The sequence below is a fragment of the Syngnathus scovelli genome, chromosome 3 (genome assembly GCF_024217435.2).
Source record: "Syngnathus scovelli strain Florida chromosome 3, RoL_Ssco_1.2, whole genome shotgun sequence".
Taxonomy (NCBI): domain Eukaryota; kingdom Metazoa; phylum Chordata; class Actinopteri; order Syngnathiformes; family Syngnathidae; genus Syngnathus; species Syngnathus scovelli.
The window spans coordinates 19,582,956-19,699,974 of record NC_090849.1 but is presented as its reverse complement, the minus strand read 5'-3'; the positions used below and the strand labels follow the sequence as shown (position 1 = coordinate 19,699,974).

General features: G+C 41.1%; 7 protein-coding genes across 22 annotated transcripts; 6 read left to right on the top strand and 1 right to left on the bottom strand.

Annotated features, from left to right (window-relative positions):
• The first annotated feature begins 9,127 nt into the window (after positions 1-9,127).
• Positions 9,128-48,558, top strand: gpat2 (glycerol-3-phosphate acyltransferase 2, mitochondrial). 6 transcript variants are annotated; one of them, XM_049762068.2, is made up of 25 exons: positions 9,128-9,327; positions 11,482-11,528; positions 29,882-29,987; positions 31,576-31,670; positions 32,717-32,812; positions 32,916-32,995; positions 33,116-33,226; positions 33,545-33,667; positions 34,253-34,352; positions 35,348-35,481; positions 35,836-35,935; positions 37,185-37,364; positions 37,815-37,907; positions 38,516-38,598; positions 39,547-39,674; positions 39,792-39,862; positions 40,318-40,478; positions 40,552-40,655; positions 43,418-43,602; positions 44,044-44,121; positions 44,318-44,440; positions 45,626-45,746; positions 46,133-46,201; positions 46,424-46,479; positions 48,054-48,558. In XM_049762068.2, exons 4-25 carry the CDS (start codon positions 31,608-31,610, stop codon positions 48,168-48,170), a joined length of 2,376 nt encoding a protein of 791 aa, XP_049618025.1. In that variant the 5' UTR covers positions 9,128-9,327; positions 11,482-11,528; positions 29,882-29,987; positions 31,576-31,607; the 3' UTR covers positions 48,171-48,558. The 6 variants fall into 6 exon arrangements, with proteins under 6 accessions (XP_049618025.1, XP_049618027.1, XP_049618023.1 ...); XM_049762070.2 differs by lacking the exon at positions 29,882-29,987 and having other exon boundaries at positions 31,576-31,646; XM_049762066.2 differs by lacking the exon at positions 29,882-29,987.
• Positions 48,559-49,051: 493 nt separating this feature from the next.
• fahd2a (fumarylacetoacetate hydrolase domain containing 2A) lies at positions 49,052-51,600 on the bottom strand. 2 transcript variants are annotated; one of them, XM_049762079.2, is made up of 8 exons: positions 51,403-51,600; positions 50,713-50,975; positions 50,420-50,636; positions 50,094-50,153; positions 49,869-50,031; positions 49,639-49,747; positions 49,401-49,488; positions 49,052-49,275 (listed from the first exon to the last, which is right to left on the bottom strand). In XM_049762079.2, exons 2-8 carry the CDS (start codon positions 50,973-50,975, stop codon positions 49,213-49,215), a joined length of 963 nt encoding a protein of 320 aa, XP_049618036.1. In that variant the 5' UTR covers positions 51,403-51,600; the 3' UTR covers positions 49,052-49,212. The 2 variants fall into 2 exon arrangements, with proteins under 2 accessions (XP_049618036.1, XP_049618037.1); XM_049762080.1 differs by having other exon boundaries at positions 51,292-51,414.
• A 219-nt stretch (positions 51,601-51,819) lies between these two features.
• Positions 51,820-55,995, top strand: zgc:152830 (uncharacterized protein LOC767682 homolog). Its single transcript, XM_049762078.2, has 16 exons — positions 51,820-51,973; positions 52,503-52,544; positions 52,647-52,737; positions 53,037-53,185; positions 53,256-53,364; positions 53,522-53,649; positions 53,724-53,823; positions 54,035-54,110; positions 54,184-54,269; positions 54,360-54,464; positions 54,727-54,802; positions 54,893-55,011; positions 55,107-55,190; positions 55,275-55,332; positions 55,453-55,634; positions 55,709-55,995. Exons 1-16 carry the CDS (start codon positions 51,963-51,965, stop codon positions 55,841-55,843), a joined length of 1,551 nt encoding a protein of 516 aa, XP_049618035.1. The 5' UTR covers positions 51,820-51,962; the 3' UTR covers positions 55,844-55,995.
• Positions 55,996-56,356: 361 nt separating this feature from the next.
• Positions 56,357-58,914, top strand: pcna (proliferating cell nuclear antigen). Its single transcript, XM_049762081.1, has 6 exons — positions 56,357-56,816; positions 57,756-57,853; positions 57,930-57,997; positions 58,079-58,273; positions 58,360-58,483; positions 58,593-58,914. Exons 1-6 carry the CDS (start codon positions 56,596-56,598, stop codon positions 58,667-58,669), a joined length of 783 nt encoding a protein of 260 aa, XP_049618038.1. The 5' UTR covers positions 56,357-56,595; the 3' UTR covers positions 58,670-58,914.
• A 354-nt stretch (positions 58,915-59,268) lies between these two features.
• On the top strand, positions 59,269-82,145 carry kcnip3a (Kv channel interacting protein 3a, calsenilin). Of its 4 annotated transcripts, XM_049762082.2 has the most exons (13): positions 59,269-59,505; positions 59,811-59,899; positions 60,032-60,110; positions 60,869-60,917; positions 63,466-63,535; positions 65,264-65,476; positions 70,433-70,607; positions 80,238-80,362; positions 80,507-80,576; positions 80,645-80,823; positions 80,906-81,010; positions 81,105-81,167; positions 81,270-82,145. In XM_049762082.2, exons 6-13 carry the CDS (start codon positions 65,471-65,473, stop codon positions 81,315-81,317), a joined length of 771 nt encoding a protein of 256 aa, XP_049618039.1. In that variant the 5' UTR covers positions 59,269-59,505; positions 59,811-59,899; positions 60,032-60,110; positions 60,869-60,917; positions 63,466-63,535; positions 65,264-65,470; the 3' UTR covers positions 81,318-82,145. The 4 variants fall into 4 exon arrangements, with proteins under 4 accessions (XP_049618039.1, XP_049618043.1, XP_049618041.1 ...); XM_049762086.2 differs by lacking the exons at positions 59,269-59,505; positions 59,811-59,899; positions 60,032-60,110; ... (2 more) ...; positions 65,264-65,476; positions 70,433-70,607 and adding an exon at positions 73,894-74,327 and having other exon boundaries at positions 80,230-80,362; XM_049762084.2 differs by lacking the exons at positions 59,269-59,505; positions 59,811-59,899; positions 60,032-60,110; ... (2 more) ...; positions 65,264-65,476; positions 70,433-70,607 and adding an exon at positions 75,360-76,454.
• A 991-nt stretch (positions 82,146-83,136) lies between these two features.
• slc23a2 (solute carrier family 23 member 2) lies at positions 83,137-103,698 on the top strand. Of its 6 annotated transcripts, none has more exons than XM_049762074.1 (16): positions 83,137-83,421; positions 91,261-91,309; positions 92,664-92,875; positions 93,705-93,803; positions 94,051-94,167; positions 94,514-94,671; positions 95,185-95,273; positions 95,369-95,436; positions 95,888-96,069; positions 96,773-96,893; positions 97,464-97,620; positions 97,748-97,895; positions 97,954-98,059; positions 98,166-98,433; positions 98,781-98,876; positions 99,033-103,698. In XM_049762074.1, exons 2-16 carry the CDS (start codon positions 91,261-91,263, stop codon positions 99,293-99,295), a joined length of 2,133 nt encoding a protein of 710 aa, XP_049618031.1. In that variant the 5' UTR covers positions 83,137-83,421; the 3' UTR covers positions 99,296-103,698. The 6 variants fall into 6 exon arrangements, with proteins under 6 accessions (XP_049618031.1, XP_049618029.1, XP_049618030.1 ...); XM_049762072.1 differs by having other exon boundaries at positions 92,661-92,875; XM_049762073.1 differs by having other exon boundaries at positions 91,202-91,309.
• Positions 103,699-104,542: 844 nt separating this feature from the next.
• On the top strand, positions 104,543-113,183 carry rassf2a (Ras association domain family member 2a). 2 transcript variants are annotated; one of them, XM_049763783.2, is made up of 11 exons: positions 104,543-104,858; positions 107,302-107,375; positions 107,570-107,645; positions 107,730-107,881; positions 108,154-108,269; positions 108,345-108,487; positions 108,580-108,733; positions 108,911-109,032; positions 109,120-109,217; positions 109,389-111,138; positions 112,166-113,183. In XM_049763783.2, exons 2-10 carry the CDS (start codon positions 107,323-107,325, stop codon positions 109,456-109,458), a joined length of 984 nt encoding a protein of 327 aa, XP_049619740.1. In that variant the 5' UTR covers positions 104,543-104,858; positions 107,302-107,322; the 3' UTR covers positions 109,459-111,138; positions 112,166-113,183. The 2 variants fall into 2 exon arrangements, with proteins under 2 accessions (XP_049619740.1, XP_049619741.1); XM_049763784.2 differs by lacking the exon at positions 104,543-104,858 and adding an exon at positions 104,950-105,098.
• The last annotated feature ends 3,836 nt before the right edge of the window (positions 113,184-117,019 follow it).

Genomic DNA, 117,019 nt, shown 5'->3' with positions numbered 1-117,019 from the left:
TAAAACCCGGTTAATTTCACCTTCTCGTTCTGATCTACATTCAAGATTATCTTTGAGATTACGACGGTGAAGTTGGTGCAGTGACATGATTCCAAACGGTATAAATTTCGCAGATATCTGATATTATAGCTAAAACATTTTCTTTTTTTGTAAAAGATAAAAGTAAAAGATAAAAGTGTTAAATGTGAATTCAAACAGCCTGTTTTTTTTTTTTTATTTTGACTCAATTATCAATATTATACAGCCATCCATTGTCCTCACTAGGGTTGTGGCTGAGCTTGATTTTTCAAATATATTTTAAAATAGAATAATTTTATTTGTTCACTCATCCTTTCAATCAAAACAAATTTTCCAAATCAAATGTTTTTTTTTTTTTCTTTCTATGTGGTTGTCGAAATGTTGACAGCTCTATGCGTGGACTGCTGAAAGGCATGTTGACATTTATTCTGGTTATTTCATTGCTTCATTTATTTTTTCTTTTTGCCCAAGGATACCGTTCTCTCCTCTTATTGACGACTTGCTGTAATTCTGTCGTTGTATTTATTGATCAAACTGGTCATAATCCGTTGATCAAAGTATTCTTCGGGGTGTTCAAAAACAAACCGATACTGAGCTATTTTGTCTCTTATCCCTCAACACTGGCTATGAATATATCTACTACTACATTGAACTAGCACATGTTCTTCTAATCATAATAATAACCCTACTTCTAATAATGGTAGCAATAACAATAACAACCGCAACATAAAATAATATTTCCTGGTACAAAAAGAAAATTGGCCAGCAACTTAGCAACCATGACATAATTTGTCTCTCAATGTGAACTTAATGGGGAACCCTGACCTATGCAATAAATACATAATTGAAAGAATTCAAGAGTGCCAATTGCTGAATATGGTCCCAAAAAAAAAAGTCACATGAGACCTCGGCAAATCTTGTGAGACTTCAGCACAGTTAGCATCTAAAAGAAGACTTTCCATGTGGAGCATGCCTCCAGTATATTAAATGGTACCAACCTAATAACTCTTGTACGTGTTATACAAGAGTCCGTTCTGTTTGCAGTGGTGTGTGTGTGTGTGTGTGTGCGTATCACAGTGGGACATAACAAGTAGACTGCTGAAGCGTATCTCAGCCAACGTACATGAAATCAAAGCTCATTGGCTTTTTATTCTGTCCGTGTCACACGCGCACACGCACACACACACGTCTACGAACCCCTGTGAAATGTCAGACTGTTGTCATATAAAAAAATGAGACCAAGTTAATCATTCCATCATTAACATGCCCTATGACCTATAAAACCCAATTGAAAAAAATGTTTTTAAAGAGAGGAATTCTAATTGCACGGTTTCGGCAGGCAGCCAGCTGTACAAAGCGTGAAAGTATCCTGGTGGTACGACACTCTTTCCATTTACAGATGATGGAGGCCACTGTGTTCATTGGAACCTTGAAAAAAGAAGACAAATTTCTGTATCCTTCTACATTTGTGCCGCAAGACAATCCTGTCTCTGTATAAATTGTCTCTATATATCTATTTGAAAGTGAGGTAAGAGTCTGTCAGCACCCCCAAGATTTTGGACTTTTGTTTCACTGACTTCAACTTTATTGTGCCACTACCATGTTAGTAAATCATTTTAAAAGTAAATTTAGCCCAAACACAACACTGGCCATCACCAAACTGTCAGGAAAAGCCTACGAGAACACTTGAACTTTATTTAGAGTTAACAGAGGCACTTCAAGATGTAGCCAGCGTGTGCCGACTCCTGATGACTTTGAATGTGACCGCCTCATTTTTTGGGTTGTGCACTATATTGTGTTATTTTTACTTCCTCTCTTGACTTTTTTTTTTTTTAAATTCAGTTTCTACTATAGATTAAATTAATGTCTAGAAAAGTTTGATTGATTCAGGGGTGTGTAGACTTTTTATATCCAACAATGCCATGATGGACAGTTTAAGGATTTGTCATCATATCGTCATACAAGATCAAGTCTGTCGTCAAGTCAAGTTTATTTATATAGCCCTAAATCACAAACAGTCTCAAAGGGCTTCACATAGACAAAAAATTGACAAAAAATGGATTGTCCTGCTTTCCCAACGCCCCTCCCCCTAAAAAATCCACCTCCCCACATACAAAACCATGTATTGGCAGTCTTCACCTTCATTTCCATAATCATGGCTGTGGTATGACTCGAGGATGAGAACACATAAGTTACCTGAGACAAGTTGCTGCGCGTATGTTTACAGTGTTGTATATTCATAGGGACGCTGTGTCCCTAAGCTGCTTACTCTCTTGCTGGCATTGGAATATAAAACAGGGCAGGTGTGTGGCAGCGGAGCCTCCAGAGAGGATGGAGGGAGCCCAGCGAGCATGACACGCACTCATTAGATTTCTTATGCACATGCGAGATGCTGCCGTAGATTCCTCGGGGTGTGTGTAAGCGTGTATGTTCACGTGTGTGTCAGTGTGTGTGCGCACACAAGTGGATAGGAGATAAGCGCACGAAAAATGTCCTGCAACAAAAAACAAGTAGAATATCAAAAATCACAGTGCAAGATTGAATGAGGATGTTGGGCTTTTGTCCGTATTTGAAGGTTGGCTGGATTTGGTCACACTTTCTCGGCTTGTTAAAATAAGAAACATTTAAAAGACGGAAGGGGAAATGAGAAAGAAAACCAGAAGGCTTTGCTCTGTACAAAAGGTGTGAAAAGCATTTGGGCTTTGTAAATTCTGTGATTTTTATTTTGCTTTTTTAAAGGCAGTGCAATTATGTTTACAATGGCTCGATGGTTGTGTGTGAGAGGACATAAATACTTGTTTATTATAAGTGTTGGTATCTTTCTCGCCATCGGCAATGATTGTTCTCGCTTGGGTTATTATCTCAAAAGCTCATATGCTGGAAGTTTACAATACAACATTTGGATGCAATAATGCAATGTTGGAAGCCCTCGAGGCTCAACAAGTCTTTGCCTCTACAAGTCATTCAACACCTTTGTTCTATTATCAGTGCCTTTCACTATTACTACTGTAACGGTATTTTTTTCAGCCAATAGCTAAAGCATTTGACATCCAAAAATTGGGGAAAATTTTCTAACTGTGGGTATGTGAAGCCCTTTGAAACTCTTTTGTGATTAACCGCTATCGAAAAAAAATCGATATCTTTTGCTTACACTAGGTCTTACACTGCCCTATATTACAGCAGGCCTAATACTTTAAACACAGCAGGGCGTTCTAGTGGTTCGTGACGGTATTGCAGGTGGTCCGCGAAATTGGAAATGGAAAAGAATAAAACAATATTCTGCCAAAGCAGTTTGCTTTTGGTTCTAACGGTGGTCCCTAGGACAAAACCAGTTGAAAGCCCCTGACATACAGGATAAACAAAATAACTGGGTAATATTGACTTTTTGAATTTTTAGTGAATTTATTTTTAGGGGGTAAAAATAAAATTAGGACTTACAAATAGTGTTGATTTAACGTGCCCTGTCACACCAGCACAGACAAAGTGAGCAGCGAAGAAGCTCATTTGAATAGAGAAAAACTCATTTACAGTCAAAGTAAGTTTTTGCTCGATACTTGGCGGCTTTGAATATTTGCCAAGAATTTCATAATTGCCTGATCGTGGGTGTCTCCTTCCATCATTTTACGGAATCTAATCATGTCTGTGGGAGGTCGCTGCATAATGAAGAATCTAACTAGCGCCAAGTCATGATAAAACGTTATGGTAAAATGCATGTGGAAAAAAATACTATTGAGTTAGATTAATCAAATACTTTGTCGGTTAAGTTTCAACCTATCAAACACTTAAAAAAAATGCTACGCCGTTCACTTGGAATTACAGTTTCACCGAAACCTCTATTCCACAAAGTTTATTTTGCAAATTCCTGCTACTTGAACAATGTCTTTGATGTTAAGATTGTGTTCAAAAGAAATTTGGATAAAAGTCCGGGCTGCTACTCGGAATCATCTGATGCAAAACGCGCAATTATGACATCAACAAGAAAACCGCTGCTGACGTCTATGTTCACATTAACACGCCAAAAAAAAGGTGGATGATTTTGTTGTGTGAGAGACTTCCAAGAAAGGCTGCGGCTTTATTTAGCCGAGCCATCATGGAAAGGTCAGACACCCCCACACAAGCAGAGGAAACATTAACACGCAATCAATGCACAACAAAATAGATAAAGAGATGGCTGACACTCAGCTGCATTAACACACACACGCCCACACACGCACAAATATCCCATATGTGTGGCCAGAGGCGGTCATGTGCACAAGTTCACAAAAAAAAAAAAACACTAATCCAAGTATCTCATGATTTTTCTAGCACGGATTGCCATTTTCAGCATTAGTCATGCTCTGCTCATCAGTTGATCCACAGCAATCAGCGCAACATCACTCTCGCCTGGAACCTTTTAATAACATTTTCTCAAGTGAGCTCGCTATGTGTTTGTTGGAGCGTGCGGCTGATTAAAAGAAGGAAAGGGAAGTAGGATGGGATTGCAAAAAGTTGTTTGTTGACATACAAATAAGAGTTTGCATTGTGTGTGCGTGTGTGTGTCCGTCTGTCTGTGGACACACTTGCGAGCGAGACCAATTTTTGGCATGTGAAGGGGAACAGGAAGTGGTGCACATGAGGCCAGGACATGGACATGACACTGTGTGTACACTTCTACAAATGAATTGGCTGGAAATAAGCGCACAACAAATATGTCTCATTTCATGCAGAATTGAGGCTCTCTTATGCATAATGCAACAGTCTGCTTTGACTTTTGCCACCTAAAAGCAAAACACTCGTCGGAAAATTCATCTTCCGTCTCATGCCTCATTGCCGGACAAATTGTTTGTGACGTGCGTGTTGCCAAACGACAAAAAAATTTCCATTGATTTTGATCATATGATTATACACTGATTTGTTGATTTACATGTATGGTGCGTTAATTATGAAGGTCAAGTCAGGAGCACTGTTATATTGCTAAAGCTGTGAACAGCTTATTAGAGTGCTAATGCTAGCTTAAGATTTTTAGCGCTTATATCGCTGAAGCTGTGAATGTGTTATTTGTGACTATAACAAACTATGCATTTTCAAAATGGCATTCCATTACGAGTGCTCATAATTAAGAATCACACTCGTGTACGTAAATAAGACTCATGGGGACTTAACAATGAGTCAAACTTAAGATCCTCAAGTGCCCAACATATTGCACATACTTGGTGGTGTCTGTGTATTGATCATGAGTGCAATATTGATTGTTCAGGCGACTCTTCCTGGCAATTTTACGAGATACAACACGAGCTTTGAAACGGGAGTCCAGAACATTCGGGGAAATACACCAGCATCCAACTGCCAATAAAAAATATATTTATCGATCGCTAATTTTCTCTAGTCGATAAAGGAAGTTTGGTGATATAAGTATTGCTCGGCAGTTTATTGGTTTGTGCCACTCTCGCAAATATCCTGTCATTATAGTCAAGATTTTATCGAATCAATTTAGAATTTGACCTATAGGAAACAAAGACCGGTTTTGTTTGATATACAATCATCACAGTTACACAAAATCTGATTTTGGTTAGTTTTCCAATGACTGGAGAAGGAAATAATTCTCTGATTGTACTAGCATCTCCAAGCCCTCACATTTTTTTTGGCACTGTCCTCTATGCTTTTCTGCCCCTGCAGTCATGGATTCAGTGGTTAAGCCTCTCACCACTAGTGTGGAAGAGGACCACCATGTGACTAACAGGCGGCTATCATACTGCAAAGCAAATAGAAAGAAGCATTTATTACTAATCGAAGCTTGAACAGAGCAGCATTGTCGAGGCCTGTACCACTCATATCTTTGAGCGTTTCAAAGTATTTATGTGATATGTTTTCAAATCTTTTTTTAAATGAGGCAGAGAACACAACAATCTCGGCAAAAAGAGCCCAACTTGTACAAAATGAACTGTTATTTGCAGGATCACTACTTTTTTTTTTTTTTTTTTTTTGCTCAAAGGTTTTGTAGAGAGACACTACAGCTCCATCCACTGTGCATTTATAGCAGCATGAGATGTTTGCGATAGATAATTCCTGTATTGGAAGTACGGAACGCTGTGTATATCATATTCCAAAATTGACTGATCCTTTTTCTTCAGAGTGCATATTCAGCATTTTTATGTCTGGCTTCTACTAATGCTGAATGAAACAGAAAAGATGAAATCCATTTTCAAGAGATGATTTTTTGCTCAAGTAGTGGAATGTTAAGGAAAAAAAAGTTCATTACTTTTATGGGCAAGAGTATTTATAGAGAGACTAAAGTTCAGTGTAATTTTACAGCCGCATCTCGGTTATAAACCCAAGCAGTAGAACAAAGAAGTTTATACAAATGAAGTTTAGCTACTATTATGTATTATGTTCGTACTTAAGTTTATAAATGACATTTTTTGGTGTTGGATGACGGCAATGCACCATTTTAGCATTTGCGCTTCAGCTATGCTAACCTCCGGTTGTCAGGCTAACGCATAGTGCTAATGTTTCAAAGTATATTCAATATCTGATCACCTACAACAAATGATACATTTAAATCTTGCAAAGAGGTGAAATTGGGGGTCAGCTTTAATCGCCTTTCCCTTTTCTCAAGGGTATCCCATGCTGAAGGAGATAAGGAAGGATGCAATGAGCCACCTTTTTCAAGCTAACTTTTATCACAACTGCCCTTAAGTGTTCTTGGGCCAAACGAGAACTTCTTAAGTATAAAAGAATATTCAGTCTTTTCTAACACTTAAAGAGCAGTTCACGAGAAAAATTTTAGTAGTGTGATTGATTCAATCAATACGATTCTGGCTGCCAATATTAGCACCCATTAAGGAATACATAAAAAGGTATGACAGGCCCTTGTTAAAAAGTGAACCTGGACAAAGCAATATGGTTATTTTATGAGAGTGACAAAATTAAACGTAAAAAAAAAAAAAGACAGCCTACCTATGATGGTGATTATGATGGAGGATCCATTATGTCGTGACTCGTGAGGCTCGTGCGGGTTATTTTTTATCTTTAGGTACTCAGGCAGTGGAGGTCTGAAAAATATGAAATGAGTCATAAAATTAGATGATGCCAACGGTATTTTAAGGGCAAAATGTGGCACTCACTGCAATGGGTTCTGACCCTAACTGAAGTACCCCAAAAATCCAAGATTTTAAAACAGCCAACAGTAAATAATTCTTCTTAACAAATGGAAATGAAAATAGGAGGAAAACTGTGCCTGAATAGTTTACAGATTGCTGCAAAAGATGCCAGGAGGCAGATGTCCTTGTTAAATGCTGAGCAATCAAATATTAAGGGACGCTGCTTTTATTGCTGTACCTTTCTTTCTATTTCTTTGAAAAAGTACATAAAATTACAAAAGAAATATTTTTCAAATCTAATGATGCAGTTCATTTTGGAACGTAATCAGGGCCGAATCGATATGACTCTGCGTCAAATCATCGTTTATATGGATCTCCTCTCCCAGTTGCCCAGTTTCCAGAGGTCTACTGCCGTGACCAGATTATAATGCTCTGCGGAGCGGCAAACTGTCCGGCCAATGAGGTGACTTCATTCCTCCGTGCGGTTTTGACAGAGTGCAAAAATAAGCTCGCTGTGGATGAGAATAGCGGTTAACCTCGCTAGTTTGTCTTAAAATATTCATACCGGTAGAACCATGGGAGGGCTCTTACAACAAATTAGTTGAAAATGCATGAGGTACTTGATAAATATGTATTACGGTTGAATTATAGCTGTTGTCGACTAAATAGAAAAAAAATACTAACTCCCCTAACTAACAACTAACTAGTGGGTGAGCAGATACAAAGCTCATCTCCCATCTCAGACGGACGGGCCCAATGATTGTGTCTGAGTGAGTACTAAATTCGGTTTGTATGTCCTGTATGATAATGTCTCCCTTGTTCCACAGGGACACATTGTGTACAGTCGGCCAGAAACAAGGAAACGGAAGACGCCGAGCACAATCTGGTTAAGATGCCCTAGTGATTGACAGCAGTGAAATTTTCGAGATTGTTTAGAAAGCAGAGAAGGCCGATAGATGACGGAGTTAGCATTAATGAAAGCTGACAAAAGGACTACCATTAAATTGGCACTTAGAGCAGGGAATCACTTCTCCAACCATCTTGTGTATTCGTGTGTGTGTGTGTGTGTCTTACACGTACAAATGTATTGGTAGATAAAAAACAGATGGTTTTCTGTGATCTGTCACAGCTGGACACAACTTTTCCTGTATAAAAAAAAAAAAAAAAATATATATATGTATACTATATATATATATATATATAATTTAAATAAGAATTTTAATTATTATTAATTTATTTATTTAAAAAAGAAAAAGAAAGAAAGGAAAACATGTATAATATATATTTATTTATTTAATTATTAGACCCAACCCTTGTCACAGGGTGATTGTAAAGAGTACGCCGAGTGAAAACAATAAAAAGTCAGCTATGTGAACCACTAAACAATTGAATTGCTCTTGATTCCACCAAAATGCATTTGGGAATATTTTTTGTGTATGTGTTTGACTAATGTCAGATTTTCTTCTATTTTCACATTCAGATGGCAATACAGTACATTTGTCCATAAGTTGAAGCTTATATTTATACAAAAATTCCATCCCCGAGGAGTGTTGGGCAGCCATCACACATCGGCAATTATCACTCACTCGCTTTTGAATCTGGGTCCAAGCCATCAAAGTCATTTTTAGCACTGCTGTAATTATAATAGCGGCATGTTTGTTCATTGGTGCAGTACATCAGAGGCAATTATTGCCATGACATATTCTGTCTTGGAATGGCTTGCGGAGATGATCTGTCCGTGCGCCTTATTAACTCAGTAATCTTGTTGATGGAGTGTACAGTAAATATTATGAGGAAGAACTGGAGCATGCATATGATATTTAAACCTAGCCTACTGAGTGGAATAATGGCTATGTTCCATTTGAGGCCTCGAAGTTTCCGCTTTATTTCTTTTTCTTAAAGTTGATCATGGTCATTCTATTGTTTCATATTTTGGGGGGAAAGCTTTGAACTGGCATACATTGCTAAGATATTGAGTTTTATTCACATTTGGAAGCTATTTTCAGTGACAATGGAGTGGCTGATTAAAAAAAAAAAAAAAAAATTGGGGTCACTCACCAGGTTGTAAGCGGCGCGGCTGCAGAAGTGGTGTGAAATCAACGGTACCCGCTGGCATCAACTTTACGGTAACGTTCACGGTAGCTGGCCACGTTCGAGGTCGCTATTTGTAACGCCAACATCACGAACCCACAAACTGGAACTCAAAAGACTCAGGCCGTCTATTAACTTGGTAGGTAAAAGTTTTTCTGCAAAGATATAATGTTGGCCTTTAGCAAATGTTAGCATAGCTGGTCGGAGTGGCGTAGTTTTCACAGTTAACGTCACAATTTGACAGCTAACCAGTATACTGATTAAATTTTGTTACTTTTAGTTCACGTTGGCCATAAGTCAGTCGCTTTTTTAGAAGAAGAAATCAATATTATTCATGTGCGTCATTAGAAACGTTAGTCGGTTACTTGAACTTGTACGTAAATTGGGGTGCGTCGTCGTCCAGGTACGTGCGTAAAATATAAATTCATTTTAAAGATTAATTTTTCATGAAACCAGCATTATCAGAAAAGTCTTTTAAAACCGAGTCCAGAATTCCATTCCATGATATAATTAAGTATAGGAATATAAAAAGACTGTAGAATCTACAGCCTTTTTGACAGCTGTCAAACTCATGGCCCGGGGGCCAGATACGGCCCGCCACATCATTTTCTTTGGCCCGCGAAGACAAATTGTGCATCACATTCGTGTGTCATTACAAGAATTGCAAATTGTCTTCACTTTTAATACCTTTTTTTTAAAGTTATTTGTCAGTTTGTTTGTAGCTTTTACTGTATATAATATGAGATGCTCATACATTTATTTGGGTTGACAGTCATAATGCCCCTCCGAAAGAAGCTATGGCTACAATGCGTCCCGCGAAAAAAAAAGAGTTTGACACCCCTGCTTCTACAGTGTAGAAGGTGAATAAGTGATATAATTCATTATGCATTAAATTGTGTAAAGCTACACAAGGTACCAGTAAAATTTTCAATGTGATTCCCCCCCCTCTCCCATGACCTGGGAACTCTCTTGGTGAAGTGCAAATCCAAGTATCAACTAATCATTGCATCTTTCACTGCAGTTGCCACAGAAGTAATTAATGTAAACAAAGGATATGTAAGTCTCAAATGAACAAAATGGTTCATCTTTGCAGGGAAAAAAAAACGTCACGGCCACAGTCTACAAGCCATAAATGGCTGAAGGGTCCTTAAAATCTCATTCAGAATTAATGAACGACAATCATTAGGAAAATGATGATTACGTGATCCTTCATAGTGCCATTGGAGCTTTGGACATCATGAAACTAGTTCTTTGATATGCATTGTTGTTGCCCATTGGCAGTCTGTTTTTCTGGGCCTGTACTTTACTATTAAATCCCCTCTAGTTTCCTCAAAATCTGGGGCTTTACTTTTTATCCAATGTTGAAGAAATACCCTACACTACCTTCATTAAAAAATAAAGCTTTCAGAATTCCGTCTTGTTGTGGTGCGCAGTGTGAATTGGAGTCGAGTGAAGAACAATGTTGTTTGCGGTGAACTCTCAGAACGTCCGTGCTGACTAAAGACACATGGATAAAAAATTATTAGTGTTGCTGCACTCACAATACAAATGTGCCGCCATTTTTCAATATATCACCTGGCACTTTTGGTATAATGCACTATTATGGAAAGGGAGATAGATAAACTTGCAAACATTTTTTTTTTACTTTGAACTAAAAAAGAGAAGCGTTTGTCTTGCCCGTTCCACTGATGTCTTCTCCATTACCTCTGATTTGGCTTGTCTAGTGCTGAATACCTAATCATGCCTTGAAGACTTCATTCTTACGTTTTCCTTTTCCCCTTCTCGTCTCATCAATGTGCTGACACTTATTCCTTGCATAGAAGCGGGTTTGGTGCCTTATATAGTTCCAATAAGCATGAAAATGGCTGCCGCTTGTCAGAATTTGTTATTCTCACCCCGCTGGCACATAAACACAGCTTTAAGTCAAAGAAGTGAGAAAGTTCCATCTATCTCGACATTTATAACCTCTGTTGAGTATAAAAGTGCAAGATGAGCCATTTTGTTGTCAACTTACAAAACACATTTCCATGATATTTTAAGATAAAAAAAATTGATCTGGAAGAGGATTGAGGATTTTTGAGAGACGTTTTTTTTTAGATCTTTCCTCAACACTGGGCACCCACTCCGTAAATGTGCATTACCGCCACCCACAGGAGAAAATTGCAAAGCATTTCAGACGGTCATATTTTGAATTCTTTACCATTGGATGGAGTCGTACACTCACTGAATTTTGATTACTCTGTGTGTTACTCAATTTCATGCTCCTAACATGTGTGTGTTTCTTTTGCAATAGTTCTGACTGTTCCAGCTGAAAGAGTCCCTTCCCTCTTTGACAATAAGGTAGGAATGACCCTGGCCCCTCTTAATGCTGTGACCGTAGATGTTTATCGGCGCCATCGTCTGTTTCACTGTCTTCACTTTGGGGCTCCACTGCCTTTGGGTTTGCTGAAGATGTAGTTGAATGTTGCCAAAGGCTTGCAGTTGTGGACATCTACCAGTGGCCTGTCTTGAGACAATTTTTTTTTTCTCCTGTCAATCAGTTTCTCTAAACAGTGGCATCTGTTTAGTCGAATTAATTGATGAACAAACTCTTAACTCGATTGACTTATCTGTCAAATATTCTTTTCCTCTTTAAAATGAATTGAAATGGCATAATCCACCCCAAATCACCACAAATTCAGTGTGAAAAAAATAAAATAATAATAGGCCTGTGACCTCTCCATTCTGTGAATAATACATATATTGGTTAATATTCCACAATTTCCCTGGTGAGAATGGTTAAAAAAAAGACATTTGCAGTGGGCAGAAGCTCTCTGGGTAAAATCACTTTAGTGCCAGGAAGTAAAAAAAAAAAAAAAAAAAAAACATGTTAAACTAAGGACTGCCCTAACAAGATGTTCATCTTTGAACGTGATGAAGCTCTAACAGCAGGAGAAGACCACGCTGGGTCTCCCACTCAGAGAACAGGAAATTGAGACTACCATTTGCGTGTAATGTCATGTCAAATTGAAGGATGGTATGCTCAGTCTCTTTCTGTCGCTATATAATTTCATGGTTGGATAAAACACATTCCAAGCATGGCTATATCTTACCTTTTTTTCAAGACTCTTAATGGTCTGGGATCTTTTTTTCTTGGCACTTTTTGGGCTTCTCTTCTTCCCAATTGAGCGTTGTTCAAATGCCATAGGCGAGCTGAGGATTATTGCTGACCTTTATCCTTTTATGTCCACGTCTTGATCTGTCTTCTGCGGTCGGCTTCCTGCGGGAAACGCCCCACGTTGCAAAGCTTTAATCACCTCAACCTGCGCTCTTGAATATAATAATGTCAGCGTACTGAAACCAATTTAGCACCTTTTTGCAATGTCGTTGACTGCGTACAGCAGGGGTGTCAAACTCATTTTTGTCGCGGGCCGTATTGTAGTCAGTTTCCTTCGGAGGGCCATTTTGACTGTCAACCCAAATAAATGTATGTACTAGTATGACTCGTAAGAACTGTTCCAATTTTTAAAAAGATGAATGGTAATAAGAATTGCTTGAAATATCTATTTTTTTAAAAGTGAAGACAATTTGGAGTATTGACACAAAGTCGATGCACAATTTGTCTTTGCAGGCCAAAAATAATTACGTTGCGGGCCAAATTTGGTCCGCGGACCAGTTTGACACCACTGATGTACAAAATCTTGACAGCTCGCATGTCAATATGGTCCAATATGCTCCGGACATTTGACCTTTTGCAATGATGAAGAATAAAAGCAATTTTGAAAGTGAAAAGGAACCCAAGTCAATTGCTAACAAGGTGTACCTTATAAAGTGCCCCTTGAGTATTCACACCAGTGGCGTGTCGAGAGTTCTGAAGCAGCAATTCGTGATGTCTGGTGAAGATTGCATCTGGTTTGCAACGCGCAAGTGCTCTTAAGGGAATTGTCTCGCTTTTCCAAGAATGTACGTAGATAAAAAACAAAATGATTACAAAAGTTTTCCTATGATTTGGTATGCTTCCTTTTTATTCTCTTTTGAAATCTGGTAATTGGTATAAACAACTGGCCTATCAAAAAGCATCTATATTTGTTGGCGGTTTGGCTTGTTTTGTTACAAAGCTTTCTAGTGCTCATTGTTTACTGCCTCTCATCTTGTTGGTTCTTAAATTTAGTGTCAGATACGATCGCTACTACTTTTTTTTCTCTTTTCAAAAGCAGCTCTAGGGAATGTTTTGACAGTCCTAAAATATTTTCATAATTCACTTCAACTAATTGAATGGTGTCATGTCCCAAAAATAAAATGTGACGGATTTGTACAGAAGTAGTTTGTAATTGAACTGTATTCTATCAACAATACGGTAATTGTTTTGCGGGCTACTTTGTCCTCATGTTTATGTATACCACAGATAAACGTAACCTCCGACATTTGACGCTCGTGCCCCGCATTCCGGAAGCATAAAAGCAGACGAATTTCAAAAGCCTGCTGACGCAAATTCACTTTGTACACCTGTGGCCTTGTGTTTTCCCATGTTATTTGTGCTTTGTTTGTTCCCCCCGCACACACACACACACACACACTCCACGTTGGAGTGGCTGTGCTGCCATCACATTTGCACCATGTGGAGAACCTTGTTGAAGTATTCATTCGGTCCAGTAGTCCTGCAGGACGTTGCATTTTTAATTGTGCATGAGTGAGTAGTGGCCTCTAACAAATTAACACTCAAGTGATAGCTTCGTAATGTCTTTATCTCTGCCGCGGTGTTTGTTTTCAATTTGGCTGTTGGAGTTTATCGCCACTTTTTTTTTTTTTTTTTTTATCAGTTTGTTGCTCTTCTTGCACTCCTTGTTTCTATTTTGAGCAGATGCATCTCAGCATCAGCAATTCTCGCACAATGCTCGAGCAAGTCTGGAGGTGACAGAATGACTTTGCATTTTTCCTTATAAATTAAAAAAGTGAGCACTGTCTGAATTTGAAGTGTTTATCTGATTTGACGCTCGGAAAGTGTTTTTGTTTTGTGGACCTAAATAGGATTCCAGTAGAGAATTGAAACCTTTAATCCAGACCTTGGAGCGTTTTACAAATAGCTTTTTCTTGCAGATATCTTAATTAAATAAGAAACATCCAGACCTCCCAAGTGAAGCCTCAAAGTCGCCAAGTTTGAATTTCGATGGGAAAAAAAATCATGTACAAATTGTGAACATTCAAAATATGTCAGGATATCAGGCGAGTCATCACTGCTCCTCAAAAGAAATCTTTTCAGCCAGCCTCACAGGATGTACTTTGGGTTTTGGTGCCACTTTTTTTTTTTTTCTTGAACGAAGCACAATGATAAGAAAGAAAGAACATGAAAAAAAAATCCATTTGAAGTTGATGAAGATTATGTCGGCAGTTTGGACTCAGAAATCCGAACAAATTGAAATTAAAACAGCGTCACTGAAGGGATTGTGTCAAATATTTATCTGTGTGTGAGTATGCGTTTCTAAGCCACAGACGACTAGCCCACCAAAATAAAAGTATTTTCTTGCGTTGACAAATGTTAGCATAAAAAAAAAAAAGGAGGCTACTTCCATTATTGCTTTTTTGCAGTGTACAATCATCGACTACAATTCCATGTAGCTGTGTCATCGGCTATTACTTCTGCCAGTCGGGTTCTGGTACTGAAGGAGCCTTGGAAAGCTGTAAAAATGACTCTCTTGTCACCCGTTTATATCAGAGAGCATATCGCTTTTATCACTGACAAGGGTCTTTCCTTATTCGCATGCCACTAAAACATCCAAATAAAATCTGTCTTGTAGTAGTTCTAAATCACAGATGCGTGTGTCACAAATGTTCTTTCTATTTTTTATTAGTATCCACTGTATGCCTCGAATTGTCCAGAATTAAATTGGATTCACAGTGACGGGATTAAAACTTCAATTTGTGCATCATCCCCATAGCCCTGCTCAAATATTTTGTCCCCAGTAACGTCTGTGTGAGGAAATGATTTTCCATGTGTGTTGCACCCATGAAATTGGCTGACACAGGAAAAACAAAACAAAACTAAGGTTATTGACCTTGCGCTTCATCCATGTCATTGTGAATGTGTTGTTTGAAGGAAATGATCATTTCCAGTTGTGAATAACTTGTTTTATTGTTAATATGTAAGCTCCGTCTTTTTCATCGGTGGTACGGTCCGTCTGTTCAAGGTTGATGCTCTATTATTCTACCTCTATGCCACAGAAAAGCGGCATACTAGCTGGAACGGGGGATGCGATGCTCAGTCTCAGATGCATTATTTCAAAATATAACCTGTAGAACCCCCTTTTTAAAAAAATATCTATATTTTTTTAAAAGTCATGAGAGTGGTACAAAAAAAATCTCCAATGCAAGAAAAAGAAAAAGACAAGACATGGGACACAGTATAAAATAGTTTTCTCAATTGCCATTATTGTCTTTTCTTCCTGTTTTCCCACTGCAGCGCTGTGATTAAATTCACTATGAAATGTAATATCAGAAGTTTTACTTAATTCAATTCTTTAGAGATAGATGCTGGAGGCTAAAACCACTTTCCTTCACATTACAAATGGATGATTGTTTTTGGCGTTTCTCATCCCAGTAATGATTTAACCATACACACAGCAGCAGGCACAGTCAGCCCAGGGTAGTCGTTTGTTCATCATCTATGGCGATTGTTTCTGACATATGTCTTTTCAGCTTTAGCATCTATTATGGTGAGAATACTGCAACTTAATACCCAATATTTACATGCACAAATGTACTTCTCTGTTGCCTAATGTTGTTTAGATTATCATTTTATTTGAATTAAATTACTTCATTTTTATAGTGTAGAAGCTCTAATTGGTCAACTGCTGATTTGTTCGAGATTCAAAACAAAAGTTCTCAATAACAGAGCATTTAGGTGGATTTTATTCCCCACTCTTTTTTTTTTTGACAATTAAATAAAATCAGTAACCCATTGGTCTTAATTCAGGACTTGCTTAATATAGAGTAAACGAACAGCGGAGGCGGATTCGGGGTGAGAGTTTGAACTCCAGTAAATAGTAAAACTCGTGGAAAAGAACATATCCTCAGTTCAGCGTGGCACAGAGCCATCTGACAAATTGCCAGACGTGCTAAGCAAGGCATGCACCGGCACGGAAATCAAAATGTGCCAGTTTTTACGCTCGACCGCAGCTGCGCTTTCTACGAAAAGAGAGTCCTGAGCCAGAGACGATCCAAATTTAACTCCTTTGTTCGATACAAGCTCAAGCAAAGAGTCCTGTCAAGTGATTAGGAAGGCAAGCAGAGAACAGAAGTAGTTTTATTTTCCCCCTAATTAATCTTCTCTTACCGCCTCCTTTGTAAAATATCAGAAAATGCATTTTACCGTCCTTAGCAGCAGGAGTACTTTAAAGGCTATTATAAAACAATTATGATTTTCTTGACTGAGAACCAAATGGGACAGACAGTTTTTCTGTCCAGAAGAAATGTGTTTTTTCACATTAGTTCGAGGAAAAGCGATGCTGACACAGCACACAGATTTAGTGGAGGGAGAAAGTGTTGAGGAGAGAATAAGCTAGGGCAGTCTCTGAGAGGTGGGAATAAATCAGAGCCCCAGAGCACTGAGGAACTGCAAGGCCTGGGAGATGTGAAGCGGGCATTGGAGTGATGTTGATGGATGGTAGAATGAGTTGTCTGTTGTTTATCACCGCAGTTAAGATGTTAAGTAGCGTCATGGTATAGCGAGGGAGAGGAAGGAGATGGGACATGGAGGAGAGGAAAAATAATTACGCCAGACATTGAGGCTGACAGTTAAGGGGTCTAAGTTGAGAGCTGTACACTTGTGAGGATATTGACAATAGGCTCATAAGGTGGAGACTGAGTGAGATTTTAGAAAAGTTTTACGTGTGTGTGTGTAGAAATATATATGTGTGTGTTTTCTACCCCATTGCCTTATTTTCCCTCTGCGTTTCTGTTTGCATGCCTTAAATACCAATATCCTCAACCTCCCTAGTCTACATTATTGAATTACATGTCGCCTGGTCTAGCAGACATATCAAGTTGTATCTGATATTATTCGTTTTTAGAGTCGTCCGATCTCTGCTCTCGTCACCCCAAATGTGTTGAGGCAAGAGCCTTCAAAGTTTGCCATTCTAATTCTGCCAGTGACTTTCCATGTCATTGAATCCAATCACCCACATCTTCTGGGAACAAGTGTATGGGGTGTTAGAAAAAATAATAAGACGGTCGCTCGCTCGTAAGTGAAGATAAATCTTGTGTTCTCAAATGACTTCCAGAAACGTAATTGAATTGGTCCTGTCATCCATTCCCAAACCCTTGAGGCTTCAGCCTTGTGATCGCAGAGACAACATCTTATTCTCCCTCTGCAGTGTCACACTTACCTCATCTCTGACTGCTTTCAAACCACAAAACTTTTTTTTTTTTTTTTTCCCTCCCCCTGCTGCCGATTCAGGGAACGCCAAGCAGCGCGGTGTGGGAGAGGCTGTGTAATAAAAGGGGAAGTTCTGAAATCAATCTGGAAATCCCGAAGGTTTCTGGTGTACAACCGTTTGAGCACTGCTGATATGATACGACTGAGAAATTGGTTCGCCCTCATTTACATTCATACGGCGTATAACAATGGATAAGTAACAAACCTATGATTGGTAATGACCAGTTATCGTAAATTTGGTGGGTTAGTAGAAAGATTTCATTTTTCTTTACTGTCCCACTAGTGGGAATATTGAAACACGACTTTTATTTATTTTTTTTTCAGCGGGGCAGTCAAGCTTTAGTTCTTTCTACAGAATCACTGACTCCAACACCACCCTTGTATTTGGGTCACGGCTGCAATGCTTAAGCTGAAGTAGCTATTTATGAATTTCGCAGCGTTCTAATCAAGTGCCACGTAGCCACTCGGCCCTGCATAGTCCTGCGTCTCACTCTAATCGCCTTGCCAGTGGGTTTGCTTTTGTACATCAGCACTCTCGATGCATGATTTTCTTTCGATTAAATGTGAAGGCGGAGAATAAGCAAAAGACTGAAAAGCTAGGTAAGAAAGACCCCAAGTGTTGTTGTTTTTTTTTCCTTCGAATATAGTTTGCCTTGCAACAGAAGGAGCTTCTATCATCTTGGCTAATTGTATTGATTCCATCTGTCACTCAACTACTTTACAAGTCCAACTATCGTCGAGTATGCTCTTGTATGTCTGCCGTTGAGAATCAGCACGGCCACACAAGGGCCTGCCAGAGGAGTTTGCCCATAATTAAAGATTGTGCGGCAGCCACATGGTTCCCATTAGGCCACAATATCACATCCCAGCCATGTGACTCGGTTTTGTCAGTCCGACTCGCTTTCCCCTTTTAATACAATTAAACGGGCGCTAATTCGGCTGAGCAATTTGCCCGTAGCGGTGCCGCTCTGAATAAGCAGCAGCGATCAACCGCTGAGAGTGATCGGAGTTTATATCGGGTATTCGCTTCCATATAACTGCATGCTTTTTGGTTTCGATTATTATATACAGAAGACGGCCATCTTAGTTGCCACTTTGGCCCTTCGGGTGTTCATCATACAAGCCGCTCATCATGAGTTCACTTCACTCAAGTCCAGATGAATCTCGTTATGTGAACTGAGATTCCGGTGCCCTAGCAACCGACATTTTTCATCTATTTTTAATTGAACACAAACTTTCTGGTGAATATATACAGTAGCGCATGGCAGTTGTTAAGATGCTATCGATATGTCTAATCGCGGAGTGTCCTCCTCTAATGGAGGGGAGTGTCTGTGCTTCTCGGGAAGTCTGGCCTTTCGAAATGTCACAGCCATTTCAAAGAACTGTCTTTGCAACGTAAAGATTTCGGTCCTTCATCCTCCACTTGTGAACTCGCCTGTTCTTTGGTGCTTTTAACTTTTCGGCGTTGGCCAAGTCTTCTCAAAGACTTGACAAATGTCACTTTGTACTTTTCCGTAGCATTTTAATGCTACGCTTACCAAAAAAAAAATGCTCGGAAGTCTTGAGGTGGAAATCAGTCATTGAAGAAAAATGCCTTTATCGATATTTACATTTTATTTGAATTGAAAGTGACTTCCCAATCTAAGGTTGCTTGTGCTGGAAGTCTTAGTTTGCTTCATCTTTAACAAAAAGTACGACAGAGCTCTTTTGGCCTGATTAAAGTAACCACAGCTAAAAATGACCAGAAAGAATCCTCCTTCAAATGAGTTGTTTTCCCTTTGTTGACTTTTTGGAGTCTAATACACGTACAATATCACGATATCAAAAGAAATTCCCTCACAGCAGAGAAATGCGCCGCAAATCCCGTGCCGTCGGGACCCGACTGATATGAATCTCACACACTTGACCTTAACACGGAACCTTTAAACATTCAGACAGCGAGTGAAAGTGCTTTGCTTTACCAAAGGTCACTCCCACAGATTTCTCCCGCTCTGCTATTATGCTTGGCAGTAAGGCGGAATATCGTGAACCCAGCAGCCTTCCAGTTTTTGACCTCGGGCTGAATACATTCTTGGACAAATATAGCCTTGATCTGTCTTTACACCCCATTTGTTGGCTTGTGAATACGGCTATATAAAGGAAAGTTTAGCAATGCGACCTCAATCACTTTGGGGCCTGCAAATTGGTTTTCACCATTGACTACATTCACTTCACTGTTAAGATTGCTCATAATGTATTCGGAAACCAATCGAATTTACTCCAAATGTTGATTTTGCATGAATTTAACACGGAAAAAGTCCGCTGTCCTGTTTAGATTGTTGAGATATGGACGTCACTACTCTCTGACCTCTCGTTGGTTTAATGTGCCATTTATGTAAATCTCCATGGATTATGTCATTGTTTGTTTGAGGATTGAAAGAGCAAATCCTTGAAATCTTACTGACCTCCCCCTCCTCCTCCTCCTCCAAGAACATTCTCTCTATTCACACTGCGAAGCCAGTTGTATGCATTTTCACTCTTGGCTGTCCAACAGCACATTGTTGAATTTTCATTTTTCTTTACCACTCATTTGCTTCTTTGGAAGACAAATCGATATGCTATGTTGAACTTTCTCACCTCGTTGGTTTAAGCATTACAGCATTGCACTTGAATCACGTAGGATGTTTAATCCATACTACTAAACGATGTTACAATTCAAAAGTTGTTTTATTTCCTTAGGTGCATGACTTCCTCTTTTTTCTTCTTCACATAGTACTTTGATTATGCAGTCTATCTACATATAATGACTGGATTTGCTTTAACAAGGGCCAGACAAGGCAATATAAAGTCGCCTGCAAGAATCAGGAAAAAAAGACCCAAGTCCTAATCGGGGTTAATACAAAGGTCACATCTTTACTCACACGATGTAGACACTGGATTTGGTGTTGTGGTATCTTTTTCGTCTCTCTCTCACTTCTTCTGAATGAATACCTGAGCCACTATTTGGGCTCTTTACCTCCAAAAGTGATACAAAGGTCATCTACACTACAGTGTAGCCATAACATCCCTAAAATCAGGTTTTTACAAGAACCCACAAATCAGAAGAACCGTCCAAGTCTGGTTTTCCTGGATGATTTCCTCTCTGCCTTAATGAATTGCCTCTAAATGCTTCTCCTCCAAATATGGCCTCAAGCTTCATCGCTGGTATGACGCGCGTAGCATTCACTTTTGCTCTGGTTTGTTTTTGTACATTGCAGAGTTCTACTAGCACCCTCTGGGCTGGAAGGGAGGGAACACACACACACACACACACACGCAAAGAGAGCTCCTCTTTATGAAGAAAACTCGTGGCGATTCGTTTCTTTTACCGTATTTTCCGGACTATAAGTCGCTCCGGAGTATAAGTCGCACCAGCCATAAAATGCCCCAAAAAGTGAAAAAGCCATATATAAGTCGCTCCGGAGTATAAGTCGCATTTTGGGGGGCAATTTATTCGACAAAATCCCACACCAAAAACAGTCATGAAATAGCAACAACAGGCTAAACAATAGCAACAACAGGCTAAACGATAGGTATGCTAATGTGACAAATACAAACAAAGAGCTGAGAACGGGCCTGACGTAACATATAGAGTGATTAAGCACAACTATTACATGAATAACATGTTTATAAAACCATCGGTGTCACTCCAATTCATTAAATAGCAACAACAGGCTAAACAATAGGTATGCTAACGTGACAAACACAAACAAAGAGCTGAGAACGGGCCAAATAATAATAAATAATAATAATAAATATAAGAGGAGCAAAAATAGAGCAAGTGTACATGCAGCAGACAGTGGACTTGGATATGGTGCTTTAAAGTGTTAATTGCTTTATTTGATGTTTTCTCTATTTTTTATGTTTTGAATATGTTCAAGATAAAGATATAAAAGCATGTGAAGTGATCAACTATACTAAAAATAACATGGGAAGTGGTCAACTATACTTGTAAGTAAGTGATGTCTTAATGATCAAGTAAAAATTTGTGAAAAAAACATATATAAGTCGCTCCTGAGTATAAGTCGCCCCCCCACCCAAACTATGAAAAAAAGCGCGACTTATAGTCCGGAAATTACGGTAATTGGTCACTAACAATTATTTTTTTTGCCCCAGCCTTGGAATCACCATGAACTAACAAGGTTCATTACCAATCTATGTGATATTTTGATAATGTGGGCTTTGCACATGAACACATTTACTTCATTATTGTCACTAGAGTAGTTGCGGTCAGAAGAGGTCCGAATAAATGGAATGGATATTCAGAGCGCCAGTTTGAGTTAATGGAGTTGTATGTGATGTCAACTTTACCCCCGCAGTCGTGCTGATTTTTACCGCTTCGATTGTTGAATCTAGAGTAGAGTGAATTGTATGTATTGGAAATTTAATGTATTAAATCAACAAATATTCTAACGGTTAACAGGTGTCAAGCTTTTAAGAGCACAAATGTGGTGAGATTTCGTTCACTCTAATGCGATTAACTTTTTGATGTCGTCAGTTTCTGTGTTCAGCAAACTTTAGCAACGTTTTAAAAACGAAATACAGATTTTAAAAATGGAAGAAAGCCCTTTGCATCACATTGTTGAAGGTTAATCTTTCACCAGAATGTTTCTGGCTTGTCTTTGTAAGCAAATTTCAGCTAGGCCTTCCTATTCTTCTTATGAATAAGTCATTTACATCTTCTAGTTATTCTTACTGTTCATGATCACAACCTTCACTCCTGCCCTCTGGAAGTTGTAGCTGATGTCATTAATTGTTGTTTCAGGGTTTTTACACCTCTGCAAATGTTTATCATCCACTGCTGTTATTTTCTTAACTTTATTGAGCAGAGACTCGGAGGACTCAAGGGGACTCGAGTCACCATTGTAAAAGCTCCAAGATTTGATTTCGATTTGGGACTAAAAGACTTGAATTAAGACCCGATGACTTGGAAGACTTGATTGTTGTTCGTTTTATTTGAATGGTTGAAAGAGAAAATGTAATGTGTAAAATGAGTCTGGAAATGGCATTGTCGTGATTTTAGGATCGCAATCATCCAACCGGCTTGAGGCATAAAAAGTACACCCTCTCAGATTAGATGACTCTTTCATCTCTTGTTGGCATGCCGAGAGTTATTTCTCTGGTTAAAAAAAAAAAAAAAAAGGCAATTTTTTAACCAAACAATGTTTGGAATGCAAAATTAATAACAGACTTCAAGACGAGACTAACTCAACACTGTTGTGTCTGGAGTGGAGGATGAGGGATTTTAACCAGGTTGATTTTCATCTCAAATTCAGGTCTTTACTTACTTTTAAAAAATGATCCAAACATGAGGAAACCTACTACATCCTAGACTGCAAGTCGAAATACCATTCCACCATGACTAATGATCTTGAGGCTGGTGATCAGCAGCTACTGACTGGCTCCATTCAGTGCAAGGCATCAGAATAAGGTAATGACAAAAAATGTGCTGTTGTATTGCTTACTCACACCGACATATATTACGACTCTGTCAAACTAAATGTATTTTTCGGTTTTACAGCCCTAGGTAGATTATGACATGGACTATGAAGCTTATGTACTAAAACTGTTTTACATTCTCAATGACTGTGGATTGAGAGGGTCTTGCAACATGGTCTTTTTTTGTGAATGTATGTGTCCATAAGAAGGTCGTCGCCCTCTGGTCTTTTGGAGATACTATAGGTGTTAAAAGAATCAGATTTATAATTAATATCTTGAATGCATGCTGCAGCACGGAGCCATAGGCAGCTGTTTGATGCTACTGTATGTACTCTGCTCCCCTGGCTCCTGTGCAGGAAGCCAACACGTGTCCAAACTCGTAATACATGATTACTATAGAAACTGCAGTTGTGGTCACAATAGAAGACAGGGATTTATGACTGATCACTTGGTGTTATAGACAAATCTCGGATTCACGGTGGTGTTTACAAATCGGTTCCGTCCAGAGGCTGAATAGATCCTACCTTTGAAACATTTTAGAATAGAAGAAAAGGAATTTTTAATATTTGGGAGCCAATGTGGATTTTGTTTGATTGTATTTTTTTACTGTATGGAAGCTTTCTTTTTAAGTCAAGTTTATTTATCAAATAAAATGAATATAAATGAATAAATAAACTGGTTTTGACACTGGTGAAGAATATTTCCAAGAATACCACCACGGTATTTTACTTGTATTATTTTCTTGATCTGGTAGTGAATAGAGATACTCGTTATAAACATTGCATTATTAAATATGTTGTGCTGAGACGTGCCTTGCATGATATTTAAGTCCCTGCACATTTGGAGACAGGTTATTTCAGCCTTGTCAAGTTTACTTAGAACTTGTTCCCATTTTGCAAATTGTCAAGCACCTCTGTTGTGTTTTGCGTTATGAAAAAAGGCAAATTCGACATCAAATGACATGTTACATGTTCCCGTTCAAACTATTTTTGATGAGTATTTCATTAGACAATCTCAGTGGGGTAGTAATTAATGAATTAAAAGTCCAATCAAAAGACCAAGTCAGCCATCCGATCAACCTACAAAACACATTTGCATTCAATGTGATGAAGGCAACTCATACTGCCCACGTGAAGTGCTTTTAATAGGACGCGTCAACTATAGGAGATGCTTTGCATTACAATTAACTTATCACTGCTGTTTTTTTTTTTTTACAGCGTCCTTGTCAAGTACAAATACAGCACATATTGTAAAATGCAGTCCGGCTTAAATGTTCTTCATTGTAATACTATGTGCAGACCGAACACGTTCTCGGTGTTCCCAGTTGGTGTTGGAAGTGGAGATTTTGCTCCTTCGCCCATCGTGTAGGTCGAAGTGAACTTTTGGCTGTGGTGTTTCGGCGACTGAAGGTTGATGTTGAAAACCATTACAGAAGAATAGAGTGTGCATTTATTTTTCGTAAACCCTTTGGTGTTAATGTCAGTAGTTGTTCATCAATAAAGTTCAGGGCCTGATCGGGGTTATCCTCAACAATCCATTTCCCTGATGAGGAAAATGTGCTGAGATCAAAAGATTGGAGAACATTTCTCCAACATGTGTTTCATTCCATGGTTTTCTTATTTGTCAGCTTTTTCATGAAGATCCTGGAAATCCTGCTGATGCCGGTGAGCCGCTCTTATTCGGCCTAATTCGATTTGGAGTCTATTGCGGCGGGCAACTTTGGGGATATTGCCAAAAGGCTTGCGTATTTGTGTGAGGGAGGAAGTGAGATGAGATTCATCTAAGATAAGTGTCTTCCTTTATTTATACCAATAGCACTGATAAGGCAAGGCAGTGCCGTTCTTTATTGCTATCATTAGTTTTATTGGTGTTGTTAATGCTATGGTGTGTTCTTTTGGCACTTTGAAAGCAGAGAAGATTAGTGGATCAATCACAGTCAGATTTAGCTTGTGGAGGGTAACCATTGAGTGAAATGAGGAAATGCAGGCGCAGGAAGCAGAAAAGGAAGCTAAACGATGGGCAAAAATGATATGAACGGATTAAAAAAAAAACAAAAAAAAACAAGTAGGCACGGAGGAGTTTGAACTCAAGGGACAGAAGGCAATTGCGGAAAGGATGGATCGTCTCGGATAGTGTGATGCGATTATAAAAGTGATTTAAATGCAGGGCAAAACAAATGTGCACAATAAGGAGGAAATCCGTTTTTGTTTTGTTCTCAAAATGGAACGATAAGATGCTGGCAAAGAATAAGTGCGAGCGCGTAGCAAAAATATAGTCACCAGTTCCCCCGCAATAAGGAACTGTATTTAACGATGGGTTAACTTCTCCATTGAATGAATGTGGAAAAACTTAATTCACTGAATAAATTGTAACAAACATAACTTGTATAGGCTCCGTGAAATGAAGACAAGCAAAGTGAAGTTGGAAACAAGGACGGAAAAACACGGGCAGAGGAAATATGGCGAGATTGGCAAGAGAAAGACGGCAAACATTTTTAAAGAGTGATCTAAGGGGAAGATAGCTTGTCACTGGGGAAACAATGACAGAGGATTAACCAAAGGCGATGAAAGATAACTAAAGACGAAATGTTGGACATTGTGTTGACATTGGAAATTTAAACAGAAGGGATTATAGCTGTCATGGAAGATTGTGTTGATGGTTATTACCTGCCATATATGGTCAGAGTAGAGACATGATTGTAAATTTACGGTGTTTAAGATATTTCTCTCTCTCTCTCTCTGGGTATGTCGCCCTGAGTGAGTGAGTGAGTGAGTGGGTGAGTGAGTGAGGTGACACAACACGATCACATGTGGAGACTTGTGTTGTCGTCGTGCTGCAGCGATTAGGGCTCGATATTGGCAGGATTTCTGACTTTCCCTAGCGGAAGAAACTAAAGCTGTGTTTTGTTGGGTTGTATTAGAGGAGCTCTTACTTGCTGCCATGGGGATGTGTCTTGGCCTATTTGTGTTTTTTCCTGGCTACTTGAGAAGAACAAGGTTGTCGGAAGAAAATGAGAAGCAAATACGTTTTGTCAATGTATTAGCCCAACATCTGAGATTGCTTGTTTCTTGGCATTGTGCTGTCTCAACTCCATTTTGAAATGCTCAGACAACTCGGATGTTTACTTATTTTTATTTGCAACACTTTTTTTTATGCATTAAGTATATCATTTTCTATGACAGTATAATCTAAAGTCAGCAAGGTTTATCGTAACTGTAAAAGGTTGCACGGCAATTTATTGACAGTTTTCTGTTTATTTACTTGATGAGGTTATTCAAAGAATGTAGACACAATGACTTGATTGAAATTCATGACATTTTATTGAACTTCTTCACAGCTACGGTAATCGCCGTTTACAATCACCCAGAAGAACGGGGGTTAATTAGTTTGTCCGCGACCAAGGTGCTTTTGTTTTTTAAACAAGGTAAACTAGTTTTTATTTGTGCACGCATTCATTTTTTTTTCCCTATTGCAGATCTCTCACTAGTGCATTTCTGAATGAATATCATAATCATTGTCGAAAAGGTGTAAAGGAGAAAAATTGGAATAATGTAACTAAGGCTAGCAAAGCTAGTGATCACAATCAATCCTCTTTGGTTTGCACATCAGAAATTCTAGCCTTGCATCTGTTGTTGCTCCTTCCATTATGTGTGTCTGACAATTCCATCCAACATTTTTTTTTTTCTAGACTGTGGTTTATTGTTGTGAAAAAGACCAAGGTAGCGTGGTGCTTCTCCCTTTTTGAGAGAACAAATCCAGCTTATAAAACATTCACACTCTTTGTTTCTCGTCCTTTCAGAGAGAGCAGATGGGTTCGTGTTGTGTTGGTCTTCGTAGGCTCGTCACCCTTGTCAAGCCGCTGGTGCTTTAATGAGCTCACCTAATGACCCTCACTCAGTGTGCCTCTCTCAAACACAAAACCACCGGACCCCAACTTTCCTCTGTTTGGTCACGCGACCGCAATGTCGTACTTATTACGTACGTATATTTGTTGACGTTTCTTTGATGCAATTGAGAATGCATCAACAGCGCCTCTGCTGGTTACAGCCATGTAGTGCACTTTGACTCAATTGTTTTACGACGGGATGAATCAGCCGAGGATGAATTGGTCGATTCAATAATCATTCTTTTATTCTGCCCATTTCTCCTTTTCCTTTGACTTCTAAATCCGTTTTTTTAGATAAGCATTCGCATGGAACCAGTTTCCTAAACTTCCCCAGGTGAAAATCCAAATTCCAAATTCGATATGAACTCCTGCAAGGCAAACTAATGATAAATAACGCAGCAGACGTGCATTTGCTCCCACAAACGAGCATGCGACTCCATCATCTAGCATGCGGTGAGCAGTATTTACGACCTATCCCGCAAAGCAGCCATCAGGGCAACAGAGAGCTTTCGGTTTTTCTCTTGGGGACGTCTCCCGGCGCCGGCCGTTTTATTCCTGTTACCGTATGAGATTAGGTAGTGCCCATGAACACTAATACATTTAAGGAGGTCCCGTGTTTCTCCCCATTAGTCATCTGTAGGTCGGAAACCAGCAAGCACACTTTAACGTAACTCTGCTCGCCATGTAACCAACAACTGTCTAATTTCCTTTGAATTTTTTCATTATGGAGCGTAATCACGCCACCTTACATCACCCCAAGACTGTCACCTCTGTAAAAAATGTGTGTGTGCACATTGTAGATTCCTTGGAGAGAGTACAGAGACCCACAAGGTTGTAAAGACTTGCAGACTATTGATTCGACTTTTATCACCGCAGCGAAGCATTTTATTACCTGTTAAGTGTCTGTTCTTTAGTCATTTTACTGTAAACAATCGGAATGGAAATTCACTTGCCGTCCACTCGGCAAAGTGACTCCTGTGCGGCAGACCCGGAGGCCATCGTCGAGAGGACCTTCAACTGGTTTGTGGGTCAGGAAAGCTCTTGTTCTTTGCTTGAATGATTTTTATCTTCCACTCCTCCCCTTATTTTAGTCGCACTCATCCACTTATGTTTACGAGAGAGCCTACTAGAATACAAATGAGTCAAACCCTCCAGTGACTAATGCTTGATGTATTCTTTGTGTTATGCCCTGTCCAGGGCATGGAAGGGGGTCCTTATTTCCCGAGATGTAATAACAAAATGATTTCTCCTCAAGAAGTCGTTTTACCATCAATCAATAATCTGAACCCCCCCAAAAAAAAACACAAACTTGAGAGTGAATCAAGGCACGAATCAATTGAGTGACTGCTGACTTTTTTCGAACTTATCAAATTTGTTGTGTTGCTCTTTAAAGCAAAGATATCAAACGGAAAGCCTCGGAGCTAACTAGCTTCGTTGCCCATGAAAGCAAATTAAATGTAACTACTGACTTTTAAATTCACTTATAACAGCATTTTTTTTCCTTCATCAAAGGCTTAAAGCATTGGATGCCAGAATTTTTCATTATTTCCGATTTTAGATTCAATATGTATAACTGTGTGATAACTGAAGTTACTTCAAATTTAGTATGGACTCAATTTGAGTGGCTTGATTTTGTTTTCTCCGTAATTTGCTTGAAACTTGAAGGTTACGGCTTGAGACCTACTTATGACTCGCACCTATGAGGCACCTCCGGGATGAACGATCATCTTAATTAAACAACATTTCAAGTGCGTACGTCTGTTCTGGCATGAGAACGTCCTCTACAGGCATCGATCTCACCGACCCCCCCCCCCCCGTGGAGAGCCAGGTGCACCGATTTGGCTATCCCCTCTTCTGACATTAACAATATGTTCATTATGCAAATATATGTTTGTGACCGGCTGGTGGCAAACTTGGGGGAGGCAGAGTAGCCTTTTAGATTCCATTGTCCCTGTTGACGACCAGTAAGCGGTGACAGCTCTGACGGTGGCTGAAGTGAAAACTATCAGCAAGATGAGACCATTTTTTCTCTCTTTACCAGGGAGGGGAGGAGAATCTCTTGAGTGAGCAAAAGAAATCCAAAACATTTCCTTTCAATCCTTTCAACTGACCTCCATTTCATTCACACACTTGTACTCCGTCTACAAACATACTCACAAATTCCACATTTCTACATCCTTCAACGAGGAAAAAAATACAACTTATTTTGCCTTTTTATTAACATGGAGCACCTGATTATTCGGTTTAATCAACCAGTGACAGGATGTTAACATTATGAGCGTTTTTTTATCCCATTGATTTTCTTAAGTAGGTCACGTTTCCCAACTATTTAGAATTCGTCCTAAGTGAGACGACAGCTCGTGCTGTGAAGCTGGCTGCCTTTAAAAGGGGCAACGAATAAAGGCCGCACTCAGCCGCAGAGGTGTTAGCAGTTAATCTGGATAATAAGAACTGACGTTGATGTTTGGCAGAGCGATGATGGCTTTGTAGTCACAATGTAAAATTTGATATAGTTTTTTTTTTTTTTTTTTAAATGTGTGATGCTTTCACCCATTTCAAGCTCACGGTGTTCCTCTTCACCAAGTTGGCGATGAATATAAAATATGCTAATCAGGGAAAGCCATAATAATTAATTGATCATAGAAAATTGTGTTGATTGCGTGGGCGATTGAACCAAAATTTCAGCTCATTGGAAATCTCGCTTCGATATATGTAAGACCTACAATGAACCTTGGCCATTGAAGTAGAAAGTCAGCGGAAGGAAAAGAATAAAGAATTCCTTTAGTGTGAAGAAATCGATACGGCCGTGCTTCGTAACTTGCAGCTACTGATTCACTGATTGATTTCCTATATGCGATTGCAGCAGTGAGACTGACCGTTGACGTATGTACTGCATAGTTGTGTGCGTAAACAGTATTAAGATTCCAGGTTTACTTGCAGAACGCCGATAAAAGCTCATCGCATTGACGTCCCAGTGGCGTTATCTACATAGTCGGCGCAATCCTCGGTCTCCGGTGGATTGAAGAAACCCCTGGGTTGCTTTTAGGTATGCAGCGTATCACCTGATTGTTTTGTATCGCTAGAACAGTAACATTATTACATGGTTTGTATTCTTAACTCATAGTTTATGGTGAAGTATAGGCTACTTTTTTTTTTTTCTTTAGTTTGATAGTATAAGCTGCATATCGGAGAGTCTGTTGTTTGTTAGCAATTTCACTCAGGTCTGGCGTTGGAATAGTACAGTCGATTAGCTCGGCTCCAGGTGGAAGTGGATTATGTAACCCCATTAGAGCCTTTGCTTATTCTGTGGCTTCGTAATTTGCAGTTTAACTGCCTTTCCTTGCTGTTTTGCTACCATCAACCCCTGCACCTGCAAAGCATCACCGATTCCTGCAAACCTCTTATCAGTGTCTTTGCTCCCAGTGGAGTTGATAATGAATGTGGGAACTTGAGCCAGGAGAAATGGAGCATCTCCCCACGGGGACGGGGAAAAGCTTAGACTTCAATTAGCCAAGTAATGGGACAGAGTGGGATCAGTCGAGTAAGCTACAAAGACATAAAGTCTTCCTTTGAATCTAATAAGTCTTCCAACTGATGGATGATTACCAGCAAGAGGTTTGTGATGATGATCATAATTATCAGGATGACACTTTAAATTACACCGGATAATTTCATCCATTGGATTGAAAAAAAATATGTCCATGATCCGGGTGATCCAGATCTGTAAAATCTCAGAGGTAACTTGGTCCTTATATGATTGCATCAGCATTCCTTACTTTCAATTTTGAATATCATAAACCATTATGAATCCATTTTAAATGTTTAGAGAATAATTTTGATATTTAAGTATCAATGAATATTAAATATATGTTTATATGAATAATATTTACTGTATATTTTATATTTATATTATTATTATGTAATATATAATACGTTTTTTTTTTTAGGTCTCAGTTCAGCTATGCAAAATTTCAATGACAAGTTAAATAAGCAATTATTCCAGTTGCTGGAATGTCCTTCTTTCGAACTCTCATTTCCTTGCCAGTGACAAATTGAACATCATAATGTAACCCAGAGAAGTCAACGGTCTATATCTGTCACCTCTATGTTGCTTTAAATCCCAAACTAGTTGAGACCAAATCGATACTGCAGCCAAGTAGTGACCTCCATTTTGCATCGGTGCACACTAAATCAACAATCGTTTCCTCCAAAGCAACAGTGTGCTTAACACAATGAATAATAAAGACAACCGAGCCACCAGTTCATTGACGTCTTTTATTGGAAGCACACAAATAAAAAAAATTGCCCTGAATCAATGCTTGATTGGAAATTGAAAAAATGTCAAAGTAGCCACAGGAAAAGCGCAACTCTTGCCTCTCTTCGTCCGCGAGGATGAAAAGAAGACAATTTGAGATTGTGGAGGCGGAGAAGTGCTGCTTTAGTTGGTTGAAATTGCATCTATGAGCAAAGAATGATAGATAGGCCAGTACTCATATGAAATTCTTACCACGAGAGAGCCAGGGGATAAGGTTGTTTTCTTACACAGACATTCCCTTTTTTTTTTGTCTTGTTTGTTGTGTGTTCATAAAATGCTTTCAAACACCCAACTCCACCTCCTATCTTTGCCTTGGCAGATAACCGCATTGAAGGCTGGATTGGACTCATCATGGTGCAGCAGTTGAATAGCGGGATAACTCGAGACATGGTGATGCCACACAAAAGACATGCTGTAAGACGGCCGCATGCATGCGTGACCCTTTCCCATTGTTCTTTGAACCCTGTGCATTCATTTCTTAATCTTTCTTCTTGCCAATCTCAAGGAAACAGCCCTGGCCCCATGTGCTTGGTATTTGATTTGTCTTGTAATTTCTGTCAAATAAAATGTATTCATCTAAGTAGAAAACAGCTGTGAAGCTAGCAATGGAAAATAATTCAGGGTAGCACGGTACGGTAGTGTGTCAGTTTTGTGGTTTGAATTTTGGTCATCCTAATTGTAGTTTGCAAATTGAAATTAATATCCAATAATCAGATGCAAGCATGCCACTGCAGTTGCGTCACTGTAGTAATTTAGTCTGTATTATAAAACACGCAGGGAGTCCCACAAGATCATTTTCCATTAATTCTAAAAAGAAATGTAACCCCAGAATGGCTCTTATCAAAGACCCAACAATATTTAACCTACAAATATGCAACCTACGTAGTAATAAACATTTGTTTGATCATTACACTATAAATTTACTATGGTCCTCCTCACAGAATTTGGGGGGAGGGAACCTTTGCAGTTCCCTATTTTTGTATTATAGTGTCTTGGCAAGACACTTACTCAGTGCACTGTTCCGTTTTCTCAGATCATTAACATTGATCAAAGTCATTGATTTCACGGGATTTATTAGCTTGTTATATCTAAACTGGATCAGTGTGAATTCGAAGCAATGCATCTTGTCATTGCCTTAACTCCTTGTTTTAAGGCAGTATTAGTATTCATAGTCATTCTTCCATTTTTTTTCTTGCCTCTTTGTATTTTATTGCGCCACAAGCTGCACTCAAATAAAAAAGAGCTTAGAAGTACAGTTAATAATTTAGGTAATAAGTAAATCTTACGACTGTTTTTCTCCATTATCACTTTTTCATGTTTATGTTACTGTTACTGATAGCGCATTTATTTTACAGCAAAGTTTAAAGACAATTTCGGAAGTTGTTTTCTGGGTGCTACTCACGTCCATGACTTATAACAGTGTTGTGTTTTGTATCATTCTTTTTTTTCTTGTGCTTTAGGTGTCATGGTCATTTAAGATGACTTCTGTACCTGTGCTGGGCAAGTTCCGACCAATTGTGGGTCAGTGCTGCCAACAGTGTACTCCAGACAGTCTGGTAAGAATCAAAGCAGAAAAAGAGAAAATCTTAAATGCACTTGAAATATACTTTGTGTTGGTATTCCGGTAGCGTGGGCAAATATCTCCTTTGTCCTTTTCAGTCACGCTATCGTAAGACGTTTGGACAAAGCCCCCTCCTTGACTTCCACAATATTCTTTGTGTCGATGAAACTCACACCAGGTAACGTAAAATACAAAAGATAGGGCTGCACTGAGGTAAAAAGTATCGCCTAAATAATGTCAAAACGATAAAGGGGAAAAATTCAAGTTTTTTTTTAATTGATCTTTGATTTTGGTGTAGGTACAGAGGCTGGCTAGTGCGGAGGATATGCTGCGTGCTGTTTGTGAGTGGGCGCAAGGTTTATCCCAGTCCTGTTAACAGCCGGCAGGAGAGGATCTATGAGAGGAGCAGGTACCAGAGATGACAGAGCTTCTGGAGGAGGGCAGTAAATAAATGATAAGGGAAGATACAGAAAAGGTAATGGGGAAGAGAAAAGACCAAAGGAAAGCAGATAAAACACGCAAACAATGACAGAGAAGGAAGCGTATCACCTGGGGAGTGAAAGTGCGTAACAAGGGACAGCCATCATACTTTTCTGTCTTTTATTGTCTTTTTGTCAATATAATTGTGTCGCTAACCCCTTCACTCAAGGTTGTTGTAGTCCTACTGGGAGGGTTTTAGGATGGAAGAACTCTATTTAGCGCTTGTTTAACTGTGCTTGTCTTTCAGTGTGAGGGAGGCTCTCGCAGCAAACCCAAAAGCGCCTGAGGGGGGTGAAAGCCAAGGGCAGCCTCGTTCCATCTCAACATTCCACCCCCTAATTAATACCTGCATCTCCCCAGGAGTTCTACGGTGCGTTTTTCATCATGTCAATACTTTGAAGTTTCATGTTTGAAGCCGGTAGAACGCAAGTCGTTTTGCTTGTTCGTCCTTTCCGGAAAAAAATCCAAAGGAAGATTTTCCATTGTAAACAATGTACATGGAATTTATTTCTTCCAGAACGCCCAAAATATTAACTAAAACCTTTCGTGGAGAATAATTGAAGCTTAACGTGTATTAAAAAAAATACTTTAGTAATCAAGTGGATTAATGAATATTTTTCTCGTATTGAAGAAATGTATGCAGTTAGAATAGAAGCCATTTTCTGAGGTCCTTCTTGATCTCCAGCTTGTTTCTCACCTTCAAATAGCTCGCACTATATCATAAAATGATATTAAGTGTAACAAAAAAGCCTCAAACATTATCAAGAAGATCTGCCAGATAGCAACTGCGGTATGTGAGTGACTACTTTGAGGACTTCACTGCCTTCCTTGTTTGTCCATTATTGCTTTTCATGCGTCATTCCACTCTTGTCATCACCAGTCATTAATTTTCATTTTTATCTCCCTTTTTTTTTTTTCTGTCCCACAACATTGCTGCCACTCTGCTCGTGACTAGATGCGTGGGCTGGGTGATGACGAAGATGTTTGCCGCTGTTTTTGCCAGTATTCAAGTGAACCTCAACCATTTTGAGGCTTTGCACAGAGCCTCAGAAGAGGTACACACTTCATCATCATACGCACGTGCGCGCGCACACGCATATTATTTCTGAAGCTGCTCAAGCCATGAGTGTTTAGACTGACCGCCTTACTCTTGTGATTGAAATCAGACTGTGGTATGTGTTTTAAAATTCTCTGATTTGGTAGTTATTAGCTAAATCAGACAAGTTAATTAACTATATTGTATGTCCCTGGTTTCAATTGTTTAATCGAATTATCTTTAGAATATTTTGACTCAATCCCTTGTGGAAATGTCATGTCATCCCTCATCTCTGTTATTAACTTTTGACAATAGAAAACAAATCAATAGAGGTCAGTGTCATAAATGTTATTCTTTTCTCCCTAGATGAAGTCAATGATTTTGTGTCCACAGACAAAGAAAAGAGACGTTCTGAACCAAGTTTGGTCACCGCTATTAGCACGTCAATAAGAGGAAAATTACAAATGAAGTGAAGAATCCAAATGAAATGAAATAATGAATCATTTGAAAACACTTAGGAAGAACAACAGAGGAGCTGTCAGCCGGAAGTACGAGCGGCAAATTAATTGAACTGAGATTTGACTCAATGCTAATGTGCGCGCTGCGTAATCTGGAGTCGCTCCAGTTAGCGCTACCTCTTCACTAATAAAAAATAGGTATAAAAGTGTGAGATACTTAAAAAGCAGAACAATAAGCAAAGTAATAAGTCATTATAAAACAAGGTGACTCTAAAGAGTCGAAAAAGACTTTGGAGTTCTCTGTCTGATAGTTTTCACAGCTTATACTTCACTTTCCATTCGTCTTTTATTTCTCTGTGGATATCAAATGGAGATTGCTTTAATTAAATCTTCATTTCCTTGATACTAGTAATCATAATAAAGTTTTTAAAGGATAGACACCAATCTCCTCCCCTAATCTCTGCACACCCGCAAGAGCCAGCATCGTTACAAGTACAATGGAACCGTGATGTGATGTATGTTGCTAATGCAAAGCCGCTTCCATGACACAATTCAGGGGTCGCTGCTGGTCTACGTGTACGTGCGTCAAAGCATGCTGGACAGCCTTCTCGTTTCTCTGGTGCTCTTCTGTAACAACCTGAGAGTCCCGTATACAATCTGTCCGATCCGAATCAACAACTCCTTCCTCAGGTACAAAACAAGACCACACTTTGATACACATTTCGTTCAGCGGTGTAAAAACAGTACTGTGATAACAAATATATGAACAAAATGATTTTAAGGTTAGTTTGAGATTAAACTAGTTGTGGCAAGAAACAACTTGAAACTTCTTTTGCCAATTCTTCCCCTTTATGTGCCCACCAACCAACATGCTACATGCTAACATGCTACAACACAATTCTCAGTTAGTCAGCTATCAATTAAGAACAATTTATCAGTTAATCAAGAAATTGGTTATGATGCCCGTGCTTGCCCTTGATGAGTCATCATGTCTTGAGATGTCTGAGATTGGTGTGGAATGATGCGTGGCAAATTCCCCTGTAGGGCGATCCTTCGGAAAATCGGCATGATCTTCTTGCCGCCGTTTGCATCCACTGAGCAGGATGCGGAAGCGGACAATCTGTACGCGCCTGTCATGACCTCTGTAAGTTTGACGTGTTGTCTCATGGGTGAGTGTGACCGTTTTCCTTTTTCTCCTGTCCAATTTAAATGTCATTGAATGGCAGTCATCCGCTTGAGTTTCATATGCAAATTCATCAGAGGTTAAATCAGGTTCCACGCTTCTTTTTCTCTGAGTCACCACTCTAATGGAATCAAATAAATAACCCGTCCTCGCCGTACAATCTATTCGAGCCCGACAATTGCAGCAGTTCCTCATTAGCCGCATGTCTCGAAACATACAAACGGCCTGTTCCCAAGTGAATGGAAATGAAGGCCTGGGTCATGAATCAGAAAAACATGATGCTAATGCATTTTGCTGGTGGATGAAAAAAAAATCTTCAGGCTGGTGATGATATAAAATTGCTGGGTAAGCACAAGATAGCTACCTGGCCTTGTGATTTGTCTTTCAGTGTGCTGTTGTTCTTTTCATCCCTACCCAGTCAGCTCCTCAATCAAAATAAAAGCCGTGGTTTAAACTCTTCTTCCAACTCAGCCCTCATCACATGCACTATTCCTCCTTTTGCAAAGAATTGTCTTCCTTCGCTTTTACTCCTCAATTAATGCCACACCTTCATTTTTTTATTTTTTTTTCTCTTCTCACATTTCTCAGTGCTCATCACCTTATTACCAGCTTTGTTTTTGTGTGCAGCAAGGGAGCCCTTAGTGCCTTGCATCATTTATCCGAAGATGTGTTTCATTTGGAGGCGTAACAGGTTTTTATTAAGATCAATATTTTGTGATACGTCTTAATAAAAGCGCTTGGCCGGTCATCAATTCTCAAAACTACAATCTTGGTTCTTTATAAGAGACTCGTGTGTGTGTCCCCCCCCCCCCTCCCCTCTTTGATTGTTAATGTGAGAAAGCATATTGCCTGCGCGTTTGAAAGCTATTTTGTTTATTGCTTCTACTGTGTGTCAACGTTAATAGACCGCTCTTGTTTATTGAGCGTACACTCTTGTTTGTTTTTCTGTATCGTAACTTCATTTCCTGAATGTCGTAAAGTTTCCCCCAAAGTCTGTTATGTCTGCTCCTCATCCAGTTTGCATTTTGACTGCCCCACACACATTCTTACACGTTTTCTTCCTTCTCTGAAGGCCTTGACCTGTCATTTGGCTAATGTGTAATTTAAAATGCATGGCAGACATTTTATGCTAATTACTCCCGACTGTCACGACCTTCCAGACCTTCTTCGATACCATCGCTTATCTCTCTCTTCTTTCTCTCCTCCTCAGCTCGTACGTGAGCTGCTACATGAGGGCCAATCGTTAAGCCTCGGTGTGTCAGCGGAGTCTGGTCAAGGGGGGCAGTGGCTCGCTCGCATCAGGCAGCTCATCAAAGAGGGATCTGTCCCTGATATCTGTCTGGTTCCTGTGGGCATCTCCTATGATTGTGTGCCAGAGACACACATGCAGGTAAATGGCTGTAAACACACAAAGCAGCCCCGAGAGTTTTACGAGCGCTCTCAGTGTACGTAATGTCCTCCGGAGCAAGCGCAACAGCCTTTATTTTGGAGGATAACAGAAAAAAAAATGGAAGTGTTAGAGTGCCAGCTCATATTTGCATTCCTGCTGGCAATTGTTTGTTGTTTAAAAGAGCTTTGCATGTCGTTGATGGTTATTTGCCGTCTTTCATCTGTGCGCTGGAGAGTGGGTGTAACTTCCGGCTAATTGCCATAAAAAGCTTCTCTTTGGCACACACTCGGCGTCACTGATCATCTGTTTATTTGTCGTCATCATACACACTGCTCATCAGCGGTACCGCTTAGTGTGACTTCTAATGGTGAAGCCTAACTATGACATTATCTCCGAGTCACTGTGTGCTGCAATTGTATTGAATGTTGTTTCCCCTCCATCGTCTTACAGGTTAGCGATCTCTTTGGCTGGCTGTTGTCTCTTCTTTGGAGGAAACCAGAAGGAATTGTTAGGATTCATCTTGCTCAGCCCTTTTCTCTTAAGGTGAACACCATTTAAGGAGGCTGTTGCGTGGAATCCTCACATCTCTAAAATCACTACCATACAGGGATTTGATAAAAAAAAAAAAAAAGACATCTCGTTATCAAACACTCCTGTTATTATAATGTGTTTAATGTTTCTACAAGAGCCACAATGATCCATTAACCCTAGAAAAAAAATCGTCAGACTAAAGTGGTGAGGCTCCAGCAGTCCTCATTAGTTTGTTCACCCTAAGCCCTGAACCTGACAAAGACACAAACGCAAACGCTGTGCTTACATCAGCTTCCCCAAACTTTTTTTTCTTTTTGAAGTTCTTAGAGGCATATGAGATACAATAAACAAAAGGCGGAACAGATTTGCTTGCATGTACCATTGTGGCTGTACTGAAAAAAGCCTTCCACCTCCATCCAGTTCTGAAATGGAGGCTTAAAATATGGCTTACTGTCATATAGAGTTAGTTGTAAATGTGCAACAAATCAATGCCGTATGGATGACTCACTGGGAATATAGACCCCCAAATACTATTGGACAACGAGTGCAATAGTGCAATGATAATTGATCATCTGTTCTTCAATCGTCACTGATTCAGATTTGTGTGTGTGTGTTTGCAGGAGATGTACGTATCAGGCAGGTGCAGAGTAGTTGAATGGCGCCCTCTACAGGACCTGTTGCTGCCTGTTATTATCAACGACAGGTAATTTAACTACACAGCCCCAAACACACGCTGACAGTTTGTCTTGGAAAAATCGCCGCAAGATTTGACTTTTGCCCAGGATTTGACAAATGATAAGAAATTTTCAAATCAGGCACTGACGCGAAAAGGTGGTTGAACATCCTCAGTGAGCAAATAGGCTTCACGTCTTACAATCTTTGGAGAGCGAATGCCCGAAAAAACAACGACAGAATGATTAAATGAGATGAGAAATGATGGATAGTAGCGAGGGGATAGTTCGAATGGATTTTTATCAGCGTGTAGTCATTTCATAAACTTTTGCTTCATGGCATTAACAAGCTTTGGTGCTAGCCATCTCGCTAGGAAATAATGAGGTGATTACCAAACATGCTGTGAATATTTGTATCATATCGCGATACTCTCGAGAGCTTTATGGAGAGGTCCAGCGGGGTAATTTTACACGTGATGAGCTTCTCTCCTTCACACGCTAATTCCTCGTCAATCAGTCGACTTGAAACGACTAAAAATGCCTTTAATATGTTCTTAAATGAGACCGTGTTACTTTCCATTTCTCATCGCACGACTGTACTCCATTGCCATCAGTTTCCTTCAGCCACCCACATCTTCTCCCTATGGTTCTCTCAAAGCCAATCCTCGTTTGTGTACTCACGACGCCATTCGATAACAGCAGGGCCACTCAATCAAAGGGGGCCACCTGGTCCAGTATTCACTTGTTTAGCTCAGTGTTCCGGAGGGAAATATGGGATACGGCTTAATACTCCACTGTGCGCACTGGCGAGTCACCGTGTCCTCTTAATGTTTTGCTGTTGAGCAAGGAGTGTACACTGACGATACATAAGCCACAAGTGTAGCATTAACACAAACAAAAATATCCACCTACACATTGGGTTGGATGTGTCCTAGCAAAGGATTGACACTTGATACCGGCTGTTTGCTTTTCCTATCAAGCACTGCGACTGAGTTTGGTGAAAGGAAGATGCGGTGGTTTCCGCCTTCTCGTTCTGTGTCAGAAAGCACAGAGCTAGCTCATCAGGAGAGTGAGCTCAACACTGCCGTCGCCGTCCACCTCATCTTCTGTAAGTCGGAGATAATGTTCCCCTGCTGGTCTGTAATGGAATCCCCGCGAGATGTTTTAATCCTGTTAGCATTGTGTCATGGTATTTAGGATTTGTGAGTTGTGTTCTCATTCCCAGCTGTAATCTCCTGCATGGCTGTGATGTCCACCAGTCTGCTGTCCAGTCTTTTGCTCTACAGACACCGCAAGGTGAATGCGTCACCCCTGTCAAACTTGCACGACCATATCAACGGTATCATTGATAGTCCTTGTGAAAAACAAATTTGAACGTTAACCGTCCTATGTATGCAGATACATTTAAAAAAGCTATTATAAACTATTATGTCTATAGCCGTCAATGGTAGTGAATGAGTTAATCGAGGAAATATTCGGCAAAGACTCTTCATGACTATAGTTAGCTCATCACCAACACACAAGCTTGTCTGCGTCGAGGTGTATCACTTCAACATAGTTCCGGACCACCAAGTACTGTACGACATCGCTCCATACTCTCGACTTCATCTTGCGGCATCTGAGAGAACGAAGAAATTCCGAGACTTTTGAGTCATAGCGTTCCAAAACTTTGGTGCAATTGTTCCGCAATTTCATGGCGTTGGTAAGAAGTTCAACTGTTTCAATTTTAATTCCTGGTTTGTTTCGAGCAGGGTGTGAGCACGTCCATTTTGTGTCGTGATGTCAGCTGGCTCACGGAGGAGCTCTTGTTTAGGAACAAAGATGTCGGATTTGGAGGAAGTCTAACAGAAGTGGTCCACTACGCCGTCACGCTGCTCGCCCCTCACCTCGTCATAGCTGCAGTACCTTCAAGGTCTGTTCTTCTGAAATCAAATATAGATGAATCTGACTCAAGCCACTTTCCATGCCTTTCTTTTGACCTCTAGGCAAGACCCTTTGATTGTACCTCGTCCTACTCTTGCTAGCACACAGCACCTGGACCTTCAGGCGCAGATTGTAACCCATGCTTTTATTTTGGAAGCAGTTGGTGGTGAGTGATTTTGCATGCATGTATTTTGGTACCATGGCTGTACTTTTCACTTGAACACTTAAAGCCCAAAAGCCATTTGGAGACCTTATGTTCTCTTTGCATGCTGGCGTTGGTGGGAAGCTTTGGCTGTGACTTGTCAGTTGCCATGGCAGAATGGAAAATCCATTTGATATTTTAAAAGTTGCACCGCTTAAATACTCAAAAGCGCCAGGCGATGTAGCGAGCAACAGACTGCCAGTTAGCTTTTTTTTGTCGAAAGCCACGAACGAAGTCTTTAGTGGCCGTAATTTTTTGCCCCCCGGCTTGAATTGCTGAGATTTATGCTGTCATTGCAAAGTCAGTCATGCATGAAAAATTGACTCGGAAGCAACCAGATCTGCTTATCTTTGAGAGCAATAAAATAATAATAAAAAAATAAAAAACAGCAAGCGGTCAGCATTCTAAATTTCTCCCTTCTCAGCAGAAATATGGCATTGTTAGGAAGCTGTGCTGCCTTTGCTAAAGTTTACATTCCAATTACGCTGTTTAGGTGTCCTCGTGCCTGTGCTTCATTGGAAGGGCCACAAAGTCCTGGACTTTAAATCATGCTTCTTTATGCAACTCACAACAATTTAATTACATTATGTTTATGGTTCACAGTTTGAGAATTGCATATAAGTTATTGTCAGATGGAAAAGAACCAAATTGTTAAATTTAACAAGGCATTTGCGCTTCATAAAATTAGTTAACATAACATGCATCAATAAAGTCAGGTCAGATACACGAGTTTATTGATATTGACGAGTGCTCATGTTCTCCCTAATAAACCCAGCTCGCCAGAGGAGACAAATCATTGATAATCGCTCATTTTGTGAGGAAATGGTCGTGACTGTGAAAAGAAAAGAAATTCGGGATGAGTGGTTGCAGAAGTGTTCCTGGCTGAGGTATTTCAGGGAGGCAGTGTCTGAGTTGCATTAATTAAAAAAAAAAAAAAACAAGACTGGCCTGTGTATTGTTTTGCCAGAGGACATTACCAATGTTGCAAGAGCTCCAAATTTCCTCCTTGTAACCTGATAAAAAAAAAAAAAAAAGTCTCTATTTCATTTAACCACCGTGGGACATGTTATTATGTACTTTTATTTTCCTTTAATGGCGCAACCACTCTTTCACTATCTTCTGCTAAGCCAACTAGTTTTCGGCTTCTATCAAAACATGATTCTACTTTCTCTCAATCTCAGTCCCCACACTCACGCTTGATCCACTGACTCTCCCCTCCCACATTTGTTCTGTAGATTGCTCTTATGTTTTCCTAATCTTTCCTTTTTCAATGTAGTGGTCAAAGCTGTTCTCGAGAGTCTGGTTTCTATCTTCGCTCCAACCTCAGTGGGCCCTCGAAAGCTAATATGTTTCACGTCCTTTTCTCTCACTCACACATTGTGTCTCCAGAGCCTCCTTTTCAACAACACAGTAGATATTCTTCTGGTCCTACTCCTACGTCTCAAAAGTCGTGAAAACACACGATATCGCTTGTCTGAAGCGGCGCACTCAGCCGTATCTCACTTGCTGGAAAGTTGAGTTTGAAAAATGTGTTAACAACTACGGTACTTTTAAAGCTCAGAAGATAAAGGAACAAATCTGGCGTGTCATAGAACGAGGAGGAAAGAAATTCGCTCTAAATTCCAAACTCAGTGCTGCTGCTTTAGCGTCTTTGCTGTGCTAGCAACTATTAACTTGCGCTAGGGTGATGACACAGATTTGGAGCTATTTACAAAACGCTTCACTGAATGTTGACTCTGTCAATATCATTTGCATTTTGAAGCACATAGTGTTTTTTTTTGTTTGTTTTGTTTTTTAAACCAGTATGTTCGGTAAGTACCTTTTGATAATGGCTCTCTGTGCGTGATTCATTATGTAAGCACGGTTTATTTTGGTTGCGGAAGTGCAGGTTGTAGGCAGTGGGCGTTATGAGACATTTGGCTTTGCCCTCAACTACTTGAAATAATCCCTAACTATACTCAGTGAATACTTTAATAGATACCCCTGCGCATTCTCTATCCAATAAGTTCAAATGAATCTACCTTCACACATCAAATTGATTCACCGAGGTATTCGTTTAACAAAGTTTGCATGAATAGTTTACAGCAGTTTTGATTTGTGAAGCCCCTCCTGGAATCACACTTTATTTATTATTTTATTTTCTCCTTCCAATAACTAACTTGTCTTTATGGAGTGATTCAAACTCACCTCTTTTTTTGGGTCAATATTTTCAGGAATATGTCAATTGTCATTTAGAGGTGGCAACAAGATGTCCGCCTCTGGCTCACCTGCAACCATAGTGAGAATAAGTAAAACTGGATTTTGGGACACCCCTCTCGGGAGCTTAAGATCAGGGGATGCTTTGAGAATAATTGTCAATTTTTGGCTATGTGAAGCCCTTTGAGACTGTTTGTGATTTAGGGCTATACAAATAAACTTGACTTGACTTGACTTGACTTGACTAAGGCAGATTGAGGATACAGAATTACATTTTTTTTTTCATGCTATCTAATTTGATGGCAATTTCAAGGATAATTTTAATTGTCCCTTCGAGGCACAATATTAGCAACACCCCTCCATCGGTTCCTCTGTTTCATTCCATTATGTTAACTTCTACATTAGATCGCCACACTGCGGGAGGTGACCTCACCCTCTTTCAGGCTGTCCATTATGGCTACCATATTTATGTCTATATTTTCACTTGTGTGTCTGCTTGTTGGTGGAGTAACGCATATTTTTTACCCCAGCATGTGCCGTGTCAGCTATGCTATCCGAGATTGCCAGTAGTGGCATCAGCAGCAAGGTGAGGGCTGACAGCGCAGATGGAGACCAGGTCAAAGGTGACTTGGAGTTTGATGTGGTCCTCTGCCAGTTGGAGCTGACTGAAAGGGCCCTGCAGCTCTGCCATCTCCTGCCTCCGGGCTTTAGACCAGTGAGTTTCCATTTGCATCACACACACATCCGGCGTGTCTCGTTCAAGGCGTGTTTAATGGGGCCGAACGGTGACTCACCTCACCCCGTGCAAACGTGCGCTGCTGCTGTGTGTTTGTGCACACGTCCATGTGCACACAATCCATCACGTTGACTTCAAGGGCTCCGAATCGGAGGCAGATATACTGCGCCCTTCTCTGTTAGCCCACCTTTCATTTGAGCAGCCGCTATTTCTTTTCTACTCCGCTCCACAGGAAAAATAGCGCTCCCACTCCACCATCCCGATGGCCGACGCCTCTTCTCCTCCTCTGATCTCATCTTCGTCTCCATCTCGCTGTCTATGCTCTTTGTCACCTGTCTTCCTCCGATCGTCTTCCGCGTGTGATGAGACTGAAGCTACTCTCCTCTCACCTTCTCTCTCATTTATTCCCAATTTCTCCAGCCCTGCCAGTCTTCTCAAAGTTTTGCACTGGATGCGATTGACAGTTTGGTGCGATGCGGCATCTTGATCATGGAAGAAGTAAGATGTATTTTTCATACTGAGACATAACGCAATTCCTTCCAGGGCACCAATCACCCACTGTTTTGTTTGGATGTAGAATATTCTTTTCCCATTGAAATCAAATTGTTGCTATCTGCAAATCTGCTTTGGGTCTTATAAAAAAAAAAAAAACATTTGTTTGCCTACAGACATTGTAGATGTTCTTTCTCTGCAGGTTCAGAAGGACGTTCCAATCTGTGATTTCTGGAAGAGAGAGGGCGCCCTGACCTGGACCACCTCAGACGGGTCGTATCAAAGCGATTCTGATTGTGAGGAGCAGGACTTGTTGTCCTACAAGGTACCCAAACTGTACTATAGTTTTTGTTTTGGCTCCATCACTGAGAAGCACCAGAGGTTCCACTGCATCGAGGGAGAAACCAGTGGGATATTAACCCAGTTAACAGTGGATAGCAGCTCGCGGGGGTGAAAGCAGGCCACGAGAAAACTGGCAAAGTGGCAGCACGAAAGAGCCATTTGATGCGAGTACATCTGCATAACAAAAGCAGCCACGCAGGCGAGACGCATCGCTTGAATACCAATTAGCAATATGTGTGTCAGCTTTAATAGAAAACCGTCCTGAATGTTAGGTGTGACTTTTCAAAGCATCACGGGGCAACTAATCAACTCGCAAAAAAAGTGCGCAAAGTGATTTGGCGGTGGACCGACGTCCACAAAGCACTCAATTACGTTTGCCTCTTTGGACTTTTTACAACAGAACAATAGTCCATTATTCAAATCTGAGGTCTTTCCTCAGTGCTCGGTCTTGATCTAGAAAGACAAAAAGGAGCCGGTTGCATTCGGGTGATAGATATTTAATGTTTTACTGCTGCTATATTTGGAGATCCAAAATGTTCTCCAGCTCTGCTTTACTTGAAAGCCTACTTTTGTTAAAAAAGACTAAATCTTCACCGGAAATATAACTAAGTGCGTCTAATGCACACAAGAATTAACTTAGAAAACGACTTTGGTTAGTTGAAATGGCCTTTTCCACCATTTTGTGCAGGAAAATATTACGATTCCCATAAAAGGGAAAATTATGTCAAGATATATGACAGCTTCCTTTGAATCTCTGACCTTTACACTGGAAAAGTCACTGTATCACTCAAGGCAATATCTGATGTAAATGTCACGGTACCCTGCTTCCACATTGTTGTTCACTCGGACGTGAACCTCCGTATGAAAGTAACGGAGACGTCGTCTGGGGGCCATGAATGTTTTTATGAACTTTCGTAATAACAATCCATAGCACAGTCGCTGAGCTATTTTAGTCTGAGGCCAAAAAAAGAAATGAGCCGACAGGCTGGCGGACAAAATGACAGAAACCAAAATTAAAAGACCTCATCTGCTGTATTTCTGCGAGGCTTGACATGCTAGCTGACAGTGACTTCTCGCAAGGTTTTAAGCCTGGTGGAAAATGTTCTTTCATCCAGTCATCCTCCCATTGACATTCCCATCATGCACTTTCTTGCCTGGCCATTCGTAGATAAGCCAACCAAATCAGTGTCCCGACATGCTGTTCTTCCTCTGCAACATGCTAGCCGGACGTCTGAGGGCTCTCTCCTGGACCACCGCTTTCTTGGACCACCTAAAAACTCCTCTGCCAGGTTTTTTGTTCTTAACTTTACCTTTCCTTGAGCAATAAAAGCTAAGCACATTGGTTGCCTGAGACACAAGTTATCCATCTTATGAGTTTTTTAAGATAAAAGCTTTTTTAGCTTCATGCTAACAAACGATTCAAAATAACTTAAATGGATAGCCTCGGTGTTGCATTGGTATAACCCTTTAAGTTGCAGATATTTTAACTTAAAGGGTGAAGCAACACATGTAGACAAACAATATACCAAATGAGGGCAAAATAGGTGCTCTTAGTATAATTCATTTTTGATAACGTAGCATTGTTTTCTATTGCTTGTATAATACAGAACAATAAATGACTTTCCAGACTGTTTTGAACATTCATGTGGATAACCCCCCGCCTTTTTTCTGGTAGAAGGTGATTTTGTGACTCAGCTGTGCTCACATCTGTGTGATACAGCAAATAAGAAGAAACAGCACTACGGTGAGCACATCCCCCTCAAAAAAAAAAAAAAAAAAAAAAACACCTCCGCACATAGAAAGACAAAATCCTAATTGAAACCACTCAGAGTTACACAAGGTAAAAAAAATATTCAACCAATCCCGCTGGTAATGGCTTTGTTCCATTATTCCGACCTGTTATTTTCTTTATCGGCTATACGTCTGTTCTTTTGAGTGATGCGTGCCTTTGTGCGCTATCTTGCAGAGAGCTGCTCACAGGAGGCTGCTCAAACTGCAGTTGGAACACTAATAGACCTGGGGGTGAGTGACAGGCTTTATATATTCTATGCCGTGTGTGTTCAGAGAACGTACTTTGTCATAAAATATATATTATACATAAACGGCGTTGCGTCAAAGAACTAAAATCAACTTTTTCTTGCCCTTCTGGACTAATGTGAATATTGCCCCCAAGTATCTCATTCAACTTTCTTTTAACTTTTGAGCATGTTTCAGGGTTGTGATGGTGACCCTCATCTGAATGAATAAAACAGAAACGTTGTCAGGGCCAGATAAATGCTTGATGATCGCAGTTTGAGATTCAGTGCGAGAAAAAGGGCCACGAGAGGTCATCTTTCACATAGTAATAGATACCTGTGATGTTCCAAGACAAAAGAGAAGGGGTTTCTATTGAACATCTCCACGATCTACAAAGAAGTGGAGTGAAATGGATTCTCCTGATGCGATGCGAGGCTCGGCGAGGCCACTCGTAGCACCCCATGTAGTGCGCATCAAAGTCTCGGAACACTCTCCAATCTCCCGCTCTTACAATTGACGAGTCAGCCCTTGAGCCTATGCAGCCATCAGTCTGCTCCGTCTTTGCGAGATGGGAATCGCTGCCTTTAAAAATAGAGCTTCATTGACCTATATATCTGAGATGACTTCAAAAGGCAATTTTTAATTTGCTTCTCAGGGTCATCATCATCTGTCAATCAATTGCTGTCTTGTTATTCTTAAAAGTGGATTCGACTGAAAAGTGGGCATGTTAAGGAAAAATAACTTTTTTTAAAGTGTAATTCAAGAACTTGATAAAAATACAACGCTCTCTTTTATGGGACGGTATATCTAGGCCATTCCAAAGAATCTGTGCCGATGGCATCCCCAGGAAATAAGAGGTACCGTTAGCTGTTAAATAACTTAATAAATGCAACTTAAAAGATGAGTTTAAACTACTTTAAACACCAGAAAGTAGCCTTTGTTGCCTGCCCCGACTTCTTTAAATTAGGCTTTGCCCTAAAATGTAAAAATATAAATTCTTAAGAATTTTGTACGTGTGTGTTACTTCTCCTCCCAACTTTTATTATTTTTATTAAATAATTCATTTAAAAAGATTCATTTTTATTTCCTTTGTTTTTTACTGTTGCGTTCCGAGAACTAGAGGATATGAATGTATGGTCGTACGTGCGACCCTGTGAGTGGCGCAAGGCTTCTTCCTTGTCGGAGAGATCACAGTCTCAAGATTGAAAATGATCTTTTAATAAAATATTAGATATTAAAAATGAATTAGAGGCATCAGAAGAAGGGCTTCGGGCATAGTATCGATTCAGCTCTGGTATTGGATCAAAATGGATTGTGCCACTGTACCTAATGAAGCGGCCAGTCAACAGAGCTGTAAGGAAGCAAATCAATAAATAATATAGGAGTGGAAACGGTTGCAGATTTTTGTGATTCAAATGTGATTGTTTCTTTTTTTTGTTGAACAAATTAGACCAAAGACTAAATTTGAATGCAGAGCTAAAGCAGACATGTTAGTCAATTTAGATCCTGCTGTGTGAAGAGCATGCATGTAAACAGTATTACCTTTACAAGTATGCTCACCATGTTTGCACTCCCATCAGGTCCTCATGGAGGAGCGGTGGGAAGGAGGAGTCTTCCTTGGGGTCACACCTTTGTTCCAGTCGACACAAAACCGGCAGAAACTGCAGCGCTTCATCTCTCAGTACCTCTGCGATTAATATGTCAAACTGCCGCATTCGTTGCTTAACTGTGTTTTCAGAGTCAAAAGTTTGGTTTTAGAGTGCCTGTTGAGGTGCCAAGGCCTTTGGGGTTAATCGCAGAGAGATTTTTTGTTATGAGGCAGTGATTTAAAGTTTTGCCTCGGTAATAGCATTAGCATAAAGCTGCAGGAGATGAGGATTGCGGTTGCTGTAATCAGCAACGTAGTATGATGATGCAGCGTGCTCTCCCCTGTGTTCATACTGTAACCAGGGCGCTTTTATTTGTAAGCTGATCACATTTCAGCTGTTTTGTTTTTTCTACTTTTACCAAGTACATTATTTCACATCCCATGCTAATGAGGCCCAATTCTCTTCATCTCATCGTTATTAAACTGCTCTAACTTGAGAGGTTTTTTTTGTTGTTGTTATTTTGTTTATGAAGTCTTCTGGTATTTCATTAGTGTAATTATTTTCCGAGGCCATTATTAATTCAAAGTGGTGTCCTTGTCACGAATTATACCTCATGAGTGAGCAACAAAAACAACAACAATGGAATCTGCCTCTGGCAGCATCATCTGTAATTTGCAAAGATAGGATTCAAAAGTTACAAATTCAACATGAAACTCTACTGCCCTCCAGTGTTAAATTGCATGTACTGTTCAGTCTAGATATACAATATAGCTGTGACCCGGGTGCGGTGTATTCTCACATATATATGCATAAATAATTTGGCCACTTTGGAAAAGAAAGTGACTTTTATGCTCTGGAAATTCTACAATATTCTATAATATAAATACAGCATTAATACACCCACACTAAGAAATATCTATTATAATTTTCAACCACATCAATTTGACACATGGATTTGACCACAGATCACATTTAACCTTAATACTGAATTCACATTTTGGAATAAGTTTATTTTCTATGTGCTTACTGCTATTTTTTTTTCTAAATGTCACATGAAGCCATACCGTATATCAAACAATTTGCTTCCATCGAGAAATAAGCAATTCCAACAGTTAGTCATGATTTTTTACCACACGGTTTGTCTCTCAGTTCAAACCACTCTGTTGACGATGGATCCCAACAGGTCTATTTGGCACTCCACAACATCTCCTTTCTGAAAGACAGAACCGTTCAGTTCGAACACCACTCATGTTTCATTATGGTTTGAAAATGTTACTTGTGTGCCGCAGCATGCAACCCCCAACCACTTTCTTTAAGCAGCTTGACAAAGTAAATAACCTTGAGGAAGACCGGCGGCTTTCTGAACACCCCTACGCCAGGAGGGGTGCCTGTCAGGAACACGTCTCCGGGAGTTAATGTCACAAACCTGAAAAGGAGGAAGAAAGCAGACAAGTTAAACTACTATCATGCCTCAAGCTGTGAGTAGCTTGTAGGTCAATATCATTATGAATTACCTTTCATCTTTGTATGCACAGTGTTTTTTTTTTTTTTTTAGAAGATGGAACAACAGTCTTACTTTGAAACCCAGGAGATCAACGCTTCAGTCTTGAAGATCATCTGATTGGTGTTGCTGCTCTGAACGTTTTCTCCATTGACCAGGCAACGAATTCCCAAATTGTGAGGATCTGGAGGTCATGTCATTTTGGAGTTAGTATTGATGTACTTTTTGCAGATACCCTCAAAACCGAGCAAGTTTGTCTTTGCCATGGCAACCGGTAGATATGGGTAAACAGAGGAAAGCTTCACCTCGCACAGCATCTGTGGTCACTAATGCGGGGCCGAGCGGACAAAAGCTTTCAAACGTCTTTCCGAGCAGCCACTGCTTTCCATTACGCTTCATCTGCCAGTCACGCGCGCTGACGTCATTGGCCACCATGAAGCCCGCCACGTAGGAAAGGGCCTCTTCTTCCTGAACAGCGTGGCGGCACATGTCAGAAGTCTGTTGCGTGGCAACGATGCAGTGATGCTCACCTTGATGTGCTTTCCTCGTCGTCCAATCACAAAAGCCAACTCCACTTCCCAGTCCACCTCCTTTACAGCAGAAGATAAAGCAAGGTCAGGATGTTGTTTATCAGTTCTAGGCACTTATCCTAACAAGTATGATGGCCTACTCTGGATAATATTGTAGTCTTTGTCCAGATCCAGTCCAAAAAACGTGCTTAAGTCTATAATACCCAAATAAGGCTAAAATTTCACTCAGTGGATCATGGCAGTGACAGACAGAATTAGTGATTTTTCTAATCAACATGAATTTATTTCCCTTTTACTATCAGTTGTTCTGGCCTCTTGGAACTCACCTGGCTCTCGGAAGGAAGAAAAATGTCATCATATGGGCCCGTGATTGCATTGGGAAACTTGCTGAAGATGATGGGCTCTTTTGGGATCGGGGCATTCTGTTCCAGGCAATGGTCACGGTAGTTTAGACCCACACAAACCACCTTCTCCGGGGCTAAAATGGGAGACAACAGCCTGATGTCCGAGCGCTTTAGCACACACTGACCAGAAGACAGTGCCCTGAGGTGAGGATGAAGAAATTGTCATGTTTAACGAACAGGAATATTATGTACAGAAGTCCATACATTCACGATACCTCCGTGCACAATCCAGGCCTTTATCTCCCATCTCCAGAAGCTCTTTCAGAGTGGAAGGCATGGAGGGGTCAAACGCCCTGAGGTCCACCACATCGAGGCCTATGTCCTGCTCCACCCCAACTCTGACTCCTTCTCCATCACCGTGGTGATGAAACTGCACTAGACGCATGGGTGCGTTACACAGACCCCGTCGCTGCGGGGTCACTGAGTAACTCCGAGAGAGCAAACTGAGGTTGCGCAAGGAGCCAAGAAGAGCCCTCATCTGTTGGTAACAAGAAGTGCAACTGTTGTTGGTAAAATTGAATTTGCATAAGGTTCCCGATTAGAGTTGTAGTAAAGGTTCATTTGGTTGTTTAATCATTCCCTGTGGCTTGTGTACATTTGCACTCAGCAAATATAGCTCGGCATGTTCTCAAGCAACGGCGTTTAAGAAGAAGAAAGATGATGATTACGTTAAGCCTGATAAGAGGAAAACTCAACCAGAATTGCAATTTTTTTAATGCAGCTCAAACTCAGTAACGCCCCCCCTTCTACACTAAAAAAAAAAAAAAAAGCAGCCTCATAGCTATGTTGCTTACCTGAAGCTCGAGCGCTGTCTGATCTACTCTCACTTCATTTCATAAAGTTAATATGCAAAAGCGTCATTCAACCATTTAATGCCCTTTGCACAGTCTCTGGTTAATACTCACCTCTTGTCGTATGCACAAAGCTCTACTTTCACAACTTCCGCTTAGCTTCTCACATTTCTATTCATTCGTCTCTCGCCAACTATTGTTTCTGGAAAAAATGTGAAATTAATATACAGATTTATGGCAACAATCGTGATTGTCCAAAGAAACAGATTTGTTTATTTAAAAAATCTGTCGTCTAATGCTTTGTTTGATCAAAAACTACAATTCCCATCAGGCAACAAAAAACTAAGCTAACCGAATTTTTCAAAATCGTCCAAATAAACCTTCTGAAAATCTTATTTATCGTCAAATAGCATTATTTTAAAATAATATTGATTATAGCGCGTTTATATTTAACGTACAAGCTTGATAGTATGATGCTAAATTTTTAAATATAATCGCTACGTATAAATACAAATAGGACATTCCGATTTTTTTGAATACATGTGAAGGCAACGAGTGCTCAGATCATGTGACCACATGGTAAGCCCCGTTGTCACTGCCGATCAGCAGTCATTCAGTCATTTCTCTTTCTCTTTCAACTTCTCGGTTGTAGACGAAGCAGGACGACCAGCACGATGTGCACCAGGTAAAACGGAATCTTACCACTGACCCCATAACGAGATTGCGACTGGGAGCTAACCAAACTACTAAGTTAAATTTAGAACTCGAAACCCGTTTAAAGGTTTGTTTATCTGGTACTTTTTATTTTGACAGTGGACTACTTACATAGCATTAAATTGAAGAGAATCATAATCCATCTGTGATTTGAGCTTGTATTGATATTTATTTGATTAGGTAATTAAATCTCTACGTCTTAATTTGAATTTATTCAGTTATAATGTCGTGCATGACTTATTTGAGTATTTTGGTCCTAAAGGTCTGCCTGACAAACACATTTTGTCAAGTTGGCTCTTTAAAAAAAAAAAAAGTGCACATCAAGGCAGAATGGAGGTTTAGAGATAAGCGCTGAATGATCAAAGGTCTCCCTTACTGTGATTATTCCTTATCATGAACTTGCACTGATGTCTGGCATCTTCAAATCTCATCTTTTCATACTAAAGTTGTCCAAGTTTAACAAAAAACAACAACTTTTTTTTCTCTTTTCTTTCTGCTAGTGTGCAGCCCATTGAGTGGACCACTGACCTCAAGGACCAGAAGTGAGTACCAGAAGAAAGGGGAACACATCCTCTTTTTGTTGTTGTCGATGACTTGCATATCCTGTGCAGACATTTTGTTGATTGTTTTTTTTTCACTTTCAGATTTGATGGCGTTGTTTTGATAGCGCAGAGCCATGATGATTTGCCCTCCACACTTGAATGTCTGAAAGCCCCCCTGCAGGACTACAACACTGTAAGTCCACTAGGTGATGACCCATCCACAAAAGAAGAAATGCCCCAATGCCCCAATGCACCACTGCGATATATTAAGTCTAGATGTCTAACAAAAATTTGGAAGATTTTGTCAATTACTGCCCTTTTAAATCAGAACTTTCAGGGCAAATTAATATATTCACTGACCAAGTCCTTGCCACTTGCACTTTGACAATAAAGAAGTTGCAGATCGACAGCCTCTTTATTAATAAACACAGTTGGTTTACAACTGAAGCTTCAACGGTGAGGTCTAAGCATCTTGATGAAATCACATAACAGGTTGACAGCGGTCTGGGTGAAGAGGTGGTAGTCCTGAAGGTCCCCGGTCTCCCTGGCAACCGATTGGTGTTTTCCGCTACCGGCCCCGTCAACCGTGACTACGATGATGTCAGACGCTTCAGCGACGCGGCTGTCAATGCTATGAAGCGGTTGGTATACTCCATGGCAGGAAGAGCCCTAGTTTTGTTTTCACTTCATTTCTCACACTTGTCATTTCAGGGCATTGAAAGCAGGAATGCAACGCCCCCTGCTGGTGTGCCCTCAACACAAGGACTATAAGAACAGCACGCTGGTGGCTGCACTTGGGGCTCTTCATGCGCTCTACATGGTAAAATGAACACATTACTTTGTTTGGATTGACTTGACCCTTTTTTTTGGTGCGTTAATTCTATGGGAGTGTGTAAACTCTGGAGCATAACTTTCATTTGTGGGAGTTACATGCGTACTCTAAATGATGCTCACTGTGTGTTTTTCCTATAAAATAGCCTCTAGAAGTGAGGGAGGCGAATATCAAATCGTCCAACCACAAAGCGTGCGTGCTGGGTCTCTGGGTGCCTCAGGCAAACCAGGGACAAAGCCTGGTGGATCTGGCTGGCGGTCTGGAGAGTGGACGGTACAGTCAAATTAGTTCACCTTATTCTCATAATTGTGCCGTTCAACCCTTGATACAAAAGTCTCGTTTCTTAGGCTGGCATGCCGCGACATCGGCGGCTCGGATCCTGAGCGAATGGCTGCTCCTCGCGTGGCCGAGTACGTTGTGGAACTCTTCAAGAACACCCCCGTGCAGGTAGTTAAGCTAAGGACTAATCCTGTTTGTTCTGCGTTCCTTTGTTCATATCTATTTTCAGTACGACCCTGACAGGCCAAAAAATGAATTGCTTTTCCACAACCGCCGCTTCATTTTTCTTACAATACTTGCTATGATGTATTTTTAAAACAAAATAGGCACTGAAGGTTTGGAAACCCTGATGTGATGTGAACATGTGTGTTCCCTTTAGGTGGAAGTGATAAGTGATGTAAAATTTCTGGAGAGGGAGTACCCCTGCCTGGCTGCTGTCAACCGCTGTGCCAACAGTAAGAGCCGCACGTCTTGTTGCGAGCATGCTCCTTGCTAGCGCCCCCATTCACGTTCCCCTCTTTTATGTAGGTGTACCACGTCACCAAGCCAGAGTCATTAAGTTGCAGTACTGTGGCGAGGGCCCTATCCAGAAGACGCTCATGCTGGTGGGCAAGGTGAGAGAAGAAGATGCTATGCCCACGCAGTTTAAAATTTTTTTTTTTTTACATCTGCTAAAAGCAGGATTTGTGTTAATTGGCATACAGGGCATCACGTATGACACGGGCGGAGCAGACATCAAGGCTGGCGGCTTCATGGCAGGGATGCACAGAGACAAGTGTGGTGCTGCTGCTGTTGCCGGCTTCTTCCAGGTGAGTTGCACTGACAGTCTGTCACGAGTGACTGTGTGTAATCCTCGCGAGATTGCATGAAATTTCTATCCATAGGGTGAACTGAACACGGCCACAAATGTTGTTAATCAATAAGCGCCAAATATGACTTGAACTGAAAATGAAATTCTGAATTTCCACCACGTTTATTCTTGTTAACTTAACCCTTTGAAATGTAAAACCGCAAATAGGCAGGGGGAGAACTGTACATGGTGAATGCCACTAATAGAGTTTCCCATTTTAGATTTTGGCAAAGCTGAAGCCCAAGAACTTGAAGGTTGTTGGTTCCATGGCTATGGTGCGCAACAGTGTGGGTTCAGGTCAGTGACATTTTATGATGGTGCTGAATCTAAGGAGGAAAAAAAGCTTGATAGTGGCACATTTGAATGTACTGTACGTTTGTGTTTCAGACTGCTACGTGGCGGACGAGCTGGTGGTCTCTCGTGCTGGACGCCGAGTCAGAGTCGGCAACACGGATGCCGAGGGACGCATGGTGATGGTTGACCTGCTTTGTGAGATGAAAGAGAAGGTCAGCTCAGGTTTTAGGGGACACGCCTACCAGTCATCAGGCTGCATTTGAGGATTTTTCTTGAACATGGTTTTGACGCGATCATTTTTACACAGGCTGTGCACGAGACTTCCCCGCAGCTGTTCACAATTGCGACTCTGACCGGCCATGCTATCAGAGCCATGGGACCCAACTATTCTGTGAGAGCTGACTCCATCACTGGATGACAATGGATGTTAGTGTGATATTCTAGTTGAATTTTTCTGCTGTGAATTTCTCTGCAGATAATCATGGACAACGGACCCGCCCATCGCACCGGTAATGCAGCTCAGTGGCAAAAAGGTGAGAAATTAATTCTATGGTTGCAACACTACGGGGATTATCCAATAAAAGATTTAGAACTAGATTTTTTTTAATCAACAAATAATTTAAATTTGTGTTCTTGCCTTTATCGTCATGCAGCTGGAGAGGTGCTGGGCGACCTCTTCGAAGTGTCCAGCATCAGGAGGGAAGACTACGAGTTTCATAAGGGTAAATCCGAGTACGAGGATATTCTCCAGTGCAACAACTTGCCATCTTCTGCGACCCCTCGAGGACATCAGACTCCAGCGGCTTTCCTCATCATGGCGTCGGGCCTGCACAAGGTGGGTCACAAGGAGAAATGACTCACTTGCTGCATTGTCTCCTCAGATTTAAAATTACCTTTACTTTGATGCAGCATGGTGTGGATTCTGAGGCGCCTCTGCCGTACTCCCACATCGACATCGCTGGTTCCAGCGGTCCCTTCCCTGGTGTGCCAACGGGAGCGCCCATCCTCGCCATGGCAACCAACTACTTCCTGTCCGACCTTTAAGCGGTCCGATCCAGTTTGAAATACGATTGACCTCAAGTGGCACAAAACTACACAGAGAGGAGAAAAGCAGTATGAAAAAGGTCGTAATTGCAAAAGTGTGGCTTTATGCCAAGCATTTTTTATTGGTCAATAAATATACATTGGGCATTTAATCTTTTGGAGTCTATTTTCTTATAGCTTCAAGAAACGGCTCGACTTAGTACCAGAACTATCCTCCATACCAGTAGACGGCGGTAATGCACGTAAACGTCATTTGCCAACGCTCAAAACCGAGGGAAATAAACGGCACCCACTGTGAAAATGACTACTTTTGTGAATTAACTGAGATGAGAACATGTCTCTTTCTGTGATATTTTTGATTGTTGGTTTACACTTAGAATTTTATAACGTGAAATACGCGTATTAACTCTTAAGGTGGGGATTCGATGGGTTGACCTCTTCAAAATGGCCGCCTTTAAGACCCGATTTCCTGGCGGAAAAGGCGCAGTCTACACCGGTAGCGGAAATGACGTTGCGGCGCCATACCATTATAACATAGCTGTGGCGCGCGTAAACGCTTCAAATCCTCCTCCTAGACGTGAGATTGTACTTCTTTCAATTAACCAGGGACAAAGACTTAACCTAAGGCTCCTATTTCTTAGTCCGACTTCTAAATCTCGGCCTTTAATATTACCTAGCCCCTACTTCGAGGAAGTAACTACGACTGCTCCGTCTTTATCTATTCCAACTTTTCAGCAAACACAACAGCAAGTATGTTTGAGGCTCGCTTGGTCCAGGGATCCATCTTGAAGAAGGTGCTGGAGGCCTTGAAGGATCTGATCACTGAGGCGTGCTGGGACGTCAGCTCGTCCGGCATCTCGCTGCAGAGCATGGACTCCTCTCACGTCTCCCTGGTGCAGCTTACCCTCCGCAGTGACGGCTTCGACTCGTACCGCTGCGACAGAAACCTCGCCATGGGAGTCAACCTGGGCAGGTCAGCCAAATAGCATTTTTGAACTTATTCAGAACGAGTGTTAGCCGCCATAAAATCCTAGAAATGGTGGCCAATTGCTAACTTATGTTACGTGAGGCAAACTTTGGATTGCAGCTTTAAACAAGTGTCTGTCGGTTGGTCAACATAAGTAACATTCCGCATGACTCAAAAGTGCTTTAATCTTCATGTCAACACTGTCCGGATTGCGACTTTGTTGTTTCATTGTGGTGCTCAAAGAAAGTTCGAATAGGGGCATAAAGAAAGGTAGCCATCATGGCGGAGATGCCCGGGCATGTTCCTCCAAATGGAGTTGCCTGTAACACCCTTCAGTATGTGTAATATAAACGACTTAGGCGTGTAGTAAGAATGTTATTAAGGTACAAAGCCTCTCGAGTCTTTCGCGTTATCAATGTTCGTTCACCGAACTCGTCATTGGGTGCCGACCTGACTTGAGCGCCAATTTGAGACTTGGCGGGAATATTTCTTGAACCCGGGAATTTTCACTTCCGGGAGCGTGTCACCCTGACGTCACACTTCATTTGCATAGGATTGACAAGGCGCGGTGGTGGGTATTACTGTGATGATCTCGATTCATTCTTTAAAATTTTCGTGACTTCTTTATTAATAAAGTATAGCTTTATTAGAAAAGTAAGAATAATGAACAAACCCATCAACAAAATGATTGCTGTTATTTTGAATGACTAGAAATTTACACAGACATAAGTGGCAAAATAGTTTGAAAGTGGGTTGAATGTGGATATATTTAACAAGATCGAAATATTTACAAATGACCTCCAACATAACCTGTCTAGTCAAAGTAATATAGGTTGATCACAACATTCATTAGCATAGTTTATTTTAAACCGTAAATTGCATAAAATGTCCCTTAAAATTATTTAGTTGACATACTCCATTTTTTTCTTTTTTTTCAATTTCCAGTATGTCCAAGATCCTGAAGTGCGCCGGAAATGAAGACATCATCACCGTTCGAGCGGACGACAATGCAGACACACTCGCGCTTGTCTTCGAGACAGTCAGTAAGTTGACGGACAATCCAGTCTACTCTGTGCTATTCTTTTTTGCATTTTCTTAAACATTGCTTTTTTTTTTCAGACCAGGAGAAGGTGTCAGATTATGAGATGAAGTTGATGGACCTCGATGTGGAGCAGCTGGGAATTCCAGTAAGGTCCCATTAAGGTTTTGGGTCTTGTCGCGGCTTGGCGATGCAACGGTTTCTGACCTTCTCTCGTCCATGTTCACAGGAGCAGGAGTACAGCTGTGTGATCAAGATGCCATCAGGGGAGTTCGCCCGCATCTGCCGCGATCTCTCGCAGATTGGAGACGCCGTCATGATCTCCTGCGCCAAGGATGGCGTCAAGTTCTCTGCTAGTGGAGAGCTGGGTACGGGAAACATCAAGCTGTCCCAGACAAGCAATGTGGACAAGGAGGAGGAGGCGGTGAGTCTTAAATAAATTTCAGTAAACAGTAATGATTTAGAAAAAATAAGAAATGCTTTCATGTAACTATTCTGAATGTCATCTAGGTGACTATTGAGATGAATGAACCAGTTCAGCTCATCTTTGCTCTCAACTACTTGAACTTCTTCACCAAAGCCACTCCCCTGTCCAAGACAGTCACCCTCAGTATGTCAGCGGACATTCCTCTTGGTAAGCGACACGGCGACATAACATCTCCTAAGTCAAAACACCACTGTGTACCGTATTCCATCTTGTCTTAACATCCATTTTTTGGTGGGCCGGGATTTCATTTGTGCAGTGGTGGAATATAAGATTGCTGACATGGGCCACGTCAAATACTACCTGGCGCCTAAGATCGACGAAGAGTCTTCTTGAGTCGACGCAAAGTCAACAAAGAAGGATGAAGAAGCACGTCGTGCTGCGCATGCGCTTAAGTGTCAACGTTTGGACACTTATTAAGTGATGCATTCCCGGTTGTGTGGCAATGTCAGCACTCAAGAGTCTTGTTGTCTCTTTATGCCTCTTTTTGCATCCACACTTGCAGTTTGTTTTTGTAGATACGTATTTGTAAATATTTTGTGGTTTCATGCCATCCACCCAAATAAAATTGATCAACTTTTTCCCAGCTTCTTGCTGTTTTTAATCTTATGATTGGAGCTGAAAATAACTGCAGGTTGCACAGTCCATTTCAGTAGTTGCTAAAAGTTTCCAAACGAGTTTAAAATTTAGCTAACTGTGTTTATAATGTGATTAGTGGGGATATGTATTGCCAAATTTGTCTGAAAAGTTGGTAAAATGGCCTCGATGGCTGTAAAAAGTGGTGTCAGTGAGTGCTTGCGGCCACCAGATGTCGCTCTTTTGTTATATTTTGCTGACATGCGCCACCAAGCGTCTTTTCTCAGTTTCAACAAATTGCTTTTGAAATCCGTTTCAGAGAAATTACATCATTCAATTTTACGAGGCAAGCAGACACATTTACGCCATCGTCCTGGAAGTCGCTCATCAACCATCCAAGCGAGTAAATCTGCTAATAAATCATCTTTTTTGGGGTCAGATAGTTTTAATCTTTTCGCAAAGCATTTTAATCTGTTCTGGCATTCGGATTGAATCTGCCCTTCCTGTGGCGTCAACTTGTGTGAACACATGCTAGTCTATAGACAGCAATGATTTTAATCATTTAGGCATCGAAGCTATCCTGGCATGCTAACACGGTTTGGATTTTAATCTTTTAACACTCAAATTACAATAATAGGGCCTTTATTTTAAAATATAACGAAACAAGATTTGCATTTTAAATATCGTATTAAAGTTTAGTTGAACCACACCCTTAAGGTCACTGGTTGTGGTTGTTTTTAAATTATTAAATTACATTTTCTTAGCTAAATGCGTATTGGCTGCATATATGCTTCTTTTGTTTGTGAAGGTTTTCATGTGCTAACTTCAGAAACATAAAGTGCAGCCCAATTATGATGGCAACTAATTTAGCTAAGCGTGCTGACAACATTCTGTATTTTAGAATTCGTTTAAATCACACACCCTCTACAGTTCTGGCAACAATATTAATGGCAATTTAAATGTGTGATGTGGAGGAACACAAGCCTGGAGGTAAGTGATATCATAATTTATTTATTTATGTATTCATTCATTCCACACATTCATATTTATTTATTTATTTATTTATTTATGTCACACATTCACATGTATGTATGTGTGTATTTATTTCTTTATTTATTTTAGAAGGATTTGTGCTGTGCCGCCTGCTAGATTCCTTCATTCACCTTCCAACATCCTGGTGACGTTTGCAGACCCAGCTGTGGTAGGTCTGATGTCTCTTCCAATGATGAGATAACCTTACACCCTGAGATCATCCATCTTCTTAATTGGTGCCAGGGGAACCACCTTGATTTGAACCCCATCAAAACAAAAGAGCTAGCGGATTTCTCCAAAAAGCAGCAGAGGAACGAGCGCTCTTCCCCTGTGGTCCAATGACTCATTTTGAAAATGTAATTATTCTTTACTTTTTGGAAGCTGCTGCTTGTGAAAAAAAAAGTTGCATTGACTTCACTGCCACTACTGTTTACAGAAAAGCACTCCTACTCAAAGTTCTGCCGTTCAGGTTTCAAACGTCAACTCAAGACCAGTTTGTATGTTCTCCTTTATGCTTGCATTGTTTAAAACTGCAACTGGCTGGCAAGCAGTCCAGGATGCACTGCAGAATTTGTTTTTTCTCATAGCCAGACGGTTACAGCACAGTTATTTTGAGTACAGCAGCCTGGTTAAAAGTAAAATAAAGCGCAGGACACAAAAAAAAAAAAATTGCTGACGTGATAGAGCGGAGCAGATTAAAAATGTCTGCCAGCATAATCCTTACTCAGAAATATGAAAATTCATCTGATGAAATGGCTCAACTGAAATGAGCCTTCAGGAAGAAGGGTGGAATAGGCTTTATTTTTGGGAGGGGGATTTATTTATACCAAATGGACATTTCTGTATCCTAATTCTTAATACCTGAGTGTTTAAATCCTTTCCAGTGTCCTGAGATATTCCCTTTTCTTTGTGTGTTTTCCACAACAGAACATCCCGAGTGATCGGAAGACGAGCGTGTCGTCTGAGGCAAAGTACAGTAAGTACTCCACTGATAATGATTTAAAAAAAACAAAAACGCTGCAGTCATTTTAAGAGGTTTAATTAACCACTGGCATTAAGGTTCAATTTAATTACTTCCTGAAAGCAAAATGAAAAAGAAGCCTAATCATAATTGAGTTTTGCTCTGTAATAGCTGATATGCTTCATCCCAACATTACGGACTTAATAAAGTCAAAGTCAGCTTTATTGTCAATTTCTCCACATGCCAAAGACACACAAAGAAAGACACCCTCTAGTGGCACACAAAAGAATAACTCCATACGTACGGTTCAGTTGTATTTAACTTTGAAGTTCAAAACATTTGATTGTAATCCTTAAGAACTGTTTGTTTTCAAACCTGTTTAGGTACTTTATTTAAAAAATAAATTAATGATCTTTTGTTTGTATCACATGACCGGGCAAGTAGCCACTAGGTGGCGCAAATCCCTCAGCAAACTCTACAAGTCAGCTGTGACACATGCTAGAACGTTGAAAGGATTGCACGATTTTGGGTGGTGGTCTCATGTGCTCCTGCTGCGTCAGTTTAAGCAATGAGGGATCCAAATTGAACTCAGGTTATGAAATGTGCTTCGTTCCTTGACGAATGGGTTAACACTAATCTCTTCACCACTTCGCAAGGGTAATTGCTCATATAATTAATTTGTGCGTGCAAGCTGTTTCTTTAATGAAGAGGTCATAAAGTGCGCTAAAGTAAATGTTTTATGAACATAAGGTCAAACAGTTGAATTTGTGTTATGTGGAACTCTCAGCTGACCTGTTCTATTCCTATCACCTGATCTCCAGCTTGTTATCGTGCCCTTGCCCTCCTTCATCTCTTTTTCTTCTTTATCTGTCCTGCCTTTAAATTGCTTTACAGTGGCAGGGGATTTTACTCCGGGAGATAAGAAGGATGCAAACTGTCGGTATGTGTTGAAAGTCAACGTTCTCTTGTTTAAGGAGTAGCTTTTTCCAAACCCCAAGAATACTACCATTTAAAAAAATGCAAAATATTTGAGACATTTTGCAAAACAATAAAACATTTGTGTTATTATTATAAACAGTTTGACACACAAGCGCCATTTAGACAAAAGTAGAGCCGGCCCTTTGAAATGACATCATCAGTGCAGTGAAGCATCGATGGCAACCGCGTGTGAGTGAACTTTTAAGGTTGTCTTTTAATGTTGGACGTGTGCGCTTGGTTAAATTACTAATTGGGAGCGAGCCCATTTCGAGACTCATCGGTAACATGACGAGAAGGAGGAGCGTCTTTTTTAACAGCGGTAGCGGTGGGTTAGGGTGGCTCCATCCCTGCTTTCCAGACCTGTGACACTCTTACATAAGCCGCCGGAGCTCTGCAGGCGGCTGCATGGATTATTGATGCTCAAAGGCACATGGCAGCGACATACACGCACGCGATCAAATATTCCTGGTGTCAGGTTATAAAGGGATTCCCTTCATTTAATCACCCAACAGCTCGCTTTGATTTGACTCTGCAAGCCTCACAGCAGGCACACGTGTATCTGTGACCGTGCTCCTCATGTCAAAGTCATCCCCACCTGCATTACCATGATAATGACATGTCCTCCTCGTCCCCGCTTTCTGTTTCACGCCGAAAAGTCAAGGAAGAGGAGGATGAGGATCACCTCAAGTTAATTTATACGTTCAGGACAAATGTTAGACGTGTGATTTAAATGATGCCTTAATGACTCTTTTTCATTGCCAAGTCGATGATGCCGAAAATGGTCATACGTACTGTACAAGATAATTTTAAACGTGTGATTTTAGCACTTTTATTTGAGCAAACAGCCCACAGAATGCAATTAAATAACATTAGTATTTTTATTAGGACTATCCAAGTGCGACCATTCAATTATTTAAAGTGTTCCAAAAAGTTAACTATTTTCAAGTGTACTCACTGAACGAATCAAAAAGGCACCACCAGTGCTTAATCTAATTATCGCTGATGAAACTTTATAAAGGCAGACATTTTTTTGACAACACTCCTGTCATCCAATCTGCACAGATGTGCCTAATATTGTGACCACCGTGTATAATTGTCTCTTTGTGTCTGGGAATGCCACAGTTGGCTCCTTAGCAACAGTTTCCACGGCTACAAAGTTGGTCCCTGCCTCTATAATAAGCCACCGTTGCCCCCTTTGCTTCATTTGCGTCCATTCTCCAAAACACCGCTGATCACATGTAATGTCGTCCATTTTTCACATTCTGATGACGATGACATCACTCTGTGTGCTAATCAGTCATTCCTTGTACTTTCATCTCGCATTGATTTATCATCCAATGAATCATCAGCCACAAAGAGGGAAGAGAACCCGTAAAGCACGCTCGGGTACATCGAGACATGCGATGCAAGCCTCGGAGCGACACAAAGATCTATTTATATCTCTCCTAAAAATAGACAATCTTCTCCATAGAAACATGAAATCCATCTCAGGGGCGAATTATCCTCAAGATGCTTGCTGCAGTCTTTTACATGCGTGTGTTATTTGACGTGCACCTCATTATGTGTGTTCTGCTTATTCTTCCAGAAGTGGGAGCAGATGAGCATCATTCCAGCTTCATTGGGGAAACTCCACCCTGACGCCCAGCAGGAAGCAGGCAGGCTTTGACCGTCCTTTCATCATCAACACACACACGCACGCACTCGCATATACACACACACACTTAGATGCAATATGCTTTAAGCAGAGTCTGCTTGTTTGTTTACAGTAGCAAAAGGGAAGATTGTTTGACTAACTAGTGTGAGCTACCAGTTTGATACATACTTTTGAAAAAAGGAGTTGTGCTCTACTTATCTATAATCATATATTATCATATGCTATGATTAATAATTATACCTGAGCGTTATAATGCTAAGGCAAAATATACGGCTTCATATGATTAATTGCCTAGTGAGTGTATGTCTTCATCTCCTTCCTTGCTTAAACGTATTTGCATTTTTTTTTTTTTTTTTTTTTTTAGTAAAACAGAAAATCGTGTGCTTCAGTCAGTATTTGTTTGTGTGATCCCTTTTGGGAAGAGGATGTTTTAGACTAAGCCACCGAGGCAAAGATAAAGCGAGAGGTCACAGAGACAAAGATGGGGATAAGACGTACAAGGACGAGCATGTTGACAAGGCAAAAAAGATAGCAAACTAGAAATTTTGCAAAAGATGATTAAAGGATAATACTTGAGAGGAAACTTCTTGAAGCTTTTTCCTGAACACATCACGGTCTTATATCCTTGCAACTACAAATGTGCGTCGGCTTCCTACTTGCAAACTCAGGGCAATTTAATCGTTTGATAACGATGACAATATTATACAAATGATCTGTATTTACTCTATTTCAGTATTTATCAGCACTTTTTGAACTATCCCGTTTTGCATTAACGATTAGGAAGCATAAATAATTTTATATTCAGGAAAATCTCATTAATTTCAGCATCCTCACTTTTTCAACAAAAATAAATTCAAATTCTCGGCGCGCGCAAGCGCTCCTTCGGGAAATACATCGGGAGCTTTTCACGCCTAACAGGAAGCTGTTTTAGTTTGACAGCCGGTATTTCCTCATTGATCCTGGCGGCTATTTACATATCTCGCCTGTTCATTACTCAATCAATGGGACGTGTGAGCGGGCTTGACCCGGCTTGATTACTACTTTACATCTCAGCCAAGGTCATCTAAATGGATCAAGCTCTTCATTGAGTACAAAAAAAACCCTTCAGGAGAGCATTAATTGCATTTCTGTGCCCCTCGCTCTCATGGCAGTCGCATACTGTAATTTAATACAAAACACACACACACACGTGTAGAGTCGCCCTCTCGCTGACATGCTGAAATTGTCTGCATTGATCACAGAGGAGAGAAGAGCATATGAGCGTACGTTGTTGCCTTCAAGCGCTGTCTGCTTTTTAAGCACTACCCAACACCCGCTTTCATCTATTGGAACACAAATCGGGATGTTGAACGCATCATTATATTCATCACCGGTCTTTGAAGTGTGCCGAAGATGGAAATGAAGTGCATTTTTTTTTTTTTTTTTAAAGAATTTATTGTTCCCGTCAGTTGCACCTTGTTGCAACATACGGTATCATCAGCATTTCTGTTTCTCTAAGCCGTAATTGCTGCACCGTTTTAGCCAATGAATTCACTCAGATATATTTATAGTTCTGCCAGTTGTTTTGTGTGTCCAACACACACACACACACACACACACATTTTCCACAGTCTGCTTCTTTTCCAATCTGATCATGTGTAGTGGTGCGAAACCTCTCCAGGTGATGTTATAGAGCTTTGCACGTTGTAACCGCAGCCCGCCTGTTGACTCCACATTTCTGCGTCATTAGGCTCCCGCTGATGAAAATCCACACATGCACCCTCTCTCTCTCTCTCTCTCTCTCTCTCGCTCTCTCTCTCTCTCTCTCTCTCTCTCGCACTCTCTCTCTGTGGTGTACTGGGTGGCATTCCTTCGCATCCACTTCGCTGGCACGTCGTTCGGAGGTTGAGGTGCGTGCCGAGAGGACACCCGAGAAGGAGCGCCGCGAACAAACATCATGCAAGTGAGTTGACTTTCAATAGATTTAATCCAGAAAAAAAATGGAAGTACAGCTTTAATTTTGTTCAGGATATAAGTCAAATAAAACATAGTGAAGGTGCTTGTTGCACGGTTCTTCAGCACTTGTTATTATTTTTAAAGTGAGCCTTGTGATGACTTGCGAGCTGAAGTTATGTAATAGCTCGGCCGACGACGGTTCGCTTCGCAGCGCCGTTGCCGCCGCTGCACTCAAACCCCGCAGACGCTTCTCCAGCAAGTGTCACTTGGCATCTTCCTCTCCCACTTCACACTCCTCCTCCTCCTCTTCTTCACTTTCCTCTCTCCTCGTTGGGTTTGTCTCAAAAATCTATAAACGGCAGATTGTCTCGTCCATAAATCAGTGAAGTGAAAGTGACTTTCAACACCTTTGCAAGGGGAATTGCTCATTAAAGCGTCCGCGCTCCGGGACCCGGTAGCCAACATTGGAGACGAGCCACTGATAAGACATGCAAATGACATTTACAGTCGAGTCTGAGGTCAAATATTGAATGCACGCCTCATATCGGCATTGCTCAGTTGTGGGAATAAGAGCGGCGTGATGAGGAGGAGCTTTTCCAGTAATTGATGATCATCAAGTGGAGGGATGGATGCACTTTCTTCTTCGCAGACTGCAGACCGTTTTTGTTCTCAGTTAATGCGTCTGTGTAAATTAAACTGAACATAGACCCGCTACGAGCCCATTGTCATCAAATGTGCTTGTATTTTATAAGCCCTCAAAGAGCCGACCTCGAGTTCATCCTCTTACATCTGTTGTGTGCCCGCGTGTGTGTTAGCCTGATAAAAGTCCAATTTGCTGAGCCAAACAGACAGATCGTTGTCCCGAAATAATTCAAATAAATCAGCCATGTGCCCCGCTGCCAAATGTTTACAATGAAAGCTAGAAAGGCATAATTTGCTGACGACATGTCGCATTTTGTGACAGCGCCCACAAAGAGCACAAACAATAGCTGCAATAGTTTTAATCATTTCTATATCCAAGCATAAAGAAATTTGGAATTTTAGCCATTCAGGTAGCATGCAAAGCCCAAAGGATCAGAATACCATCTTTAGACGACCACTTAGAACATAAAATTAAGAAAATAATCAGACTCTTCAAATGCTGCCCCATTGTCAGTTTTTTTTTGTAGCCCTCTTTATGCATTCTGTTAAGTGCTTTCAGACTTGTTTGTATGCTGGACTTTGTCTTGAAGGGAGTTAAGTGTACAGCAGAGCACTACACCAATTTGGAGCAGTCGCACACAATTCTGCCGACCAGTATTGATGCCAAACACACACACAAGCACACACACTCTAACCTCGGTGAAACTTTTTACAGCTAATTTGAAAGACTCCACCGTAAATTGTGTCTTCACGACACAAGCGCAGGGCGTCACGTTGCACCTCCTATATTGTCTGGCGGAGCTACCTGTTCAATAGGTGGTGTGATTCGTAAGCTTAGACTCATTGAATTTTTTAACAGGCCGTAACCGTACCCAAGCTCGGCCATCAAACGCTTCTGTCACAAGTTCAACACCATTTGACCGGACACTGAGCAGCAAATTTTTTTTTATTTAAAAGGAAGTTCAGTTGTCTTTATTGTGAGTGTTTAGTGCTTTGGCACGGACATACGGAAACAAATGAATCTCCCATAGCATTGAGAGGTGTTATCATCCCTCGAGTCCAAAAAAAACAAAAACAGCAAGATGAAACAACTGCAGCTTTAAAAATATCAATTTCAAATCAATTCACGCGCTGACGGTCTTACACGTCACGATTGTGAGCGGTCGATGCGGTTCAAACAAGACAAGTGACATCCCTCGATGACACGGTGCGATGTGCACACACTTTCTGCAGTGAGGGGGAGCGGATAATTGAAACATGGCTCCTCTATCGCCCTGAGGGCTCCCCGAGAGGATTAGTTCTTCCTCCTCACTTGTCAATATACTGTAGTATCCTTTCTCTCACACACACATGCACACACACACACACACACACACACACACAGCTTGGCTTCCATATGGACGGAGTCTTCCCCCTCCCTTTCTGATCCGCACTGACAGCCACAGTGACAGAGAGCGCAAGCTGTCCGCACACAAATAGTATCGGCTCTCCAATATCAACATGTGCTTTCAATTTGCTCTTTTTTTTTTTTTTTTGCACCGTCAATTATTATTGCACTTGAACGAGACAATTAAAGGCAATACAAGACTGCAAATATAAGTTCTTGTATAATATTATATTTGTTGTACCAGCTAGTGAGATTTCGTCAGGTTGTTGTGCTGCTCACTAATTTATGCAGCATCATTTCAGTGTCCAGTTTGCCTTTAATGAGCATCAAGCATCTGTTAAACTATTATTTATTAAAGGGGCTGCTATAGCTTCACTGCGAGACCGCACAAAAAAATATATATATATATACCAACAACAATGATGCTGTTTGAATTCAGACAATTAACCTTGGGGTTTATTCTCAGAAGATTGAGCAATACAATCAGAAGTTTTCTCTAGCGTATTCCCCATTAGAAAATGACTTGACAGTTGCCCGGGGCTCAAATAACAATCACGGCTCAGCTTACAAACATCACATGACCAATCTCGGCAATCTCAGTAAACCGATGAGCCGGGATCGGTTTGAGTCTTGCGCAACTGTACATGATTCTATCTATATTTTGAAGTTGATAACGTGATCAAAAAGACATAAGTGGAGCATGAGTGATGTGGAATCCGCCTCGAACCCGCTGAATGTTAATAAGGCATCTTTTATTAATGGAAGCCCTGGTGCACGAATGTCCCTCACTCTTTACATCACTTCCCTCTTCATTAACGCTCTTTCCCAACCTCCTCTGTCACCGCCGCCACATTCAAGTTCAGTTCAGCTTCAACAAGACTCTTATCTGCCTCCCTTTCCGCTATCCGTCAATTCAAATTTGCATTTTCTCTTACAAATCTTGCACTAGTCAATGCGTCTGAGGCCTTCTGCTTTGGATTAAATGCTCAAGACTTTGAGGAATATGGAAATTGCTTACTATCGTGTATGTGCGGTGGTCTGGGCGTAAAATGGAATTTCCCCTTGAGGGACATTAAAAGGTTTTTTTTCTCATGTGAAGTGCAAATTAGCATGAATACTAATCAATCTGAATAAGATTTCCATATGTGCCTTACGTAACATTTAAAAAAAGAGGCTCAGACGTCATGCCATGATGTAAAGAAAAAATACATTTGTTCAGCATCTTTATATATGTGAATTTATTTTATGCATCAACGTAATGTTGACTGCACAAAGCAAATCAGAATGAGGTCAATTCTCAATTCAAAGCGTCACTAACTTCCCCACAACAATCTCTCACATTTATGGTGGAAACCATCAGGGTGACATTTTTAGAACTTTTACAAGGGTTCTGACTCTGTGGTATGATTTTTTTTTTTGTTTGGATTCACTGGTTGGTACGGTAATGCATGTGATCAAGGCCATGCAAGAACACATTGAGTGAAGGTCCTCGCTGAGCAGTGTGTTAACAATCGTGCTCAGCGGTGCGTGAATATGACGCTAATGTGGCAAAGAATTTCCCTCCGTTCAAAACAATGTCTGCCTGCAGCTGTTAGTGTGGGGAATATTCCTCACTAAAGACGCGTCACAGCCGGATTCATTCTCGGCTTTTTTGCTCCTCTGGGCTGGAACTCTGTTGATGAGGGAATAAATGAATGAATGTTGGACTAATGTGTGCATTGTGTACTTTAACAGTGTTTTGACAAGGCTTTACTTAGCTTGACTTTATAGATTTTTATTTATTTTTATTTAATTTTATTCTATTTATTATTTAATTAATTTGATTTATTTTTATTTATTTTTTACAACAAGCTTTGCTCTAGAACTGGATGAGACCAAGTGATTGTTGAAGAGAAACATGAGCAGGATTCTATTCCCGCTAATTTGACTAATTATAATTAGCATAATAATGATTTGTATTTTAATTTGTTTCTATGCTTGTCAGTCATAATGTTTTTTCTGCAAAACTGCTCCATAATGAAGCAAAAGGTGTTTAAAAACTCTTTCAGCATTGCAGTACTGTCGAGGTTGTACTCTTTGCGATTAACTAATTAAAACGTCAACTTGTCCAAGGAAGCAAAACAGTAACACTGATTCTTGATTCCTTTGTTTGCTTGAGAATGCGAAACAAGCGTTTCCATATCTCCATCGTCCTCTGCTTGTCCTTTGCTCGCATCCTCAGATAAGGCCGGGATTCATTATGCTAATTGACTCGGGTTCTTGCCGGCAGACCTTCTCTCCCTCTCCTCGCTTTTTCTCTCTGTCATTTTCTCTCCCTCTCTGTCTTCCACTCCCTCGCTCTTCCTCGCAAAGACATTTGCATGGCCGTACACCCGTGGGATCAAATGGCTGTTGGAATCCCCCATGTTCTCGCTCTAGCTCCTTCTGTTCAGTTTTGCTTTCTTCTCTGCTGTTTGTTCTGCGCTCACCACATTCACCCGCGCAGATGCTTCGGTAAAAACTCGTCCATGCATTTTATGCATTTGATGTCTGCTGAAGTCAGAGCAGTCGGTGCAATGAAGCTTCTTGGCATTTTTTTTTTTTATGTGCCCCCATGCGGGTTTGTTTACAATTAAAGATGAGAGGTGATATTTGACCCATGCTTGGTCACTGGACACGCATGTTACTGTCAGGTGTCAACACATGTTCTTGCTCACGTATGACTGAACGGCTCAGGACATGTGATAATGCTGCTGAGCAGTAGCTTTGATTGCACTTTATAAGGCTCACCTCCAGAAACATGAGGAGATGATGATTGTGGTTGTACGTTAAAGTCATGTCGAGCTGCATCGGATCATACTGGTATTGAAATTTTATTTTACATAGATCCAAACATTATTGAACTTTTTTATCAATAAAAGTTTCTCCCTCATCCTTCCCCCACGTTCTCCGCAGGCTGATGGTAAAGCAGTTGACGGCAGCTTACTGGGAGATGCCAACGGCGTGGAGCCCGCCCCGGGCCGAGGGAAAGATTCCGGAAAATGGCAGAAGCCGCGATTCTCTCGCAAAGCTCTGATGAAATGCTGCCTGGTCAAATGGATCATCGCCAGCACACAGCCTCAGGACAAAGGTAAGCCAGAGGCCAGGTTGAATTTGCGTGTGCGGATGAGTTGTTTTCGGTAGAGCTGATTGCGCAACTGTGAGCAAAAGTATCCCAAGGGATTCGATATTTGATTCGCTGAACCTCTCCCGACCTCCCGCCTTCTCCCGGGAGGGCAGCGACTCATTACGTTGCTCAGCTCACCTCAGAGTCAAGTACCTCGGGATCACTCAGTTGCTATGCCCATTTATCAAAGTCACTCCCTTGCTACTTCCTGTTCCATCATTTATTTGCTCATAAACTCACAAGGTGGAATTTAGTGTCAGGGCTCTCAGTTGATTTCATCCACCTTTGCAGGCTGTTTAAATTGCTCTCCAGTGCTCAGTTATCTCACTGCATCCCCCTGGTGGTGCCAAGAATGCACTTTCTCATGCTCCTATTCCCATTTCTCCATCTTAAAGGAGATATGTTATGATTGTTTTTCTTCAACAGTTCCCTGGTGTCTTCATTACTAACCATCTGCTTAGCTGAAAACAACCTTATTAGCTAATCTACTCAACCAGAAAATCTGGCATGATTTCCTATTGTGTTGTTTGGCCATTGCATGAAAATGGCTCTGGATATTCAGCCAGCCTAGCAAAACGTGCCATCCATCTTCTTATCCTCACTCGAGTTGCAGTACTTGAACACTAGGCGGGGTACAGTTAACAATTAATTTTTGGATTAAATGTGTTGTTGAGTAATGATCCCATTGTGGCGTAATTAAGACAAAATGGAATGCACAACTTGGCAGAGGTGCTATTGATTCACTCAACCTTTTTGCTGGCTAAAGCAGAACAACATGAAGGAAAGTTGACTCATTACAAAAATCCAAAAAGGTGGAGTAGCCCACCACCAGTCAGAACCTCTGTGAAAAGCCAAGACCTTAGGATCTATAATCATAGTGTGAACATTTCCTCTGACTAAAGGCTCCTTTGGGTCTTTTTGTTCCTCCTGTGAGCAAATCGTTGAGGAGAAAAGCGACACAGAGCCCCACTGTGATTGCAAGTGCTCCTCACACAAGTCACCCAGCGAGAGAAAGTGCAGCCAGCCGGGCTGCGATTCCTTCCCAGGGGTGCCGAGGGAATTCAGCATTGTTTTTCAGGCGAGTCCTCACCATCGTAATGGCTAGCGGCTAAAAATAGCAGCATTGAGATGGAGATGTGTATTGAATGGAGGGGGGGGGGGCAGAAGTAGCTGTTTGCACTCAATATCGGTGCGGTTGGAATAGCTTGTCGGGTTGCAGTTGTACAGTATATTAATCATCATCATATTGTGCAGGTGTGCCGAATGTAACCTGTTACGTGGTTCGCTGAAAGTGAAGCGATAAGTTTCAGTATGTGCGGTTTTTGGTGGCTCTTGTAATCATTAGGGACAAGATTAGACAGGATTAATGGAACACACACACACACACATGCAAAACTCCCATTTGAAGTTGTGGTTTGGAAATGACCTCCACATCCTGATGGAGAAGCCAGATCAGTGGGCCAGGACCAATGGGCTGTAATACGAGTCGGGTTAGAGTTGGAGAAGAGAGATTTCTCTGAAATCAACTTCTCATCTTCTGCAGCTTGTGTTGTTGAGACATGCTGGCACGTTCTTACAGCAGATGAGGGATGTGGTTGAGTCCAGTTCAGGCTGAAGCGACAGCAGCCGGATGTCCGCCCCGCTCCCGATGTCACGTGAGTGACTTGACACAAGTAGAGGAGACAAGTGAGAGAGGAAGATGTCCAGGAGGAGGACAAAGTGTACATCATTACAGGAATACTGGGTGAACAGTTTGAGGGTGGGAAGCCAAATGTTACCTGCTGGCTTGAGGGTGACTTGCTAAATTCGATTCGGGGTCCTGGGGAAATCCCAAAACCCTCCCAAAGCTTAAAAGGATGAATTCCTGCAGGGCATCCTGCAAGGAGACGATTGGAAAGATGCTGCGCTGCTTTCTGGGCTTCATCGCTGGGACGCCTGGTCAAGGTAGTCTCAATTTTTTTTTTTTTGTAGAGGGCACCAAGCTTTTTAAAACTATTTATTTCCCATAGGAAAAACTCCCTGCAAAGTGAAAATATCTTCTAAATCTGATGCACCACAGAGAAAAGTGCCAAATTTGAATGATTTAAAAAACTGTCATGCATATAAAATGATTTTCTGTTCTGAAACACTGCTGGCATGTCTGGAAATGCACTGGCAGAGCTAAAGGGGGGGACCGCAGGGGCAGCCTCCCCCCCCTCCTTAAATGTTATTTGAATACTATGACCTCGTTGGTCCCGACGGGTTCTATTACCATTTTGTACCAGTATTTCCTTTTCGGATTGTCTTGCATTGTCCTTCGATGATCATTGATTGAAAAGCTAAACCTATTTGAAACCGTCGGGTGGTTCCGCCTCCGTTTGAATTAGAACTGCATCTTAATGGTGCCTCTCCACATCTGCACTAATCTGTTAACTCTGCTTTCTATACCTGACCATCAAAATATCTTTTTTTTTGTCTGGGGTGTCTTGAGAGTGATTTTGTTACTCTAAAGTAGGATGTCAGGTCAGGTCAGGTTCTTTGAGAAAAAAAACAAAAAAAAAAAAAAGCTCTGAACCCTGATTTGTTTTTATGTTGCTGTTTCCAGTCCTTTACCTCCCCCTTGTGTTCACAGTAGGTATTACATGCGTTCAGAGCCATCACAGCACTATATTTTTGCTCATAGCGAGACATGAATACTGTACTGTGTTCATGAAGACTGCAGGATATCGTATGGTTAGATTTGTGGGTAAGTTGTGTCACCGTCTACTATTTTTGGATTATTGCTCACACCCCAAAGCCTCCAAAAATGACCTTGAGGCTGTGCAAACATGTAACGACACTGTCCACTGGGATAATTTCCTTGTTTGGGAGCAAAGAGAGATCAACTGTTGATGATGCAATCCCAGCTTTGTTGTTGTTCGGTCGTGCTCGGCAGCTGGTTCAACTTTAATAAGCAACAAGCAATGAAGTGGGCGGTCAGGCGTATCGATTCACCGCCGGTAACTAATGATCGCCTTATAGTCATCCATATTGTGTGTCAATGATTGCACTATAAATACTTGCGATCCACTGCATCGTGACTGATTATGTTGTACTGGAAAAGTAATACATTTAAGTGGTAAGCAAGCACAAGCGATGACAAATATATTTAGTCACTGCAGAGATTACCAGACTGGTGGAGCTAGAGGAGTGGCATTGATTGGTTAGCAATGTTTTTTTTTTAATCTATGACACACCCAGGGAATAATTAAGGCATGGTGGGATGAATAACTGCAAATTTCTGAAATTTCCTTCTACTGTATTTCATCAGAGTGTAATGAGGAGTCGGTGTGTAGGGGTTCAAACGAGAGGAAGTTCCAGAGATGGCCTCAAACGCATTGTGGAGGCACGCGGGCGGCCCTGTGATGTAAAAGGTCGCAAGCTACGTATGGCCGTCCCATCCCTCGCTCAAACAGATTTTCAAATGTGCTCCCACCAACTGAGAGTGTGTGTGTAGCCTATTTGACGCTTTGTCCCAGGTGACTTTCTCACTTTGGCGCTTTGAGTCTTCCCTGGCCGCTCGTCCGTCGCGTTGAGATTAGCATCTCTGCGCTTCAAACTTGTCTCCGAGTAACTCAGCTTAAAGTAAGTTGTGCTGTTTTTGGGCATTATGGGAGCTGTGATGGCTGCTCTCTCCGTGGAGGCCCGCAGGCGTCTTTCGAGGCCCAGCTGTCTTTCTCACTGTGGACACGGTGCAGCCAGGTACCATCGCTCAGGTAGGAATCGGCTCTCGTATTACTTGTACCGTGTATTAGAGACGGCAACATTGATCCTCATGGATCGAAGCCCAACTGGTAGCAATTACATACATCGTTTAACAAGATGTTTGTAGTGGATTTAAAGACCGAGGGCGGTTGGAGGTGAGAAGTTCGATGTTTTCAGTATGCAAGCAAGACGCTTTGGATTCGACTTTTGCGCTGAGACGTGATGCAATTTCTATTGTGTCTTGTTTCAGCAGGCAGAGGACAGCCTTCCTTTTAAAAACCTGTTAGTGTCCTAATGGCTACACACACACGCACACACACACACAAGGAACGTCACTTGTAAAGCAACAGTATGTACGTACATTAAGCTTCAGGGTGTGTGCAGGTGCCCGCCCGTCACTTGATCCACTTTGCTTCTCTCAAGTGCGAATCAAGAATCTAAATTTGACCTTGAGGGAGGGGATGACGCAGAAAGCCTTATGGCGCACACACTCGTTTACTGATTGACGATTATTGACAATGTGTGATGCACCGTTGCTGGAAACGATGCATGATGGTCATGTTTGGTACTATTTTTACTGTCTAAGTGCAAAGAAGTAGAGATTTAAAAAAGATTAAAAGTGCCCGGGAGCTCCCCACCAATGTCTGACCACAAGGATATTGATCTTGCTGACTCTGGCCTCCATTTTTTTTTTTGGTCTCATTTCTTCAACCAAATCAGTGCATTAACACACACACGCACACAAGCAATCCAATGCATTAGCAAGTGCGGCGTGATCAGATTTTTTTTTTAACACACTTATAATATTTTATCCCTTGTAGCTGGCTATTGAATATTTATTTTGCAAGAAAGATTGTTTTGTTGCTACAGGTCACAAAATTGTAAGTGGTGGGGAGTAAAGATGGTGTGTGTGTGTGGGGGGGGATTAAAAGTGTGCGGTTGATCAAAGTTATGGAATGACGGTGGAGATGCAGGGAGTGGGCGGTGTGTTCGGGGCTGTAACGCATATCAGATGGAGAGAAAGGAGGAAGAGGAGGAGGAGAAGGCGGAGGAGGGTGAGACCGCAGGGGATAGAATAGGGATAGCCGGAGGTATAAAATGCACGGGACAGTTTGCTTTCATAGCTCGAGGTGCACATTCACAGGACATCCTTCTGAGGGACTTTCAAGTGCTTCCAGATCCAGAGTTGGATTTTGATTCGGATGTGTCCAGAAGTGGACGAGCCTTAAATCGAAGTTGAATTATTGGATACATTCAGGGATCTGTCAATCAAGATCCGAAGCAGGAGCAGGACACTCAACTTGATTCTTGGCTCAGTTTGAGTAATTTTCCATTGAACTTTTGATGTCCTTCCGAGATTGCCTCAGAAGTGCAAGGCGCAGCAGCTGTTGAAGCAGGCTGTGTTCCATTCTCTTTTGGCTTCATGCCTCTGCCGCATATGATTTGGTGATTTATTTTTAATTGTGTCATATGGATGACAAAGCCGCCGTCGTTGTACCGAGCTGGACTTTCTCCCACCTAATGGAAAAGGACTTGATCCCCAAGTTGTGAGGACCATGGGTGGAGGGGGGGTGGGCGCCCCGCAAATTGTTTGTACTTTTCCTCTAAAACATCCTTAGCTGAAACCATCATGTGATTTAATGCAAAGCCATAACGTGAGGACTGATCATAACTGCTTGAAGAGGGTGAGCAGGAATCTGGAGGAAAGTGACTTGAAACATCTCCTTTAATGCGCGTAATAAACGAGCCCCGTCTCGCCTCCCGGATCCACAGAGGGAGGTTTTCCATATATGTTGTTTCCACTCCAGCATCACTGTTGACATTACAAGCAGCTTCTTGGCCCGCTTCTCGCGGCGTCTCGGACGCAATTCCATGCAGTCTCCCACCTGTCAGACTGATTCCCTGGCTAAGCTCTGGTGAGAACGCTCGTTTGCCAGGCGGCCCGGCCTGTGCCCACCCGGGTCGGCTAGGCCCGCGCCATCATGGATATACAAGGCATGGAGCTGTTTGCCATCGGCGTGGTTATCATTCTCTTCATGACAGTTCTCAAGCAGTTTGGCATACTGGAACCCATGTCCTCTTTTGAAGGTAAGGGTCAATTTGGGGGGGGGGGGGGGGGGGGGGGGGGCTCTCCAGTATCAGAATCTCTGGGATATTACCTACTGCCAAAACAATATTTGACCTACAAAGTGCTGTTAAAAAAATAGAAGAGAACACTGGCACGAAGCCTGGAATAGGCTTGTGAAGTGAACGTCAGGGGACATTTTGTTATTATAAAGCTTTTGCTGTTTATTGTTTGTTTCATTTAAAAAAAGGAAAGATGGCTGAAATAAATTGATGAATTGTTTGTATTGTGCCAACCAATCAGACCATTTATAAATATTGTTTTTCTAGTTTAAGGGCATTGTTGCTCTTTTCTGGTCTGTGATGATGTCACAAAAAAGTCCCCCCCCCCCCCCCAAAAAAAAGACACTTGTGGAGTTAATCCTTTAAATCATCCATTCATCCTCTGAACCACTATTCATCACTCTTTTCAATCGCATCAGCCCTCAGATAGCCCCGCTTCCCCAAAGCCTGTAGTGATACACCCTGGTTTAGCATTACCTCGCATCAATTATACATGCGCTATTGAGCAGGTTTTCTCTGAGGCCGCCTAAATATGGAACCCGTAGAACTCCTCCGGGTCTCTGAAGGGCATTGATCATCCATCAGTCGCACCCAAAAAGTTACATCACGTGTCTCACTGTGCTCCTCGGTCGTGTTGACGTCATCGTATCCCAACCGAGACTCCGGTTGTCGTCACTGCTTTGTTTTGAAAGTACATCAGCAAATTGTATGACTTTTATTTTGACACCATGATGAAATGATGAAGCCAATGTTGGTCAATAGAAGCTTCCTGAGCATTTAGGACAGGCCAGTGAGCGAAGATGTAAGCTTTATTACTGTTTCAGTCTGGTCTTCTGAACTCCAATGTCAAGTTTGGGTTCGGTCCAGTTCTGCTCTATTTTTGGGCGACATCGATGCCAATATAGCTTTATGTTTCCAGCTGTACTGATAGCAGCAATTGATATTTTTACCGCATTACTGACCACTCATTTCCTTGTTTCCATGTTTGTCTGGGTGTCGCAAGATCTGATTACTTGGAGGATAGAGTTTTTCTGTCGAGCCTCGTTTTTCGCGGGGTGCTTATCTCAGCTGACTTTGACGGGGTACAGCCTAGGCTGGTCGCCAGTCAATTGCAGGGCACGTATGTTTTGAAGGAAACCCACGTAGGCATGGAGAACATGCTAACGCCACACAGGAAGGCCAGAGCTGAGAGATTTAAATGCTAAACCTCAGAATTAACAGGCAGACATACTTATAATTAAGTTGTTTAATCACACACATTGAATGTCATGACAGTATACAAGGGGAATGTCAATATATTATATTGGCCACTTTATTAGGTACATTAGAATATCTCCAAACAAGATTAATTTGTCCTATTTTGGCATTTTAAACTCAAACTTACATGTAAGCAAAAAATACAATTATCCTTTGGATGTATTTAGTTTTTGTAATGAATTGGTTCCAATCACGATGAAATTAAAATAAATTTCTTATGCTCCATTAAGAAAATAAATGGACGCATGTAATGTGCAACTTTTTGTAGGTGTTATTTGCACGTTGTCCGCTAGAGGGAGTTAAAGAGCCATGTTCTCGGCCCCTGTGATGCTTTGAACAAGTGTAACAGAACCCGAGGGAATGCGCGTTCTCTGTTCCCTTTTCATTACCTCGTGAATGTGTCAGGACTCCACTGAGTAGACTACTTGTGCTGCCGAATCCTTGTGAGCATCCCAAAGGAGACAGTGGAACAATTGGAGAAGTGGAACAACTTGATTGAGGTCACATTGTTGACATCTGACTCAAAGGCTGCTTGGCTGTCACTTAGTAGCATTGTCTCAAATCCTTAAGACGGTTTCGGAAAAACAACGAAATATTGATGGCTTGTAAAATATTTTAAGTGTGAGTGGAATGAACACTTTTATAGCAGAAGAGTGTGAGATGTTGGATGTGTTGCTAAAAATATCGCAAGTATAACTCATCTCAACTGTATTTATTGAGTGCTTTAGAAGTAAAATAATATCAAATCTATAGTGTGTTATTTCTTGCTTTGCTGAAATAACATAATTTTACATGGCTCCATATTTGCTGGGGCAGTGGCTTTTGTTGCCATGACGATCAGAGGAGAGCAGCTTCCACTTGTTGAGCAGAGCCCAGAGTGAGGACAAGTACGAGGTGCTTTTGCATGGCCGTGTTTCAGACAGTGCCGTCCTGCAGTCACTTGAAAGTGGCATTGGATCTTTGCCCAGTCTAGCTCCCAAGTCATTGTAAGAAAATCTCAGTGTGACGGTGGAACAGAAATTCAGAACGGCTAGCTCCGAAGCCCAATTTCAGATGACAAAAATGTACTTGCTTGTTTCATTTCACACTTAATAGGAGGGCAGACGACACCAAAGAGCTGACAATTTGTATACAAGTAATTAAAAAGTGGCATTTATGTCACCTTGAACAAAGGCAGTCGGCCCACCGCGACTTTCTGTTACTTAGAGCGGAAAAGAGAAGGCAGAAGAAAGGAGGGAGCGGCAAGAAAAAAAAAAAGGCCAGTCAATTAACATGGCAGAGGCAGCGAGCTAAAAAGAGACACCGCTGGGAAGAAGTGTGACAGGCAGAGAGTGACGAGCGCAGTGTCAAGATGCGGACACGGATCCGAGCGCTACGTTCCTGAGCGCATAGCAACTGACGCACGCGACCGTGGACGCAAAGTTGGAAGACGAGGGCAGGATGAGCGTTCGGTGGGAGACGGAGGGCCTGCAGACGGTGGGCATCGTCTGCCTGGTCATCATGTTCCTCAAACTGATGCACTTGCTGGGCCTCATCGACATCACCGAAACCGGTGAGGGAATTCAACGCTTGTGCACAACTCGGCTTGAATCGTTGTGTGATTTTCTAATTTTCAACTAATTATATAAAGTAGGTTGAAAAAACAAATCACTTTAAGTGAAAAGTATCGTAAAACTCTTCCTAACTTTTGTCATGAGGTGAGCCTCAAGATTGAAAGTCTGGATGTTTCTTAGGCAATAATGAGTAATATTAGATGAGATCACTGAGGAAGATTGTTTTGTTAGAAATGGATCGCTTCGCAGCCAGAAGGAAGCAGGTCAGCCAAGAAGAAACTCTTAGCGCTTAGATGTTTGAAGTTTGGCAAGATGTTAACAAGATACCCTCACGGTACGGTTTTCTGGGTTTGGTCACGAGACGTTGAAAGTGGTTCCGCTCTGCTCTCGTCATACAAAAATCTTGACTGTCCAATCTGACCTGATTTCTTTTGTTTTGTTCCTTCCTCACTCCCCCCACTGTCCACCATGTGCTTTCTTGCCCTCCATTTTGGTGTCTGCACTTCTTCTTCTCTCTGTCTAAAGATGGTGAGTATGGAAACGATGGTGGGGAAAATTCCTTGCCTCTGCCCCTTTTCCTATAATTTCCTCATGATTTCTCCTGACCATGCGGTGCTTTCTCTTAGTGTGTGTGAACTGGCAACCAACTGATTGTGTTTGAAAACAAACCAAGCAGAAAATGTCTGGTGACATTTCCACCACCATTAAGAAAGTACAACAACCTTATTTTTCCTACCGTTTTGCTCGTGAAGACTCGAGCTGCATTCTAAATGTTTGACCCCCCCGGCCCTCCCTGAATGTTGCCCTGTATCCACGCACTCAATGTCTGCCCCCCTAAATCCTCCTCCCCACCACCCAGCTTTTCTCTTCACCCCCCCACCCCCTCACCATGCATCACTCCATCTCCCATTCTCTTTCTCTCTCTGTCCCACAGACAGCAGCGACAGCGATCTGGAGCTATCCACGGTGCGTCACCAGCCGGAGGGTCTGGACCAGCTTCAGGCTCAGACCAAGTTTACCCGGAAGGAGCTTCAGTCGCTCTACAGAGGCTTCAAGAATGTATGTATGATCACAAAGCTATCTTACTGGTCATCAATCATTTTTCAATATTGAGTTAACGTGATTTAGGAGGACATCCTCATTATGGTACAGCTTTGACTGATTCGATTTTATTTTTTCTTCTTCCCATATTCCCTCGGGCAGGAGTGTCCCAGTGGGTTGGTTGATGAGGAGACATTCAAGACCATCTATTCTCAGTTCTTTCCTCAAGGAGGTGCGCGTTCCTTCCCTCACTTTGGATAACGTACATGAAAGAATGAAACGTCCTTTTTATCATTACAGACGCGACCACGTACGCTCACTTCTTGTTCAACGCTTTTGATATCGACCGAAACGGTTCGATCCGCTTTGAGGACTTTGTCATTGGCCTGTCGGTTCTGCTTCGAGGATCGGTCACAGAAAAGCTCAACTGGGCTTTTAATCTATATGACATCAACAAAGATGGCTACATCACAAAAGAGGTTGCACAATTCTTCAGTATTACATGACATCATCCGGAAAGACCCGTTTTATTTATAATTGGAATAATTGTGTGTTGCGCAGGAGATGCTGGCAATAATGAAGTCCATCTACGACATGATGGGCAGGTATACTTACCCATGTGTGCGAGATGAGGCTCCGTCCGAGCACGTGGACAAGTTCTTCCAGGTTGTCAACAGACGTAAATATGCAAATTCACACGTATCTTCCAGATATTTCTTTTATGACTCCGTGCTTTTTCTTTCTTAATTCCATGTTACAGAAAATGGACAGAAACAGAGATGGTGTTGTGACCATTGAAGAATTCATCGAGACCTGTCAGAAGGTAGAAAAAAATGGCTGGATGTAAAATAATATTTGATTATATTGTGGTGAATCTCATCCATCTTATTCTTTTTTTTTTTTTTTTGGTCTTTTCGACATCCAGGATGAGAACATCATGAACTCCATGCAGCTGTTTGAGAACGTAATCTAAGGCATCAGGTTGCTGAAAGACCGTATTTTTTCATTCAGAACACAAACACAGCACACTCATCACTCATTCCTGAAATACCAAATAGAAGACACCCTTGGCACTTCATGTAAGTAAAGACGCAGAGGATTTTTCTTCTTTTAGTTCTTCTCACTCGCAGCCACCGAAAAGGACCACAATGGACACGACATGAGCTTCCTCTAGAGACTGCACAACCTTTTTCTATGTTTTGTGTCTCAAATAAAGCCACAAAAAGACTTTTGTCACCAAAGTGAAAGAAGAGATCATCACAAAATGAAAGACACAAGATTTAGGCTTCAGTTTCCTTTCATTTGGACAAATGCAGTGGCCATCGTCCTCACCTGCTAAAGAATGGAAACTAAAAAGGGGAAACAAAGCATGTTTGTAATGTGGAATTAGCTCGCGCTATGACTTCATCTTTATGTGGGTTGGAAAACTAAGCAGTGACAATATGAGGGGAAATTCCTGTACATATATAGTGTATGTAAGGCTGCTGGAAACCAAATCAATCTGGACAAAGTGATATGACTCTTTGATGATGACGTTTAGCGAAAGCATCTCACAGAATTAAAGCAGATTGCGTTGTGTTCTTTTGTATTGAATGAAGGTTACATTTCAATTGTGTAAGATGGGGCGAGTCTGTGCAGTACTGTGAAGAATGAGGTCTGTAAATGTGGGTTTTTATATGCTGAAAGAAGGCTTTATGTTGGTTCTTCACTATCTACTCGCATGCTGACTAAGTGCCACAGTGTAATAGTACAGTCGGACCTTTGTGACGTGGGTTAATAAAGATGCAGTCGACTGCTGTGACCTCGCCTGTCACTGTCTTATTGTTCAGGACATTTTCCCTCCAGTTCTTGGCTATCATTTACATGTAATGAGCTTATTTAACACAGGACAAGTGTGACATTCACCAGGAGGAAGAGGAGAAGAACTCTTACAACATCTAACAGCTTTTGTTCACATATACAAGGTGATGAATGTGTGTGGGTTCATTAGTTTGGAATTTCTTGGAGCCCACCATGTTGCAGTGCTATTAAAAAAACAGCAAATGAACCAGTTTAATGTCAGTGAAATGTCAGCTTTTTATTTGATTTCATGGAGGGGCCAATTGAAATTTGAAGATGAGGAAGATTCAAAGTGTTACACGGTTCTATTTTCTTTTAAGTGCAATATCTTTACATGAGTATTTTTACATTTGAAAATACTGCAAAAAATCAGTTTCATGCTTTTTATGATTATGATTTTTTTTCTTTAACATAAACCTGTAACGTAAGTGAACGCATCACATATAGAAACATGCACCGAGAGCTCATCCGGGTTACTGCAGGGATGTACATATTCTCGACAATTTCACTTATTATTTACAATAAACCGGTTCCGAATTTACAGAGTGAAAAAGTGAGTACGTTGTTACGAGATCATAATTATTTTGGGTGACATTTTCGTGCAGTGGTGTGCCGTGAGAGAATAATGAGTAATGTGTTCTTTGGCTGAATGATGGTTAGGAAACACTGCGGTAGTCATTATGCAACGAAAGAGCAAACAGTTGACGTGAGAAGGCAGTGTGATGCTCACATTGAATTTTTTTTTAAATTATTTTAAAAAGTAAGTATGAGAATATAGTCAAAGGTCAAGTGTGTTCCTGTCAAGAAGTCAGTATTTGTTTTTAAAACAGTAAAAATATGGGTATTATGTGATACATTTAAATAATCACGTGTTTACGTCATCTATCTGCCGTCGCTGATTGGTCGAGACACTGTAAGGGCATGTGCTTGACGTCACGGCCATCGAGCGCATGCGCTCAGCCTGACATCAACCCCGTGGCTTTATGAAAGACATAAATCCCTCCGCGGGGCAGCGGTTATCCAAACTGTCTGTCTTGCAGAAGGGGGGTTTCTCGATCGGGTCCAAAAACACCCTCTCGGGTCCCTTTATCCGCCTCGTATGAGCTTCCCACTGGCTTGAAGCTAAAGCCTGTCGTCATCCGCCGACTCTTCCTCCACTCAAGCTGCTTTTCGCTTCAGCAGCGATCCAGCGGACATAGCCGAGCAGGGAAGTGGGCATCGTCTTCTTCTTCGGGCAGGTGAGCGAACAAGCACAAAAATCGCTTTTCGTGATTATCACAACTACACTGCCACGGCTAGAATGCATATAAAGTATTTAAGGTGGGTTGGCCAAAGCTCTAAAAATACACCCTCTGGTTGGAGATCGTGGGTCGACGTGATCATGGGTGATGCAGTGTGACAGCGAGAGGCCCAGTCTGTCATCTTTGAGCTCCCCAAACAAATCCTCTCAGAACACGACTCTGAGCATTTACTGATCAGAATATCTTTGCCCACGACGATCCCCCACCTCTTTCCCTCGCTCTCCCTGTCTGATTTGTCCATTATTAAGGCCAAGCATCAACTGTACTATCTGCATTCGGAACAACTGGAGCTGTAATGCACTTTAGGCTGACACTACTCTGTGTCACCGGAGCTGTTTGACTGTGGCTTTACTGGCTTCTGGTGATGAGGTTGTCTTGGAAACAGAACCAAGCGTGTGTCTTTCTGTGTCCGCCTAACAAACACATTTTAAAAGCTGGTGGGTATAAAAAGTCTACACACCCCTTAGAAATAATTTCCGTTTTCCAACTAGTTTTGTACTTAAAGCCGGACCAGTGACGTTCATGACTGGGTGTGGCACTGGTCCTCTGGATTTGGGTTTAAAGTAAAAATATAAACACAAAGTAGAAGATTAATCTACACTTCAATTTTGACCTTCATTGAAATAGGTTTTGTCAAGGAAAGTCAAAACTGAAATTGTGAACATTTGTTTGTGAAAAAAAAAAAAATCATTTGGTTTTCCCTATGAATGCCCTGATTCTAAAATTATCTCGATGTTTGACGTCATAACTCGGGGATGGCGCTGAGATATGAAACCACGAAGCCAATGTGGCTACACAGTATAAAAATCTCCAAGCAACAAGAGTTTGTATGGATAAATCTTTAGCCACAGTTAGAAAATCCATAAGCTTTTAACAACGTGAGCCCAAATCAATAAGCTTTTAACAACGTGAGCCCAATTAAAACTGCATAGTTACTAATCAGAACTGAGGATTGTTATGTTATTACTGATCCTAAATAACTGTGTGCCACTCAATAGAATCATGAAATTCACATTTTCTGGTTCTACATACATAGACAGTCAAACAAGGGGTTTCAAACAGCATTTAAACTGGAGTCAAACCGTTTTCTTTTCATGCTTCTAACAAAGGCAAATGACCAATTCAATGCAAAATGAATATGTGTAAGGCAGTGCTTTGAACTAGATATAGTAGCTTTGCATGAGAGATGTTTTTTTAAATATATGATACTGTAGTTATTTATTTAGCTTTAAGCATACCTCTTGATTTGATGATCTTCCCATCTCATTGTTACATTAATGGTGGAAAAAGTTATGGAATGATTTGTCGTGGTATCTAGGGCTGGATATCTTTGCAAACCTCCCGATACGATCCGTACCTCGATACACAGGTAGGTTATGATACGATATGTACCTCGATATGATTCGATATAAATTTGCAAGATTTGATACGGTACAATAATATACAGTATGGCCTTACCGCTATGTTGAACCCAACAAAGTAGACATTTGCATATATCTTAATCACAGCCACTGAAACTATATTATGCCACTTGCAATGACTTGTATTAACCTGGCATTTTGCCCCCCCCCCCAAAAAAAAAAAACAAAAAAAAAAAAACAAATACATTCATGAGGCTTCCAGTCTGTACGCGCATACGCGCGGCACGCAGGGGCGTGCAGATGCACATACAAACTCACTTACGTCACACAATAGCACCACTATTTTTTTTTTTTTTTAGTATTTGCAATCACTTCACATTGACTGTGTTTTTTTTCTCTCTTTCTCTAAAATACTGTCAAATGAAAATTGGCAGTTCATCTGATATTTCAAATGGAAACACTAGCGCTTCAGGGTGCGCTCGAGGAGGCGCGCACTGGAGAGCATCTGCGTGTGTGGGATGAGAGGAAAGGTGATGGTGACGGAGCAGAGGGGCACCTATTCAGTGACGTGCATTTGTTATATTTATTATATACATGTTGTATTATTTGTTATATATTTTATTGCTATTATACACAACAAGTGAACAAACAGCTGTTAAATAGATGAATAAAATACCTTACCTCCCATCGCTTCGGCGCGCTCCACTTTTTTGTGCCCATCGCTTCCTTGTCATGTGATCGCACGCCTGCGCTCCCTAGCGTCAGGGAGGATTGGCGTTACTCACAACTAGAATATCGATACGGTATCGTTTCTATTAATATCGGTATGAACATAGGTATCACTATTTTGGGCGCACCCTTAAATTTTTTTAAATAATAAAAACCTAGCATTTGACCAGTTTTATGTAGATTTTTTAAAAGCCATTCTAAATAAGTTACATGAGGATGAAAGTCACCTTGTAATTATAATTACAATAAAATAAAACTAAACAATATTTAATAAAATTATAACAATGAGTAGCTATGACTGTATATTGACAAGAAAACACATTTGTTTTGTGCATGCTTATGCTAGTGTGTTATAATCAGCATTCGTGCAGACTTTTATAGCTTCTTTTATTTCACTGTTGGCAGTTTAAAAAAAAAAGGTCATTGGGTTTGTGGAGCGGCGGTGAGTTCATTCACAACCTCAACATTACACATTAATCAGTTTACACTGTCATCTGCAGTCAGTTACACTTCTGAGACCCAGTTAAGATGAACTATGACAGGGATCTTGTGAAATTAGCACGTCAGAGCCATAACGAAACATTTGTCATTTATACGCCTTTTTTAAGTGGCTTACACATATGCCAACAATCAGGTCAGGCCTAATTTGAGCCCCCACCTCCTCCCACTTTCTAGTTAAAAGTCATAAAGTTTAAGTGTTTTAAATAAAGTCTCTTTTCTGCAGCGTTCTTTTTTTAATTTATTGTTACTTTTTTTTTTTACTGCTGATATTATGATAGAGCATCTTAAATCCTTGTATCCTTTATAAGAGCTCATAACTTTTTATTCTCAAGAGCGTGAACATTGGCACTGAGGTGTAGAACAATTAAGACCGTAACTTGGCTAAATAAAAAAAAAAAACGACTCAGACGATGTCCACAAAAGTTGCTCTTAAGCCTATTTTTAAACATTTGACACACAGAGTCACTATTACCCAAAAGGCAATGTATACTGTGAATCAAGTATATAAGTGCAAAGTAACAATGTTAAATTGAAATTGGTAACGAGTAAGAACAACAAGCGAGAGACCAGGTCTGGTTATATCACTCCAAGTTCTGGCTGCCCAAATTAGCCACAGTCAAATCACCAGACTGGATATTTACATTATATTTGTCTATTTGATGTCTTTCGGCTTCATCAGGCCTCATCGACATATGCGGGACAAACCCATCCCCTAGAATAATTCGCATCAAATTGTGACTGGAATCTAGTATAATACCAGTCTATCCCGCCAACAAATTTAATCTGTGGTAATGACAATTACGTTGAATTATTTCATACTATCTCACCCTGTGCCATCACGTGTGTTAAACCCGTCTGACTCTTTCAATGCCAGCCACTATAAGAAACAACTGAACCAATTGCGTGCTATTTGATCGTGACTCATCCTGGCATCAAGATGTCAGTCATCTCATCTGCAAACTAGGTTTTCGTTTTCTGATGGTATTCAGAGATAAGATAAACCAAACAAAGCTACCCATTTACAGTGAAGGACACCCAAAGATAATGAGTCATTATGTTGGCGTTTTTGCTGACTCATCGTTGCCACATCTATTTGAACTTCATACTCGCATTGTTTCCATTGTAGTATTCAAAATGTGGGACTTGACTGTAAAGTTTAACGTCTGCTAAATAAGATAATGTGGTCGGTTCGCTGCAATAAAAATTGTGTAGTGTTTGTGGAACCAATAATTACAGTACGTGCGAACCGTTAAAAAATATGGACGTGTTACAGCAGCAATCATGACTCACCTGTTTTCTAGGTTTGATCATGTGACATTCTCAAGCCGAGTCACAATTGAGCACATGGATGTCATTCCGAGTCAGTTGGCAGTAAGGGGCATCAAAGTCTGCCTTTAATAGCTGCTATGGAATTCATTGCATTTCAAGCTACGCTTAACTTCTGTATGAATGAATGGTCTCTGACCAAACGGTTCACTCTCGAAACTAGTTTGCTTCACTCTGAGCTAAGTGTGGTGTTATTTGGGTCGCAGAAATTGGTCCCTGGCAGAGTTTGCTGTTTGACTCGCCACATGTGACTGAGATTACACCGTAGTGCAGGTTCATTCGCTGTCCTCCCAGCCCAAGCGGAGTGTGTGTACTTGCACGTACTGCAGCTCTGAATGTTCCCTGAAGTCGCTTTTTTTTTCTCTTTTTTTATCATTCCATCTCCACCTTGGTTTTGGTTAACTGCGAGATCCTGTCAAATAATAAGGCCTTGCGCACGCACTGTCTTGGGCAACATATGAGTGTTTGTTGGATTTGCATTGCAATATTCTCTTCATGTGGGTTGGAGTGACCGGAGAGGGTCGTTTATTGATCTGCTGGAAACGGCAACTAATCATAGCAGATGCTTGATTCTCTGTGTAAGGCCATGCTTGACTTTAAATGCTCTCAATTCTATTTTAAGCCCTTTATATCCATATCCTGGAAGTGGAAAGTTAGAACACAAAGGCTGTTTGAATCTCCTGGCTAAGAGCCACAAACATCTCAGAGATGGCCACGAAGACACAACAAAAAATAGATGAATTTAACTTCCATGTGGGCGGACCCAGATATGATCTCCTGTTGCTGCTGCAAGAATAAAAAATAAAAAAGATCTAATTCCCCTTCTTTCATATTTGCGCTGTAGCCAGCGAATGTGATTTTATGTTCTATAAAAGTCTCATGAGTTGTTTATTATTGCTACATTGTCTTTTTAAAATGTGCGTTTGTCACAACATCTCACCATAGTTTGTTCCAAGACAATTTGAAATTATAGCCCAAAGTATCTTAAGTTTTAGATACACTCCAAATTATATTTAAAAAACACACACACACACACACAACCGCCCATGATCACACCCTGATTTCTTATTTTTAATATTTTTTTCCTCTATTTTGCAAACGGTTATACAATAATATTACTAAACACAGAAATTAAAATGATAATAATGTGGGTAAGTGTAGAAGTTAAAAAAAATATTAAAATGAGGATTAGGCAGCTTGCAAGATGAATGAATGAATGAATTAAAATGACAAATATTAAAAAAAACATGAGAATATTATGACGTTAGTATGCAACACTCAGTGTATTTTGTGCGACATCATGTGTTTTATTAACACATTTGATTTGAGTTGAAGCCAATGCTTTTTTTCTTAATCAAACTATTATTTGAATTATTATTATTATATTATAATTATTATGCTGTGAGATGACTAATAGACTTTTCATTTGTATTTGAGAGAACTACTGCGTGCAGTTAAAACATCTGTTTTTATCATTGCACAATGTTTTATTATTGAGCAGGAATGGAAAATTGAAGATGTACACAGGTCATCCTTTTTGACAATCGGGGATCGGCCCCAAAAAAATTTGTGATCATTTTATCCCTAGTAATGACAGGTTGCAACAGCCCCATAACTTTTAATTCTCTTCTGTTTACCTGGTTGCTAAAGCAACGTGCCTAATAAGCCGACCACTGGCTTTAATTATTCTTGCTTATTCGGAGTTACCTGCTCATCATGTTTCCATGTTGCTCAGGGTAACCTTGTTGCCTGTTTATGTTCCCCCCCATCGCATCACAATGCAAACATGTCTCCTTTCAACTTTGCGTGCCTTGCTGTAGGATGGGCCTCATTCATGAATAAGTTATGTATCACTAAACACACAACGCTAATTGGGTTGGGTGTTATTCAGGTTTTGACGCTTTACTTTTTCCTCCCAAAAACTGTAATACTGTCACTCATTTTAGACTTCTTTTGTAGCTTGCTCCGACCACCACTAATAGCCCGAATCCGTGATTGATCTTTGTTTCCCTTTAAACCAAGTTCGGAAGGGTTCATGTTTTGTTTTTGTCAAAAAACGTCATAGTACTGCCCCCCTATCCAAAATATCCAATTTTATCATATTAATAAATGTAAGATAAAGTGCACATTTATAGTTCTTTGTCTTGTCCAAAAACACTTAACCAAGCCACACATGTGCGGAGTGTACCCTGCCTACTGCCCCCTAGTGAGTGTAAGCAATACAGAAAGTATATGTGGTTGTTATGAAAACCCTGAGAGAGATTTTAAGGCTGCCAAGTGTCTTGCTGTGGCTTCGAGGATTTTATCTACTTGTAGCAACAACGTCCACCTTTTAGTCTTAAATATGCCTGCTGGGCTCTGTGGGACGTCCAAGGCGTGAGAATGCCAGGCGCTTCACTTCGACTAACCTATATGCGATGTGTGCAGTTACATTATGGACTGCTGGGCGTGTGAGAAAGGTGCCCGAGCCTTCATTGCTCGCTTATTTGTGGCTGCGAGCATGTTGCGCGGGGGCTGGTGTTGCTGTGAGAACTGGCTAGAAAAATATTCAAAGGTTGAGCATTTTTGTGTCTCTGATCTAAATCTGTCTCACTCAGTTGCCTTGCTTTCTCCATCCCAACTCAAAGTAGGTCTTTCAAATGACCATGATGTCCATCATGACCGGACTCTGGCACATCCAAAATCTGTACAAACAAAGCCATAGCATGCTAACTTCATCCATGATTTTTTTTCATGTATTTATCGTATTATTTATTTTATTTTGATGTGTAGTTGCTACAAACACTGGATGCGTTCCGTGTCAACGGCCACCTTGTCACGCACAAGCGTAAAAGTGATTTTATCTGGCGGAAGAGGATTTGTGATGTTTGCACATGCCTCGCCCAGACCCTCGCTGACCCAGAAGGCTGCCGGGATACTCTTTCAAACAAGTCGACCGTGCCATTCTCCTGTGCCACTGGCACTGTCCTCACCAGGCCAAAAATAACCTAACCATAGTTGCATAATATTAGGCGAGTCCATGTCGAAGTATTTTTGTTAAGATGGTGATACTCGCCTCCCGAATTCAGACTTGCTCTCAATAATTGACGGATTGACGAATGTTTCATAGCAGTTGAACGCTTCAGGCCATAGTGACGAGGTCACAGATGCACTCCCTGTTGTTTATTGAACAGGAAAAACAACCAAACTCACAAATAGAAATTGAGAGCGCTTCTAAGATGCTGTTGTTGACTCAGGCAGCACCTGACATACTTGACTAGGCTACACCCTCCAGGCTTTCACAGCAACGATGGCCTGGGGTCACAACGTTACAGTGTTGGGTGCCAAAAGATCACAGATCGACTGGAGCCATACAAATCTCATAAATACAATTTACAATATAGAATACATATATATCATAATACATTTTGCTTAATTAGTCCTCATTGTTCTTTTTACCACGCTGTGCTAATTTTTTGCATGTGAGGTTAAAGCCTCAAGTTAAGCTGTGAAAATGCTCAATATAAAGTTTTTATATTGGGGGGAAAAACATGATTTTTGCTAATTTTGACTTTTATACAGAATCTTTGTGGAGTTTGACTTTTGTGGTATGATACACTCCCATCCAGTCACTCACCTCACTTTTAGCCTTGCTTATTGGGAAAGAAAAATAGTCACTAATAATAGTCAATCACTAATTATTTTGCCTTGAATAATCATGTATGTCCAATTAACTTGTGTTTCACCTCCCTGCTCCTTCCTCTCTTTGACCCATCCCCTCTGCCTCACCCCCTACTTCCCCTTACACTCTCCTCTTTAAGCTCTCTTCCGTCTCTCTCTCTCTTTCTCTTGCTATCTCCCTCTCTCGCCCCCAACACAGATGCTCCCAGCCGTGCAGATTGACAGGAGTGATGGGATGTGTCAACTAGGTATTTCGCCTATCCCAATGTTTTCACACAGCGAGCTGGGTGGTCGTTTTGGTGTGGGGAAGGAGAAGTAGGGAGCCTGCGGTCAGGGCAGTTTGTTAAATCAAATAAACGTCTCATATCAGAGCTCCCACATATAGCACTGGTGAATTGTAGAAACTTGAAAAGTATTACGAGTAAATAACAAAACTGCGATTCCTTTGTGGAATGTAAAGTCTTAAGTTTTTGATCATCCGGGTACTGACGCCCATTGCAGATAAATTCTTATGCACATTGCTGATTCTCTCGGGTTGACAAAACACCTCAAAATAGTGTGTAAACACTTTTAGTTCCTCATTTACTGGATCCTATTTTCGTCGACTACACTTAAGACGGTTTAAATTCTAGTTTAGTTGAAGTTGAAGTTTATTTTTGAATATGAGATCGACCAAACACAAAATCATTTTTTTCACATTTTCACATAATTTCATGTTATGCCAATAAGACGAATAAATCAGCATGTTCAAAAAAGGAGAAGGAAGAAGCTATTGCGTTGAAGTGGTGTAAATCGAATAAATCGCTTTTTCGCATAATCCTTTGGAGTTGTGTTTAGTCCTGGAACATTATTTCAATTTATTTGTGAGGAAATGTTAACTGCCTATTGTATCCCGGTCTGCCTTGTCTTAATAGTTAAAAGTTTTTCAGATCAGGGCATCTTACTTCAATAAAATCCTTTTTGTTCAAAATACTGGGGTCATAAGATTAAAACCAGTCATGCAAGAATGACTGCATGCAACACACACATTTTGGCAACGTTCAGGATCTTGAACTGGATTTGCTTATTGAAGCAATGAAATGGAAACCTTCACCCATGTGTGTCAAATGATGTGTACAGACCGACAGAGCACAAGGCCATGTTTTACCCAAATAAAACTTGCCGTGACATCTGAATCATTACAAACAGAGCTTCCGCTATCTTTTGCCTTCATCTCTCCCTCTAACATTGACCCCCGTCTTCCCTGACTTTTTACAAACTCTGCATCCTTTTTCTCCCCCTTCTCTCCTGGTTCCTGCTTACGAAATCTCCCCGAAAACCTATTTTCTGTCATAGCGCTATATTATTCATGCATAATTTAGAATCCAGACAGGTGTGTTGGATTGGCTGCTGTTCTCTGTTCATCTGCTTTTAATAGTTGAAAAGTAATTTTGGTGGACTGTTATGCTATAACTGGTGTGGGGCGGGGGGGGCAATAAGTGGACAATAAGGAGTAATTGCAGCCTGGCAGCTTCTCAGGATATCAAATGTGAACTTGAATTCATCATTCATTCAAACACGAAATGAATCTCTCCGCCCCTCTGTCTTTTATTTTCCAAGCAGACAAATCATCCCTGGAAGATGTAAACAGACTGAAGGACTCATCTGCAGTTTTGACGCCGGAGCGAGACAAAGGTGACGAGGCGGACGAGTGGGTAGAACACGGCGGTACCGGCATGGGCGTGGGCAAGAACACCACCTCCAAGCCCGCGGACAGCGAGGGAGGCAAATATGAAGAGGAGAACAAACGTGGAGCGGATTTCTACCCCATTCCGGTACGTTGAATTTTTTTTTTGGACACATACAGTAAAAGCAACGTGACAACATACCTGCGGCTGAGCGTAGAATATGATTGAGTGAGAAGTACCACATTGAGTAGTTTTCCATTTTAAGTCAAGTAAACCTTGGAAGCTTATTCAAAATCATCAAACACAATGCAGGAAGTGAAGTCCAAATTTTGCTTTATAATATGTTCACTCATCAAAACGTTTTTATTCTGATTAATAATGCGTTTGTGGGATATCACTTGAGCAGCAAAGTCCACCTGTTGCTCAAATTGCGAAATATTTAAACAAACAAAATAATTCACTCTGTATAGTGAAACAGTTTGACGTTCTCGTTTTATGTTCAATTTGTATCAACTTAGTTTCACTTATGGTTGCTGCCTTTGTAAAATGAAGTCAAACGGTATTGAGATTTGCAGAACTAAATCAAGCTTGTTTTCTACAATATAGAAATTTGAGAAGTGAAACATAAATAAACGTGTCTGTTGATCACAAACCCAGTGGAGGAAATGGGTTTTAAAAATATGAGTGTTATGTATTTTTGGGGCATGTTTCCATTTTGCCTTAAATGCTTGTGAAACGTTAAAAAGTTCGACATCAATCAGGCGTGGCATTTCAATTCTCGCATATCTTCACATGACTAAGTTCCATGGTCTTCCAACAAATATTTAGCCAACCTACCCCCAGCTCTGACTTCTCAGTATTTCAATATTGCTTCCTGATAACATAAGCGGCCATGAATCCTGTCTCACCACAAGGCCGCTCTTAAAAATGGGGGGAAAAAAACAAACCTTTAATCATTATAAATCTTTGTGTTTAGGTGGTGGTAAATGGAGTGGGCGGAACAAATGGGGACCAGGATACAGAGAACACCGAGCTGATGGCTATCTATTCAAAAGATGTTCAACGAGCAGAAAAGGTACGGGAATAAAGGAAGTTGGAAGTTGCTACTATGAAAGGGCACTTTTCATTTGAGGAAGAGGATGTGAAATCACATGTTGGACTGGAGGCTTTCCTTCCGTGTCACATCTTTTTATTTTTTTCCAAACCGTGCTAATTCAACAGTAGAACATTCAAGAAGTTCATTACAGGAGTGTAGTATTTTATGTTGTATTCCAAATCAAATTGAGAAGGATGTATTTTATCTTTGTGTGTGTATAATATAGAGCTCATTGTCAGAGACGTTGGACAGCTCAGACAGCACTGATCTGAGGAGGATGGACATGATCTATGTCATAGAAGACACTCCGCCTTGGTACCTGTGTGTGTTTTTAGGCCTACAGGTAACTGCCCCCACCACACACAAAAAGACACATCCATACTGCTTACTTATTCTTTTATAATGATTATTTTTTTTTTGCATTCCAAACATGTGAATGATATAAGAACAAATTGTACCTCAACTCATCCATGCCAGTGTAAACTAGGTGTGCAGAATCAGGTTGCAAAGAGCAAAGGAAAATTTAATAAAGTAGTTAGGTAACTGGTTATGCATAATGACACTAAATTGTCTCTTTTTATTGCATTAAAAAAAATACACGCTAGAATTGTGCCCGGTGAGTGATGGAAATGGTCCAAAAAAAAAAATACAAAATGACATCTAACTCAATACCCGTATTGTGTCCGCAGCACTATTTGACATGTTTCAGTGGAACTATAGCAGTGCCATTCCTCCTCGCCGAAGCCATGTGCGTCGGATCTGACCAGTGGGCCACTAGCCAGCTCATAGGGACCATTTTCTTTTGTGTCGGGATCACAACCCTCCTACAGACCACGCTGGGCTGCAGGTACTCACACACACACACACAAATCCCTCTCGAAATCCTTCATACACTTCAAAGCCTGTTCTTCCACCCTTAACCTCTGAGCAGTGATCATTTAGACCGCCCCCCCATCTCAAGTGAGTGCTTGAGCGTAGTGGCTAAGTATGTGTTATGTAATCCCTATACAAAGATGTGTAAGACTGCAGTCAGGTGGCATGGACGACGTAGCGGTTTTGCAATGTGAATAATGTAGAACCCCATTGTTCGACTTCCTGCGTAATTAAAATGGGAAAGGAGCTTTTGTCTTGTGTTTGTACCTCAACTGGACACAACATTAGGTACACCTGCAAAAGAGCACGTATTCAACAGATAATATTTGATCAGCTAGAGGCAAACTCACAATTCTAATGATTCGAATCGGTATGCCGTGAGAAATCATCGGGTGTGCTGCTTGGGCAAAGATTTATTTAGGCAAATTTATTTCATTAACTTAAAAGTGATATTTGGTTTCTGATGAGTTTTTTGCTGGTGTCCAAGGTTGCCTTTGTTCCAGGCCAGCGCTTTTGCCTTCCTTGCCCCAGCCAGAGCTATTCTGTCACTGGACAAATGGAAGTGCAACAACACCGGTGAGGACCTGTGTTAGACATCACACCTAGTTTTACTTTTGTCTCTTGTCTGATCTTGACCTGACATTGGAATCTTTTTGTTTTTCTGTCCTCAGCCATCCTCGAGACAAACAGCACAGAAATTCTCCACACCGAACACATCTGGCATCCTAGGATACGAGAAGTGAGAAACGGAAAAAAAACACGCACACACTTTCGTTCTGTGGGGAAGTGGTTGAAATGCGTGCAAAACCAAGTTAAGATGTTATTAAATGTCTTGAATAAGTGCTTACTAAACAGTTGGAGAGCTGCCAACACAAGCACTTGTGACTTTGTGTGGCTTGTTAATATCTGCTAAAATATGTTGCTTTGGCAAACACAACTGAATAGCTGCTCTAGAAGTTGACATGGCATGAAGGTGTGTCACATCAGAGCAATATTATTAATGAAATGTTACGGGAAGCATTTAGCAGAACACCGAGGAGAAGCCAAACATTGAAGGACAAACTCAAGATGCCCCCGCACTGTTTTAGTTAATTGATGGCGACTGAATAACGGCTGCTTTTATTCACACGTGACAAATGTGTTATTGCGCTTCACGTAACTCACCTCAAGTGACGATTATTTTTCTTCAGATCCAAGGGGCCATCATTGTGTCATCCCTGGTGGAGGTGTGCATCGGGGCGCTGGGTCTACCCGGGCTCCTGTTGAAGTATATCGGACCGCTAACCATCACGCCCACGGTGGCCCTCATCGGCCTCTCTGGTTTCCAGGCGGCAGGGGAAAGGGCAGGAAAGCATTGGGGCATAGCTATGTTGTAAGTTCAAATGTTGAAATCGGTAATTGCTGTGTTTTCTGCCGCTGGGCCCGTACTTGACACACACAAGAGGCGAGGAGTGTACAGAGGCAAAACTATTTGAGTGCCTCTAAACTTTTGACCGTCACATTTTCCAACAAGCAGCTGTTGCCTCAAAAAAATAACATCCCCAATTTGAGTATTTGGTATGATGAACACCGTTGTTAGTTTCCACACTCGGGTTGCGGCATCATCCGCTGCTCTTTGCGTCGTAGCCGCAGGGTCGTTGCTCCCGACCGGCGTAATGGGCTCGTTTTTCTCACGCGGTCAGGTTAATTGATTTGTCCGTACGGCCTCCGGGGCTCCTTTTGTCGATTGACGAGGGTAAATGCAATATGCTTGTTGAAATTCAATCATTTGCACATAACAATCGCTCACTGGCAAAAGATGAGGCCTCAAGTTAAGCGTTTGTGGCATGATTTAGGATTGACTTATACATGTGTGTACATAGGAGAGTGCAACTACTCTCTGACAAAATTGAGAAAGTAAATTCATGTGTATTGTCGCCAATACATAATATTGACACACTCGCTTCTGAGATGGGTTATATTTTATTTATTAACCTCTTTTATTGTTTGACTGGATTGTGTCAGTTCCCAATGGAGTTGTGAAGATGCAAAACTCATTCTTGTTTTAAACTAAAATGTTATTTTTGTGTTTGCAGGACTATTTTCCTGGTACTGCTTTTTTCCCAGTATGCTCGTAATGTCCACTTCCCATTGCCGGTCTACAAAGCAAAGAAAGGTTGGACTTCCTATCGGCTGCAAGTTTTCAAAATGTTCCCAGTAAGTGCGCCCTTGAGTCTGTGCCCTTGCTGCGTAATGGTCGGCGGCAGCTTTTGTAACACTTTGATTGCACAAGCATTTTAACCGCAAGGAATCTGCCTATTATTCAACTTAAAGTCTGATGTCATAAGCACAAGAATTAGACTTATTCAACTCTTTGTCGATGCGTCATCGGTTACTCAAGCGTGCCATTGTGTAATGCTTCTTATGCCATCTGCTGGTCATGAAGCTTATACATACTTGGTACACATTGTTGAACACCAGGGGAAGCTTAACATTGTAAATAATTATTAAATTTGACAAAATTAAAAAAAAAAATTCTAGGAGACAAAACAAGTACACTCAAATGTAGCTTTGGTCGACTTGGAATACTTGTAAAAATCCCAATAGCCTATGACTTTCATTAAATTAATTAAATAATAATTAAATTAATCTTGCAGTCTTTATAATGATTCTACATTAATTTCAATTTAGAATAAAAATGGTGCTGTACAGTTACTGTGAACTGAAAAAAAAATCAAATAAATTTGAGATGTATTTGATTCCCTTTCTTACTTGTCATGCACACAGATCATCATGGCCATCCTGGTTTCGTGGCTCCTGTGCTTCATCTTCACCGTGACGGACGTCTTTCCACCTGAAAAGAACAAATATGGCTACTATGCCCGCACAGACGCACGGCAAGGGATCCTATCTGTTGCACCCTGGTTTAAAATCCCCTATCCCTGTGAGTGGCTAAACAGTTACAGCTTCACATTTTAAAAAATCTACTCATCAGCGATACGCTTTGGTAGACTTGCACAATCCAATAAATAGATTGTATATCCAAAATAAGAGATGTTTTGATCTTCCAGTCCAGTGGGGCATCCCGAGCGTAACGGCCGCAGGCGTCATTGGGATGATGAGCGCCGTCGTAGCCAGCATCATTGAGTCCATCGGTGACTATTACGCCTGCGCCCGTCTGTCGTGTGCCCCTCCTCCTCCTATTCACGCCATCAATAGGTAAACTTCGCCAAGCCCCCTCTTTTCTTTTGGACACTCAACACTTTCAAATCCTTAGGGGCATATTTATCGAGGGCATCTCCTGTGTCCTGGATGGTCTTTTTGGGACAGGAAACGGTTCCACTTCCTCCAGTCCGAATATCGGCGTCCTTGGAATAACAAAGGTTTGACTATCGGGTTAAATATTCTGGCACAAGATGGCAACAGTGTTTAAGAAGGTAGCATGGAGAATAAATGATGTCATTGGGACCGATTTCCTTTTGTTCCCAGGTGGGCAGCAGGCGTGTGATCCAGTACGGAGCCGCCATGATGCTGCTGCTGGGCCTCGTGGGTAAATTCAGCGCCCTGTTTGCCTCCCTGCCGGACCCCGTGCTGGGTGCTCTGTTCTGCACCTTGTTCGGCATGATCACGGCGGTGGGGCTTTCCAACCTGCAGTTTGTCGACCTCAACTCGTCCAGGAACCTTTTTGTTCTGGGCTTCTCCATCTTCTTTGGGCTGATGTTGCCAAGCTACCTCAAAAAGAACCCGCTGGTGACAGGTGGGCATAGTGCACTGACGGCAAATCTAACCAGGAATATATGGAATTATTACGTGGAATTTGAGAAGGAAAAAGAAATATATCGAGAAGGTTGTTGCATTGCTATAAGTCAATTGATCTGGCCAAACTACAAAACAGTCGTGACGAATTTAGAATGTAAAATTAAATTTAACAATGAATATAATTTATTGAGATGTACATGTAGATTTATTTTTAAATGTTTGTCCTCAGCGGGCTTTTATTCCCTACAAAAAAAGCAATACACACACTAAAGTATATTTTGGTAAAAGACGCTCAATTTCACTTTATTAAGCGCTTAGCATTGTTGTTGTTTTTTTTTTCTCCAGGCATTATTGAGATTGACCAAGTGTTAAACGTTCTCCTCACCACTGCCATGTTTGTGGGAGGCTCCGTTGCTTTTATCTTGGATAATACTATTCCAGGTGAGACATTCATTCCTTTACAGCAGTACCGACATATTAAGTTTTGGTTTTTAAAAAAAACACAAAAAAAACACACATTGTCATGTATCGAAAGGATCGCATGTTACGAATGCTGAACTAAGACAATGGCTGGAGATGACGTTCCTCTCTCTTCAGGTACTCCTGAGGAGCGAGGCATCAGGAAGCTAAAGCGCGGTTCGGGTCCCAGCTCCGCCGAGCTGGAGGGAATGCGATCGTACGATCTGCCCTTTGGAATGGACTTCATCCGCAGGCACCCCATCTTCAAGTACTTCCCGATCAGCCCCACCTTCGCAGGCTACCAATGGGGGAAGCTTCGGGAAACCTGCGTGAGCTGTAACAGTAGCGGACACGGGGATGCGGGCGAGGGAGGGGGTTCCCACGGCGAGAGTCTGGCGTAGCTGTCGGGATGGTGTGTGAATTCGGGGAGCAAGGGAAGGTACACTGAGAGATTTGGAGCGTGTGGATGACATGTGAAGCACCGACCTCTGTCTGCCCCTGTCTGTCTGTCTGTCTTTGTCATTTCCCACTATGCTATTTTGAGCATGCTAACGCAAGTCGCAGCCAGCACGCCCCAGAAGACGTTACCACGTGGAGTCTGCTTGGTGTGTTTGCATGTGTGCTCAATATGCAGAATGGTTGTGCATTCTTTCACGCTGTCACTTTAATCCACACGGGCATACAACGATGACACAATAAATCTGCCAATTGAGAATTATGCAAAAAAAGGTGGCAATCACATAATGCCATGAATGCAAACACATGGATGCACACCAACAGCCCGATCTAAATTAGCTTAGAAGCTACAGCTCGAGCACGCACGACTGCAAGTCGGCAGGCCCCGGCGCGGTGATTGTTTTTTGTTGCTGCCTCCTCAGTTGTGAATGTATGCCTTGGTCATTTCAAAACTTCCCATGAAACAAATTAGAGTTCCACGCATTAAAGTTCACAGTTTACATATCACCACGGTTGTCAGTATTAGCCACTACTATTTTAACTTTACACAAAGGGTTCCCCTCGCAACAGCTCAAATACTTTTTTCACGCGGGTTTTCCTGGAGTCATCTTCACTTCCGCTACTTGTGAATAAATACCTTAAATTAAATAAACACTCAGATCACATTCAAATTTTCCGGAAAGTGTGTGGTGAAATCCGTATGTCTTGTATAGAAAACTACGGCTACTGTTTCCAACCAAGAAAGTCCACCAATATTTTATACATGTCGTCAAGTGGGCAAACGTTTGCCAGGAAGACAGATGGGGAGCAAAAAGGCGCTCGGTTGCCCGGTTACGCCAACTGTTTCTCCTCCATTAACTTTCTACCTCTCAGCCGGGGCTTTCCCCGCTCCGTTATTTTTGCCCTGTCTTGCACACTTTGTTCCTAAATTGTAAGTTAGACGGAATGATACTTCACCACACACTCGCCTTCATCTTTATTATGACTTTTGTAAATATTTACAATCTGCCTAAGAGTTCTGAGGTTAAATATTATGTTCTACCCGTGCTTGTGTGGGTTGTCGGCTTCCTCCCGCATTCCACAAACTTGAGTTGATTGAAGACTCTAAATTACCCTTAGGTGAGACTGTAATTGTATCAATTTCACATGACTATACTTTGGTTCTGGTTTCTGGTGAAGTGCAAGCTTCTGTTTCAATGCCGTTGTCATACTGGGCAAAAAATAATGCAGAATAATGGAGGATTTGTCACTACTTTGCATCAATGGCTTCAAGACAATCATAACAACTGATACTATTCATATATCATTGACTTCATAACATTTATCAACTAATATTTACTTTGTTTTTTAAATCAGATTCATTAGGTATATTTTTCAGAAACATTTTACAACACGTGGGATAATACTTACAGCGCAAGCTTTTATAGGTCCAACCTAAAAATAAAAATAATCTTAAAAACATGATGTTCTAGAAATGAAGTAGACATCTTTTAGAATCCACATAGCGGAAGTGAAGATAACTCCAGGCATCCCCTGTTCTCTGGCGGCTTCTTCCGAAAGCAATTCCGTACTGTACCTTGCGTGGCCTTATCAGAGACGTGTCGTAAACGCTGACCCTGCATGTTTCAATGTCTTTGACTGTTTGCTGGACTCTCTGACCCTTTGTGTGGATCCTCCGTTACTGGTTTACAGGGTCACATGTAACAGCGTCAACTACTGTAGTCTGCATTAGCCAACTGGAACGGAACAAGAGAATGTGTATGTTGTGTTTACTGACTGGATTGGATCGTCTGTTGCTAATGCTGTCAACATTTTTCACTCTTGCCGACTTCATGGTCCATAATAATGGCAACATGGTTCCACTAAATTACTTGAAAAGTGCTAAATATTGTATCCAGTTTTTTTTTTTTTTTTTTTACTAAACCAAAAAGTTGGTTTGTTTTTGATTTTTCCTGTTACCAAAAAAAAAAGCAACAGATGTTCTCATAAAAACTAGCCTATACATTTTCTTGGGTTCGTATCTATATTAAAGTCATTTCTTTATTTATAGAAGAGAGGTTTGTGTGCAAAGCTCTGTTGAAGCAGGTCTTTGTGTGGCTTGCACAATGCTGAAAGTTTATTTATGAATTATTAGTTGTCCTGCCCTATAAAAACTCAGAATCAACACAAGCCGTCATCAGCTTCAGTTAAGTTGAACTGGTGCTTGTCCATATAAGGCAACAACTGGCAGCATTGCTGTTAAAAAAAAAAAAAAAAAAAAATCTTGCCAGATTACGCCAGCGCCTTTTTCCAGTTTTGTTACATTTCAAGGTGCCAAGAATATCTTATTGACCTTATGACGGGCACATGAACCACAAAATACTGCTGGGCCTTAACTCTTTAACTCCCTGTTTGTGGTCACTCATGTGCCAGGATGTGAATAATTAATTTAGGGGCATTTTATTGTTTTTCTTTTGTTAAACTTATTTGTTCCAGACTTTAATCTTTCAATTTTACTTTCACATCCCATTCTTTCTCAATCTTAAATGAGCCAAGGCACGCATTTAACATTACACAAACGTCGTCACCAAACATCATAAAATGTACATCAACTAAAATAATGATGATCCTGTCTAAATTTATTCACAAATATACTTTGGTGAAATGTGGACCTGTTAATTATGAAGCTATTGCAGCAGTGCCTTGAGATAAGACTTTTTGACCGCACTTGTAACTCAAAAGGCTCACATCGCAAATTATCTTTACTCATTGAAACAAATGAGGGCAATGACAAAAATGTTTGTAATGTCTTTCTAATGAGAAAATAGCACTTTATAATGTTGTTCTACATAAAATCATACATTAATTATATCATTTAATGGAATATTAAAAAAACAAAAAGTAACCACATCCTTAAATTAAATGGACATTGTGCTGCTCCCTCGGGTGTGCATGCCATGGCCACTACAGATGCTCTGTTCTGTAAATGGAGATGCACCAGCGCCTCAGCCAGCCACACAAATAGTAGTCGCTCTTCACAGAGGATAAAGAATATATTTCCCATTGCGTTAGTATTAAAGAAAGAAAAAAAAGCCCTGTGGGTCAAGCGGTGCGGAAAAACTATGGATGCATGAAGCCCCCCCCCCCCCTCATTCCACACAATAAGCCAAATTATTAAGCATCGATTACTCGACAGTTCAATTGTTGAAATCTTGAAAAAAATGTTTCATACCTTCGACTACAGCATCACGCACACTACAAGCGAGCAGTCGTATTCACACCCATGCAAATGACATCACACACACACACCTTCTGTGCTGTCCTGCAGTCCTCTTGTGTTTGGTGTACCAGGATGTTTCCCTCCCCGAATATTCTTACGGTCAACGTTTATGGACACAAAACAAAAGACCTGGTGTCCTTATTACGAGCCGACCGAAGCTGCGGTTGTCACAGAAACCGACTTCCTCACAACATAGCTTGACGTGCCTGAACCCAACTGCAGTCTGATTTGACTGTCAGAAAGATGACTTACAAAACTGGACCTCCTCCATTGACGTGTTTACTGGTTCGGTGACGAAGCAGTGGTTGGTTCTTAATAAGTTGGCCAGAAGCACACAAAGACAGCAGTCTCTTTCAATTATTATGAAGGAGATACTTGTACAAAAATCTTTTGGGGTACTACTACTTGTTTATTTTTGTGACTGTGCTTGTGTTTTTTTCCTTTTTATACATACCTTTTTTTGCAAGTAAATATTTGTAAGAGAAATCGTAACTTTTAATCATGCTGAAAAGTGCATGATTTTGTTATACTTTCATTTAAAGAGGAAAACGACTAAATGCATATTTCATCCTACTCCATGTCATGTTTTGATTGTAAGTTAGGAAGTTTTTGTCTTTTTTTTTTTTTAATACACCTAAACTTGCTTTCATTTTTGTTAATACACGACCAAAAATCAAAGAATGAGGCAAATTTAGAGAATAGATTACATACATATTTAATTTTAATAAAGACTTGAAAATTGTGAAAAAAAATTGTAGCAACCAAAATGTTTTTTTGTTCCTAATACTATTTAAGATGTCACAGAATGTATGATGGTGTTTACTTTGTTTTCATTTTATACTAAAAGATAAATCTATGTGCAGCCCTCTGCTTTCATATATATGCAAATCTGCAATCTATTCATTTGAAATCATTAGGATCCAGTTATTGCTTCATGACAAATTAATGAGAATTTTATGTCACTATGCTGATGGAGTAGTTGTGAGAAGTTCCCAAAATAAATGGGCCCGTTTTCAACAACGCCCCAACTCTCTCTATAAATAAAAATTGTACAGTATGGCAAATACTGTCAATACTGGTTCAACTTTTTTTTCTGTGTGTACATGTGTGTTATTGTTCATATGCTTGCCAGCTGCCATTACAAATTATGTATGTACTATAACTACTTTCAGTTAACGTCAACCAGTCTAATTCTGAATGTCCTGGACAGATAAGATTAACATGGCAACACAAAGAGGGTGAAATCTGATTGGAGGACAAAAAACATCTAAGTACAGTAATCCCTCGTTTATCGCGGATATTTGGTTCCAAAGATCACCTGCGATGAGTGAAATCCGCGAAGTACGGTCACCAACAAGAAGTACTGGGCAGGCTAACGAGTTAGCGGAAATATGCTAATTCGCGATCGTGCCAACACATGAAAACGGTCTTCTAAAGGAATGTAAACGAATATTTGGAGCAATACTACACTGTCCTAAAGGTTAGACACACGTTTCCTCGATTTAGAAGTTTTATTTGGACTTTTAATAAAAATTTGGAAAAAAATTCCACGATGTCGTGAAGCCGCGATACACGAAACACGAAGTAGCGAGGGATCACTGTATGCACGTAGGAAGCAGTTTAGTTACGTCATAATCACGCGACTGTGAGACTAGTGGGCAATTTAATACAATTTCATGGAGCAAATATTAAAATGTAGCTTGCAAATGACGGCGTTTCCGCACAACTATTTCATCTGTTTGATTTATTAAAATCATTTAACTTAAAACCTAAGCTAAAACTCAAAGCCACATTGCCACGTTAGATGTTTTTTTTTTTTTTTTTAATCATTCGACATTCATCTCAAGGAACCAGCGCTTGGTTTGTAAACCACGTGCTCCTTCCATAAAACAACAAAGGTGTGTGTGTGGAGGGTTCACTATTTGGCAGCTCGTCTCCTCCATTGTTCCTCGAGGCTTTCATTCAAGTGTGACCAAGTCTGGTGCACAATAGACTCATTGGGGGGGCCCGCGCGTTGATTGGCTGCCAGGGAGGCGCGAGCGAGTTCCGCCGCCCTCCACGACAGATGCAATCGCTCTGTCCAAGTCTGAGCACCACAACGCGGGCAGACCGAAAAAAAGAAGGCGATCGTGGGCGGACAAACCGAGGAGGGAGCTTCCTTCGGTTCCACCGGCAACTCGCACGAAAACGCATGTGAAAGGAACGAAGCGAATCTTTTGACGCAGCCGACAACGTCGTCGTAGTTTGTGGTAAGATGCTCTTTAATGTCATCACTGCGGCATCCATTGTGTGCGTTGAATTCTTTAAACGTGTTTTTTTTTTTTTTACCCTTACCATTTCATGTTTTAAATCATACGATGCAACAACTCGTTAAAGGGATGCTATCGTAGTGCAATCGTCATTAAGTGTGGGCTGCGTCTAAAGCTTGGTGCGAGATCAAGGCTGACTGGTTATGTAATAATAAGCAGTAAGGTTACAACTCCTCATACGTAAGTTTAAAAAAAATACTGTAAATTTGACCTAAAAATGTTCATGTTTATTATATATGTCGTTGATGCTTACTAGATGATTTTGAACCACCAAATGAAGTGAGTAAAGAGAATTACAAACCAACGTCTCGAGAACAGGGATGTCAATTATTTAGCCAGCCCCTCTTGCACTTTGATGACATTTTCTCAGCCCCCCTCCCTCATATATGATGATACCCCTTGATAAGTTGCCGAGCAACACAATCGGGTTTGCAGAGCTATGATAGTAGGGATTGTATAGACTTGGAGAACCTAGATGAATTTCTATGCACTTATTCACAAGGCATGAGAGGCATCGTGGTTCAGTGGTATGCAATATAAGTTCAACGACATTGTGGCGCTGAGTTTCAAGTAGATTTGTGCTGCTGTGCTAGAATCTTTTTTTCATGACCTAATCTCTTTTTCAGTCATGCCTGCCAAGCTTTAAATGGCCCCTGCCATGTCTAATGAGAAGCAGAAGGAACTATATTTTTGGTTCAATGTTTCTGGGTTGCTATGACACTAATGACAATAGAGGCGATCTGTAGAGTTGGCAGGGTTAAAGGGGTCGGTAGGAGGGTTTTAAAAGCTATTCATCTCACTAAAAAGGATCCTTAGTAGTTAAAAAAAAGAAAGAAAGAAAAACAAGCAGGCATGTGTGTTTGTCGTTTTGAAACCAGGGTGGAGGGGAGTTGGAGGTTGTTTGTAGTCATGGGTTTTAATTACACGGAATGAGTTGAGCTCTTTCACTATTACACAAAACGAGAATGTTTGGATGAGTTTGGCAAAAAGTATGAATCATATCTGCTTGTAGACAGGCTTCTGCTGAGGAGCAGTGGGTGATGTCGAAAAGCGGTAAAGTGTGCAGGAACCGACTGGCTGATGCCGTAATGAGCCACGAGGGAATTCACTCTCCAGAACTGTCCATTCAAACCTCTGATTTACCATCTCATGTCTCACGGAAGGGAGACTTAGTCGAAGCAAACAATCGGAAATGTTTAACCTCTTCGCTATTTAGTGACGGCAATCTGAAAGAAAGCTTGCATTAAGCACATACTTGACTTGTCAAGATGGCCTCGAGGTTAAAAAGCAGCCATCTTGAGCTGATCCTGTTGTTGAGATCACATGAAGTATATCACTGTCTCAGTCCACAACCGCCCTTGGTCGCAGCTGCTCTATTCAAGTCACCTCCATTTTGTAGCTTGACGCCACCCGTTGAGGTGTGACATACCAAGACCTGAAATATTGATAGCCCCCAGATGATTGCTTTTTAATATTTAATCCAATTCCGAGAACTGATTGACAGGTTTAGATTATGTAGTATCTGTGTGTGTGTGGATAATCTGTGGGTGTGGGTGCTAATTCATCAGCGTTGGATTGAGGAAGTCTTGCCCCCGTGTCAGCTTCCTGTGTGACTGGGCCAGCAAAGGAGGAAGTGATACAGCGGAAAGGGAGCACTTCCTTTATACGCTCTCGATTCCCTCTGACTGCTTGCTTTTGCTCTCTTGAGACAAGACTCACAAACACATACACACCTTCACAACCACAATGCACTGAAGAGACGATTTCAGAGAAGGGACCCAAAATAGCGCCAGTACTAATTTCCATTTCAAAAGAAAAATCATGGTGCGCTCAGAATATTGCTTGTTAACACATGGCTGTTTTTTTCTAGATCCATCGGTGGTGTTCACATCACAGAAGCGGGCTCACTTTGCGCTTTTGGTTGACAGGGAAACATCAGGCTTGTGAGGGAATGAAAACCTTGTGATTTAGTCTCGACACCATATGGAGGATTCATCTGCTGCATCTCATGACAGCTGTTCAAACTATTCCCCTTTTTGACCTGTGCTGTGGAAAAAACATTTTGAAACATACTCGTGCCAGCTTTCCACTAAACTGCAGAATTTTAAGCTTATATGTCTTTAATTCTTCATCTGCTGGCTGCATGTGTCTTTGTGAGAGCAGCTGCAAGAAGAATTCGTCTTAGCTAGTTGCACATGTGTCCCTGCACCTGTTTAGCTTCTTTTTCTATGCTGGCTCGAACACACAGAAAATGCGGAGAAGGAAGTGACATGTTGAAATGAGCAGTGGAAGTCCAAGTTGCCAATCAATAAATCTTGTCTTTTGCTTCTTTTGTGCTCTTTGTCTGCTAATGATGGAGCACCTCTTTTGTTTGTGTCATCAGCTCCTCTCATGCAGCGTGACCATGGATGGCACTCACAATGGGGTTCAGGTCGGAGAGAACAAGTTCATCAGCAAGTAAGCCACTCATTTATGATGACAAAGGCTGGATTTACTGCATCTTAAAAGTGGCCAATTTTGATCCATATTTGAGAAGATTCCAACCCTGAAAGTTTCCAATTCCACACAAGGTTCCTCTTTATGTTGCCTAAATCCAGCCAAAGCTGCTCAAGCGAGGTGCTGAGCTGAGATATGACCTTCTCTGTCTCCAGGGCAACGCTCCTCTCGCATTTGAAAACATACAACCTCTACTATGAAGGACAGAATTTACAGCTCAGGCACAGAGAGGTCTGTATTGTCAGACATTTTACATTCGTGGCCCGACAGTCCTTCGATCCGGTGGTGAGCAATTGATTGATTTCCCCCTAACAGGAAGAGGGGGAGCTGATTGTGGAGGGCCTGCTGAACATCTTTTGGGGCCTGCGGCGACCAATCAGGCTGCAGATGCAGGACGACCACGAGCGCATCCGTCCCCCTCCCTCCTCTACGTCCTGGCACTCGGGTTGCATTCTGGACAGTCAAGGGTGAGAAGTGCACGCTGATCAGGTTACGAATCAATGACCGGAAATGTTCACGTTGAAGGTCAACGCTGCCAAAATACCTCCATATTTGCTCCAGCTGTACACTGAATGAATCATTGGTTACAATAAATATGCAGTCGAACAAAATTGTTAAAGGTAAAATATTGCGTTTGAATCATAAAATAACTATCATTGTTTATAATTTGAATCATTGACAAGTCATTTAAGAAAATGAATGAGAAATGTATAAAGAGTCATTTGCGACTTCCTTACAGCTCCCCAAACAACGCAGACGGTGAACAAAAGCCACCCGAGACTCCGCCCACTGTGGAGGTGACGCCGCCTGCCAACCAATCGGAAGACAACGGTGTGATGGAGGAGCATGCTGAAGGTGAATGTCCTCATCAGCAGTCTGATGAAGAAACAACTGTGATGTGATTGCCTCTCTCTCCCATCGACCCAACAGAGGACAGTGAGAGCTCAGCTCAGCTCCTCAGAACCAAGAGCGACGCCGGGGTTCTAAGGCGCATCCACCGACGCTCCCCCAGCGACCAGAGGAAGATCCGACGCCATCGCTTCTCCATCAATGGACACTTCTACAACCACAAGGTGAGGAAGGCACAGTGATGGTTAATTTCTTGGCTTTGTGTTAAAACTCACCTCAAGATTCAAGACTCACATGTTTGTCGTGTCGTATTCAGACAGCCGTATTCACGCCTGCTTTCGGCTCGGTGACCAACGTTCGCATCAACAGCTGCATGACGACGCCTCAGGTGTTGAGAGTACTCCTCAACAAGTTTAAGATTGAAAACAGCCCAGACGACTTTGCGCTCTACCTCGCGCATGCTAGCGGAGGTGAGTCGTAAGCACTCTCACTATACACGCATTAGCCTCTTCTTTTTTCGATACACTTATGCCTCTCATAAAATTTACCAACATCCATTTCTATAGCACTTGTCGGCTGACTTTGAGTGATGTTGTTCAGTAAAAATGCACAATGTTTAATAAGTGTGCGTGCGTGTGTTTTTTCAGAGCGAGTGAAGCTGAAGCGCAGTGACTTCCCTTTGGTTTGGAGAGTCATGCAGGGTCCGTGTGAGCAGGTGTGCAAACTGTTCCTCATGGAGGAAGACCTGGGAGAAGAAGTAACATATGATGTAAGCATCTCTACACACACACACCACCGACAAGCCTGGCTTCTTTTCAGCTCACTCATGTGTGCGTGATCTCCTCCACTCCACTAGGTGGCGCAGTATATCAAGTTTGAGATGCCGGTGCTGCAGAGCTTTATCACCAAGCTGAAGGAGGAGGAGGATAGAGAGGTGCAGAAGCTAAGAAGAAGGTATGAGAGGTTGTTTCCATTTACAGTTTTATAAAAGAAGGTATTTTTTGTCACTATATCAAAAAAAAGGAACATGTTAACATTTTGCACTTGTCAAAATATCCAGTGTGGAGAATTACGTAACATTTTATACACCGATTTTCTTTGATCATTACTGTTTGACTTGTGCAGGTACAACGTCTTGCGTTGTATCATCGAAAAGCAGCTCGGCTGTCTTCCGGAAGGCCCCGCATGTATGTGAACACCAGCTGCCACCAGCATCACGTCAAACGTGTCGGACGACTCCAAGCTTCGAACGCACAAGACACGAAGCGAGGACGCCGTCTCGATGTCTGTGCTTTGGATGACGGAGACAGAAGGTTACACTGGCCAGTCATCCGTTTTCTATTGTCCTCGTTCGGGTCACAAGTAAGCTGGAGACTGTACCTGCCAGCTGACTTTGGGTCACACCCTGGACTGTTACACGAGACACCTTTTGACAAACAAACATTGACTTTCAATTGAGAGGCCTTAATGACCCTGCCTGACCTCTCAACTGCGACCAAGACTTTTTAGCCACTCAGCCATTGTGCTCTCCGCATTGATTGTCTCATGTTAAAAGTTCATTTAAAGCACAAGCATCAGGTCATGCTTTTAGTCAAGTGCCTGCGGAAAAACCTCACCAAGCACAAACAAATAACTTTTTCCCTCAAAAGTAAAAATTAGACAGCGAGAACAAAGGCCAAAAGCCTCCTTTTGTGTCCACGATGCACTGGGATCCTTTTTGTCCCCTACTACGAGTGGTCAAGTGGTTCACCCTCAACTCACAGGTACGTCTACAAATCAGCATTGGTCACAGACAACACGCACATCCCACGTAAAGGATATGAATGTCATGTTGATATTTTGAAAGCACAGCAAAAAGACTTTAAGCCCGGTGCACAACTCAAGACTGCTTGTGTGCGACATCCACACAACTTACACGCCGCGCTCGAGTGGAAGTAGGTCAGTGAGAGTGTCGAGCGGCACACAGACGAGCGACGTCATGTTGTGTCGTCTGGCACCGAATTAATATCGGCTCACCTCGGCAATGCTGTTAAGAGGCGTCCGCTGCACCCACTGTTACTCACATAGGATGTCTTTTAGTGATTTTGTCGTTTTCTTTATGAGCCGTCGTGTACTGTGTAGTACTTCATCTTTGTATGTCATTCTGAGAATGTGCATGCTTTTGTTTTTCGACTTCTTTTGACTGCTTTTTTTTTGTATGACTTCTTCAGAAGTTATGAAATAATGTGAAGAACTCATGAAAATGAAGGGCTGCTGGTGTTGAATAATGATTGTAATTTAATTAAAATGAAATTGGAGAAAGATAACACAAACGTGGGTGGTTAAAATATGCTGATACTGTATTTCCGCAAATAGTGGGGTGCGTTATCCATCATCTTTGCATTTTCTGTAGCGCAGTGGTTATGCTATAAGTGTTCATCGAAAGTCAGGCAATAATTTTTTTCCTAAAAAGTATATTTAATGTTGTTATAAGCCATAATATCAAGCATAGTGGGACGGATGAAAGACCAAGCTGCCCTTACATGGCCCACGGGCCGTACTTTGCCCACCCCTCATCGAACATTCCTGAAACTGACAGCAATATCCTCTTAGTCAAGCTCATAAGATGTTTTACTTGCCTTATTGGAGCATTGATTCAAAATTAGATCATCAGGTGTTCCAAGTCTGAAACAGATTACCACTCAGCCAGCCAATGACAGACGTGATGATGATCCCCTCGACGGGATCATCTGAAGGAGAAGTGGCTGACACTGAAACACACTTCATAGACTGCTGCTTGCGCACAGCGACACACGTACACACAATTGGTGCTTTTCAGCTACTGGAGGAGAGAAACACAAGAAGGGTTTTGATTTCTTGACAAAACGCCAAGCAGGTAAGAACACCTTTTAGCATTTGAATAGTGTGGGGAACTGATTTAATTCACTAGTTCAGTTTTTGTTGTAATTTGATGATTAGTCAATGAAATCCCAAATTTATCATCTTGAAAAACTACAATAGCAGAATGATCAAAATTATTTTTCAATTAGGGTTGGTCTTCTGAATGAATCTACTAATATACTACTAAATATTATTGAGAAAATATTTCTAGCCTCTTCTGTTTTGAGATGAGCCTTGGAAAAAATATTAAGATACCACTGCAAAAGTATTTGCCAGCTAGTCCTTGATGTGTTTTTGTCTTTTTTTTTTAATTTAAAAAAAACTTTTTTGTGATTGTGATGAGCAACATGGGCCACAAAGTCATTTTTAATGTTAATGTCCACATATTTGTCCTGTTCAATTTTGCAGCGGTCTCGTCAGTTTTCCCAGAGTGTGTCTATTTTGATTACAACATTTTTAGATGTTGATTGACTACATTTTGGCATATTTTGATGTGCGTCATCGATTCAGATTACATCACATTTGTTTGTGTTGGAAAGTTCTCGCCTTGTTACAAATGACCTACACTAATTGGATTATTACCAGTTTAAATTAGGAACAAGTCTGTGAGTGTGTGAATGATAGAACAACACTCGTCTTCCCACTCTTATCAATAATTTTATATTGTAACAGGCAACATTATTTGCAATACGGACATTGTTACTGTCCACTTGTTGACATCATTATATGTCATAGCACAGGGGCACTGAGCAGAAAGCATTGTTAGGAACTGAGGATTATGAAAGCTTCCATAAAAAGTGCATCTCCATTTAGAAGGATTAAGAGCTCTTCAATAATCAGCATGGTAAAAATAACAAAGCTGTGCTCAGAACATCTTGTGTGTGTGTCTATTTCTGACCTAAGTCAAATTAACTTTCTAAATTAGGGGTCATTAATTTAGTCATTATTATGGATATGATATGCCTGACTGACTACACACTGTATTACACTATTACTTTGTTTTTCAATGTGTGTTGTTCCAGGTAAACCAATCATGTTCCGGCTACAAAAAGTGACCCTGACGGTGACCATGTGTGTGCTGCTCTTAGCCTCTTTGACCCCTAGCTCAGAGGCCCGTCGTGGCGGAGGCTTCAGGGGGGGCTTTGGTGGCCGGAGGCCATCCTATAGACCGGCCCCTCCCAGGAGCAGTGGGCCCAGTGCGGGTAAAGTAGCCGGCGCCGCAGCAGCGGGGGCCATCGGAGGAGCCATGCTGGGCTCCGCCTTGAGCCGCCCCGGTTATGGGTACGGCGGAGGGTATGGAGGGTACGGAGGCTATGGGGGATATGGGGGCTACGGAGGAGGTTACGGCTACCCGCGACACAGTGGTGGCTATGGACCCGGTCCTGCATACGAGCCAGAGGGCTCTGGAGATATGGAGTACTACACCGGAGCGTCCAGTGGGCCCATCTACAACAGCATCATCGTTGTGATCGGCTCTCTGCTCTCTCTTGTCTTCATTATGTGAAGCTGGCACAAAGTTGCACCGACAGCACAAACCTTGGAACTTTTAATGGGCCACGTCTGCACTGAACCACCTCTGAAGACTGGAGGAGCTTGACACAGGAACTAGTCTGCACCAAAGTCTGTTCATATGGTTACAGCAGCAGACAACTCTGCTTTGTACACATATATCCTGTATCTATTCAAATGAAAAGACACACAAAACAGTCCCAATTCTAATATAGTTCAAATTACATGAGCCAGCACTTTTGATTGTGAAGACTCGATCACAGGAATTCTGATCAAGCTCAGTCAATCATAGGGGTCTTATTTGAGCACTTTAATGAAAGTGTTTATATTCAGTAATTGAATTAGATGTGTAGTGATCCTGAGTAGATCTCAGGATCGGAGGAACAAATAAGTTTTGTTCAGCCAATCAGTATAATGCTTGTTCATAATGCATTTTTTATAGCGTAAACATGCTTTTATTTGGCTGACTGTTATGACAATTGTGCTTTACTGTTGTATATTGTTCCACAATTAAAGCCAAATTACAATCAATGAGGTTTGACCATGTATTTGTGTTCTTTTGCATATACTACACATCAACAACAAAAATCATTAATGATTGAAAAAATAATTCATTCGGAAAGATTTCTATTTCCATAGTTATGATTGTAATTTGGGTTTTTAATATAATTCCGTTTTTGGGCAACAGAGGGAGACTGAGATTTGCTATTATCGTTGCCTTGTCCAATCGCGTTATTAATGCTTTCGTGCCGCCAGGGGGCGCTGTGGAAGGCATGGCATCTTCTTACCCGTTCGCCCGCCCTCTTTCAGAAGTGGTTGAAGAACAACTTTTGTCCTGTTTCTAGTACCAAGGTACCAATCTCTGATATTTATTGGGCTACCTATGTTGCACAGGCTATGCTGCACAATTGTCATTATTGATTACAGAACAATAGATTCCTCACATGATCATTATGTCACTTCTCACAACACTCATCACCACAGAATGTTTGGATTCCAATCAGCACATGAAGAAAATTCACAAATAAATAAACACAAAAGAAAGATTAAAACGACCGAGACAGATAACCCTGCCGTGCTATGTTGTGTTTTAAAAAAAATGAAAATCTGTGATATCCTTACAGGAAAGGGAGTTCCATCAAGTCTTTAATGATGACTTTTGGAGCAATCCAAACACGATATCTGCTGGCCATCCAGATGTATTGATACACTTTAGGAAATACTTGGGACTACAGAGGAGCAGATTGGCCACAGAGGATGCTAAACTTCAGACGTGTTTATCTGCGACATGTTTGAACATAGATTCAAAGGCCTGTTATCTAGGGATCTCCTGAGTTCAACCCAAGATCCTAGCTCAGGCATTACCTTTGTACTTAACCAGGAAACCTTTGCACATAAAATGGAGTTAATCGGAACTGTTGTCCTCAACCATTTTGTTTGATTTTGTCAAACATGCTTTAAGAAGATGCAAGATCAATCCGAGTGTTGACAGTCCTGTTATTAGGATCAACAAGAGAGCGTTGGATTCTTATATCTTTTTCTTTTTCTAATACATCTGCATCATTAAACCATTGAGATTTTTCAAAGCAGAGTGTTTAATATTTGAACATTGCTGATCGTGTGTATCCATTGTCCATGATATTTACAAATTTCACCATTGGGGGATTAATGGACAGAATATTTGGATATTCCTCCTATTTTGTACATTTCATGTAAAGAAACAGAACATCCAAATTCTTCTTGTGTCGAATACAATATACTAGATTGAGATGTAAAATTAAAAATAGGAAGAACACCAAATAATTCGGAATGATTTTCCCTAATCTGAAATTGAGCCAAGGTTTCCGCAACGATATAACAATTTGTCTTCCAGCCTCTAGTGTGAACTTCCTGTTGCATCTTGCTTATCTAACTAAACTAGGAGTAATGAACTTCAAGGGTTGCTTTTTTCCAAAGTAACAAGTCAGCCTGGGTGATCCAATATTTATTAAGTAAGCCAAGTTTTGTGATTTATTCAAATAAGTGTATTTTATTTTATTTAAGAATTTCTTTTAAAGCCTTACTATGTCGTTAAAATCTTGCATGGGCATTAAAAAAAGATACATCATAAAAAAGCTTTATAACACACAGTCATGAGCAGGGATCAATCCCTCACAGTGTGCACTATTATGTCAATATGTTGCCATGGTTTCTGTTCACGTCGCCCCTCCCCTCCTGTGTTACCTCAATCAATGTAATCACAGTCACCTACCTCTTGTTACCTGTCTTGTATTTAAGTCCTGTCTGCCCCTCACTCCCCTTTCGGCTCATGCATGTCGTGATGTCTTCATGTTTGATGTCGTTCTTGTTTTTTGTCTTTGTCTGTTCTGTTTCGGTTAGCCAGTCTGTCTGTCGGTCGGTCCGTTAAGTTATATCAGTTTGCCGGTTCTCTTAGTTTGTTGCCTTTATCCTCTCTTCCAACTACCTTTTCCCTTCAATAAACCCTGGTCCAAGTTGCATTTGGTCGCCCTGCTCCATTCTGAGCTTCAAACTAGAGTTAGGGTTTCAAACTAGGGTTTAAAGCTAGGGTTAGGCTTTCAAACTAGGGTTATGGTTTCAAACTGGAGTTTCAAACTAGGGTTAGGGTTTTAAACTAGTTTTAATCATAATTTCAAACCCTAGTTTGAAAGACTAACCCTAGTTTGAAAGACTAACCCTAGTTTAAAGCCTTGACTCGAGTTTAGAACCCTCATTTTAAACCCTACTTCTAAACCCAACTTTGTAATCCTAACCCTTTAAAATCATACTTTGAAACCCAAACTCTAGTTTGAGTTCCTTCTTTGAAACACTTAGCCTATTTTGAAAGCCTACTTTGAAACCATAACACCTGTTTTAAACCCTATTTCTAAACGCCATCTCTATTTTCTCTACACCCCTTGTTTAAAATCCTACTTTGAAACCCTAAAATGGTGTGTAAACTTTTAATATGCACTCTAGATAAACATCAACCTCTGAGGATGACATTCCCCCGCCAGCAGAACTTTTGTGATTGACATTTTTGATGTTATCCCAGGGAGATCCGGATCACCTTTTGGCCAAGCCTTCGCCTACGTGACTCACTCTGGCTTTGCTGGCAAATCCTGTCGGAGCTTGTGTAAGAAGGCTTGGACTAGCACCAGCTTCTGATGCACTTTGTGTCTTCAGACATTCTCCACACCAGCAGTGGCTCCTCAGTCACTTTGCATCCGCACGTCCTCACACGTGTGACGTCTCCGACGGCGACATCTGATAGGGTGTGTGCGGGCAAGCTTGCTTATTTTCTGCAAAATCACTTTAAGATCCATGTTGATCCACGCCAACAACAATTAGTGGTGAGGAGTAGCAAGCGGACGAAACCTGAGCTTGCAAACACATACATGGACATGATGATTAATTGAATGCATCTTTCCAGTTTTTTCACAAAGGAAGTACAAATTCAGGAGTACTTTGACTTGATTAATGTTGTTTATCTTGGACACCAAAGTGAGCCTTCATTCAACCAAATTTTTGGAGTAAATTTCTAATGTGCTGGCTTACCACAACATGCATGCAAAATTCAAAACTTTTATTACAATGGCATCATTTTGCACGCAATTCACTTTGCATTAAATTGACTTTTCCAGTTATCCTATGCCTGATGACTCTCTCACCAAATATTTGATCTTTTTCCACTATAATATTAAGGCAACGCTATTGTTTTAACAAGCGCCTTTATGCTCATCAGGGTTATGAAACCTGTAAACCACGTGTCAAACTCAAGGCCCGGGGGCCAGATACGGCCCACCACATCATTTTATGTGGCCCGCGAAGACAAATTGGGCATCAAATTCGTGAGTCATTACTAGAATTGCAAATTGTCTTCACTTTTAATATCTGTTTTTTTTCATATTTGACCAGTTTTTACTTGTCTGATTTGAAAATGAGTTATTTGTCAGTTTGTTTTGTATATTTTACTGTATATAATGAGGTGCTCATACATTTATTTGGGTTGACAGTTATAATGGCCCTCCGAAAGAAGCTATGACTACAATGCGGCCCGTGAATAAAATGAGTTTGACACCCCTCTGTAAACAATCCTAAACCGCTTGATGACAGCTGACAAACGCATTACTACAAGTTATGGCAGACGACGTGTATCGAAAAGTCCTTACACAATGTTTCTTACTTTCCTACTCATGGATGTTAAAATGATTTATTGTTTCAGCAAGTGGCAACTAAGAGATGCGGTGACATGGTAAAACAACACAGAACGCGCTTCGCAATAAAACTCATCATTTGTCAAGGAATCTCGCAGTGGCAAGCGGTAATACGATAGCACATTACGATGGAAATGCTCCAAACCGGTTTGG

What these genes read in the sequence shown, in the direction of transcription:
- fahd2a (XM_049762079.2), bottom strand. Translation starts at nt 50,975, where the DNA reads ATGAGGGCTCTTCTTGGCTCCTTGCGCAACCTCAGTTTGCTCTCTCGG. An exon ending in GACGAGGAAAGCACATCAAG is followed by an intron (nt 50,032 to 50,093) that starts GTGAGCATCACT and finishes CACGCTGTTCAG; the next exon opens with GAAGAAGAGGCCCTTTCCTA. An exon ending in TTGATCTCCTGGGTTTCAAA is followed by an intron (nt 49,489 to 49,638) that starts GTAAGACTGTTG and finishes CCTCCTTTTCAG; the next exon opens with GTTTGTGACATTAACTCCCG.
- kcnip3a (XM_049762082.2), top strand. An exon ending in CACACAGCCTCAGGACAAAG is followed by an intron (nt 70,608 to 80,237) that starts GTAAGCCAGAGG and finishes TCTGTCCCACAG; the next exon opens with ACAGCAGCGACAGCGATCTG. An exon ending in TCTACAGAGGCTTCAAGAAT is followed by an intron (nt 80,363 to 80,506) that starts GTATGTATGATC and finishes TCCCTCGGGCAG; the next exon opens with GAGTGTCCCAGTGGGTTGGT.
- slc23a2 (XM_049762072.1), top strand. Translation starts at nt 91,261, where the DNA reads ATGCTCCCAGCCGTGCAGATTGACAGGAGTGATGGGATGTGTCAACTA. An exon ending in CATTGGGGCATAGCTATGTT is followed by an intron (nt 96,070 to 96,772) that starts GTAAGTTCAAAT and finishes TTGTGTTTGCAG; the next exon opens with GACTATTTTCCTGGTACTGC. An exon ending in GCGTCCTTGGAATAACAAAG is followed by an intron (nt 98,060 to 98,165) that starts GTTTGACTATCG and finishes TTTTGTTCCCAG; the next exon opens with GTGGGCAGCAGGCGTGTGAT.
- zgc:152830 (XM_049762078.2), top strand. An exon ending in CCCTGCAGGACTACAACACT is followed by an intron (nt 52,738 to 53,036) that starts GTAAGTCCACTA and finishes ATCACATAACAG; the next exon opens with GTTGACAGCGGTCTGGGTGA. An exon ending in TCAAGAACACCCCCGTGCAG is followed by an intron (nt 53,824 to 54,034) that starts GTAGTTAAGCTA and finishes TGTTCCCTTTAG; the next exon opens with GTGGAAGTGATAAGTGATGT.
- gpat2 (XM_049762066.2), top strand. Translation starts at nt 31,608, where the DNA reads ATGGTGCAGCAGTTGAATAGCGGGATAACTCGAGACATGGTGATGCCA. An exon ending in ATCAACAACTCCTTCCTCAG is followed by an intron (nt 35,482 to 35,835) that starts GTACAAAACAAG and finishes ATTCCCCTGTAG; the next exon opens with GGCGATCCTTCGGAAAATCG. An exon ending in CCTGTTATTATCAACGACAG is followed by an intron (nt 38,599 to 39,546) that starts GTAATTTAACTA and finishes TTTCCTATCAAG; the next exon opens with CACTGCGACTGAGTTTGGTG.
- rassf2a (XM_049763783.2), top strand. Translation starts at nt 107,323, where the DNA reads ATGGATGGCACTCACAATGGGGTTCAGGTCGGAGAGAACAAGTTCATC. An exon ending in GAGAACAAGTTCATCAGCAA is followed by an intron (nt 107,376 to 107,569) that starts GTAAGCCACTCA and finishes CTCTGTCTCCAG; the next exon opens with GGCAACGCTCCTCTCGCATT. An exon ending in GATGGAGGAGCATGCTGAAG is followed by an intron (nt 108,270 to 108,344) that starts GTGAATGTCCTC and finishes TCGACCCAACAG; the next exon opens with AGGACAGTGAGAGCTCAGCT.
- pcna (XM_049762081.1), top strand. Translation starts at nt 56,596, where the DNA reads ATGTTTGAGGCTCGCTTGGTCCAGGGATCCATCTTGAAGAAGGTGCTG. An exon ending in ATGGGAGTCAACCTGGGCAG is followed by an intron (nt 56,817 to 57,755) that starts GTCAGCCAAATA and finishes TTCAATTTCCAG; the next exon opens with TATGTCCAAGATCCTGAAGT. An exon ending in GCTTGTCTTCGAGACAGTCA is followed by an intron (nt 57,854 to 57,929) that starts GTAAGTTGACGG and finishes TTTTTTTTTCAG; the next exon opens with ACCAGGAGAAGGTGTCAGAT.